General features: G+C 31.9%; 5 protein-coding genes, 2 long non-coding RNA genes, 1 other non-coding gene and 1 pseudogene across 17 annotated transcripts; 7 read left to right on the top strand and 2 right to left on the bottom strand.

Annotated features, from left to right (window-relative positions):
* Nucleotides 1–16,637: 16,637 nt before the first annotated feature.
* LOC121225890 (small nucleolar RNA R71) lies at nucleotides 16,638–16,743 on the top strand. Its single transcript, XR_005923794.1, has one exon. It is a non-coding gene; the product is annotated as a small nucleolar RNA R71 (small nucleolar RNA).
* Nucleotides 16,744–47,226: 30,483 nt separating this feature from the next.
* LOC121225732 (uncharacterized) lies at nucleotides 47,227–49,626 on the top strand. 6 transcript variants are annotated; one of them, XR_005923601.1, is made up of 4 exons: nucleotides 47,287–47,736; nucleotides 48,649–48,951; nucleotides 49,036–49,130; nucleotides 49,386–49,626. It is a non-coding gene; the product is annotated as an uncharacterized lncRNA (long non-coding RNA). The 6 variants fall into 6 exon arrangements; XR_005923600.1 differs by having other exon boundaries at nucleotides 47,266–47,736; nucleotides 48,587–49,130; XR_005923599.1 differs by having other exon boundaries at nucleotides 47,271–47,736; nucleotides 48,649–49,130.
* Nucleotides 49,627–50,388: 762 nt separating this feature from the next.
* Nucleotides 50,389–53,064, top strand: LOC107918329 (7-deoxyloganetin glucosyltransferase-like; annotated as a pseudogene).
* On the bottom strand, nucleotides 52,268–64,181 carry LOC107918331 (uncharacterized). 4 transcript variants are annotated; one of them, XR_001690054.2, is made up of 4 exons: nucleotides 63,390–64,178; nucleotides 62,612–63,014; nucleotides 62,383–62,500; nucleotides 52,268–52,457 (listed from the first exon to the last, which is right to left on the bottom strand). It is a non-coding gene; the product is annotated as an uncharacterized lncRNA (long non-coding RNA). The 4 variants fall into 4 exon arrangements; XR_001690053.2 differs by lacking the exon at nucleotides 52,268–52,457 and adding an exon at nucleotides 59,239–59,578; XR_005923595.1 differs by lacking the exon at nucleotides 52,268–52,457 and having other exon boundaries at nucleotides 54,322–62,500.
* Nucleotides 64,182–71,431: 7,250 nt separating this feature from the next.
* Nucleotides 71,432–73,630, bottom strand: LOC107918366 (pentatricopeptide repeat-containing protein At1g12300, mitochondrial). The gene is made up of 2 exons (XM_016847907.2): nucleotides 73,408–73,630; nucleotides 71,432–73,207 (listed from the first exon to the last, which is right to left on the bottom strand). Exon 2 carries the CDS (start codon nucleotides 73,205–73,207, stop codon nucleotides 71,537–71,539), a length of 1,671 nt encoding a protein of 556 aa, XP_016703396.2. The 5' UTR covers nucleotides 73,408–73,630; the 3' UTR covers nucleotides 71,432–71,536.
* A 25,905-nt stretch (nucleotides 73,631–99,535) lies between these two features.
* LOC107918442 (uncharacterized) lies at nucleotides 99,536–103,924 on the top strand. 2 transcript variants are annotated; one of them, XM_041110156.1, is made up of 5 exons: nucleotides 99,536–100,649; nucleotides 101,285–102,005; nucleotides 102,081–102,160; nucleotides 102,705–102,782; nucleotides 103,210–103,924. In XM_041110156.1, exons 3-5 carry the CDS (start codon nucleotides 102,086–102,088, stop codon nucleotides 103,399–103,401), a joined length of 345 nt encoding a protein of 114 aa, XP_040966090.1. In that variant the 5' UTR covers nucleotides 99,536–100,649; nucleotides 101,285–102,005; nucleotides 102,081–102,085; the 3' UTR covers nucleotides 103,402–103,924. The 2 variants fall into 2 exon arrangements, with proteins under 2 accessions (XP_040966090.1, XP_016703496.1); XM_016848007.2 differs by having other exon boundaries at nucleotides 99,540–100,649; nucleotides 101,285–101,526.
* Nucleotides 101,269–101,935, top strand: LOC107919401 (protein FLX-like 2). Its single transcript, XM_016848874.2, has 2 exons — nucleotides 101,269–101,565; nucleotides 101,885–101,935. The coding sequence occupies exons 1-2, from the start codon at nucleotides 101,269–101,271 to the stop codon at nucleotides 101,933–101,935; spliced, it is 348 nt and encodes a 115-aa protein (XP_016704363.2).
* A 9,903-nt stretch (nucleotides 103,925–113,827) lies between the features above and the next one.
* LOC107918707 (7-deoxyloganetin glucosyltransferase) lies at nucleotides 113,828–116,230 on the top strand. Its single transcript, XM_016848291.2, has 2 exons — nucleotides 113,828–114,435; nucleotides 115,082–116,230. Exons 1-2 carry the CDS (start codon nucleotides 113,925–113,927, stop codon nucleotides 116,017–116,019), a joined length of 1,449 nt encoding a protein of 482 aa, XP_016703780.2. The 5' UTR covers nucleotides 113,828–113,924; the 3' UTR covers nucleotides 116,020–116,230.
* Nucleotides 116,231–121,466: 5,236 nt separating this feature from the next.
* LOC107918832 (7-deoxyloganetin glucosyltransferase) lies at nucleotides 121,467–124,922 on the top strand. The gene is made up of 2 exons (XM_016848415.2): nucleotides 121,467–122,017; nucleotides 123,857–124,922. The coding sequence occupies exons 1-2, from the start codon at nucleotides 121,507–121,509 to the stop codon at nucleotides 124,792–124,794; spliced, it is 1,449 nt and encodes a 482-aa protein (XP_016703904.1). The 5' UTR covers nucleotides 121,467–121,506; the 3' UTR covers nucleotides 124,795–124,922.
* Nucleotides 124,923–144,179: the final 19,257 nt, after the last annotated feature.

Raw genomic sequence — 144,179 nt, 5'->3', positions numbered from 1 at the left:
TTTTATTGAGGTGTGATCGGATCACCTTGAAAATAATTTTAGGTCTGCAAATTTTGAGAAAACAGGTTCGAGAGTCAGTTACGCACGAGGAAGGGTTAGCACCCTCGTGACACCCAAAATTGGTACCGAATTGATTGTTTAATGTCTTAATGTCGAAATTTTGAAAAGATTTTAAAATACGATCCTTTAAAAAGAAAATTCGAATAAAATGAATTGGATGATGAGACTCACTTATTTCGAGGAGATAAATTGCCACACTCAGTAAGTTAGAGTACGACAGTTCAATCTTCGAAATTAGGTATATCTTTTAAATTTTTAAAACTCGCGTGTTTTAATTTGAGAAAGATATCTGGTTATTTGAGTCAAACGGTAAGTTAAAACCCAGTAAGTTAGGGTTTAATTTCTTGAGATTTCTAAACACAAAATATTGCCTTTATCTTAAAAATCCTTAACTCGAGGTAGTACAGTTGTCAGATCCAGTGAGTTAGGGTCCAACATTTTAAAATCACGAGAAAATTATTTAAAAAATTACGATTTTATTTTAAAGACATTGGCCACCTAAATTCAACGAAGAAAATCGAGGCCCAGTAAGTTAGGGCACAATTTTCTCGAGAATCATTGGATGTAGGGTATTTTGGAAACTTAAAACTATTTTGATATTTTAGTAAAATACAATCTCTTAAACAATGTAATATGGTTAAATGTTTTCATAAAAAGTGAAAAGGATAATTCAAAGATAAAATGTACATCAATGAACAATAAGCAACCAATGAACAAATACGAACAAGCATGACAATAATAATTTCAAACATGCATCACATAAATATCAACATTGGCTAACAAGAGGAGGCTAATTAAAAGTCAATAAAAATTCACATAGCTCAATTGAAATATATAAGCTTAAACCTAATTTAAATAAATTAAAAAGTTGAAACAAATTTGAATGAATTAACAATGTTTAAAATAGGTTGTTAAAATGTTTGAGAGAAATAAAATATCTATATGATAATGTGAAATTAACAATGGATTATGTACGTATGTATGTATATATATGATGAACATAATTCAACATAGAATAAGTATATATATGTAGTATTATCACATAATAGTATTACTTGAAAGTGTATATTTATATAAATCTAAGATATGTAATGAGTGAATTTATAAAAAGCACACTTAAAATAAAATAAATTTAAGAAATATTAATAATAGTATGTCATAAAAAAGGGTAAATATATATAAATTTTTTTGAAAGAAACCTTAAAAAGATGCATGCAAAATAAAATAATGCATATATACGAAAAGCGGATATATAAAAATGATAATAAATATAATAATGATAAATATACATAGGATAATACTAATAGTAATAATGATAACAGTAAATTTGTTAATAAAAAAACTGAGTAATGAAAAGAGTTAAATCGCAATCAAAATCGAATTATTAGGAAATGAATAAGATTAAGCTAAAATGGAGGGCCATACTGCAATGCGCGAATTACATGGGGGCCGATTGGGAAATATCCCGCTTCCCCAAAACACAGCGTTGCAAGCTGGGTTAAAATGAAACAAAAATGAAATAAGAGATTAAATTTAAAAAGAAATAAAAGAATTGGATTGAAGCGCGCTTGAAAAGTAGAGGGACCAGGGTTGTAAATAACCCATTAATCAAAACACGTGGATCCCCCATGGAGCGGGTCGGGTTGTGAACGGATCTGGATCGATGCGACGCCGTTTTGGAGCCACTGGTCAGACTCCAAACGGCGTCGTTTCATACAACAGGCAAAGGTCAAAAGCCAAACCCTAAATTGGCAGCCACCATTTCATTTTTCAAAACGAAAATAAAAAACAAAAAAATAATAAAAGGAATCCGAATGCTCTCCTCTTTGCGCCGCTTCAAAATCGAAGGTCCCTCCCCTCTCATTCAACCTCGACCTGAACGGAAGAGGGATTCAGCGACGTACCGACCCTCGGTAAGATCCTTAAGCCCCTTTTTTATCTCTTTTTTGTTGTTTTGCATATATAGAAAAAGACAGAAATGAAAGGAAACCAAGAAAGGCAAAAGAAAAACCCAGAACAAAAGCAACTACAAATCACCTTTTCAAATTTTTTTTTTGTTTTCGATTCCTCTGAATATTTTTTTGTATACAATATGCCTCCTCCTTTGTTTACAATATTCGAATGGCCTTTTTATGGCCAGAATTACAGAAAAAAATAAAAATAAAATAAAATAAAAAGAAAATCTCCCAAATCCCCTCTGTTGCCCCTTTTCTATCATTTCTTTTTGCTGCCGTGTGTTCGTTGCAGGTTGTTTGTCCTTCTTGTAGGTACGGAGCAGTGGACGTGGAGGCGTGTGAAGGCATCGCGCGTGTGTGAGGCTAGGGAGAACGGCGCTGGGAGCTGTTAGGGTTTCTGCTTCAAATTTTGCATTGGGCTGCTTCGTGATTGGGCTAGGGTCTAGGCAAATTGGGTTTAAGTTTCAATGGGCCTTAGTGGGTTAGCATTTAAGCATTTGGGCCACTGGTTTGTAATCTGGACTTGACTATGTAAATGGGCTTTTAATTTTATTTGGTTTTTTAATTTTTGTTTATTATTTAATTTGGGCCGGGCAAATTTGGGTTATTACAATTATTATTATTATTTTAAAATTTACCTATTATTTTTTTCTTTTTTATTATATAGGTTGTATGTTTTAATTCTTTAATTCTTCCTTTATTATTGTTATTTATATCATCGCACTCATTTTTATTCTATTATGCATATCGGCATTGTAATTCATTTTACTACGAAATCATGTAACATTTTATCCGATACATTAATTTTTTTTTGAGATAAGCAATACTCCGTGTTTTAACATTCGAAAGGTCGTGCCCTAACTTACGGGGTTTCGACTTTCTCGATAAATCCAAATGAACAAACCCCTTTTCTACGTGAATCTTGAATAATCTCAGGAATTACGAAAAGATTGTATTCTAACTTACAAAATATGGTTGTTTTCTAAAACCGAGATAATCAAATATCTTTCAAAAAATTAAACTTTTCAGTGTGTATTTCTCATATCAGGAATTCAAGACATTGTGTCCTAACTTACGGGATGTAATTCTTTTTTCGATTAACATGAAATATGCCTGTTCTCGAAAAAGGTTTCATTTTAACAAGGGATCGTATTTTAAAATCTTTTCCAAAATTTCAACTTTCGACACTAATTAATCAACTAGGTACCAATTTTGGATGTTACGAGGGTGCTAACCCTTTCTCGTACGTAACCGACTCCCGAACCCGTCTTTCTGAATTTCGTAGACCAAAAAGCGTTGTTTTAATAAGTTAAATTGTCTATTAAAATAAGCACTATTCGAGGTGACCCGATCACACCTCATTAAAAAGGATTGGTGGCAACTCCCATATTCGTTTTCATTTTTAAAATCCAAGTCGTTCCCGTTTTAAAAAAAATGGTTTCGACAGTGTTGATACGGTAGCAATTTCATATTTAATAAAATATAAAAACTTGTATCTATTATAACAACATGAAATATTAAATTTTTTGAATTTAGAAATTAAAATCAATAAAAATTTTCAACGTATATTGTAATAGACTCTTCAGTTATTAAGAGTGGTTTTTAAATTCAATACCTTTTAAAAATCTAAAAAAAATAAACGAATAAAATAAGCCTCAATTATTCAATTATCATTTTATTCTCAACAAATTTCTCTTTATTTAATAAACTAGATGACATACAGAAATTAAAAATTATGAATTGTTTATTATAAAACCTAAAATTTTAAATAACGTTAACATGAAAACATTAAAAAAATAACCTTAGGGGCATTGAGACTGAATTTTGAAGAGTAAAAAAAATAATTAAAGGTTTAATTATAAAATTTTAAAAAATTATAAATAAACTTAATGTAAAAGTATTAAAAAATAACCTTATTAGTGTTTATTAAAAAAGTGTATTAAAAAATGACATAAACACTGGTTAAAAAAAATATAATCCATAGTGCAAAAGTAAAAACAAAAAACAAAAACCGTAGGGTCATTAAAAATACAAAAGTATACAAATAAAAATCAGGGCATTAGGATTTTTCAACTCTTATCATATGAATACCATTATTATATATTATGATAAATTGTGGGTTTTAATAGGTAATATGTGTGAATATTTGTATGTGATTGATCGCCTCGAATGTACCAACATCCAGAGTAGAAATCTTGTACAAAATATATAAAAAGTCAGTTTTCGCAAGTATACGAGTCAAGTAGTATATAGTTACAACGGAGTAAGTGAGAACTCCGAGAATCATACCAAGGGAGTTGAGCACTAAGTTAATTCTAACCTAAGCACAAAAAGATCTAACCAGTACTTTAGATAGATTATATTACGATGAAATATAAAGAAAGGTTTTTGGCATATTTTAATAATAATAGTAAAAAGAAAAGAAATAAATAAATAATGAGAAATCAAACAATAGAATCTGTCAAATTTAAGCATGGGTGATTAGCTTGTTTCGGTAATTATACCCAACTGTCGCTTTAGGTTTTCTTGTTCAATCAACTAGTCGATACCCCAGTAGGATCTTCCGATCCTCCACTAGAATAACGAGTCGACAAGAACTACTCATCTCTCGACCTTACAGTCCAGACCGGTTCGGGGTTAAGGTGTGTCGGATAGGCCATACCAAATTTGGGTTAATTCCCACCTTAATGACTTCCTAGGGTCGTCAAGCCTAGGGTTTAAGTTCTTTCTTTCCTGAACAGTTGATTCGCCAAGAGAACCTTACAAAACAATTAATTAATCATACCTCCACTCGCTAATCCCTCATAGGAGGATTAGTTTCTTATCGATCTCATAAATAATATAGACTTGATATATAGAATAGACATGAATAACAATTCAAGAATATAAAGTTTAGAAGAAGCCTGACTTGTATTGAATAGAATGTTGGATCCTTACAAAGTTTGATCAAGTTCTCAAATTTGATCTCTTCCGTAAAAGCAAAGAACAAAACTGAAATAAACCTAAAGCCTAAGAAAAGAGAAAGACTAAACACTAAAACTAGGAAGAAAATTATACAATATGAAAAGCTGTCCATAACATGTGTTAAATGAGCCAATTTATAGACTTAGAGTGATCATCATTCTTAACCCTAGGTTAGCTGCCGTTCTCGTGCTTAATGTTTGATTGTGTAGAAACGCTCCTAGCTTGTAATTATTTCCCATACAGAGGTGATATCGTGACACACCAGGTCTTGTGTTGTGACATTGAAGGCAATATGCTTCATCTTCAAGGGTGTGTCGTGACATCCTCGGGCTGTGTCGCGACACCGAAGGCAGTCTTAATATTCTTCTACTCTGCTCCCTATGTTGTGACATCCAACTCTCCGTGTTGCAACAAAGCGACTAGTATCTAGTTAGCACACCTTCTAATAGTCTCCTACACACTCACAAAGCATATTAGCTCACCCTTAGCCTCATTCAGTCTTTAAGGTCAATAAAAGAATCAAATTACACATTTTATTAAATGTAAATATATTTATGAAAACTTAACTAAAACTTAACCAAAGTGCTTGTATTCAAGCTCCTAAAGTGCGAAAACTAGTTCAATCTACTACACCGAATTATGACAGATCAAACTCCCCCACACTTAAGTCATTGCTTATCCTCAAGTAAAGCAAACAAAAACAATAAATGAAAAGATGACCTTTAAGGAAGTATGGTACCAATGTCAGCTTTGGAGCACATGAATAAGAATTTCATACTCATACATAATCTCGATATGATATATAACTGACTTACCACTTTTGATATCAGACACCTAAGTTTAGTATATTACAAAGCATACAAGCATTAAGTGTCTCAAATGTAGGGATCCATCATTAAATTATACAAGTAATTCGATTAACCTAGCAGAATACAAACAATCGTAAATGCAGTTATTCAGTATGATGTCAAATTGTAAATAAGTCTACCTAGATCACATATGGCTTTTCAGCTTGTAACGTTCTGAGTCTTGGGACATGTATGGAATTCTAGAATAGTAGCATAAAATTGTTTCGAGCATAAAAATAGTTTGGCACAGCATATTGTCCCCTATTCTCCCCTTTAATGATCCTTTCCCGCTCACCGCTTTATTTCTCATTCTCTCATCTTTCTTATTTCTCATTATAGGAAATCTCAGCATCAGATAGTAACTATGACCAGCTCACGAGTTTTTGTGCACTAATGAATGAGTTTTTCTATTTTTGTGAATTAGTCACTTTTCCTTCTTTTTTCACTGTACCTCACTCACAAATGCTTTTAAATTTCACATCCTTTTTCTACTCATTCACTTTTCTTTTTTCCTTTTTTCGTTTACACTTTTAAGCAACCATATAATCACCATACTACACTGATCTTTCCTATCACTCTATTTTTACAAAACCACTATAATATATCTACTTAACCCTCAATATGTATGGCCAAACATCTATAATCATGCAATTTAGGACCAAATAAAAAGGTAAGCACAAATTATTATTTTTAGCTCAGGTTTTGTATAGAGGTTCATCAATAAGTGCTTTCTAGCTCAAAAAAGAAATTAAGGATGAACGAACAAGGCTTAGCTTTTTGGTTCTGAGTGTATACCAAACAATGCCTTAGGTCATCTCTAGGTATCTCAATATTCACAAATTTCATCAACCAAACAATCACAGATTCAACAATTTATCATTCATGCTAGGATGCTCGTTTTCTTGTATTCTCTATATCATTTGGTACATTCAATTGCTTATTGCCTATTTACAGTGTAATATATATAACTCAATAATCTAATAATAAAAAATTTAAAATCACCTATCATCATGCCAAATTACCGTAAACACGATCAACCTATGTATATGCTCCTAACCAATCACTCATATTTCTACAAGCTCAAGCACACAATTGACAAGAAAAATCAAAGATAAACGTAAAAATTAAACGAATTTTCTATGTTACCCCCCATAATTTAGATAACACATTGTCGTCAATGTGTAGCCCAAAAAACATAAGAAAAGAAGTTATCCGATTGGTCGTGATAGTTCTATAGGCAATTGGTGGGTGCTTCCTCCTTTGATCGTTAAAAGGTTCAAAACCATTATGCCTCTTCCATGTGGGGTTCCTACATAGCAAATTTAAACAAAACACAAAACACAAAACAACTAATAATCTATTTTTACTCTTACTCCTAACAATGTAATAAAAAAAACCCCAAATTTAATACAATCTTTAAAAATAAAAAGTAATGGTTCAATCATCCTTCTCAAAATCCATCTCCTCATTTTCCTCCCCTTCCTCATCTCCTTATTCCCTTTCGCTCTCATGCTCCTCTTTAAAAATAAATGTTTTTCCCTAAAGTTCTACAAAATAATTCTTCACATTTGTATTAGGGAAATTGGAGGGATTCGAAACCCTGATGGTTCCGATTCATTAGTTCTTCTAACATTCCTTGGAGGCATATTGAATACTATGGTATGCTAAAATATAATTAAGTATCAAGCAATAATTTCAATGAAAGAGTAAAATTAAGTTAGGAACCCTTAACCTTTAGAAAAGATTCGTTGGATTCTTTGAGAGAGCTTGTTGTATCGTCTCCAGCCTATTATGCCAGCCTTGCATCAAAGAAAATTACAAAGAGAAAAAGACCTGGACAAGGAATATGAAAAGAAAAAGAAAACTTGGGGTTTTAAGAGTTTTAAGTTTTATAAGATTTAAGGGTTTTGGAAAAAGATTAGAGGTTAAAGAAGTTTTAGGTGATGGTTAAGTATGTTTTAATGTGAAAAATAAAGGTTTTAAGGTTTAAAAACCAATTAAATAAGGGTTATGCATCCGGGTTGCACGATCGGGTTGGGTCAACCCTGTAGAAAATTGTAGCAATGTCGTGACATAAGGGTTTCATGTCACGACATCCTGATGGTTTGCCATTATCGTAACATCGGGGTTCGATGTTGCAACAAACTATGAAATTTTGGAATTTAGGGTATACTGTGTTCGATGTCATGACACATGGAATCCATGTCGCGATGTCTAGTTAATTTTCTCAATTTCTTTGATTCCAGCATTGGTGTTGCGACACAAGGCTGCCTGTTGCAACACTGACCCTACTTTTTCCCAAAATTCCAATTTCAATAGTATCTCAGTTCCTATAAAATGTAAATTTGATACAAAATCAGAATCTAGACTAACAATTAGTTAGATATACAATAATTTACATAATATTAAATATTGATCTAAATTATCAAGTTTTACTTTTAGATTCGTTCGACAGCTCCATTAATATATGCGGGGACGTGTTTTTATTTCTTTCAGTGTTAGTCCATCGCCTATCGTGTCACTCCACCTTTTTTCGCTTGTCTATTTCTTTAAACTTGTTCTTTCAACCTGCGCTAATTATAGAAAATATTTCCCTTGCTTCAAGGTAAATAGATATTTCATTGCACTACTCTTTTAGCTTTTCCCGATTTTCCCCACTCTATTGGTGACCATATTTAAATTTTTTGTTTCACCATTAATCGTCATTGTTAATTCATTTTTTCTAGATCAATGGTAGACTTTGATGTAGCTAGAAAAGGTCTACGTAACAGAATGGGTATCTATCAATTTTCTTCAAAGTCTAAGACTATAAAATCTATCGAAATGATAAAGCTACATACCTTGACCAACAGATCTTCCAGTACTCCTTTCGGATGCACTGAGGATCAATCAGCCAGCTGTAGTATAATTTGTGTACTCTTGACATCCCTTAACCCAAGCTTTTCACATATAGATAAATGCATTAAAGTAATGCTAGCTCTTAAGTCACATAGGGCTCTATTAAAATGGATGCTCTCTATCTCTATGGGGATTGGAAAACTTCCTGGGTCTTTTAGCTTTTGGGGAACCTGTCTAGATATAATAGCACTACAAGAAATGCTCATATTATCTTGTTCACATGATTTAATTTTCCTATGCCTAGACATGATTTCTTTTAAACATTTGGCGTACTTAGGGACTTTTTAAATTAATTTAATCAAAGGAAGATTAACATTTAGAGTTTTAAAAAATTTTAAAAAGCTTACAAACTCATCCTCATCCTGTTTTTGTCTCCTTTCCAACCTTGAAGGGAATGGTACCTGTGTGATAACAGGTTCCTTGGTCGACTCTTTCTCTGGCTCAACTACCAGTTCAGTTACCTCCTTTGGTTCGGGTTCTTTATCAGCCTCTCGGCGGTCCCCTTGAAGATCTTCGGCACTCTCTTTAGTCTCTTATTGTGTCAAAGTTTTTGGGCTACTCAAGACTTTGCTCGAACAGAGTGCGATTGCTTTCACATGCTCATTCCCTTCCTTTCAATGATTATTTTCAATATTACTAGGAATGTCGGTGCCAATTTTTCTTTTGATATCTCCCATCATACTCATCAATTGGCTCATCTGATCTTCTAGCTTAGGAAATATTTTTGTCGAGTTAGTGTACTAGACTGTACTTGCTTCACATATTTTCTCATTGACTGCGTTTCCCCCTCTATTCGGTCCAAGCGTTGATCACATATAGTATGGTCATTTGGACTGTCCCTTTCCTAAGGTTTCTGTAAATAAAGAAGTTGATAATTAGTGTTTTTTACTTGACTCAAAATATTACCCCCTCCTTGATTTCCTCCCTATATCAAGTTTGGGTGATCTCTCCATCTAGGATTGTACGTATTTGAATAAGGGTTTCCACCCTATTCTCGATATAATTCATATCCTCGGTAGGGTTATTAATATAATGGAAAAGTGGTTTGTCCCCTCCATATATAGATGGTGTAATATTCTCAGACTCTATGCGGTTAATTCTGTCCACTAGCTATTGATATCTGTCATTCTCTTGGACAACCTTCATCGTAGATGGTCTCTAGCCATATGTGTATCGTTCAGTTGGCCAATGACAAAAGTTCATTGCCATATTTCCTATTAATTTGTATGAATCCTTGTACGTTCAGTTCATTAAGGCTCATTTTGTGGCTCCATCCAATCCTGACCTTGCGTGTACATCTAACCCATTGTAGAAGATTTGTAGTGGTAACCACTCGGGTAATCAGTGATGTGGACATTTTTGAATCAACGTCTTAAGACACTCTCAAGATTTGTGAAAATTCTCTCCCTCTAACTGTTTGAATGTAGCAATCTCCCTTCATAGCTAGACCATCTTGCTAATGGGGAAGAAATTTTGTAGGAACTTTTCTGCAAGTTCGTCCCATGTTGTGATGGACCCTGGTGCTTGCGAATCTAGCCAAGAAAATGTGTTATCTATTAATGAGAAAGGGAACAATTGAAGACGAATAGCGTCATTCGTGACCCCGTTATGTTTAAAAGTGTCACAAATTTGGAGGAACCGTTTTAAATGTTGACTCAGATATTCTATCATCGTTCCTTGAAACTGTAAATTATTCTGGATCATAGCTGGATGATTTCAAAGTTATTAATCGTGATGGCTGGTCTCATTATACTCCCTTGAACTATATCAAGATTTAGCAGCACATGTCCCCTCAGAGTTTTTTCATTATGCGCCATATTTGCAGGTAGTTGTGGTGGTGGTGGAGGATCTTATAGGTTATTATTATTAAGGTTGTTGAACTGTGGTTTATCTCATGGTGGTAAATTGCTAGCAGTAGGTGGTTGGTTCTACTGTTGTTGTCGATGATTCCTACGAATTATTCTTTCTGGATGTGTGATTGGCTCTATAGGTGTTCTCTTACTACGAGTCATACATTAAACCCACAAAAAAGAAATTAGTAAAAAAAAAGTCGTAGTTATAATTTAAAATTTTCTTAATTATTCTATTAAAATATAAAAATTAAAATCAAATTAGTGACGTTGCCTCCTCGAAAATGGCGCCAACAACTTGACCGCTTCTGGATGTACCAATATCTAGAGTAAAAATCTTGTACAAAATATATTAAAAAAAGGTGATTTTCACAAGTATACTGGCGAGGTTGTAATATAGTTACAATGGAGTAGGTGAGTATTCCAAAGATCGTACCTGAGGGAATTAATTCTAACCTAAATACAAAAAAGATCTAATCAGTGCTTTAGATAGATTATATTACGATGAAATATAAAAAAAGGATTTTCATATTTTTAATAATAATAGTAAAATAAAATAAATAAATAAATAACAAGAAATCAAATAGTATAATTTGTCAAATTTGAGCATGAGTGATTAGCTCGTTTTGGTAATCATACCCAATTGCCGCTTCAGGTTTTCTTGTTCAATCAACTAGTCGATACTCCACTAGGATCTTCTGATCTTCCACTAGAGTAACGAGTCGAGAAGAACTACTTATCTTTTGACCTCACAGTCCAGACCGGTTTGGGGTTAAGGTGTGTTAGATAGGCTATTCCAAATTTGGGTTAATTCCCACCTTAATGACTTCTTAGGATCGTCAAGCCTTAAGTTCTTCCTTACTCAAATAGCTAATTCGCTAAGAGAACCCTACAAAATAGTTAATTAATCATACCGCCACTTGCTAATCCCCCATAATAGGCTTAGTTCCTCATGGATCTCATAAACCATATAGGTTTGATATATAGAATAGACATGAACAACAATTCAATAATATAAATTTTAGAAGAAACTTGATTTGCATTGAATAGAATGTCGAATCCTTACAGAGTTTGATCAAGTTCTCAAATCTGATCTTTTTCGAAAAAGCAAAGAACAAAATTGAAATAAACTTAAAGCCTAAGAAGATAGAAAGACTAAAGACTAAAACTAGGAAGAAAATTATTAAATATGAAAACTTGTCCATAACATGTGTTAAATGAGCCTATTTATAGACTTAGAGTGGTCGCTAAACCTAGGTCAGTTGTGTTCTCGTGCTTAATGTTTGGTTTTGTTGACCAAAATACCCCTAGCTCATAATTATTTCCCGTACATAGGTGATGTCGCGACACACCAGGTCCCGTGTTGCGACATCGAAGGCAGTATGATTTATTTTCAAGGTATCTTCAAGGGTATGTCCCAACACCCTCAAGCTGTGTCGCAACACCGAAGGTAGTCTTAATATTCTTCTATTCTACTCCCTATGATGCGACATCCAACTCTCTATGTTGCAACACAACGATCAGTATCGAGTTAACATACCTTCTAATGTTCTCTTGCGTACTCACAAAGCATATTTTCTCACCCTAAGGCCTCATTGAACCTCTAAGGTCAATAGAAGACTCAAATTATACATTTTATTGAGTGTAAATATATTTATGAAAACTTAACTAAAACTTAACCAAAGTGCTTGTATTCAAGCTCTTAAAGTGCGAAAACTAATTCAATTTGCCATACTGAATTATGACAGATTAGTAATAAACTTGTTTTAATGCACTCACATGCGGTCGGATATGTGATGGCTCAATGAGCATAGTTGTGGAACTTAAAGTGTAAATAAATGTGAATTCGATAAGCATGTATTGTGTACAAATTTGTGATATGAATTGATGATTATAAACATATATTATGTGCATTAAAACAATTATGTCTGTTTGCGAATATTTTGGCCTTGTGATCTCTTGAAAACATTGGATATAGTTGGCATGCCATAGGATTTTAACTACTCACCCTTGTGTTTTGTGATTTGGGCATTGAGGTCCCGAGATAGATTGGAGGGGTAAGGGAATGTCAAGTTAAGCTTCGTTCATCGGTATATGTTGGTGTGTTGCAGAGTGTTTAGCTTTATGCTACACTTATGGGATATGTTAGACTCTTTGAGTCATTTGTGTAATGAAGAGCCGTGTATCCAATGTGTGGTGACCAAATCCACTTTTATGTTTCATGTTTCCAAGTTGCCAAATTATCATAAATTGATTAATATATGAAAATGTTGTGTGAAAATGCATGTGAATATATAAGTTATACTTGTGAGTCATTAAAGCGTGATTATGTGGTTTTGTGTTGATGAATTATCATTAAATGAATTATATATATACGAGTTGAGTGTAATTGCATGTGAGGTTATATGCTATTTCTATGATTTAATGAAGCATGAATATGCTATTTTGACTTGATGAACATATGTTATGAGTTAGTCATAATATGCTTTTACTTAAAATGTGACATTGTGCATGCTTAGTGGTAGTTCCTAACATTCACTGAGCTTATTTAAGCTTACACTCCACATTAACATCTTGTAGATAAGTAGTTTTTCAGTGTGAGTGGAGCGGTGAAGGAAGTGGTCCAAGTAAGGCAATAATTTTTTAGTTGGTGGGTTTATAAACTTTGGACTCTTTAGATAAAGGCAATGTGGGTTAAAGTTTTAGTTTTGATTATTAACAGTACTTTAATAATTCTATCTTGGTATTGGATTGACAAAATATGGATGTTGTTTTGGACTTCGTTTGTGACTAAACTAACGTTTGAGATTAAGGTTGATAATGCATATTAGATATTCTTATTTAAATGTATAGATGTGGCATGATAAATGTTTAAAGGATGTTAATAAGTTCGGTTAAATTAGACTATAATTGTATGTTGAGTAGAACATTGTTTTGAACATGGATAACATTTTAACTTGTGAACTTTTGGTATTTTGGTTAAATGTATCGATACACGAGATACGAATACCAATACCTTGAAGTTGAGAAATTTTTAAAATTTGACAGAATCCAACTTTAGTATCGATACCCATATATGAGTATCGATATTCGTGATAAAAATATCGATACATGCTCGTTCAATATTGGTACCTACGTGGTTTTTTGAGATTTATTAAAAATAAACCTTAACTATTTCTATTGTCATTTAAAATTTTAAATTAGCCATGAACTTTTGTTTAAATGTTAATTTTAGTAGCCGCTACTCTTATTCGAAATCATATATGCATGTGATTAAGTTCCATTGGTTGATGTAACATCTTGTAACTTAGATCCGATGACCGGACTGGCTGAGGGTGTTACAGAAAGTCATAGAGATATAACATAATGTCATAATACTTCGCTGTCTTAGGAGACAAGATATTCATCTCCTTCCCTCAAGCTGAAAACTGTATCCATGGTACCTCAATCGGTCTATTCACATCTGCCTCCTTCAATACAGCATAAAATTTGTGCATAATTGGGAGGTAAATTGACTTGGTTAGGGTTGTGCAAAACTTCTTCCATTGATGGTACTAGTTTAACCCGTGCGTTTTGCTCTTCAATGTGTCTAAGGATTTGAAACCTTGTTCTTGTAACAGGATTTTACGTTAAGCTGCAAGAATATTATTTTAAAGTTCCCTTTCCCTAAGGTAGGCGTGGTTATTGGCTACGAATTTTTTATTGGAAAGGTTACTATGCACAATTTTGAGGTTTTGAAACAAAGGAAAAAATAGAGTATTCACAGAATCTTGAAGAAAAATGGTCACAAACGTTAATTTGGAAGGCTATGACGGCTTGAAGGGTGTAGTAGCTGGTAAGTGAAATACATAAAAGCCATCTAGGGCTTTACTTATCGTCCAAAATTGGTGAAAATCTTTGAAGACCATGTCGAATCAAGAATGGAAAGTTGCTAAAAATGGCTTGCATGTCATGCCACATGGGGTGCTTGACGCAACACAACCCTAGTTTTTCCCCTGTTTATATTAAATTCAAGGGTGTGTCACACCATCAGCATGGTGTGGCACGAAACAATGATAGAATTCAGCATTCTGAGGCTCACATAGGTTGTGTCACGACATAGGAATGTTATGTTACGACATGGCTTCAATTTGGACTCTTCGAGACTCGTAAAGGGTCCTCAATTGCCCATACATGCACTGTACTAATGTCTAGCTCCTCTATTGCTATCATAAACCGTCTCCTTCTAACTCTAACATAAAATAAAAATTATAATTCCTAAATCTAATCATTCGAAACAAATTAGTGTACAATATTTAAAAATTGATTCAGTTCGATGGTTAAAAATTATGTTGTGCTATTGAACTTGTCTGGTAAATCCTTGAACTTTACCATTGACTTTAGTTGTCGGTCTCGCCTATCTTGGCTCTTCCAATTGCTCCTTATTCCACCGGAGTCTCGCCATTTATCTAATTCTCTCGTCTTGTGCGTACCTATACTTGTACAACTTGAAAAATGCCTTCAGTCGAGGCTAGTAGGGGTTAAATTGAATAAAGCATAGAACTCCTCCCTAGTTAATCCCTCACTTTGGGAATTGCAACCACATTTGAGCACTTCTATTTTTTCATCGATTTTTATGATTAAATCGTTTTGTTCTGTATCGATTGTCAACTTAGAAGTGGCCAGAAATGACCTACCCAACATAATGGGATTTCTCGATCCTTCTCAAAGTTGAGGACTACAAAGTCGAAAGGAATTATGAATCCTAGTACCTTGACCAATTCATACTCGAGTACACTTTTTGGGTGTACCAAAGATCTATCGGCTAATTGTAGCATTATTGAGGTGTTTCTTAACTCCTCGAGTTTGAGTTTCCAATAGGCTGATAGGGCCATGAACTTTATGCTAGCCCCTAAGTCACAAAGGGCTTTTCTAAAGTATTGGTCCCTTATCTCTATTGAGATTGTTAAGGTACCTGGATCTTTTAATTTCGGGGGTATCTTCTTTGCGATTAGCATGCTACATGAGGCATTAATGTCAATTTGTTCGCCCTTTTTCATTTTCCTATGTCGTTTCATGATTTCCTTTAAATATTTGACATATTTCAGAATTTTTTCTATGAGCTCTAATAGTGGAAAATTAACATTGAGGGATTTAAATAAATTAAGGAAATTTATAAAATTTACATCGTCCCTCTCTTTCTTTTCTTCTAACCTATTCTAGAATGGTACCTTTGTTGTGCTTGAGTTTGACACTACCAAATCAGACACCGGTTTGACTACTTCATCAATCGGTTCATGGTGCTTGGCTTCTTTCGTCTCATCCGTGGGCTGGTCGACATCTTTCAGAATTTCCTCCTTTTCATGGATCGGTATGACTGGCAACTTTAATGCCTCCTTTCCATCTCTTTGTGGGTTGTTCTTCATGTCACTGGGGAGACTTTGACCATTTTGTTTTTGGATCATTGTCTTCAATTGGCTCATTTGGTCACAAAGGCTACCTATTCGGGACTCGAGTCATCCACACGCAGCTTGGACTTGTCGATTGTCTGTTTTTATAGTTTGCATCTCTCCCTCTAGTCAATCAAATCTTTGACCACATGCAGCATGGTCATTTCCCACGACTCTTTATTGCATTGGTGGAGGTTGATAATGAGGGCTTTGTTGGGTTTGTGCTTGATTTTCACCTCATTGATTACCTCTCCATTAGAAGTCTAGATGATCCTTCCAGTCGAGATTATAAGTATTTGAATAGGGAACGACCCCTATTAGTTACGTAGCTCACCTCATCCGGTTATTTTTTATAATGTGGCTTTACTCTTGTCAGCTTGACTGGCGTCTCCAAACAGTTAAGCTCATCTAAAATTTGTTCGAATTGATCATTGTTGTTTTCTTCACTCACTGCTTTCACCATTGAAGGCTTCGATTTGTACACAACTCTCTCATCGGGCCACATGTATGAATTCAGGACCATCTCGTTTGTATGTATAAAATATGAGAGATTTTTTGGATGCTCCATCTAGGTTAAATCTATTATGTTCGTTAACACCGTCGTAGAATATTTGGATCTAGAGCCACGATTGCAATCGATGATGTGGGCACTTCCTTAGAATTATTTTAAAATGCTCTCACGCCTTGTATAGGGTCTCACTTTCGTATTGTTTGAAATTTGTGATTTCTCACCTCAACTGAATGGTTCGGCTAATAGTGAAATTTTTATGGAGAAAATTTTCCACTAAATCGTTCCACATGGTGATGGAACCCGGTTCTAGTGAATCTAACCAGTCGGTCATGTTATCACATAAAAAGAATGGGAATAACTGAAGTTGCACGGATCATCGGATACCCCGTTGTACTTGAAGGTGTTGTATAGTTGAAGAAATTGCTTTAAGTATTGATTCGGGTTTTCAACAATGTTTGCTTTGAACTACAGTGTATTTTGGATAAGCTAGATCGTGGTCGTCTTTAACTCAAAATTATTGGCATTAATCGCCAGACGTTCTATGCTTTCTCGCACCGCTTCTAGTGTAGGTAGGGCATATTCGCGCAATGTCTACTGAGCCATTGGGACTTGTTCCCGATTATTTCCGTGTTGGTCTTGTGGCTCTTTGAATAATGGGTTTTCTTGAGGTAAATTAACTATAGAGGGTAGAACAGTATTCATCGCTGGGCGGTTGTGTCTAAGTAGTTGCTCCGGATCTGGATATGGTTCAATTGGACTGCTGGAGCTTCAGGTCATAAACGACCTGAAAAGAAAATAAAAATAGAAATAAAAATAACAATTGTATTGATAGGTCCTAACTTTCCTACTCATCTTATTAATTGTCAAACAATATTTTCACGATTTATTGTCGAAACCTCCTGCCAACGGCGCCAACAACTTGACCACCTATAAACGAGTTATCCTTTATAATAAAATATAACACCAAAAATAACATAAGAATTTAGAACTGTGGTGTCCACAAGTGAGGGGTCAAATCGTATCATAGTTTGTCCAACGAAATACTTGGAAGTATTCCGTAGATCGTACCCAAGGGAGGATGGAATAAATTATGAAAATATTTTTACAATAACAAGTCTAAGTAGTAGTAATTAATTCCTATATTACGATGAACCATAAATAGATTAATAAGATAAAAAATAAATAACGAAAATAAATACATCAACATATTAAAACACACTACCTAAGACTCGTGCTGGCCTATTGGGTCATAACACTTATAAAACTTGTTAAAAAACACCAACATCAACATATTAATATAAAAAACATTGATGATTTCAGCAAAATTACATAAAAATAGTTTTTATTTTAATTCGATATAAGTCACAATTTTATTAATTATAACAGATTTAATCTAAACTTCTAAGCTATAAAAACTGTTTCAATCTATCAAAATTGAAGATTGAGAGTTTAATATCTTAAGAGTATTGTTTATAACTTCGATACTTGGATTTCTTCAAAGTATTTTAAGGAACTATTATTATATTATCACTCCTTATAATTTTTTTAAACACAAATAAGTCCTTAAACTTTAATTCTACATTTGGTAGAAGTATTATTTTTTACACATGTTTTAGTATATAAGTTAGCAATAAACTAATTTAATTGATAATATTATTTAACAACTCCTATGGCTTATTATTATAAATTTTAAACAAAATTTTTTAGTCATTTTTTTTCTAATTTCAAGTTTAAAATTGTCCTAACTAGTGGCAGATTCAAAAATACGACTTTGGGGGGCAAACTTATATTAACATTGTCGACTACATATTTTTTTACTATTAATTTTCATGTATAATTATTAAATTATTAAATTATTCATATATATTTTGTGGAGTGTGTCTCGTATTTTTTGGTCAAATCAGAGTCAAAGCAGAGGCAACGTTGCGACGAGGAATCACGCGACGTTGCAACTATGAGACAATGTTTAGAACAGAGGCAAAGCAAAGGCGACATCGTGACGAGGACCTTGGGACGTCGCAACGATGCGACGAATTCTAACTTAAAGTAGCCATGTAATTAGACTCTCAATAGGGTTACTTTTCCCAGTTAAACTCTAATTATACTAGAGCTATTTTATTATGATTAGAACTGTAATCTTAGCCTATAAAAAGGGTTTTAGTAACCGTAAAATAAACATATTCATAACATCAGATTTTGAGAGAAGATCAAGAGAGAGTTTTGAGAGAGATTTAAGAGAATTTTGTGTTTTAGCCAGAGAGCTTTGTTTTCGGGGTTTGGAGTTTGTTTTGAATTTCTCCATCTTGTACTCTTCGTTTGTTTGCTCATTAGTGAAGTCTCATTTGGCCGTGGTTTTTTATCCTCTTGTTTGGAGGAGTTTTTTCACGTAAATTTGTGTGCCCAATTTTCTCTATTCCTTCTTTCTCATTGTTTATACTGGTTGATCCCTAACATATTTATAATTTGAAATATGAATAAAATTAAAGTTTAACCTTTTCACCTTGATAACTGCATTGTGCTTCCAATTTCTAATAAGTAATACCAACATATCGAAATCTAAAAAGTAATATGATCTTCTATCATATGTGTAAAAAGAAAAAAATTAAAATATAATTTTTGCATATAGAAATCATATGATCTAAAATACAAAAAATTAAAAGAGAAATTATATAATCTTTTTTGGGGTTTGGGGAAAAATTTAAAATTTTAAAGGGTTTAATGTAATAAAATTCATCTTAAAGGGGGTGCTACGTAAAGTTCTATAAAGCTAGGGGCAGTGGCCCCCACTTGCCCCATTGTAGCCGCCTATGTCTAACTATTATAATGCATATGTAATAAATAAGTTTTTTCCTCATATTATTACACTAATAACAAAACAAATTATAGTTGATACCCAAACAACCCTTCAATCTTTAAATTGTATCTTAATAAATCCTAACCTTTAATTTACACCTAAATAGTACTCATAATATAAATCAAAGAACTCTTAATATAAATCAATCTTTCATTTGAAATAAGGGCCTTGTATGAAGGATTTGTGCTTTATGCTTGTCCACTGGTGGGGCCAAGGTTGGAATCCCAAAAAAAAAAATTAAGATCAAACTCAATTCGATTTAAAACAATTATTATCTAAAGTTTGAATTGATCAGATCAGATGAATTACCTGACTCATGGATAAATATACTTGAACTTAACTAGATGCTTGGCGAAGCATTATATCTCTTTAGACTAGCTTGAAGAAGGTGAAATCATTAGCGTACCATGCCGATATATATCGAGTTATCCATTCGATTTAATAAAATTTCGAATTATGTTAAATATGAGAAATAATTCATAATTTAAATACGTGGAGCTCAAAGCAAACTTGTTCTTTTTTGAAAATTACATCAAAGGATATAAAAAAAATCTTATAGTAATATTTGTTATTTCATAAAAGAAAATGTATTTAATAATTTTTTAATTAAAATAGTATTTGATTGACGAAATTAATTAGGAAATTCAATGATTCAAAGTTATTTATATTTTAAAACTATACATAAATTTTAATCTAATATACAATTTAATACATAAACTTTAAACTTTAACTTGTAATAAAAAAAATTCATAATTAAACTCGTAAAATAATAAAATCTAAGAACAAATAAGCAAACTTGTAATAAATTCCTCCGCAAGAACAATGTAATAATCTATTCCATGTGTCTTGACTATATCACATTAATTAATTAACTAAATAGTTGTTTTAGAAATATTTTAGTTAGATTTGAAATCTTAATTTTTAGTGACTAAACGTTAATTTTACAATTAATGTCTCTCCATTATTGTTTACCAAAAAAAAAATCTCTCGACTTCAATTAATTAATAAGATTTATATTTAAAGCATGATGGATAATGGCATGTTTTGTAATTTTTGCAATTGAGTCTTAATTTTTATGTTATGCAATTGAAGTCCCTAAATGCTATGAAATGACTTGAAAATTTGCATGACTAAGTCTTATTTGGATAATTCTATCATTTTACTCTTGATTTTACTAAAATTAAGATTTAGTCTTTAAATTTTGCTTTAAATAATTATTAAAGTATTAAAATAATATAATCAGGTTTTATTTTATTAATTAATCTAAAAAGAAACTTGATTACGAGGTTGAATTTGAAAATAATGTGTTAGGACTAATTAAAAAAGGGGGAGAAATAGGGAGTGACCAAAAGGGCAAATTGCCCAACTTTTTGGGAAATTAATCTTCCACTAGGAATTTTTGTCACCTTCTTCTTCCCTCTCCTAACCTAAACCCCCATCCTAAGTTTCGAGAGTAGGCACTTCAAGAATTTAATTCTAATTAAGTTATGTTAATTAGAAATTATGTCAATTAAGTAGTTTATCTACTACATTGATAAATGCTATTTCTAGTATTATTATCAAAGGAAAGTAGTGTTGATGATACAAATTTTAGTTTAAGTTATGAAATTATGGTAATTTACAATAATAGTAGAAAAATGACTAAATTGTAAGGTTAATAAAGTATGTCATGACATTGTATAAAGTGAAAAGAGGGTTTAAGTGAAGAAGTGTTAAAGGTATGGTATTATATGTGATAATATGCAAGCTAATAAAGAATAAGTAAGTTGAGCCCAAAATAAATACATACAGTTAAGAAATAAAATTAAGTAAGAAATATGGTTCAAGTTTAATGGTTAAGAGTTAGCTTTCCTCTTTAGGGAGCCTAAGTTCAAACCCCACTCCTTCTATTTCTTTTCCTTTTAATTTTCAACAACTTAGGATAAAAACCACACGAAAATAAATATTGTTGAGGGTAAAACCTAAATAAGAAATAGGCTTAAGCTTGATGGCTAGCATGCTAGAACTCTTATTAGAAGTCCTAGGTTTAAGTCTCTCCCTCCCTTTTTATTTCATAATTTCACCAAAAACGCCCCATGAACATATCAATGTGATTAAGCATAAAAAAATAAACAAGAAATGGGTGATAGCCCAATGGTTAAAGCATTAGTTTTCCCATACAATCGTTTTTTCTATCGATTTCATAATTGTCGTCAAATAGTATCTTTAATCCATGCCAAGAAACTATAAGTACATATCGTTCCAAAGTTTAGATCCCAAATTTTTGTAGAATTTCTATTCAACTTTTATATTTTAATTTAATTACTCAATCTTTTACGGTTCTTGACAAATTTCTCGATAATCTCAATAGATCTTGAAATCAATCGTTAATACTCATGCAAAAGTCATTTGAAGGACCCATTTTAGGAGAACAAACCAGATTTGATTGCAAGGAACATCGTTTGGGATTTGAAAACTAAGTCGTTACAATAAATTGTTCCAGTTTTATAACTCATATTCGTTTATATCTATTATCGAAAACGTTATTTTTGGAAATCCCATTCATGTTTTTTGACAACCTTTGTTTTAGTAAAATCAAGTTTTTTAAGTATTCGTCGCAAATAAAATGTTAAAACGAAAATCCCAAAATTTAGCCAAACAGCTCGGAGAGTCCAATTATTACAAAAATCCCAAAAATAAACCATAAATTAAAACAAAAACCACAATCCTAAACAAGTTACGAACTCGTGGTCACCATGAGGCTCCGTCACACCGATCCGCCCAAGCCCGTGGATTACCTGAACGGAATAGACAGACATAAGTGAGTTTTTGTAAACTCAATGTGTAACCTAGCATAAATAGACATGCTATGCATACAGAAATCACATATACAGTCATATCCAGATTCAGATCTATGTCCTTTATAGATACAAATAATAGAATCAGATATGCAGAAAAGGTATACAGAATCCTACCCCCATCCTCTACACACCAACTCCGACCATCCCATCACATCATGTGGGGTTAAAAACACCCACTCATCCCTACACACCATATTGTGTCATTACGACACATATCAGATAATATGAAGCCAAATTGCTAGAATATAGGCGAAGATCGTCATACAGAGCACTTCCTCCACATATACAATTCCCTCCCAAACATAATTACAGATTACATATACAGAAATATCATGCTTAACATGCTCACATACATATATCAGATATATATAGCAAAATAATCAGACATGCATAACAGTGTCCTATTCAGAGCAAACTATCAGAATATCAAATCACATAATCTAGGGTTTGGTTAGCCCTTACTGACCTTACGATAGGCCCATAGTCGATCGGAACAATCCATGTGACTTTGGGAAAATTTCAAAATTATGGGCCCACATGCCCGTGTGGCTTGCCCATGTGGGCCCACACGGCTTGACCCAAAACCCACATGCCCAATCTGGCCTAGCCCGTGTGGCCCACACGGCCACACTCACACTGTCACATGGTCGTGTCTCGTACATGGCCAACCACACGGCCAGGCACACACCTGTGTGGTGTTAACAGACAGTATTTTCAACTTTGTCGAAACTTAGTTTTTCACGTTTAGGATGTACACCTGGTATGATTTTGATGCGAAAGCACTCCTGAGCCTTTCGAAACCTAAAATTAAAGTACCCAACATTGATTTAGTAGATTGATTAATGAATTCAATGATAATAAACAATACAAAACTGACTTACCACCGACGACAAACCACCTCAAAGCGCACTAAACCGTTGGAGTGCAATTCCCTGCTCCACAATCTACTCCTAAACACGAAGTTCCACCAATCAATCGCTACAGGTTGACATCACTCATCTATTCCAATGGTACGATCGAACGATAGGTTCATGAATGTAATAAAAAAAAAGATTGAAACAAAGATTTACCGAAAAGGGGGGAAAATGTCAGAGACGACATGAACTTGAAGAATAACGTCAGAGGGAAAGTTTGGGAACATAGAGGAAATTTTGAAAAAAATAATAAAATAGAAAATAATCAACATAAAAATCCCCTAACATATCCTAACTTCCTACTAACACACAACCTCAACAACCTCATAATTTCAAGACCACTTAAACTCTACCAGCCAATCGAGCAAAAATTAATACCCACAATCATGCAGGGATTCGAACACAAAACCTCTTTCTCACCAACTCCTTACCACTCGAACCAGCAAGCTCATTCTGATATGGATTAACAAACAATTTAACATAAGCCCTCTCAATAAGAGTAAGGCTTGGATCTAAAATAACCAAGTTTTTCCAAAAGAGGGAATTGAACCTAAGACTTCACACACACACCTTGAACACTTAACCATTGAAGCTGATATACATTTGTGTCAAATTTCAAGAAAACATGCTTAAATTATTCAGGGCGTTACACCTAGTGAAAGGTGTATGATCTTTTACAAGCGAATAAGGACAAACTGTTCCTAGGATTAGGGCTACACAACTAGCCACATAGGCGTGTGGACCACGCGTGTAACAGCCTGATTTTGACCCTAATCGGACACAGTGGTTTTGGGACCACAAATCTGAGTCTGAAAAATATTTTAATATTATTTTCTGTGTTAAATATGTGTGAAATTATATGTGTGAAAGTTTCATGAAATAATTTTATTGTTTGTGTGCTTAATTTGAGAAAATGACTTAATCGAGTAAAGTAAAAATTTGAGGGTTAAATATGATAGTGCTTAATTGTTTTTGTCTTCATAAAATGGAGGTTTTATGTGGCAATTAGGCCATTTTCATGATAGTGGGTGGCAATGGTCAAAATTAGCCTTAGATTATATGTTATAAATATTTATTATTAAAGGTTACTTTTGTAACTTAGTTAATAAATTAAGTTATAATAAAATAAAACATAAAAGATGGCCATTATCATCTTTGTTGGCTGAATGTAACAAAGAAAGAAACCATCCATGTTTTTTATAGGTTTCAGCATTCATCTAGCTTGATGCAAGGTATGTTTTACTTCAGTTTTTGATAATTTTTACGTTTTTGAGATCGTTGCTTCGTGCTCTTCAAAACCCATGCCTTAATTTTGTGAATTGATGATGATTTTGAAATGTTTCATTGATGAATGTTTGATTTTTATGATGTTATTTGATGAAATATGTAATATATATGTTAGATTAACATGTTTTGTCTTTGAATTTTAGGTGAATTTGAGTAATTAGGGCAAAATTGTGAAAATAAATTTCTGAGGCACTAAAATGAAAAATGAATTAAATGTGTGGACTTTTATGAAGACTATGAACATTCGGCCCTAGCATGATGTGTGCAAATTTTGTGTAATTTGTGTTTTATCCAATAGGGACTAAATTGTAAAAATTGTAAAATGTCAGGGGGAAAATGGTAATTTTCCTATTTATATGTTTTTGGATAAAATTGAATGATTTAATGAATAAAAGGGTTAAATTTAAATATGTTTAGATCGATAACCAAAGAAAAAAGATTAGATCGAGGGAAGTCGAAAGTAGTCGATTAGTTGATTTTGTCCGTCGATATCCGAGGTAAGTTTATAAGCATTTAAATACTGTTAAATTTAATTATATATATAGATTACATGAAAAATGAAATTTTATACAATTTAATTGGTGTTGGCTGAATATAAATTGAGCAAAAGAGAGAAATTTTGAGTTTGATTTGACCAAGTTTCAGTATCTGAAAGCCCTGTATGAACCCTAGGAATAGATAGGATACTTATGTCATGACATAGGATTTTTTATATGTGTTTTTGTGTAGGACCACATCTGGGACGTTGGCATCGACTTGTGTTTACGTGTAAGACCCTGTCTGGGACAGTGGCGTCGATTTGTGAGCACATGTAAGACCACGTCTGGGACGTTGACATTGTACGAGCTTTTCAATTATCCGCGTATCCTTTTTAATTTCGAACGGTTCAACGGGCAATGTTAGGTGTGAGACCGAATGTGAAAACGAAATAAAAGTTTCAGGTATGTATTTATACCATGCTATGAAATTTAGGTAAGTATGTTTGTATTATCAAGTGACTTAGCTTATAGAAGTAATTGTGATATAAGAAGATTTGGCTTATTATTATAGTTGTAACTTATGAAATGATGAATAAACATGTATATGAGTATTTAGGCATTTAACTTTATAAAGTTAAATTCTTAGTTATAGTTAATTTATTTGGCTTGGCAAATTGGTTTGAAATTAATGTTAATATGAATAATGTTTGCTTATGACTTACTAAGCTGTGAAAGCTTACTGTGTGTATATTTATTCTTTATTTTATATATTTTGGAAGTTGTTACGAGCTCGGTGATCATCAGCAAGACTTATCACACTATCAACAGTTTCTTTCGGTACTTTACTAAGTTGATTTTGAATATATGGCATGTATAGCATAGTTGGAATGTTGATTTTGGATCAAGTATTTGTAAATGTAATTAATAACCATGAGAAAATGGCTTATCATCTTTTGATTGAGTTTGGTGTCTATGCATATGGTCTTAACAGTCATTAAAATGGAGTTTATAATTATGCATATTTGATTATGGTATAAGCTTGTGATAGGTAAATAAGTGTGATGTATATAGTTTGGACATATTAAATTAGTTTAAGTGATTAGTATATGTATAATTGTTATGCATTGGGTGATGGATTGATTTGGTTATAAGATGAACTAAATACCGAATGTATATTTATATATATTGATTGATGCTAAATGAAATGTATGTGTGGTTAGTTATTAGCAAGTATATCGTACTATTATGGTGTGATTTGGTTTTGGTATTATATAGGTTCGGTTTGAAATGATAAATTAGTTTGTTTAGTCCTTAAGCCTTTGATAAATTAGTTTGAAATGATATTGTTAAATATGTATAATCGACTATGGTATGAGTTTTTATATATGTGCAAATTGAATTCGGTTTTAAGAATTTTGGCCTTAGCTTGTTTTATATGTAATATAATTACTTTGTTTATGTTTGTGTGTATAATCTTGGTTAAGGTAAGTTTATGTTTAACTTGTTTAATATGTTTTGATAGTGAGTGATGAATTAGGTCATGAGGATGGTAAGTATAAGTCTTACATGTAAACTCGAAAGTGTTAAGTCGTTAGCTAAATTATTTGATTGGTAATAGATGGTTTATAATATATATATGTACATAATAGCCAAGCTTCATTCGGCTAAGTTTAAGTATGATTATATATATGTATATTCGGCCTTATAGGTAGTTTACCAAATTCAGCTATTATGTGCTTGTCTATTTGGATAGGTGAACTATTAAATTTGTTAAATTTATGACTTGATATGTAGCATATCCGGTTATAGTATTTTACTAAAATAGGTTTGGTCATATTATTATAATGTGCTATGGATTAAATAATTTATGTGCAATGACCGAATATGCTTATGTTAACTATATAGAGACTGTGAAATATAGATGGTTGAATATGTCTAGGTTATTTGAGTTTGGTTGAAATGGTAAAATGTACACTTTTATTTTGCTTGAATGGTTAGTCTATGTACTTGAATTAATTATTAAGCATGCAAAGTTGGCATACTTGATTTGTTTCATTTTTTATGCTATATAAATATATATATAGTGCATTATTCGATTTTGTATTATTTAAAAGAAATTATATGTTAACTAAAATTTGAAATAAGCTTTATGTTCGGTAATGCCTCGTAACCCCAATCCGGCGACGGGCACGGGTTAGGGGTGTTACAACACGACCCCTCACACGACCATGTGACACTGGAACCCTAAGCTAGTTTGAATCTCGCACGGCCAACAACCCTCCACACGGCTGTGTCTCCCTTGTAGCTTTATTTTGTAAATTCCACACGACCATAGTTTGTTACACGATCGTGTAACCCTTCCACACGGTCTATAGCATCCCATACGGCCACATGCCCTATTTTTTAGATTTTATAATTTTGCCAAGAATTTTAAGATTTGTTCAATTTAGTCATTGAATGGTTCTCAAACTGTTTGTAGAGTTTTATTTTATTCAATTAATTTATTGATAGCATAAAAGAATCCATGATTTGATTGATTGAATTAACATAATGTTTATATATTTGTATGAATTGCGAATAATACATATGTCTATTGTATCTATTTTAGTGAGTATATGTATAACATGACTTATGTTACCGTTAAACTAAACACATAAAAATAATGATTTTTGCTATTGAAATGATTTATTACAAGGATATTATTGCCACTAAGTTGAACTGTTATAAAAATATTATTTAATATATATTAGGTTTATTATTTAATAATATATATTAGATTTATTATTTAATCTTTTAATTATTCAAACGGTACTATTTTATTTTGAACCGTGGCATGAGAATTAGAATTTTGTTTTTGTTTTACAATTTGCATGACACTTAATTTGATATTAGGACTTTGAATTATGAATATTAAGTAACTATGCATGAACTTTAATTTTTATTAAAAACCTAAACTAACTTTTCTTCTAAAGATAAATAAACGTTTTAAAATGACTGTTTTCAAAAAACTCTGATAGCTTACTAGGCTATTTCAGTGGCTAATATAATCTTTCAAATTCGGGTCTAAAGTTTAGGCTAGATTAGGGAGGTTACAATCAAGAGCTAAACTTTCCCTCCCTTGTGTTCATTGGTTCGAGCCACTGATGTCCCAAATACATTTTTATTTTTTTTAGCCAAAACTTTTAGGGTAAACTGCCAGTGCCGCCCTTAGGGTTTGCAAACCCTAGGTATTTAACAAATTTATTTTGTAATTCTTATTCACTTCCCCCTTTTTCAATTCCTATTAGAATTTGACCTTCTTCTCTCTATTTCTTTTCCTCTTTCTTTTCTTTTCTCTTCTTTGCATCATATTTTAATCTTTTTATTGTTAATTATTTTGCTTACCCGAATCAAAATCATTCCTCGTTCAATTTTTCTTCTACTGTTTTAGTAATTGTCATCAATAATATCCCTATTCTTACCAAGAAATGGTAAGTTCACCTTATTCCTATGATTTGGTTTAGTAACTCCACCATACAAATCTTCAAACCTTAATCTTTAATTCGATCAATCGATCTACTTAAAATCTTGATAAATATTTTGTAAATCTCACCAATCTTAACGTCAATAATTAATTGTGTATATGTGTCATTTAAAGGATCAAATTTAGGTGCGTCGAACGAGAATCAAGCAAGAGGAACATTGATCGGACTCCTAGTGAAAGGTGTGTGTCTTTTCCTAAGAAAATTAGTGGTGATAATATGTAGGATTAGGGCCACATGGTCTCCCAAACGGGCTTGGGATCACATAGCCATGTGCCTGTACAAACTCTAGGCTAGTTCATGAACCACATAGCTATAACTCTTCCACATGGCTTGTCACACAGTCGTGTCTCTCTTGTAGGTTAACTTTTGCATTTACCATATGACCACAGTCTGTTTTAAGGCCTAGCCACATGACCGTGCAACCCTTCCACACGAACTATAGCTTCTCACATGGGCATGTGACCTCTATTATACAATTTTGTCTAGAAATTTATATTAGGTGCAGTTTAGTCCTTGTATATTTCCTAAATTGTTTTTAAAGTTGCTATTCACTCAATTAAGTCCTTGATATTATGTTATTTCTTTAATATGTGATTTAATGCCAAAAGTGCTCTTGTTACAACATATGATATGTGAATATTACATGTCTTCTGTCAAAGTGAAACCAATAAACTATTAGTGATAATATTGTTACTGCTCTACTGAGTACATGTTAAACATGTCTATTAGTAATGATGAATCGAGTACATGTTAAACATGTCTATTTCTAGTATTGAATTATTCTATTACAAAGCATGACATATTGTATTGCATAGGGTGGGACAATATGTATGGAGGAAGAGTGGTAGTTTATCTACAAATATGCTGTGTCCCCACAACCCAGTGGTAGTTTTTATCTACAAACCAGTGGTGTTTAAGCTACAACTTGGTGTATAAGGATGTTTAAGTTCAAGGGAACTCCCAGTATGGTGTGTAGCGGAGTTGTGTAGGATCTATCTTTTGATATACTGAAATTTTATTACCATGCATAAACATGTGCATGCAAAACTGTGAATACGGATATGTTACTATGATGTGTTGATCAATAAAACTGTTATTGTGACTTGCTATACAACTGTGATTGTTTTAAAAAGAATTGTTATTTTACATACTTTGTCTATTGTTTGCTTTCATTTTCTTGTGATTAGACTCACACTAAGCTTCATAAGCTCACTCCCCAATTTATTTCCATCTTTATAGATAATCCACCAGGTTAGGTCGTGAACTCAGCATTTGGAGGACTTGACATGGATTATTTTTCTATATATAAATGTATTTTAGATTCATTATTTGCAACTTTTTATATTCAAAAACTGTATTATTTTATTTGAATTGTGGCATGGGACTTAGGTTCTGGGTTTGTTCGATGTGAATGACATTTTACTTTGCCTTAGGTTATTGAAATATGGTTTATTAACTAATCATGCATAAAAAATTGGTTTCCATTAAGTTCACGTTAAATATAATTTTTCCGTTGCATTGTTATGTAAATGATATTTGAAAAACTTATTAAAATTGGAAATTGAATTTTACTAAGTAAACTTGAAATTCTATCTTTTTGGGAAAATTATTCATTTTAGTAAAACGAAGATAACACGCTATAATTTTCCTCAATAATAAACAAATGTTTTAAAAAATCGTTTTATAATATCTGATCGTACTAGGCCATTACAGTGGCTAATGTAATCTTCCAAATTCAGTCTTCATGCATTGAGAAAGAGTATTTTGTGAAAAACCATTCCACAAGTTTTTTTAAAAAATTGATTTATTTTTTGCAAAAAAATAAATCTGAGACTCCGATACCGGTCCTACTTTAATTACTATTACTTTTGAAACTTTAGATAAACCGTGATCATTAGACTTGAAATACTCAAGAAATAGCTAATGCTTGAACTTTTTGTTTGGAAACTGTAAATATACTTTACAGCACGTTTGGTTCGCTGTAATGGAATAGAGGCGTAATAGGTAATTCTTTTGTTTGGTTAAATGTAATGGAATAGAGGCGTAATGGTATTCTTGTGTTTGGTTGAATGGAATAGAGGTGTAATAGCATAAGGAAAAAAGCTAAAATGACTAGAATACCCTTAGCAGAATTTTTTTAAGTTAGATGATTATTGTTATTGTTATTAAATTTTAATAAGATTATTAATATAAATAATAAATAATGTAATCATATTTTAACATAATTGTTATAAAATATAATTTAATAAAATATATAATTTAATAAAATTGTTAATAAATATTCTTATATGAATTTACTAATAAAATCATAATATATAATACTAAAATATAATTTAAAATAATTATTATTAAATATAATTTAATAAAATATATAATTTAATAAAATTGTAAATAAATATTCTTATATGAATTTACTAATAAAATCATAATATATAATACTAAAATATAATTTAAAATAATTATTATTAAATATAATTTAATAAAATATATAATTTAATAAAATTGTTAATAAATATTCTTATATGAATTTACTAATAAAATCATAATATATAATACTAAAACATAATTTAAAATAATTATTATTAAATATAATTTAATAATAATATATAATTTAATAAAATTGTTAATAAATATTCTTATATGAATTTACTAATAAAATCATAATATATAATACTAAAATATAATTTAAATAATTATTATTAAATATAATTTATAATCTACTTTATTATTATTAAACTGCAATACATATTTAATGTGCTAAAATATCATTTGTGGAACAAATAATTTAAATATTCTACAATAAAAAATTATTAGCAGTAATAAATAACTTTAGAATTATATTTTGCATAAACATAATAACAATGAATATTAACAAAAGGTTAAATGAGATTCATGAAATTCTATGTCACAATCTATATGTTATACAGTTTTGCCACATCAAAAAGTTAGAACATTGTATATGACATACCATCCCAAATATTACAAACAGAAAAAGTTACGAAAATGTCATCAACAAAACCATAAATTTTAATGGTCAGCAAGAAATCTTCTGACCCATTCCAACCATACATCAGAAGGTAAACTAAAGAAAACTACCATTTGAGTTGGATGATCCGAAATTTTACTCAATGCTTGAAACCGTTCATCCACAGTTAAACCTTCTATTTCACATAAGGTTTGATATAAATTTGCCGCTTTCTGTTGGATGCCCTGGTGAACTACCACATCGAAGGCAATACTCCTACTGATTTGTTCGCCAATTGCCCGCATGTTTTCAGCCAATAAAGTGGCAACATCATTAACTGAAGAAGAAAAATGACCAGTTGTATCAGAATTCTTTTTTTTCCTCTTTGAAGATGAGGAACCCCCTTGGATTTTGTCTGTTTGCGGCTCCGTGGCAGAAACATCCATGTCATCGAAAGAGACATTAGCATCGCAATCATAGTATTCGTTTCTGTCTTCATTAATATCTGCAGAAGGTACATCCTCAGCATTTATTTCTTCAAGAACGTCAGCGGCTGTTTGAGCGTCTTTCCCAGTCGCTCGATCTTTTGCGTATATGGCAGTAAGTTGGTCGTAGTAAGGGAAACTACGATGTTTGAACTGACCGGCTTCTTTATGACTCTATAAAAACGAGGAAATCATATTAGTTATAAGTTTGGTAAGAATAGGATAATAAAGAGTTGAACTCATTCTTACCTTTAAATAAGAGTCCCAAACCGTATCTTTAGCAACAATGACCTGCCTATGGTCGTCCCAACCAAAACCGCTATTGTTTTGGCCATTAAGCATGTCATACACTATTAACCAATCTCTTTTCAGTAACCTAATCCTTGACTCAATATTAGGTCTTGCCTTCAACATCGCATTAGGTAAAGCCTTCTCTAACATTTTTTCTAACTCGTTTAAGTAACCGGCTTTGAACCTCGTATCAGCGTTAAATGTCCCAATATTGTGCAAGTCCACCATGCAGGAAACCAGTGCTGCATCTTCTTCTAGAACCCATTTCCTTTTGGTTCCTCGAGATGATTGCGAAGGAACAATTAATTCTGGAACACCTGACATAATTATCTTAAGAAAAAAAAACAAATTAAAATTAACTTTAATATCATGAATCATAATGTGAACACTTTATAAAATTAAAATTGAGTTCAATATCATGAATAAAAAACTCATAAAGAATAAAATTATAACACATGATGAATGAAAAGAAATCAAATTATAATTCAACAAGTTTAGTACAATACAATAAACACAAAAACACCACCAAAGTTTCACAAACTATATACATAGAATAACATAAACAAATGAACTCAAACTAATTTTCTCCTTAAACCTAACTAATGTCTAGATGCTTGCCATTCATCGAACATTTGGTTGGCTAGTTCCATTCTCCAAGTAGCCCAAGCATCCGATGGACGAATATTGACGACATTCGGTTCATCGTCATCTAACACATTACTAGGTAATCCTTCTCCCACCTCCGCTTCAATAGGATCAATACTCATATGGGTTCGAATAAAATTATGGAGCAAACAACATGCAATAATGATCCTATTGTGCACCTTTACAGGATAGAATGATGGACTCCTAAGTATTCCCCATCTCATTTTTAATAACCCAAAGCATCTTTCAATAACATTACGTGCTGAGGCATGTTTCATATTAAAAAATTCTTGCGGAGAACTTGGCTGATAACCCTGACGCCAATCATTCAAATGATATCGTTGTCCTCTAAAGGGTGTAAGAAATCCCTCACAATTTGTGTAACCAGCATCAACTAGATAATAACAACCTATAAAAATTTTTTCTTAATTATTAATTCCCCAAAAAAGTTTGATCTTAATGAATAATTCAAAGTCCTCTAACTATCCACTTTACCGTGCGGAACTTTTAGTCCATGCCTCCTACTAATGGCATCTCGAAGAACTCGTCCATCAGCAACAGAACCTTCCCAACCAGGAAGAACATAAACAAATTGCATTTCAGGTGTACAAACACCTAGCATATTTGTTGCTATGTGACCTTTTCGCGTTCGATATCTAGGTTTATCAACTGCTGGAACCCTAATCTTGATGTGGGTTCCATCAAGAGCACCTAAGCAATTCTATATCACATGTTATAAAACCTTAAGTTAGGATACTAAATTTAAATCTAAATAAATTAAATTATGTACAAGCTATATATAAAATTTATTCAAATACCTTAAACCATTTCCACCTTGTGTCTAAAGAATCTGCTGTAATTGGCTCTGGCTTTTTAAATAACACATCTTGTAAGCGTATGACAGCATTTAAAACACTATGAAATGATCTGCTAACAGTTTCCCCGGACCTATTGAAGTGATGCTTGATAACTCGATTTTTAAGGTGATGGGAAATGATATGTAAAAACATTGCAACTTACTCATCAACAAGCATGTGCCTTGACGACTTCAATCCCCGTAACGTTTGTAACATCTCACATAGTTTGAAAAAGGCAAATCTATTCATCCTAACTTGTTCAATACAGGTCTCGTCACTAGCATGTACAAGCCTTTTCACATAATCCCGTTGTGCATAAAAATCTAAAATATAGGACCTAATCCTTGGTCTATAAGTATGAAGGCTATCGATGGCACCCAATGTAAGTATAAACCAACTGACAATGTTACAAATTTCCAACCATATTGTCACTGCAATTCCAATTCTTTTACGCCTCACACTTTGTGCAATTAAAGGCAGACGAGCCATTACTGCAAGAAATTAATGTGTTCATATTGTCAAATTTATTTAAAAGGGTCACATTTCTCCAATCATAATTTCAATAACAGTAAACTACAATTAAATAATTTAATTGCCAAAGAACTTACAGTGAATACATGAAAAGAAGATGGTACACTGTAGGTGGAGGAAGCAATCAAACAAGCCGCTTCAATAGGAAGCAATATCACACTATCAAATAAAAATGAACAATACAAATTTAGAATCTTAACGAGTACATTGCAACAAACAGTAACTTCAACAACACAGATGTGTATAAAAACAAGGCTATTCAATAGAATAAGGTACCATAAAAGAGACCAACAGGCAATGACTCTATAAAAACTTACAGATACTTGAACAACTAATGATGACTAACTAATGAGTGTGATCAGTTAATTACTAGTTGTGGCTCTCCTTGATATATACAAAGTGATTATATATATATATATACAAAGTGATTATGGTCAAGTTGAATAAAGTTGGAATACTGCTTTATGACAAAGGTGACAAATAGGTAACTGTGGTTTTTATTACTTTTATTTAATTTTCTGGGAAATTTTCATTCAAAAAAACCACAAAATTAAGTAATTTCTTAAAGAAACTCATTTTCTTTTGTTAAAAAAAAAAGGGGAATTGGTTGTTTTCAAGTATAAAAAATATGTATAGAAATATATTTGACGTTTTGATTTAAATTTATATAAAATTTCATCTTTTTATTTCCAGTTCAATTCACTATTAACTATTACAACAATCATTTTTATTTTCAGTGTCCATCTTTTTATTTATTTATTTAGTATTAATACTTATCTCTCAAAATAAATAAAGCAATTTAATATTTGTATTGTTTAAAAGTAAGAAACAAGTACAATTAAAATAATGTTAACAGTTAATATATAATACCCATTGGTCAAATTTAAGAAAAAAAGGGAAAAATTATGTAATATTAAAAAATTAAAATATTTCAACAATTTAGAATAAATTAAAAAATAAATTACTAATAAAATAATAAATAATTTCCTATGTTTAAAAAAATACAAAAAATTCCTATTTTTAAAATAAAAATAAACATGCTATAATAATAGAAAAACATTCCTAAAAAATAAAAAAAGTAAACAAATATTAAAAATGCTCAAAATTTCTACAAAATAAAAAATGAGATATAATTAGAAAAGAAACAGGTCTGGTTTCATTTTCATTTTACACGCAGACAAGTAGGCAAATTGTGTTTAACAGTCAAAAAAAGGGAGATTACTTTCGCTAGTTTCTATACTGCACATGGCCAAATTAGTGGCTATATGTGCATGGCAGCCATTTGTGAAGAGACTCTGGTTGAATGCCTCGTCAAAATCTCGTCATCTTCCATTAAGTTTAGGGTAGGATTTATCGTGGCATAATCTAAAGAGTCATTGTCTAGGTTGAAAGTTATATGTACATTGGATTTAAGGGAATCTAAACTCTATACGAGTACATTGCAACAAAGAGTAACTTCAACAACACAGATGTGTATAAAAACAAGGCTATTCAATAGAATAGGGTACCATAAAAGAGACTAACAGGCATTGATTAAATAAAAAACTTACACATACTTGAACAACTAATGATGTAGTTTAACCAAAATAAATTGGGAGTAAAAAAGTACATGGATACAGCCATGGGTAATGTCAAAACTCAAAACAGCACACCATATTCCTTTTTTTCCCTTCTTCCAAAACAGCACAAAATTACATCTTTTCAAATCATTCCAATTAATAAACAACAATACAATTTCAATCATTGAATGAGGAACAAAATGAGCACCATCATTAAGCAACAAAATGCAGAAGGTAAACAAAATGAGGAGCAAAATGAGCACCAAAGTTTGCAGCGTACGGAACAAAATGAGGAGCAACAAAACAGAGAAACATTGGATTCCCAATATGCAAATCCAGAAGGTAAATAAAGAGCATCATCATTTAAGGATGTATAATAAAAGTAAGAAATTTCAAGCATATACCATCTAGATCATATGATAAGCCCACACAGTAATACAAACACAAGTTTTTATGAAGTTCAATTTGGAACTTAACAATGGGTCTAATTTTGTTTCTTTATAAAGGTGTTGGCTTCAGCTATTGCAAACAGAAAAGCATCACAACCAGAGGTAGAGAATACCCAAATTTATGGTGAAAAGAGAAACCATGATAAGTTCAGGTATGCAATTAGTTTAACAGAAAAGGCAGTTCTAGAAATGTTGAATCTGTCGTCATAAAAAAACATAAAAGGGAAAACATGTTGAAAGAATGTTAGGACAGACAATTTTTACCTTGATTGAATTGGAAAGCTTTTCTTGAGGGTTTATTTGGAGATACTTGGGATTGATCTCTCTACTCACTGCATTTGAAGAACACAAGTCTGTTATGGTCGACAAAACTGTACATTATTAAAACGGCAACATTGTTTAAGATACAGACCCAAATGCTCTTCAATCCTCCGTCAACATTAACAAGTTCAAAGAAGAAAGATGATTAAAGCCTAAACTAGCACAACTAGAACATACGATACATTAAACAGGTGGAAAACATCACAACTTCATACAAGCCTTCATCAAATTTAAACCGATTTGATATTAACTTAAAAGTTCCTTGAAATCTTCAAGTTTCATTTAACTTCCACTATCCTGTTTATAAAGGGAGCTTTCCAATTGGTTGCTTAGAAATACAATAATAATTTAAATAATCTAATTTTTTTTAATGAGCAGTTCTAAAGAATTGCTAGAATTAGATACTTTTCTTTCCATATTCCTCTATTTTCTCAGAACACAAACAAGTATCAAGCCTAAGAACCACAAAATCTTGCAAATCTGAAACGATCCAAGCAAGAAAAAAATAGCAAACCAGAAAGAGGAAAAAAGAAAAAGAAGCAGATATACCAAAACTTTCTATACTTGCCTAAATAAAATATTTTTTTTAAAAAAAGGAACTACTTCAAAATCCAAGTGAGTAATTGAAAGCTTCGATCGATCTCAAAACTGTAGAACAGCTCGAGAGTCCAAATAATTAAGACTAGTGCAGAAGCAGCAAATGAAAATGCTGGAAAAAGCCAAATTTTCTCATCTTTAAGTTAAAACCTTCAAAGAAGCCAAGTGTGTATACTCATTCAAAAGAGTAAAATAATTGTGTAAGGATGTGTTTGGTTGCTGAGAAAGCGCAGAGAAAAAATAAATAAATAAAATACAAAATTCAGAGGCGTGAGGAGAAGGATGCAGCTTTTTTGCTTGCCTCTCCTTTTTTTTTTCCTGCTTAACACAAAAATGAAATTCCTTTTATTTGGGTTTCAAATAAAAGAAGAGGAGGATTATACAAAATTAGCTGCCATTGTTCGCATGCAATGGCGCGAAGATCCTTATGTAACAGCTTGTAATGAGCCTTTCTGATTTTTCAAGATTTAGAAATATTTGTCGTCAGGATTTGGATTTCACAAAAATACAAATATAATTAGCACATAGAAACAGAGAAATACCATTCAATTTCCATGAAAATCAATCAAGAAACCAATGCAGTTGGTAATTTCCATGAAAAGCAAACATTGTTTTTTACAAGTTTCAAACAAAAAAGGAATTCAAAACATACCCAGAAAGGATGGAGATCAACGCAACCTTGTCGGAATGTGGAGATCAATAACCTTGACAGAGCCCTAGTTCTTGCTCGAAAACGATGAGGCCGGAAGAAATCAGGAGGGAGAGGGTGGAGGTGGAGGTGGCTTTCGGGTTGGGAGGGTAAAATAGGGAAGAAGGATTCGGGACAACCTAAAACGCAACTAAACTGACCTTTCCATCCGGAATGGAAACCATCAAATATGACGAATAGGGGCGTAATGTAATCAGCCCGTAATAGGGCATTACGTCCAACCAAACGTCGAAATAGGTAGGGCCCACCGAATCGGGCTATAATGATATTCCCTTTACATCCAACCAAACGGGCTGTTAGATTTTAAAATTTCTGTGAGAGCATTATGAACACTTAAGGTAGAAGTGGTAGAGATAGGCCATGTAAGGTTGCATTCATGGAGTTGCCCACTATTTAGGGAGAAAACTCAATTCCTGAGGAGGAGTTCGTAGAGAATTCTACTGCCAATAATGGCAGAGGCTATAAGAATATAGATGATGCAATGTCGCAAATGATGCTGAGGGTTACACAAAGGGTTGTTAGAGTTCAAACTAGATCGGGGAGCTATGGATTTGTTGTGGAGAGACTTCAATTGAATGGAGTAGAAATATTTAATGGTGTTGGTGCAACGACCCTTACCATGGTTGAGTATTGGATGGATTCGACGGAGAGGATTCTGGAGGATCTAAATTGTACTTCTAAACAAAAGCTGAAGGGCACCGTGTCCTTGTTAAGATATGAGGTCCATCGTTAGTGGTAGTCTATTGTGAGGGGTACACAGGTTGAACGTTTAACTTGAGAATATATCCAAGTGGCCATTCAAAAGAAGTAAGTGGGCACTAGATATGTGAAAACCCGCAATCTCAAACTTATCAAGTCAAAACATAGAGATAAGACAGTGGCGGAGTATAAGGCTAAATATTTTAGGCTCAGCCGCTATGCTTAAGGTATGATTGCTACGAAACAAGAAAAATGTCGAAAATAAGTTGTAGTTCGACATCAAATTTTAGGTTACTCCACACCAAGAACAGGTGTTTGGGACCCTAGTGGAGAAAACCAAAATTTTAAAAGAGATAAAATAGGTGGAACGCAAAAAATGGGAGAATAGGATTTAAGAGAGATTATGGTTTTACTGGTTCAAATTCTTGTCCTATATAACGAGCCAGAGAGGGTAATTCGTAGCAAAGGGCTGCTCTAGCTAAGTCTGAGGATAGGATTTATAACTATATGTATTGTGGTGCCACCTGGGTGAGTGTTGGAAGAAATTGGGTGTTTGTCTCAAGTGTGAGTTGGTAGAGCATATGGTAAAAGATTTCCCATGACGAAATAGGCAAGCATAAGCTTTAGCCCAAAATCAGAGAGCGAGTTAATTTCCCCCGAGGGGCCAAGGTCAAACAGGGCCGCAAATACCGTAACAATTGGTGCAAGTCTAAATGAAGCTAGACAGCTTGACCTCGTTTACGTCGTTAGAGGTCATGAGGATAGACATGCGTTCGATGTTATCATATGTAATTTTACCATTCATTTTATCTTATACTTTGCCTTAATCGACATACGATCCACCCATTAATATGTTGCTTGTAATATGTCTAACAAGCAGGGTATTGGGGTAGAGAAAAAAAACTACTAAAATTACTATAGTAAGCCTTTTAGGACAATCAATTGTTATAGATAAAATATATAGGAGATGTCCATTGGTGGTTCAAGGGGAAGTGTTTCCAGCAGATCTTATGGAGTTACATTTTGGAGAGTTTGATTTAATTATGGGTATGGATTGGTTAGTGGAACATCAAGTTAGCTTAGACTGTGCCTCTAAGAAAGCAACCTTCAAAACAATTGAGGGTAGTGAGATCATTATGGTTGGGGAGCATTGAAACTATTTATCTAATGTGATTCTCGCTATGGTCGCTGAAAAATTAGTTTAGAAAGAGTGTTAGGCTTATTTAGCTTATGTAATGGATTAGAATGCAAATAGATCTACTCTAAAAAGTATTCGAACCATTAAGGAATTCCCAAATGTATTTCCTGAAGTGCTACCAAGGGTACATCCAGATTACGAGGTAGAATTTAGAACCGAAATGTTGCTTAGAATTGCTCCGGTGCCCATTGCTCCCTACTACATGGCACCTAAAAAGCTTCGAGAACTAAAAATCAAATTTCAAGAGCCTTTAGATTGAAGGTTTTGTTATACCTAGTGTTTCCCTATAGAAAGCTCTGATTTTATTTGTTAAAAAGAAAGATGGCTCCTTAAGGTTGTGCATTGACTATCGATAGTTGAATAAATTGACTCTTAAGAATAAATATCCCCTACCTAGGACTAATGATTTTTCGACCAATTCCGTATTGCAACTATGTTTTCCAACATAGATTTAAGGTCAGGGTACTAACAACTAAAGGTAAAGGAGGCGAATGTGCCTAAAATCACATTTAGGACCTAGTATGGTCATTGTGAAGTCCTAGTAATGCCTTTCGGATTAATCAAAGCTCCAACCTCCTTCATAGACTTAACGAACCGAGTGTTTCAAGCCTTCTTTGATCAGATTATCATTGTGTTCATCAAGATTCTAGTTTATTGAAAAACTAAAACTGAACATGATGAACATCTTAAGAAAGTTTTGCAAATCCTCTGCAAAAAGAAATTATATGGAAAACTGAGTAAATGCAAATTATGGATTAAAGAAGTTATGTTTCTAGGATATGTGGTATCAGCAGAGGGTATCCACGTAAATTCAAAAAAGATAGAGGCTATTCTGGAATGGAACAACTCAAAAGTGTTTCCAAAATCTAAATTTTCCTTGGTTTAGCTGGCTACTATTGTAGATTTGTTGAAGGGTTCTCTCCAATTGCCGCTCCACTAACCAAGTTGTTGAAGAATAATGTTTCGTTTAAATAGAAGAATGATCAACCTAACTTTGAAAAGCTAAAGGATGTGTTAACTCAAGCTCCCGTGTTAATCCAACCTGAGTCAGGAAAAGAGTATGTGGTGTACAATTATGCATCCTATAATGGTCTTAGACGTGTGCTAATGCAAGTGGAAAAGTAGTTGTTTATGTATTGAGGAAGTTAAAATAGCTTAAGTGCAACTATCTGACTCTTGACTTAGAGTTTGTAGCTATGGTGTTCCCATTAAAAATTTGGAGGCATTATCTGTATGGTTAAAAGTGCTACATTTATATTGATTATAAGAGTCTCAAGTATCTTCTCACCCAAAAAGAGTTAAACTTGAGGCAATAGAGGTGGATAGAACTATTAAAAGACTATGATTTTGTGATATAATACCACCCTGGAAAAACCAATGTAGTAGCAGATGCTCTAAGTAGAAAATAGATGACTGATCTAAGAGAAATGGTTGCTAGGTTAGGCTTAGTGGATAATTAAGACTTACTAGCGGAACTAAAACTGAAACTCACATTAGCTAAATAGATTAAGGTTAAACAACTATTGAATGTGCCCTTTTCTATAACACCCTTTTTCCAATTAACCTAGAAACTTGAAGTAATTGGAGGACTAAAATGAAGAGGACTGCAAGTTAGTGGCTTTTATTGAAAGAAATAAGAAAGATGGAAACTGAATTGGACATTATTAAGAGACATAATAATTAGCAATGGATGGTTCTCCTAAGGTTGGTAATAGCAGGAGAAGGGCTATAAATAGTTGTGAAGTAGCTTTTGAGGGATGAATTTTTCTCGGCTTTGTTTCATTTTCTCTTCTTCATCTTCTTCGATAGCTAGAAAAAGGAATTGCCATGGAAGGTTCTGCATAGAGTAGACTTCATGAGGATAGAGATGGAAAAGTAGGGAAACCAACAAGCTACTACTAGGAGAATGAAAGCTCTGGCGTTTGAGAAAGCTAAGTTGTGGAAATGAAAAAACTTTAGGTGAGTTTCTAAAACTCCAACCTTGAATGTTATGATCTATGTTGTCTGAGTATGCCATGTTTTCATAAACATGAAATATGATGATATATGCATGCATTGTATGGTAATTGTAGGGAAAAATCCTCTATGGGATAGAGGAAGTTAGGAAGGGGAAATTGAGAGTGACGCTATTAGATACTGCCACGGGTGAAGCTCTGAACCTTACGGAGGAAACACTATGGTGTTTAACAATTAAGGTTAAGTGATGTAAAAGAGGTAATTGGAGGATAATTAGGGAAATGAGAACCATGGAAAGATCTTTATCACGATAGTGTTATCGACTGGTCCTTCAGAGCGACACCATGACGACGATATATGGCGTAAGACTATAGATGAAAGATGCTTTGGCAGTCTAGTATGAAGTATGTAGCGTAAGACTATAGATAAAAGACGCTTTGGCAGTTTAGTATAGATTATGTAGCGTACAACCAAGGATGAAAGATGTCATGGCAACAATGTACAAGGTATAAGGTATATGGTGTAAGACCATAGATGAAAGATGTTGTGACAACCAGGTATAATGAGTAAGACCATGGATGAAAGACTCCATGGCATCATAAGATAGTACGGTGAGATGACGGATCGGTGTAAGACCACGTGTGTAAGACTCCATGGAATCCACAATGACAGTCTATTGGGACAGTAAACATAGAACATAAATAGTCTGTTGGGATAGTAAACACAAAACAGAGATAGTCCAGTGGAACAGTAAACAAAAAAGAGATTGTCTGATGAGACAGTAAACACAGAAAAGAGATAGTTCATTGGGACAGTAAACATAGCTAGAGTCTACCGAGACAATAAAATAGGGTAAGTCCGATATAACAATAAAAACAAGGTAAGAAGAGTGTAAGACCATATCTTGGTTATGACATCCCATAGAGCCCGCCAAGAAACAAATGCAGAAAGTTTGTTAGGACCTTAAGCATGAGGTATACTGTCAAGGTGCCAAGCAAGTTAAAAGTTAAAAGAAAACGTAAGTATGACATGTGGATCATAAGGAATTCTTAAAAAAAATGATGAAAGTGGTAAGGATAGATGTGAAAGCCAAGAAAGCATGACTGAAGACCCAACAAGAATTAGAGAAAGACAGGTCATGCAAGATTTGGCCTAATTATGGAAATGTAAATGGGAAAATTATCCAAGGATCTTAAAGCAATGATCCGCTATGAATAGCCATCAGGGAGAATTCAAAGAAGTTGTACGCAATAGGCAAATTTTATGGGAAAGATAAAAATTCCACTCCTATGATAATGATTCTGTTCAGGGAACACAGTATCTATCGAGACTATTCTTTTTTATAAAAGTTTATAGTGGTTAAACTACCACAATGATAGCCCGTAGGGAGAAATGAGCAAGTGAGTTAGAATATTTGTATAGTGGTACTGACGATAGCATGTTGGTTAAGTGAGTCAAACTGATCTTCACTTATGGGACAGGAGAGTCCCCAAGTAAAGGCTAGTGTGAGGGGTGAATTACTAGAAGTAATCCTACCACTACTACCAATAGGATGGAACAAGAATGGGTTCGCTAGAGTGGCGAGGTTCGTTGTAACTTAGCGCCATATGGAAATGTCAATGAGTCCTTTGGACTATAGTATGGAAAGAAACAGTCCACCAAGGAAGATGTGACCTAAAGATCATTGGCCAAGGAGTTAGGAAATGTACCATAAGAGTTATCGAACACCTTATAGGTGGGGTGTATAAAAGGAAGGAAAAACGAGATGTAAGGATAAGACCTTCTAATATAGAGAATTATTAGGGATGTAGTTAAGTGTAAAGTTCGACTAGAGGACAATTTAATAAGAAGTCGAATAGCTTAGAGGATTGGGTGAAGTCTGCCACATTAATTAAGGAATCGCGCCTAAAATGATCAAGTACTCATAACGATTTTAGTTCTTTATTTATCACCCTTGTAGAATTGAGATTATATGTAAGTATTATTGGAAGAAACTCACTAGGTTTTCACAAAATTACAAATTTGATTGATGTTTGCAAGACTTGCGAGAATGAACGAGGACTTCGAGAAGGGACCAAGCCAGATGAAGTGGAGATCGGGATCACTGTTGGATTAAAGTCATGCACATAAAAAAGGGGTACTATTAAAGGCTTCGTCTCAGGATTAATAACAATGAAGCTATATAGTATCCCCATAATCTGGATTTTTAGGAAAAATAGTCCTTAGCAAAAATTTAAGAGTTATTTTGTAAACAAGTAGTCTATATAGAAACATAAACATTGTGAAATCAAGCTTTTAGATAAGCTTAGGGCATTTTCTATAAGAAGCATTATTATTTCAACATAGTCTTTTTTATCCCTATGCCACTCTTGTAGACTAAACCTTGCTTAGTTTAATTAGTGATCGGATTAATTTTTGGAATCTGTTTTAGTCGTTTCACCTTACCCTTAAGCGTAGCACACCCTTCTGCTGTGAACCATTATGGCCTTCAGTACCCAGTTAAATGTTGTTGCGTGGTCATTTGAGTTTACAATTTTTTTCATGCTGCAACCCCGTATAACTCACCATTTGGCCAATATTTCTCATTGGTTTACCTTTTTAAGAGGGATAGTCTTGACAAACACTTCTACCATTCCATATATCCTTCCTTGTCAACAGGTTCTAACCAACCCCTCTTTTCGTGTAGACTAGACCCATTTTCCTTGTTTCACTTTATTACCTTACAGAGTTTCTCTAAGCATCCTATAACGATCCTTAATGGCAGATCCTTATCTACGATCACCTATTTGCTCTTGCATTTAGTTTCCTTATACATTAAGCACATCTGGCTTGGCAGTTTGCATAACTAATTTATATTAGGTTACCACCTTCATGCCTTTTCGACTTCTATGATTGCCATCTTGGCTTATTTCCTCGATCTCTTCACGTTTATCATTCGTTGGCTGATTCCTTCGACCCATTGCTCTACTGTTGCATGTTCAAACTTTTATTTTCCTTCCAACCCCTTTTTCACTAGTTTACGGGTTGCCCTACGATTCTCATTCAGATTTCCTATCATTTTATTATCCTCGATGAACACTCTAGGCTGCCATGGTCGAGCCTTGGTCTTACATGTACAACCCATGTTTAATATTCTAACAGACTTCATCATATGCCATAGTTGGGCTATGGTCTTACTCCTCAAAATCCCCGTGTTTACCATCACAGCGGACTATTCTGTGTTTACCGACTCGGCGGACTACTCCATGTTTAACATCCCATCAAACTATCCCGTGTTTAACATCCTATTAGATTATCTACTATGCCATAACGTCTTTTAACTATGATCTTACTCTTTCTACCGTCAATTCATCTTTTAATTCTATAACATCTTTCAGCTATGATCTTACTCAATATAGCCCCCTATTTATTGTCTCGACGGACTACTAAGATGCCATAGTGTCTTTCAACTATGGTCTTAATCTTGTTTACCATGATGCCATGGTGTTTTTCAGCCATGGTCTTACTCATTTCAGTCATGATGCCATAGCATCTTTTCAGCTACGGTCTTACTCATATGTTTATATACAAGGGCAGTATGGTGGCTGGCAGAGGCCGACCTCTCTAAAATTGGAAATTTAAAATTTGACCCCTTAAAATTTATGAAGTTTTAAATTAATACATAGTAAAATTACACTTTGCCCCCAAAAAATGATAAAAAAAATTAGTTCTTTAAAAAATTATAAAAATTAAAAATATAAGCTATTAAAATGAAAAAAATTTACATTTTAGCTCTTATAAAATTATACAACTTAATTTCTTCCCTAAAAAAAATTTCTTGGCTCCACTCCTGCTTATATATCTTTTACTGTCAAATTTAAACATAAATAACTTAAAATATTTTCTAATATTTATATTATAATCTAATATATTTAATTTTTATATGATATTAATTAATAATATATAAAAGAAAAGAAAAAAAAATAACACATTATAAACTTGAAAATAGCTTAGGCGTGACCGAACTCAAGTTTTAAATATTATAGGTCTAACCAAACTCAAGCTTTAAATATTGAATTTTGAATTTGTTCCATATTTTAACAAGTATAATTTTTATATGTTGAAATAGGTAACCTAATTCTTTTAACAAATCTATGATTATTATCTTTTAAAGAAGTATAGATTACTAAAAAAAACCTATTAGTGTTGAATAAATTTAATTGAGAAGAAAAGTTAGGATGTCAAAAACTTCAAGGGGAATATAAATAAGGACTAATTGCTTATTTAATTGTAGTAAATATTTTCGAATTTAATTTTCAAAATTTAAAATATTCAATTAAATATTCAAATTAAACTATTATTTCAATTACCTTTAGATGTAACATGTAAATATATATATATATACTAATCATTTACCAAAAATATATATATAATAATCCATCAAGTGTTTAAAAAAAATCAATCAATTAAATCCAAGTTAGTAGTTAAGCCGAAGCTGGGGGCTAGATTACTAAAAGAGCTTAATTAGAATGATATTTTAATGTGAAATTTTAATTAAAATATTTTGGAGATGAATATAAAATTTTAACTTATAGTTTAAAAAGGTCGGGCAGTCCATCTTGTCTGGTCGCTTGGCTCAAACTTTAGATTTTTCAATTTTAGATGAAGTTGGCCCAACTTGTTTTATTACTTAAAAATAATAATAATAATATATACATAATTTTATATTAATATTAATATGTTTCTCTAATCAAATTTAAATAAATATATTGAACTTTCATGCTTCCTATAAAGTTAGAGATAGAGATAAAAGGGAAGTGAGTTACGAAGTTCAGTGTGAGTTCTAGTAAACCAGTGTAGAACAATAAACCAAACATGCACTATAACAATTTTCAATACGTTAATAATCATATAGTATGGCAAGATTTTGACAGTTCATTCACGCATGCTTATGGGTGTTAATGCAATGCAATTTCAATTTTTAACAGAAAATGTCCTACCCCATCGCTACACTCCACAGTAATAGTTTTTCATAACCCTTTTAACTCGGAAACTCCATTTTGTGGTTGAACCACCAGTGCTGCAGGTTAATACGTTGTCACTAGGTTGTGAATACACAACATGTTTACAAATAAAAGCTGTTAGTAAATTTGTGGATAAACCACTATCGTTTTCAGGTTAATATGTTGATAGTAGGTTGTTAATGCACAATGAGTTTGCATATTAAAGCTTAACATATTCTCTAATATTTATATTATAATCTAATATATTTAATTTTTATATGATATAAATTAATAATATATAAAAGAAAAGAAAAATAACATATTATAAACGTGAAAATAGGTTAAGCCTAATCGAACTCAAGCTTTAAATATTGAACTCCGAATTTATTTCATATTTTAACAAGCCTAATTATTATGTTGAAACTCATTTTCGAACCTAATACTTTTATCTAAATCCTTAGAAATTTTAGATAAATCTTTAAATTTAAATGGGTAACCTAATCTTTTTGACAATTCTTTGATTATTATCTCTTAAAAAAATTCATTTATTCATAAATGGGTCTGTTTGATTGGCAGAATTGATTTTCCAGAAAATCATTTCTAACTTTTCCAGCGTTTGATTGGCGAAAAATATTTTCCATTTGGAAAATGAACTCCAAAACACGGAAAAATGTCCCTTTTTACGTAAAACGTCTTACAGATTTTATTTCTGTAAGACATTTTTCATTCATTTTCTTGGGTCAGCCTCTCATTTCCTTCTCATTTCATTTCCTCCATCGATTCTCATCCAAACCCACTTCCCAAAATCAACCGGGCATTGTTGCTGTCTATCCTCTCTTCGCTCATCACCGTCAACGCCACGGCGACCGCTGGATGGTTGCTCTTCCAAAACCCATACCACGCTTCTTGTTGAGACTTACCATCAACACCGGAGGCTCAGGGCTTTAATTGAAAAGCCAGAGAATGAGGGCTCTTGCCCTATGCAAATACTTGGAGATGATGGATATTGGACCAAAAATGATTTCTGGGCTGCAGTTAAATTTCTCAGGCATGCCTTCAGATCCAATGAAATCCTCCAGGTTCCTTTCTTTTTGCTCTTTCTCTGTGTTTTAATAATTTTGTGATCTTAAAGTTCAGATTTTTACTAAATTTGGAAGTTGGGTTTTAAGGATGTAATGATGTATTATGATGCTTAATGAAAATGGGACCTTGTTTGGTCTCTGAGAAAGGATGGAAAAAGGAAAAGTTTGGTTAGAAAATGGATGGGAAAATACAGTGAATTTAGTCTTTACAGTTCAGATTTTTACTACATACGAAAGTTGGGTTATAAGTATATAAGGATTTATTATTATGCTTTATCTGAACTAAATGAAAAGGAAAGTTTGTTTGGTCTCTGAGAAAGGAATGGAAAATGAGAAATTTGGGTTAAAAAATGGATGGGAAAATATAGGAAATATAGATAGTCCTTAAAGTTCAGATTTTTATTTAGTTTTGAAGTTGGGTTCTATGGTTGTAATGATTATTTTGATGCTTTATTTGAACCGAATGGAAATGGCACTCTGTTTGGTCACTGAGAAAGGGATAGAAAATCGATGGGAAAATACAGAATATTGCAAAACATGGGATGTTTTCTAGTTTTTCTATTCGATTATTCTTTGATTTTTTAATGGTTATGCATTTGTGAACAGGTTTTTCGTATGTGGAAGAACATAGATAAATCAAGAATCAATGAATTGAACTATGAAAAGATCATAGGATTGTTATGTGTTGTTGTTACGAGCATTTGTGTTGCTGCTACGAGCATTTTTTGTTTATACATTTTGAATTGGCTCAAGTTTTCTTATACTTCTTTCTTATGCTTATTGATTTGTAATTTCAATGATTGTTTTCTGACCTTGTTTGATTGATTCTGGTGTGAATCCCAACTAGCTTCAGTCTCAGGTTGCTTCTTGTACTATCGCATATTGATAGGGAATTATTGTCTATAACAGGTTACTTCTTCAACTTCAGCTTCAGTCTCAGGTTGCTTCTTCAATTTAATGGTTAAGAATAATGATGCATAGGCTTTAACAGGTTGGTTTGTGCTGCCATTGTGTGCCCAAAGAAAAAGGATAACCCATATACCTGCTTGAAGTTTTGCATTGTTTTGGAGAGTGATTATTGATTCAAGAAAGAGAACCATTACATGATAAGGTTTTTCTCGAAAGGGTTTGATGATAAAAAACTCCAGGCCATAATGGCCATTGATTTTTCAGGTTAAACCCATCTGTAATAGACACTGAAGCATTTTAGAGGTGAATATTTTTATATAGTATGCCAGGAAAATCGCCTGTCCCTTTCAGCTCATCCTTGACATGTAATTTTACTCTTTAGTATAGGTCGAAAAAATGTTTGAAGTGGTTCAAGCAGATAAGGACGAAAAGACTTGCACTGAATGTGTTGATCTAAAATGCAACTCACCAAAAGATTCAGGGTAATGATTGACACCTATTCTGTACTTTGAAGCTGAAATGTAATGGTAGCAAACTATATGCTTGTGCATGCCACCTCACTGGTGCATCGCGGTGTAGTAAAACTGGCTGCATCATTTTTAGGAGATTTCTGTTGTTTTATCATTTGCTTTTGGACTATTTTTGATATTCTTACTCATTTAACCATAAATAACTAGTGTTTTTGAGAACTTGAAACATCAAACTGGTATTATTGACTTGGAATCATCCTCTTGCAGGTGTTTTGAGGCTTCAACTATGACATTCTCCAACGAAGATCAAGTTTTGCTCGTGGTCAAGGAAACTCCAGTTGTCAATGCTGGTATTGTGTAGCTAGTCCAGGTTCCGTAACCAAGGATGCTAACTCTGGTTCAACTATAATTCAGGTCTCAACCAACACTCCGGATCAATTTCTGTTTCATCAAATGTCTTCAACTCTGTACTACTAATTATGCATTTGGATAATATTATTAATTTCTAGTATTTAATTGTAGTTTGGAAGCTAATTTATAATTATCCAATCCTTGTTTTTTTATTTTTTTATAACACAATTACAAATAATTTATTTGACTTTGGTTGTTTTTAATTTATGACGGTTAATATTGTAGCTTAATAATTGAGTATTATTATATATTTAATTGATTTATTTAATTATAAATAAATCATTGCAATATATGTAAAAATAATTTAAAATATAAAAATTTATTAATATATATTAATATATGTAAAAATAATTTTTTCGGAAAATATTTTCAGGAAATCTGCCAAACAGTAGAAAATATTTTACACAGATTCAATCAAACACCAGAAAATATTTCCGGTAAATCATTTTACAGAAAAGTAAAACATTTTTCAGAAATTATTTTACGGAAAACATTTTACTGGCAATCAAACGACCCTTAATTGAGAAGAAAAGTTAGGATCTCAAAAACTTAAGGTGGATATAAATAAGAATTAATTGCTTATTTAATTATAGTAAATATTTTTAAATTTAATTTTAAAATTTTAAAATATCCAATTAAACCTTCAAATTAAACTATAATTTCAAATACAACCTTTATATAACATGTTTAAAAATATTTATTAATCCATCAGTGTTTAAAAAACATCAATCAATTAAATCCAAGTTAGTAATTAAGCCGAAGCTGGCGGCTAGATTAATAAAAGAGCTTAATTAGAATGATATTTATATATTTCTATAATCAAATTTAAATAAATATATTAAACTTTTTGTGCTTCCTATAAAGCTAGAGTCCCCCATTGTTTGTAAGCGAGTGGGGAAAAAGAGAGAGAGATGGGATCCTATTCAGTACCCAACAAGCCCCATGCAGTATGCGTACCATACCCAGCACAAGGTCACGTAAATCCAATGCTTATGGTGGCCAAACTCCTCCATTTCAAAGGCTTCCACATCACTTTTGTCAACACCGAGTACAACCACGAAAGGTTGCTCAAATCCAGGGGCCCCCACGCTCTCAACAGCTTGCCCGACTTCCGGTTTGAGACTGTCCCCGACGGTCTTCCTCCGCCAGACATCAATGCCACACAAGACATCCCCACGCTTTGCGACTCCACTAGCAAGCATTGCTTGACTCCCTTTCGCCAACTTCTTGCTAGGCTCAACGTTTCTTCCGGCATCCCGCCGGTCACTTGCATCGTCTCCGATGGGTGCATGTCGTTCACTCTCGAGGCGGCTCAAGAGGTAGGGATTCCTGATGTATTGTTTTGGACACCCAGTGCGTGTGGTTTCTTAGCCTATTGTCATTATCGACGGCTTATTGAGAAGGGTTTTACACCGTTGAAAGGTATAAACTATAGACTTTTACTTCTCATCTAATTAGATTTTGTCATTTGGGCCGGGTAGAGTTGATTTGGAATGGCAAATTATTATAAATTGGGATCAATTTGGAGTTCGGATTTAGTGTGTTCAAATTGTTGATAAACTTATTTAAGGTTGGATTTTCAACAAAGTTTCATTTGATATTTGGGAGAATATAGCTAAAACATGGGTGGTGTTCAGGCTTTATCATTGAAAGGCTGAGCTCAATACAATTGTTTTCTAATTTTCTAACATATTAGTTTAGTTTATATATTAAATAATTTATATCACATATAAATTAAATATATAATAGAAAATATTAAAAAATAATATAGTATTTATGTCTAAAATTTTAAACTAAATATATATATATAATCATTTCATACTGAATAGAAGAAAAAGTTGATATATTTAATACAACAGTTGAAGTTTGTTTTTTTTTTTAAATTATCACTTTCCGAATTATTATTTGACAAATTAACCACCTGTGACTATTTTTTTTTATTTCTAGACATTAATAAACTGTTAATACCAATTAAAGACGCATGGATTTACAAAATAAAATTTTGTTTAAATTCATTGATATTTGTAAATGATTAACTCAAGTCCATTTAAATTTATTTATTTTTTATTTTAACAATATAATTATTTTATTTAAATGTATATATTTTAGACAACTATTATATATTTTTTTATTTTATTAAAATTTTAAATATAAGCAATTTAATCTATTCTTAATGTAAATTATATAATATATAAAAAAATAAAAATAACCTATTATTAAAAAATGTCAAACCTAAACAAGCTCAAGTTCATATTTTAAGTAGGCTTAATTTTTTTATTCAAACTCTTTTTTCGAATTTAATATTTGTATCCAAACCCACCTCAATTTCAACTAGGCTTTCAAAATTGGATAGGTAGTCTAATCTTTGAACAAGACTGCCATGATATTTTTTTTTCTTTTAAAAATTTACAAGTAGAAATACAATACAATTATAAATATATATACCAGCAACAACAAAATCAAATCAAATCAATACAAAATAATCAAATAATACTTATACATGACAATTGTATCGTGACAAATTAAATACTCACATATGACATTTGTGTAGGTGGAACTCCAACTTTTTATTTGTTTATTTATTTTTGAGAATTTCTAATTTATTGGGCAGATGAGACCTATATGACAAATGGGTATTTGGATACAATCATTGATTGGATTCCAGGCATGAAAAACATCCGCATAAGGGACCTGCCGAGCTTTGTTCGAACAACGGATCCAAATGATATAATGTTGAACTTCGTTGCGACAGAGAGTGAGAGATCTGCAAAAGCTTCCGCCATTATCATAAATACCTTCGATGAATTGGAACATGATGTCATCAAAGCTCTCTCCTCCATCTTCCCTAAACTTTACACCATTGGACCCCTTCACTTGCTCCTCAACAACATTCCACAGTCGTCGCCTTTAAGCTCCATCGACTCCAATCTGTGGAAAGAAGAGCCTCAATGTCTTCAATAGCTGGATTCCAAGGAACCCAAATCGGTCGTTTACGTTAATTTCGGGAGCATCACAGTGATGACGGCAAATCAACTGGTTGAGTTCGCTTGGGGCTTGGCTAATAGCAAGCAACCCTTTTTTGGATCATTAGGCCCTATTTGGTGATGGGAGATTCAGCTATTTTGCTCCCAGAGTTCATTGAAGAAACCAAAGGGCGTAGCTTAATGGCGAGCTGGTGCCCACAAGTGAGCGTTTTGAACCACACAGCGATTGGGGGTTTCTTAACGCACAATGGATGGAATTCCACCATCGAAAGCATTTCCAATGGGGTGCCGATGATTTCTTGGCCGTTTTTCGCCGAGCAACAAACGAATTGTCGATTCGCTTGCACCCAATGGGGCATCAGCATAGAGATCGACAATGATGTGAAGAGGGATGAAGTGGAGAAACTGGTGAGGGAGTTGATGGAAGGAGTTAAAAGCATGGAGATGAGGGAAAGGCCATGGAGTTTAAGAAAAAGGCTGAGGAAGCTGCCATGTTGAATGGCCCATCGTTCGTGAATTTGGAAAACTTGATTAAAGAAGTGTTGCTCTAAGGTAACTTTCGTTTATTTAGTTTTGGACCGGCTATAGCAGTCATATCAATTTTACTAAGTTTGTCAGTAATTCCTTTTAGCTCTCGTTTTATTTTAGCCGATCTCAATATCAGTATTATTTTATGGATTGCCATTTCAAGTATTGCTCTCGTTGGACTTCTTATGTCAAGATACGAATCAAATAATAAATATTCCTTTTTAGGTGGTCTAAACTCTAAACCCTAAACGATATTCCATGCAGAATTATTTTTCCTTGAAGCATGATTCTCATTGTAAAATGTGAAAAGTTCAAAAAATAATAACAATGATAGTATATTTTCTATTATTTGATTTTCTCTACTATTTTAATAGATTTTTAAAAGTAATTTTTTTCCTTAATTTTATTTTTTATTTGTATATTTAATCATTTATATATTATATCATTTACATATTGTTTTTCTTTTTTTTCTTTTCGTTATATTAATTGAAAATTCAATTTTATTATAGTATTTATGATTCTTCATAAGCAAAAGGGAAAAAAAGTTTACGTTGAGCTCTAAAACTGATTTGACGATAATCTTTTTATATGACTTACCTTTGAATTATGGTCTGTTGTATATAATTGAGAACTCTACTAGAATGATTGTCGAGAATGAAATGATTGGCAACTCATTTAGAAGTAGAATAGATTTCACAAGTGATCAATCAAATTTTAAAGCAGTTATGTATTATATTCAAGTATATTATGTTTTTCTTCAATATCCAAAGTAAATTATGTTACATTGAGGCTTTAAAAAATGTAAAAATTATCAATTAAATTTGAATATGAAATATTTAATCCAAATATTTGTTAAGAATAAAGTTTACTATAAATATTAAATACATGAATATTTTATTTTATTTAATAAGGGTAACTTCATAAATTATTATTGCATTATTAGGAAAGTACTTAGTGAATCAAACGTGATAATATAACTTTTTCAGGATTTTAATCCATACCTTATAATATATATCTAATGTTGTAAAGTAACTATCTTAGCAATTACATTCTCATCGATCATATTCCAAAAAATCACATTCCATTAAAATCTTATCATCGGAATACTCCAATTGCTACCTAAGTGAAATCAATCCAACAATACAACCAAACTCTCGTCGTATGTTTATGGATCGCAATTCGTGTGGTTCAACTTGGCTCTATTGAGTACATTTAAAAATAATTAGATTCTACGAACAAAGTACCTACGATTAGGGTTTCTCTGTTATTCTGTTTGTCGACTCGCAAGTTTGGATTTTCCCAATTAGTATCAAGTTTTTAAGGTTTCAATCAAGACTAGAAATCACAAGAGAAGGTTGTTCGCTAAAGGCATGGAGACAAATCTCGCAAACCTAAACCTAGACGATCTAGAGGACGACCCCGTTGCTGGATAATAGGAGAACGACGAAGGAGAAGATGACTTTAAGCTATGCCTTGTAGGTAGGGTGTTAACAGAAAGTTCAGTCCACTTCCCCTCGTTAAGGAACGTTCTTTCTAAGTTATGGCATCCTATTGAAGGGGTTACCATATCAGAGATCGAGGAGAAGCGAATTCTATTTCGATTCTACAATATTTAAAAAGGATGATTGATGGTATTCCTTGGTTCTTTAATTGACACATAATCATATTTCATAAATTAATGAGAGAGGAGGATTTGTTGCTATTTCCCCTGCATTATACAATTTTTTTGATGCAAATACATGAACTACCTTTTGGATCGATGTTGGAAGGCATGGCACGACAAATGGGAAACTTTATTGGGGAATTTTTGGATTATGATACAAAAATTCTAACAAAGGGTTTTCGAAAAATTATGCGTATCAAAGTACGTTTGGATGTCCAAAGCCTTTTTAAAAGAAAGAAGTGAGTAATGTATGGCAAAGATAAGTCAACTTATGTTATATTTCAATATGAAAGACTTTCTCTGCTTTGTTTTCTGTGTGGACGATTAGGGCATGGTGAAAGCTTCTGCCTTTTTTGTCTTTGGTTGAGATTTCAGGAAGTTAAATTTGGTTGGATCTTCCTTTAAGAGCGCACCAATGAGGGAGTCAATGGTTGTAAGTAGATGGCATCAAGAGGAACCAAAATATTTGATCAAAAGTGACATGGATTTGGAAGAAGCTCGTAAAAGGAATCAGATGAGGCCCCAAGGGAATGAGAAGATTAATAATGTAAGAGGAAAAGGCGTGTAAGGGAATTAAATAGAAGATTTCATAGGATTAATCAGGTTAATGAGTTTTTCAACCAAAGGTTTGAAAACAAGGCAATACATAATATGATAATAGAGTCTAATGAGGTACTTGAAAAAAGACCAATAGAACCTGTTGATAAAAAGAAAAGACAACAGATTCAACAAATAGAGGGGAGTCACCATACTATTTGTTCAAATTCTACAATTAATAATGAAATATCGATGGCCGCTAGTAAACAGGTCGTCCGGTCGCAATGAAAATGTTAAGTTGGAAAATTAGCGGCTTGGAGCAACCGCGAATAGTTAGACGTCTCAAAAATAGCTTGAGATAGATATAGCCGAAGCTTTTGTTTCTAATTGAGACAAAATTTAATTCAAGAAGAATGTAAGTAGTAAGGAAAATGTGTGGCTTTTCAAACAGGATTGATGTTAGTGTGAATGGATTGAAATTGGGACTTTCTCTTGGTTGGAAGGAAGAAGTAACAATCAAGTTGAGAAGTTATTCTAATTCTCATATTGACATTGAAGTTATGGAGAATAATGGAGAAGAGTACTGGCATTTCACAGCTTTTAATGGTTCACCAATTGAACATAAAAGGAAGGAATCGTGAAACCTTCTTAGACATATAAAAGGAAGCAGCCAGTTGTCATGGCTTGTTATGGGGGACTTCAATGAAGTGCTAGTCTCGTTTGAAAAAAAAAAGGGCAGATTAAAAGAGGAAAGACAAATGTTGGCATTTAGGAAAGCTTTGGAGGATTGTGAGTTGAATGATTTAGGTTTTTCAGGCCAATGATTAACTTGGGAAAGAGGTAAACTCCCAAGCAACAATATTCGTGAGAGACTTGATAGATGGGTGGCAAACCTATTATGGTGGGATAGGTTCCCAAATTTCTCAATTCATCATAAGAGTCATAGTATTTTTTATCATTGTCTTGTGGTCCTAAATACAATGACACATGGAAGGAGAAGATTTGTGTGTGATGAAATCCCGTTATGATTCAATGTTGTTTGGATTTTGGAAAAGGATTTTGAAGAACAGATATGTCAAGGGTAGGATTTGAGAGAAAAGGATCTTCTAAAGAAGTTAGAAGAATTGAAATTGAAGTTGAAAACTTGGGAGAAATCTAGTTGTAAATCCCTATTGAAAACTAAAGAGGAATTAAAGTTGCGTCTTAACAATTTGAATAAAGATCCAGATGAAGACAATTTGGCTTAAATAACGGAAGTTAAGCTTGTACTAAACATGGAAGCTGATAATGAAAAATTATTTTAGGAACAATGGATAATAGGAAATTGGTTACGAATGGGGGATTGGAACACAACTTTCTTCCATAATTTTGCAACACAGCGCAAAATGAAAAATACAATAAAAATTCTAGAGGATGGAAGGGGTGGATGGGTGGAAGGTGATAATGCTATTATTGAACTTGCAATTAATATATTTAAAAATCTATTCTCTTCCAACTCGTTGCAAAGTTGTGAGAGGATTAGAAGCGAAGTCCATCCGTACATCATAGAGCCTTTAAATGAGGAACTTAGCAAAGAATTTAATAAAGAAGTGGTGGAAGCTTTAAAGAGCATGGTGCCTCTCAAAGCATCTGGAAAATATGGACACCCCGTGTTCTTCTATAAAAAATTTTAGCATATTATTGGAAAGGTCGTTGTTAACTATTGCCTCCAAGTGTTGAATAATGGAAAGAATTTTGAGGAAATTAACAAAAACAATATTGTGCTTATTCCCAAAGTACAAGCCCCTACGAATTTGGGACAATTCAGACCCATAATTCTTTGTAATGTCATCTACAAAATAATCTCAAAATTAGTGGTTAATAGATTTCGAAGGGTTCTACACTTATGTATTGAAGAAACGCAAGATGCATTTGTCCCAAGAAGACAAATAACTGATAATATTCTGATATCTTATGAAATTTTACATTCTTTCAAAAAAGAATAAGAGAGGAGGCACAGGCTCTTTTGCCCTAAAGTTGGACATGAGTAAAGCTTATGACAGAGTGGAATGGAATTGTCTTGAAGATATGATGAAAATGTTAGGCTTTTGCAGTAATTGGATTAATCTTGTAATGAGGTGTGTAAGAACAATATCCCATTCAGTGAAAATTCAAGCTAACAAGAGGAACAAGGCAAGAAGACCTTCTAAGCCCATATTTATTTATCATATGTGCAAAAGGCTTTTTTAAGCTACTAAATAAGGCTAAAAGGGAAGGAAAATTTGAAAAGGCTAGAGTGGGCAAAGAACAGCTATCTATCACCTATCTTTTCTTTACCGACGATAGCATATTGTTTGGGGAAGCAATAATGGAAGGTGCAATAACAATGAAAACAATAGTTAATGAGTACAAAAGTATTTCTAGTCAACTAGTAAATTTCGAGAATTCCCTGATTTACTTTAGTAAAAATGTACAGGATGATCTTAAAGAGCAAATAGGGGGAGTTTTAAGGGTTCGAATCTCAAATAATCTAGAAAAGTATTTGGGGTTACCAACAATGGTAGGGAAAAAGAAGGGCATGTTCGTGGAATTAAAAGAAAAAGTTATTCAAAAAAATGTAACACCCCAAACTTTTAATTTTGCTTATTATGAATACATGAAATAAAATATCTGTCTACTTTAGTGGTTATGTGTTCTAGGTGTGTTTGAGAGGTCCCAAGTTCAAGCCAGGACTTGGGTAAATTTTGGTATTTTTATGAATAAACCCTATCTTTGGTCAGTAGGCTTTTAAGTAAAAGTTGACAAATAAGTAATAGAATAGGTCTGCTGGTCTGGTGGATAAGTGGAGTGTTGGTGTGAAAGAGGTCTTGTGTTCGAATATTGGCATGGGCATTATTTTTGCTCGTGCGTCCAGGAGAGTTTGAGATAGACTAAAAGTCTGAACAGTGGATTTAGTGGGGAGTTTGACGGAGAGAAATAAGGGATTGGGGTGGTTATCAAATATTCTACTCATCTTTTCTTTTCTTTTTTTACTTTCCCCAAAATCCCTCCACCCTCTTCCGTTTTTCTCTTCATTGCTGTCAAATTTTTTCTCTTTCACCCTTCATCTTTTTTATTTTTCTTTTCCCACTCTGCCTCGTGTCGCTCTACGTTTGTCTGCGATCGTTCGGTAAGCTTTAGATAAGTGATTTGTCTCCATTTGTTAACTTTCTTCTTAAGTGTTTTTTATGCCAATTAGGGGAGTATTCAAAGGCTCGTAATCACCAATCGGAGTCTTAGTTTGTGTGGGAATTACTGTTCATCAGTTGAAGGTAAGGTTTAGTCGCTTATGGGTTAAAACATTGATACGAGTTTGATTTGAGATCACGTTATGTGAGATTAAATTAGTGTTATTTGTTCAATTATAGGCTTTGGAGTGCTCGGGGACTGTTTTAGCATAAAGAAACCAAGTGTGTACCCGAAACGCAGAAAATGAGATTCGACAAAAAGCCAAAATTGCTTGCTATTTGGACAGCAGCAGTAGGCTAGTTTTAAAAAATCACCATAAATCATGAAAATCAAATTAGAGGATTAAAAGAATATGGAATTAAATCTTATTGAGTCTAGTTTCTCATAGAAGAAATGATGTAAGTAATAGAATTGTAAATCATGAGATATAATAAGTTTTGTGAGACAAGGTCGGAATGAATTCGGGTTCTCCTATTTTGACTTTCGAAAATCATCAAAAAATGGAGAAAAATAATTAAGGGTTAAAATTTAAATGTTTAAATTATTAATGAGTCTATTTTCAATAAAAACAAATGGTAATACCATCCAAAATTTTTACTAATAGATAATTAATTTTTAGCAAAAAAAGTCAAAGCTATCAGACAACAGAATAGGGGTAAGACGGAAGATTTTACTGTACTTATTGGCTGAACCAAAAATTCTAAAAATTATATGGTAGAAAGGTATTTTAGACTAGTTTCAAAGACATCAAGCGGGCCTTAATTTGAAATTTTGTAGCTCAAGATATAAATAATTTAGTAACAATAACTCAAGTATATAGCTTTGAAGGAGCATATAAGTAAATAGTGAAAACTGTTGGAACGCTGGCACCCCTATGGCGCAGCGGAAAATTAAAACATTTGGTGATCCTAATCATGGATCCATGTGTAAGGAATGAATCGGGGTGAAATAAAGGTTTCAAAATTACCGAATCTTTATTCTGAATAGACAACGCCTCAGCAACAAGTAATCTGATTTACTATCGAACAAAGCTGCAATCTATCGTGACTCCAGCCTCTACGTAATCCACCCAGTTGACAATGAACGGAAGGAATCCCCAAAACTGTTTTGAAAAGACTTTGCTTTGACGACTGCTAGACCCCAAGCAATGAAAAAACGGGATTTTTATATCTATTTTAGGGTTTCTAGAAATTAAATAAATATAACAATGTTTTTAAATCGAAAATTATAATTACATTAATTATAATAATGATTTCAGTAAACTATATATTTATTTTAATTTTTATACTAACCAAATTCATGTTCTCATTATGCGTACAACAACCTTGTACATAATGTGTTTGATATTTGATTATCCAATTAAATTAATTCTATAATTAATTTAATTCAAGCGACAACCAAACACAATACTAACTATGTTTTATTCCGTTCATTTCAACTATAGGGTGTGACCCTGTAGGTTCTTGTAACGTTTGCAGTAATACTAAAACGATTCCAATGTTACAAACAATGAGTGGCACCTAACAATGCATCATTGCTACCTAAGTCACAAGAAATCATGATTCGACATAACCTTTTATGATTAAACTTTCATGCAATAATCATTAAGTCCTTTATCTCTGAATTGGACACAAGTAATGGAATAGTCACACTTGCATAGTCTATTCCATGTTCCTTGATATCTTAAGTAGACTATGATATACAAATAAATATGACATCTCATATCAGCTTATTTAAGCATGGCTATGCATTTCTAATCTCACTCAATCAAGTGGCCTAATATATTACTCCCATTATGTAGGAGGGACTTATCTTATATCGATCAACCATATCCCTCTACATAGATCGTGGCATATCCAACATCAGCCTTTATAAAATAACCAGTTACAGTGTACGTTTGACTGTATCAAAATATACAACTCACGAAGTTGAGATTATGATGATCTCAAGTCTAAGGATCATATACATATTAATCACTATGAGTAATGTTGTGACAATTACATAATAATTCAAGAAACATACTCATAACGAGTCAATTCAATATGTTATTCTCTAACACACATATTCATGCATCGATTTTGACATTCAATATCAATAACTCTTTATCATCAATCAACTACATGTTAGTCTTAATGCATTATTGTTGTCCTATCCAACAATAATACTTGACTAAGGACCTTTTAAGAATAATCATATTACTCTTAGGACATTATTATAAAATAGTTTATTTATACACACAGAAAAGAAACTAAAATCATAATGGTAACTCATTATATTAATAAACATGATAAATCAAGTATGTTATTACAACCATATTATGATTGATCTTTGGGCATACTCTAACAAAAACTTATATGAATATTTAGCTAGCACGGGTTACATTAAAAATGGACCACGCGGTCAAGGCCAATTTGGTCCATGTGGGCCCACATGGGTGTGTGAGCCCATTTCCACTGAATTGATTGCTAAGGTTGCACGGGTTCGATTGTGAACCTACTGTAAGGTCGGTAAGCATCACTTAGACCCCTAATTGTACAAACTGACTGTTTGATGTATATATGTGTTGAGCATGATGATAGTATGCTTGTATACTGAACTGGTTATATGTACTGATGTCTTGAGATAGCATGTCATGACTTGTATGTTGCATTGCATGAGGTTGGGTTAATTATATTTGGAGGATGTATACTGAAAGGCTCTTAAGCCTTACGTACTGACAGCTCAGCTGTAAATTACTGTTTTGTGCCGCATTCGGTACTACCTGGAGTGTAGGGATGGGTGGGTTGATTTGATCCCTACATGGAGTGTAGGGTTGGACGAAGATGGTGTGTAGAGACTGGTTGGGTAGGACTTTGTTACTGAATACTGCATGACTGCTACTGATATTGTGATGGGCTAAGACCCTATTGCATATTTGATACTGTACTGAGATCGGCTAAGGCCCAAACTATTACTGATACTGAAAAAGGGCTTAGGCCCAAGACTGCTTTAACTGTGCACTGTGATTTGCTATTATTTGTTTTTTATGGGACTACACACTGAGTTTTCGTAAACTCACCTCTTTCATTTAAATGTGCACAAGTAATCCCCAGATCTAGACGGATCGATGCGGCGGAGGACTCGGCGGTGACCACGATTTTGGACTTTCATAGTTTTTAACCCATATTTACGATAATTGGTTTTATTTCTATTCTAGTTTTACTAGCTAAGTTTTTGGGTTGTAATTGAACTTTCGGACTTTGGTATTGGGTTTTAATTATCTTTGCCTTATGGATTACAAATACTAGTAGTAGGAAACCTCGGTTTTCAAAAGAAACAAATGTTTTTCCTAAACGCACGATTGTTTAATTTGTTTTAAAAGCTTCCCAAACGAATAACGTTTTGAAACTATCGATTAAATGAGCAACACAATTTTGGAACTAATAAGATATTAAGATAAGGAGTTCAATGGAAATGGTTTTAACGTGATGACACGGTTTTCAAACACCCTATCATGTGACATCGCTAGATCCGGCCATAACATCAGGGTTGGATTTGGGGTGTTACAAAAATGAAAAGTTAGAGTATTCGTAATTTATCTTTTGCTGGTAAAGAAGTTTTTATAAAATTAGTTTTACAAGCACTTCCCACTTACGCCATACAGTGTTTTAAATTACCACTATTGCTTTGCAAAGAATTAGAAAATCTAATAAGTAAATTTTGGTGGTGCAAATTAAAAACTAATAAGGGCATTCATTGGAGTAATCGGTTCACTATGTGTAGTCCAAAAGCGTTTTGGGTTATGGGGTTTAGGGATTTAGCAATGTTCAATACTGCCATGTTGGCTAAATAACGATAGAGACTATTCACCCAACCTAATTGTTTGTTTGCGTGCGTAATAAAATTAAAATATTATCCGTGTGATAATTTTTTAAATGCAAGGTTAGGAGCTTACCCGTCTTTTACCTGGCGCAGCATTTGGAATGCACATAGATTATTGGAAGATGAAACAGGCTGGAGGATAGAAAACGAAGAATTAACAAACATATGGAATAATGCTTGGCTACCTACCCCTGGAGATGGAAAAGTAAAGAGTCAACATATAAATATCAACTATTCCAAAGTAGCAGATTTAATTATTAAAGAATCTTTTACACGGAACTATGATGCAATCTAGAACTTACTAAAAAGGGAACAAGCCAAGGCAACCCTGTCGATTCCATTGGTAATCGGGACTCAATAGGATGTTATGATATGGCGTGGGTACAAATCGGGCAAATACATAGTTCAGAGTGGTTTTAAATGGCTAATGACTAATACCCTTCATCTACAGGATTATTATACAGACCAAACTAATATAAAAGCTTATTTTACAAAATTATGGAACCTCCCGATTCCCAGTAAAATAAAAATACTTTTATGGAGATTTTCTAACAATTATCTCCCAACGCTTAGTAACCTAAAGACTCGAAGACTCAGGAACGATGATGCTTGTCCAATCTGCTCAATGGAAGAAAAAATTGTGGAACACCTTTTTCGAGATTGCGAATTCACAAAAGAGGTCTTATAGGAGGTCAGGGTTGACGTCTAGCACATAAACACAAAACAAACATGGAAACAATCGTCAACCTCTTTCTTTTGCATCAATAACATTAATGTGTCTGCAGTTATGGCAATTTCAATTTGGGTAGTATGGTACAATAGAAATAGATATTACCATGAAGGGAAAAAAAGAAGGGTATAGGAGGTTGTGGGTTTTATTAAAGCTTATATTCTAGAATTAGATCAAATTAAATCCATAACAGAGGTCAACATTAAACCAAAAGAGGGCTTCTGGAGACCCCCAAGGCAGAACAAGTTAAAGCTAATTTTGGTGCAGCATTTTTACAACAGGACATGACAGCGACAGCGGGAATCATTATAAGAAATCATGAAGGTCTTGTGATGGGAGCATGTACTTACCCACTAGGAAGAAATGGAGATCCAACCACTTCAAAAGTGAAGACGTGTCTTCAAGCAGTAATATTTGGGGAAGAAATGGGTTTTCGAGATCTAATAGCAGAAGGTGATGCCCTTACAGTCATTAAAAAAAATCAAATCAGACTTAGAGGACAGATCAGCGATTGGCAACATTATTAATGATCCAAAAAAAAAGACCCAGATTTCTTAACTTATCTTTTCAATTTACTCCTCGAAAGGAAAATGAAGCAACGCGCTCCCTTGCAGCTCGAGGGTAAAATCTTACTAGCCCGTCCTGTTGGATTGAAGAGGTACCGACGGAAGTTGAACCCACAGTCGTCAATGATCAAAAAAGATATTTGATATCGTAAAGATGGGTCATTTCTTTCTGAGTCCAGGGATGGGTCATTTCTTTCTGAGTCCAGGGATGTTTAGCCAAAAACAATAGTTCTTACTTTTCTCTAATGAACTCAGATTTAGGATAAATCTGGTATGGCGCTTCAAAAGAAAATTTACAATGATAGAAAGTAAAGCCAGAAAGCTCCATTAATGGTCAAAAGATGCAAAGAAGAGGAAATGTGCTTTGGGATATGATAGGGCTTTGTGATTTTTAATTTTAGGTTTTGCTTCTTCTTTTTTTAGGATTTAAGTCAGTGTCCATTTCTTTTCTTTTTTTAGGAGAACTCGAGGCACCGCCTTGGTTACCATTGTTTTGGTGACAGCTGTTAAGGCAGCTGTTGATTGCAGGATTTTGGTGAGTGTATTACATTTCCTCTTTAATGCATTTCAATTTTGTCTTAAAAAATTTGCTCCATTGAATTATAAGCATCATTATCCGTTGGTAAAGTGATGGGCTCTTAGTTCCGGTTATTTAGAGTTGAATATTAATATCTAAGGAGATTATTCTGAGATTTATTATTTCAGTAAATTTCAAATATGAATGTGCAATTTTGTTTAAAAATTCAAATTTATTATATGTTAGGTAAATTACACTTAAGACCACTAAACTATTAGTAAGTTTATATTTTGATCACTTAACTTCAAAAAGTTACAAAATGGTCACTGAACTATTTGAAAGTTTTTATTTAAGTCATTGGGTTGTTAAAATCGATATTATATGGCATTCCCTTTCACCAATCGAATTCTCTTCTACAATTTAGTTTTTTTTATGAAACAACTTTGGGCGTTACAAATCTGCGAATCGAAATCCAAACAACTTTATTCTCTGATCTCCGACACTGAACATCATATCAACTTGGATCTAAGATATGTTTTTCTACTCGTCAATGGGTACTAGTCCACTGTACCAATCGTTGAATCGTCACTTGGAGCTTGTCAGCCGGACTCTAAAAAAATTTTTAATAACCTAGTGACTTAAATAAAAACTTTCGACTAATTCCGTGACTTAAATGGAAACTTTCAAATTATTTAGTGATCATTTTGTAACTTTTTGAAGTTGAGTGAGCAAAAAGTAAACTTACTAATACCTTAGTGACCTTGAATATAGTTTACCCTTATATGTATTAAATCCAAGCATTATTATCCAAATTAATTGAATTATTTGTTGAATACGAATCCCTTAAATATCCACATTAAAATATCCGAATCTATTGTCTTAAAAATAAAAAAAAAAGTACAGTAAATCCGGATAATGAGATGCATCACAAGTCAAAGAAGCAACACAAAAGCTATTTCATGAATAACCTTAAAAACCACACGATTTATCTAAAACAATTATAAGATAAAGAAAGTTTTTCTTGTCAAGCTCTTATTTCTGGAATGAATTAAATTTACAAAATTCATGAACTGATGTCTCAAAAAATCTAAAAAAAAATATTAAATAAATTTGCATATTTTTTTAGGGGATAAATAACAAATTTTATCCAAGTAATTTATGTAAAAAAAAACCAATAATCTTAATCTGTTAGATAACAACTAATAAAATAATTATATAGATACCATTTAGGCAAGTAATAAATTTTGAGATAAATAATAAATTATTAAAATATTTCCATCAATTCTCCCCTCTTAGAAAAAATCTTATTCCGAGTTAGTTTTATTATCTAAATATCCACAATTTCCTCACATTAATCTCTTTCTCCTTTAGACTCACTTGATAATGTGATATGTTGAACAAGCTTGCCCTAAGTATGAGCAGCAATCTTGTAAGCAACTTCTCAAATACAATATTTAGGAAGTGGTTTTTCCGCTAGTATCTATATCTTTCCAACATTGCCATTATCAACTAGTACCATTGGTTGTGCATCTCATTTGGAAAAGTTGCTGGCACTGGATTCTAACTTTATCCTTTAATGCCTATCTCTTAAATCTTCTCCATCATTGTCACCATTGGATTTTCATATTATCGCGATTCCAGCCAACATGCTTTTCACTGTTGATACATTTTCTTCTTTGACAATCATTAGAGCGATGCTATATCCGTAACGTTCTAATGTCTTCCCTAATATTATATCTTAATTCTTCGAAACCTATGAATATCGAGTTCCTCTAATATAAATATCTCACCTCATTCTCTTTTATTTTCACCAAAAATTTTCTCCAAAGAAAAAACCAATCAAACTCTTTCACTCTCTAAAAAAATTCTCAATTTTCTACCTCTTTTCCGTTAAAAAAAAATTACTTAAGGTTTCATGTAGCTTATCATATCCTTGATATGGTAAAATTACTTATTTTTAATTTTGCTATTATGAAAATATTTTTTAAATATTTTTTGCAATAAAAAATTATTTTTTTTGTGATTTTTTGAACATCAAAGAAAATAAGTTATTCATGCTCGACATAATTTGCAATTCCCAAAATTAGATGGATGTATTTAAGATTGTTGATTTATTTGTGGCATCTATGATAAAAATGTTTGATATAATATCGGAGTTGCTTGTCGCATTATTAGAAAGATAAATGCTAAAAACGCTTACATTTCATATTCCATACGAGAAAGCGACTATAATGTTAAAAGCTATCGCTTTAATAATCGACCTTCTAATCAACAAGCAAGAGGGAATCAAAGACTATAACATCAATGTGAAATCAAAGTGTTATAAGTTGCTGGGCGTTGTGCCATCTAAGGAGAAGAAAGAATTGTATAAAAATAGGGTGAAATTCTCATAGTTCAAGAGACTTATTGATCCGACCCTTTCGCTACATGCACAAGGCCAAGTTCAACCAATTTTTGGATTTCGGTCTCGAATTTAATTTTCGATCTCGGGTCTAATTTTCAAGTTCAATTACCCATTGGACTGATTGTCTGACTTGAAAATTGATTTCCAAAAATATCATATTTATTTTAATTAATTTGATTAATTTAATTTTACTTTATCAAAATTAATATTCCTAAAAGTCACTAGGATTTTCCAAGTTAATTTTTTAAGAAAATTCATTAATCAAATTCTCTAGTCGAACAAATCTCGCGACCACCTAATTTTATTCCACATCAAATAAATCAACTCAACTAAATTATTTATAAAGTCATAGAAATCTCGCGACAACCTAATTTTATTCCACATCAAATAAATCAACTCAACTAAATTATTTCTAAAGTCATAGAATTTTTTTTTGATTCAAATGCAGCCCGATCAAGCTTTTGTTGAGCTAGTAGAGAGACCAATTGAACATATACAATTAGGCTCGAGTTAATTGCAATTATGTCTAAAAGTATCGGTAAGATAATTCACAATTTACTTAATCATGGAGTGAGTCCATAAGAAGTACCATGATTGAAAACTCCATCTAGTATACTCTTTACGAAAGCAACTCATCCAACTGCTTTGCCAATGATCTCATCATATGTGTGTTACCATCATATGATATCCTTAATTCCTTTGAGTTAAATCCATTCATTCAATACAATCATGTTGTATCTCATTGTTATCATTGTGTCTTCTTAATGATTAATATGATCACTGTCAACTAATGATTATAATCAATTGCTCGTTCGAGAATAAGCAACCCGTGACCACGTTCCATATTTATCAATCTACACAATACCAATGAGAGGATATCATTAACTCTTTAATCGAACTATGAATTCCATTTTTGCTAGTAAAGTCATGTCATAAACAAGTCATGTACCTAACATACCGGATATCGGCTTGATCATCTTTAGAGTATAAGCTTCCACTTATATCAAAACACATTAGTTACATATGCATGGTCAGTAACTAACTCGAGATTTCAGTAAGTCACACCATGAATATCACAAGTGAGTTAATCACAAATGGAATCAGAATTAATTCAACTTGGGTAAAGTCCAATGTATCATTCTTCTAATGAGTACATTTATGTCTCTACCCGTGGAGTCAACTGCTCCGATAGCCAAAACTAGCAATCTCCCTAATTGGAATTGTAAACGATATAATAATACTTTTACGAGATTGCAAATTTGTTTAGATTATCTATTGGAGTAAATTATCTTTCTCGCAATGTAAACATTCTTAAAATGTCACTTATCATTAGTTTGAACTTAGACAATCGATGAACTAATATTTGTTTGTCACAATTTCGTTATATATGCAAAACATGGAAGACAAAAACACAAAAGATATAATAGTGAAATGTGAAATTAATTTTATTCATTTATTCATGGTTCAAATATATATAAAACAATTATATGTTTTCTATAATGTGGGCACATTTCCCAACACATGGGTGTAGTTTACCCAAAAATATTTCTTGTGTTTTAGTTCAACAATTCTATCAGAAGGCATGAAAAGTAATTTTCATTTTTACAAAATCAATTTACTCATATAATAAATTTGTTTTTTAATATTTTCAAAAAATTTGACAACATATATTTAATAAGGTATCGATTTCGGTAGGAACTAAATAACTTATTTTTTTCGGCAGGAACCAATTTACTCAATTTTAAAATTATTGGAACTTAAGAGGTAGTTATACCCATCAACTTCTATCACCAAATCCTTTAATAACATATATAGATCACAATTTATATTATATTATATTATATTATATTATATTATATTATATTATATGTATAATTTTAAATTTCATCCCTCTATTTTAAAAATTCTAAATTAATCTCTACTTTAATTTATTAAAATTTGATCTCAAAAGTTGAGAAATCTATATTGATAAACACATAAATTTGAACTACATTTTTTGCTATTTGATTGTATATAAATTATTGAATTATTATTGGCGAAAAAAAATTGTTGAATAGTTGATTTTTTGCTAATTCCTTGCATATAATTGTTGAAATATAGATTTTTAGGTGAACAATTTAATGACAAGGTTTAATAATGTAAGCTAATTGTGAAAGACAAGGATCAAATTATGATCAATTGAATCAACTTCTCATTTTTTTTGTAAAATATAAAGATCAAATTGTGATAAATTAAAGTGAGAAACTATTTTATTTTTCAATATCGGTTTTATTCATATTGATTATAGGATTATGAACCCTTGAAAGCTTTTAAAAAATCGTAAAAGAGAAAACGAAAATCAAAATATTTCACATGATGCTACAGACCATCAGCAATGGCGGAGCCAAGCAGAAGCCCAGTGGCCCCCTAAGTTTTTTTTTTTCAATTTAGTCATTTGTAAATATATTATAGCCCTCCCAAAATATAATTAGGCCCCCCTAAGGTTTAAGATTTTTGCAATTTCCCTCTTTGTATATATATTATAGTCCTCCTAAAAATATAAGTAGGCCCCTCCAATATTTTTATAGTATTAAAAATAATATTAAAAAAATTATTCTTGATAAAAACAAAGGGAAAATTTCTTAAAGATGATCAATTACTCATGATCACTTTTTAATGATATTTTTTGTTAAATAATAATTTAATATGTATTTAATATTTTACTTAAAATAATAATATTTTATAAGTAATATAATAATATATATAAAGAAAAGAAAAGATGACCAGACTTTTATCATCTTTCTTTTTCGTATTGGTGCCTAGCAAGAAAAGAAGAAAAGAAATTTCTCTTCATCGTTTTTCCTCCAAAATTTAAGTAGAAGGTATGTTTTTCTTCAAATTTTTCATAGATTTTGAATCTTTAAAGCTTATTTTACATATATGTACCAATAGTTTTTATTTTATCAAGTGTATTAAAATTTGTCATTAAAGGATATTGATAGAAGCTTATAAAATTAAGTAAAATGTGTATTTTTTATGGAAAATGATTAGAAGACGGTTTCTAACTTGTTAGAAGTGTAAAAACGAAATAAAAATAGCTAGATATAGTATGTTTTGGCTAAAGTGAATAGGAGGAAGAAAATCTTGGTCACTTGATTTAGGATTATGTCAAATGATAGCTTGTGAAGCAATGAGTATTTAAAAAAAAAAGTAACCGAAAAAGACTGTTAAGGATACAATAAAGGTGTAGATATAGATTTACAACCTCAATGGCCAACGACATCATTGGGATAAACCTTCGCCATCAAAACTATCTTCTTCTTAAAAATAAAAAAAATAAAATTGAAAATCGACCCAAATCGAGGTATTTAGATGGTTTATAAAATTCAAGTTAAAAAAATGTTATTGGAAACATTTTTTATAATAAAAATATAAATATTTTATATTTAAAATAGTGAAAATAACTTTAAAAAAATTATAAAAAAATGTTTTCTTTCAAAAAGAATACATATAAAAGTTGTTGATTTTTTTTATTTATTTAAAAAAAATTTGTTTTTTAAAAATATTTAATAAAAATACTTTAAAATTTTAACAAATAATATTCAAATGTCATAAAAAAATCAAAAAAAAAAAGAAGAAAAAACCAAAGTAAATAATCAAACAGAATTATCACAGGGACAGCTCAAAAAATCTATTTTAAATAAGATAGGAAGGTAAGGGAATAAAAAGTAGAGGAAGGGATGATTTTTAAAGGGTTAACGGTAATCTTAAATGAAGCAGTGGAGTCACACCCATATTTATAATCATTATCCTCATTTAAATCTTCAGGTATGTTCAATTTTAATTTTTAAATTAGCTTCTTTTATTTTATTTTTTTATATTTTACAATGGTGCATTTTTACTTGATACATTTTTTGCATCACATGCTTTATTGTTCTCCAGATAATTAATACTGTAATTTATTAGATTTAATTTTCTAATGCATACTAATAACTTCATGTTTGTACTTTGTGATAAATATGCATTATTATAAATTTCAAAGATTTGAAATATTTTCTTTAATTAGTAGGTCATATAGATTATAAATATGATTAATATTAACCATTTTCCTGACAAAAATTAATTTTATTAATATTATGTAATTTGATTGCAAATTTCACACTATATCTAGGTGTGTATTCAATTAAATTTTTGATTAAATTATTTTTTAAAATACAATTATATTTGCCGATTGAGTATTAACTCGGTTAGCATTTATATTGTTGTTGAGGACTAACATAACTGATAACCATTATGGGAGCTCACTAAAAACAAATTTAATCAGAAGACACACTTCATCTGTTTACAGTATGATTTGTCCAAAACAATAATAATATTACATACACCTAATGGATTGGATGTGATGAACCATTCAATCAACTCATAAATGTTCAAGTCCTAAAATCTAAGTCCAACTACCTTAAAAAATAAAGCATGAAAATTGTACTTGTATGAGCACTTTGCTTATAAAGGTTTCACTGATATATACAGATGCATAGAACTTCGTCTTCAAGCAGCTTCCATAGTGAAATCAAGCAATAACAACAGTCATAGGAAAGCTCTGGTTCAATACAACTAAAACTTTTGCTTCATATTTAGTGGTTTCATGGCATATACAATTAATTTAGTTCTCCTTTCCTACCCTGCATTTTTCTTTCTTTAATATTCCAAAACCAAACAGTAAGAGCAACAAATCAACATATAAGCAGACACAGATCGATATAACCTGAAAATCCAGAGCATTTACATTTAGACATTATGCTCATAAAGCAGTTTAAAAGGCATCCTTTGAGGTTATGATTCTAGACATATAAACCAGGTGCAATGAACTCACAAATGGTTCAACTTCTAATATCTAAAGCCCATCAGCCATAAAAGTCAAGCACAAAAGGGAAGAATGAAAACTTTTAACTTATCACGGCAGTACAATATGAACAAATTGATTCACATTTACAAGTGTCAATCTTTACACTATCTGTGAAACATTTCAGATCAAGATTGATTTATTATTAGATTATTAGATCGTAAGATAAGATCCAGAAATAAGGTTGCAGTTGATATATCTGCAGAAAAGCCCTTACTCACCATTTCTTTAAGAAGTTGTGTTGCCTTCGAGGTATAGCTGTTTCGAAGAAATCCCCGGATCATTATATTATAACAGAAGCTATCAGGCAAACAATCATTCTCTTCCATGCTCCTAAACAACTGGCATGCTTCATCTGGCAATCCCTCTGTACAGAACCGGTTAATCATTATAGAATATGTGTAAACATCGGGTTTTAAACCATTGACAAAGAGCTCATGAAATAATTCCTTTCCAGTTTCAATATTCCCAGCTTTGCACAAGCCATCAATTAAGATATTGTAAAAGACGATATCAACCTCCAATCTACTCTTCTGTATTGCTTGAAAAAGTTTCAATGCCTCTTCAAGTTTACCACTTTTGCATAAACCATCCAACAAAATCGAACATGTCACTAGATTTGGAACTGGCCCAGAAGCAAGCATCGTCCTCAAAAGTTTACATGCAGTAGAAACTCTCCCTAACCGACACATACCTTGCATAAGAGTGTTGTATGTCACTGTATCAGGGATTTGTCCGTTTTGAGCTAGTTCATCAAAGAGTTCCATTGCTTCGTCCAACCTCTTAGCTTTGCAATATCCGTTGATCATAATGTTGCAACTATGTATATCAGGTGCACAACCCTTCTCAATCATCAGCTGAAATACACTTTTAGCTTTATCCATTTGGTTTTGCAAGCAATGACCGTCTACTAACACACTATAGGTAACAACATCAGGCTCAATGCCTTGCTTTATCATTGTGTCAACAATATCTTTAGCTTCAGCAAGCATCCCTTCCTTGCAACATGCATCAATACATATATTGTACGTGATAACATTAGGCTCAATGCCATGCTTTCTCATTGTGTCAAGGATTTCTATCGCTTCCGAAATCATCCCCTCCTTGCAATGTGCATCGATCAATACGTTATACGTGACAATATCACATGAAATATTGTTATCCACCATTTCATTCAAAAGCCACGTTGTCTCCTTTTGTTGGCCCAAATTACACATAGCATGAATTAAGCAATTATAACTAACGGTATTTGGTCTAATGCCCTTAACCTTCACTTCGGAGAAGAGATCGAGAGCCTCATTTAGTAACCCGTTTTTACAAAGACAGTCAATGACTGTGCTATATGCTACAATATTGGGTTCAAAGCCTCTTTCTTCCATCATCCTTAGAAACCTAACAGCTCGATAGGTATTCCCAGTCTTACACAAACCATTAAGTATGGTGCTGTAAACAATTAAATTAGGTCGATACCCCTGTCCAATCATTTCATCAAAGAAACTCACAGCGTGAGAAATCTGACTTTGATTACAAAGTCCATTAATCAAAGTGGAAAAAGTTACAACAGTAGGTTCAACACCTAACTTGAGCATTTTCCCCAAAACAGAAAACCCACAATCAATTTGACCTAAGTGACAAAAGCAATTAGTTAAGATGTTCAAAGTACAAACATCAGGGGAAACTCGGAAGAATTCCATCTGCTTACACATAGAAACAGCAATGGCATATCGTTTCATTCGAACAATGGCTCCTAATAATTGGTTGAATTCCACAACAGAAGGCATTGGGTACTTGTGAATCATCTTATTAAACAAAAACAAAGCATCATCAACATTATCCAAACTATCATACTTTTTTGGCTGTCCCCTTGCAGGCACGGAATTCTTACTTAAAGCATTGATATGGGTAGCAACAGTGTTAAAAGAACAAGAAGAGTGGAAGTTTGAAGGATTCCTTCCACCATTAAAAATTGAACGGAAAATTAAAAAAGAATAAAGCTTACCCATATCTTGAATCGAAGCAAAATGGGAAAGAGAGTGCTGTGAGCTTCAGACGAAACCACAAATGGCAAGCTTATGTCCTCAGTGTTGGAGAAGTGATGTAGCTTTTGAAATGAGAAGCTATAAGAAAGGTTCTCTTAATATGAGAAAATGTTAGTTTCCTCTGAGTTGGGCTGACGAATTCAAACTGAGTTCACCATGTTCAGCGCTTCGGCCCAAAACTTATTCTTGCAGGCAGAGCAAAGCTCTAGTTATAAAATCGACAAAAGATTAGCACTTCATTTATATATTACAACTGATTTTCTTAATATATAATGATTTAATATATTTTTATTTTATAGTGTTATTAAAAAAATTAACACTCATAATCATATTAAAACAAATTATATCTAAAATTTTAAAATAAGGATAAATCCCAAAACCATACACATGAATTATGGTTTAATGTGCAAGTGTATACATAAACTTTGATTTTGTGTAATTTTATACATGAAATTTTGATTTGATTTAATTCTTATAAATTATTTACACAGTTATTGATATAACATTATTTTATGTTTATATATTGCATATATAAATATTTATATTTATCCAATATAAAAATAAATTAATATATTTATTTTTGTAAATATATATGATTAAATCAAAATTAAAGTTTTAAGTATATATTTAAACCACAATTAAAATTTCAAGTGTATAATTATATCAATTTAATAAAATTCATGTACATAATTACATATTAAATCAAAATTTATATATAATTTTGAGATGAATAAAGCAATCGTAATTTTTTTTTTCAACCATTTTTTTGTATTATTAAGAAAGTCCTCGGAAGGTTGTGCAAATGACATCTGTCTAGCTTTTGAGTAAATAAAATGAAAAGACAAAAGCTGAACTCCAAATGAAACCACAAATGGCGACAAACACTACCAGAAGAACTTATGGTCCTATCTATACTCCATTTTAAAAAGCTATCCTCTTAAAGTCGGACAGAGCATAACTTGATATTTACGATGCCACGTTCAATGTAACATCCTACCCTATCGTCAGTCCGACTTACAGTGTCACATTTAGTATCAAGGTAACTATAATCAATTCACAATTAAATTTAGACCATTAGCATGATAGTTATCAAACAATTATATATTCTTTATTCATATTAAAGTAAATCTGGTTGTAAATACATTAGTGAAATAAACAAATGTAAAATATTGATTTAAATCACAAGATCAAACCAGAACAATATATATAATCTGAAAAAATATAAATTGGAAATAAAATTAGATCGAAATTTTGTACTCATAGGTAAACAAAAATCCGACTGGTAGTTGAGGCCTGTTTTCACAGTTTTCTTAAGACAGATTCGGTCTCCTTTGGTGCTGGAGAAATATTGGTCAACTGTCTCCCAAAATACAACAACGAGATGAGCACTGCAGTAGCACGGCTGTAATGATCAACGAACTGTAGCCTAGCTTTTTTTCTATCACCGAAAATAGGTTCGAAATATGCAAGGAAAAGATCTCAAATTTTTTGCCGGAGAAAAATTTAGTGTGTATTTTCTCCTGCAAATTATTTCGGTTTAAATAAAATATTCAAAATGAAAGAACTTTTGGGAATTTTGACTACTGGAGCCATTAACGTCCGTGAATTAAAGAGCCATTAAAAACTCAAATTAACGTCTGAATTAAATGAGTCATTAAACTCAATTTAACATTTGTCCTTTCAATTCCAAACAGAATTAGAAGAAATAAGCTCTGTTGAGGAAAAATAAAATTACGTATTGGGCTAAAATATTCACAAGCCTAGAAAGGCCCAACCGGTCCGAACATTTCGCGTCGCCCATGTCGTGCAGGTGTGCCCCCAAACCCGGCGGGTTTGGATTTGCACCCCCTACGCGAGGGAGAGCATTAGCTTATTCATTCAATAACCACCAAGTTTGTTCATATATATAAACATATTCCACACTTTATATTTAACCAATATGGAACTAAACTTTCCATTTTCCTCAATATAATTTACAAGTGGCTTACTTTGAACATCAATTCTCATTCATCACTCAACCATTTTGAGCATATGATATATAGTTGTAAAGGTCTCATGGGGTAGAATATAAAACTATAATTTTATGATTCAAATCTCTACCTTTACTAATCGAGAATATACCTCAAAGCTTCCAAAAATCTATTTTTTTCAACAATCCCCCACATGAATGAAATTGATAATTTTAACGAAAAATATTGACTTGATGTGGTGATAGAATCTACGATCGATGGTTGCATAGGATAGGTAAGTATCAACCCTTGAACCTTCCCTTCTAAAAGTATATTTACTTTACTAGCTGACCAGTAGACACGATGTCCTTGAACTATTCTACCGTTTGTGTAAACGATGATATACCTCACACAACTACCTCTCTGGCTAGGTTTTAGTTCTCATGGGTATGTTCATATGGCCGTGAACATCTCTTGGTTCTACAAGAGTTTGAGAGAACTGTGCCCAGTAGTCTCCTCGAAGCGACCCACTTCACTCTCACATACTTATTTCGATGATAGAATTGATAGTAGGAAAGAGGAGTTTCGACTCTTCGATGCACCCCAACCGTGCGAATACGAGGTAAGTCGAGCTTAGACTTTAAATAAGCGCTTCCCAAGAGGCAACCTGAGTGCTAACACTGCTAATTATTTTGTTTTTATTTTATGTTAAATAAGGATTTTTTTCCACACGGCCTAGACACATGGGTGTGTCCCAGACCGTGTACACTAAAAGGAGGTCGACAGTAAGTTACACGGCCTAGCGACATGGCCGTGTAACCCACACGGACGCGTCTTTGGCCATGTGGATCCTAAGACTTAGTTTTAAAATTTTAAGAAAATCAACTGTGAGTTACACGTCCTGGCGACATGGCCGTGTAACCCACACAGCCTGGACACACGGGCGTATCCTTGGTCGTATGGATCCTGGGACCTAAGTTTTCCAAAACTCGACAAAGACACGGTCTACGATAGTCCACACAACCATGTGACACAATTGTGTGGAACACACGGCCTGGCCATAAGAGCATGTCCAAGGCTGTGTGAAAGCTGGAGCTAATTTTTCAATTTAAAATCAAGTTAGAGAGCTACACGGGTGAGGCACACAACCGTGTGTGAGACACGACCGAACCACATGGGCATGTGGGAGGTCGCACGGGCGTGGGAGAAGCGAAGGAGCTAGCACACGACTGTACGACACGGCCGTATGGGAGACACGACCTGGACACACGGGCATGTTCAAGGCCGTGTGAACACTCGGTATCAGTTTTTAAAGCGCACACGGGCTAAAATGGACCCACACGGGCGTGTGGCCCAACACGGGCCTTACACGATCGTGCCCCCTTTAAATCCTTAAATCCCTTTTCATTTTTTTGTCTTCTTCTTTAACCCCCTCAACCTTAACCGCCGTCGTATTGAGTCTATTTTGTTTTTATTTTTATTTTTATTTTTATTTTTATTTTTTTTTATTTTCTTAAACTTATTTTGTTTTTATATTTTGAACTATATTTTTTTATTTTTATGGTTGTTTCTAATCGAGTTTTAATCCCTTAATCTTCTTCACTATTTGTGTTTATTTTCTCATTAGTTTGCTCGGAATCATGCTCTACATTTAGATTTGCCTACAATTCCGCTTTTCACTCTTCTGGGGATTTCATCCAATATTAAAGGTAGTTTCAGTTTTCTCCCTCTCTTATAATATTTTGTTTATACTGTGATTATCTATGTTTGTACATTGAGGAAAATGTACATCTTAAATGTGGGGAGGTTATTTATATAATTATTAGAAAATTCCTGAATTATGTCTTGTGTTTAAGTAATTTTCTCATACTACTATTAGAATGAATTTTTATCGATTTGTGATTTTTATTGATATGTTTTAGATTAAATTCATAGATATTTGTGCATTGGTTGTTTTAAACTTTAAGATATGAGAGAATCAAGCATGATAAGTCTATTTTCAGAATTAAAATTTTTTAGATTGTTTCCCTGATTTGAGGTATTACCTTGAAGTTTCAAATTTGCAAGATTGACATCAAAAACCATAATTTTTGTATGAGATTTTGAGCCTTTAGAGCATACAATTTTCTTGATCATTTTAATTTTTGGTTATGTGTGTGTTATTATTGATTTATTATTCTAGAACTTGCTTTGATTATACATGTCGAGACCGCACCTTTGATTTGATATACTGAGATGATAAAGGCTCTTAGGTTTTAACCCACTTACCTCATAAAAAGCCTACCTACATAATTAACCTTTAGTGAACCATTTTTGAGCCTAACACACCGTTTCTTGATTTACTCATTAATGTTAACCCATAACTCATTTTTTGTTCATAGATAATTTTTCTCATTTCATTGACTCTATTTTTATCAAGATTTGATTTGGTTAATTGCCTGATTAAGCCTTTTGTTTAAGTTGCTGAATTATTTCTTATTATTTTAATAAAAAAATAAAATATAGATATACATAATTATTGATTATTATTTAATTCTTTGTTAATTGAGCTTGAACAGTTAAATTTATATTTTGAGAAGAAGCTCATGTTATTCTTGAATAGTTTTCTATTGATGTAATTGTTTTTAATTCAGCATTTGTTTATTTTTCTAGTTTGGTAATTTATAAATTCAATCTCGATTTTAACCATCTTTTTTCAGTCTTTCTCCACACTTTTAACCTAAACCCCATTACAACTGCTTACAGACCTTTTGATTGTGTATCATCTCATTTTATAGTGGTGGAGATTTGATTTTCATGCAAGCCTATGGTAATGACTTTTCATATTTGACTATTAAGTGCTTATTTTTGAACCTTAAACACTTTGAGTGATTTGAGTGAATCTTTAGTGAGGATGTCGATTCTTGTCGATTTTGAATTAAAGGTAATTACTTGGATAAGGGGGAAATACCTATGTTGTCATGCTTTAAAAATGTTCGACTTGGATTGTTTGAACCTTTAGTGCTCTTTTAGTTGAATTATCAATGTGTGATTATTTGTGAATTATGACAAAACATTATTGATGAGAATTATAAGTTAAGAAAAATTAATTTTTAATTATGAGTTAAGGATTTTGCTTGAGGACAAGCAAACACTTAAGTGTGGGGATATTAAAAATTTGATGGTCACTAAACTAACTATAAATACGAACAATAGTATAGTTATGGTGAGTAGGGAATATCGTATCCACGAGGACTAAAAGTACTAGTAATTACCGTTTTTCTATTATTTAGCCTATAAATTGAAGTGATTGTTTTTATTCTAAAATTACTAAACTAATTTAATTAAGAACGCAACAGATAATAAAATAGGAAAATAATCGAAGGTACCAATGAGAGAGACAATACCTAGGAAAGAATCCACCTAGACTCTACTTATTATTATGAATCTGAATCAAACGATTTATTCACTTGCGCCTTGATCCGTAGAAATCCCTAAATTATGTTAATATCCCTTTCGAGAGTAAGAACAACTAAGTCTAGGTTGATTAATTGAAATCTCTTTCTAATTAAAACCCTTATTGTCGCATTAACTCGATCTATGGATTCCCCTATTAGATTTAACTCTAATCCGGTAGATTTATGTCGTCCTATTTCTAGGATTGCATACAACTCCACTGAATTATGATAGATCTACTCTTAAACAGAAAGTTTTGCTCCACTAATTAAGCGCATTAAATATTAATTAATATCCTGAAAATACTAAAACATGAAATAAGCATACATGATTGAGAACAAGAATCAAGTACTTATCATGTAACTTAGAAATCAAATAATAACATTCATCATAGGTTTCATCTTCCCTAGGTATCTAGGGAATTTAGTTCATAATCTGGAATGAAATCAGCATCTCAAAGTTAGGATAACAACAAGACATAAAGAAACCCAATAAAACTTCTAAGGAAATTGAATGGAGATTTTTTATCTTGAAGGAGATCCGCTTCTGAGTTGAATTCGGTGGCGTTCTTCGAGTATTTTCTTTGTTCTTCTCTGCATGCTCCCTTAGGTCCTCTTCTAATATGTATTTATAAACTTTAGAATACTCAGAAACCCTAAAAATTGACTGTTTTGTGTAAAAGAGAAGGAGGGTGCGAAATCGACACGGGCTGGCACATGGGTGTGTGCCTAGCCCATGTGGAAATGCCCAGGCCATGTGGATCCTGAAAACAACTCTTTTTGTCTGATTTTGGCTCGTTTTTCGCTCCTTTCACTTCCCTATGCTCACCTAAGTATAGAAACATGGATTTAAAGGATTAGGAGCATCAAATTCACTAATTTACATGATAAATCATCCAAAAATGCATCAAGAATGGGATTTAAAACATGTTACTTTTATGACTTATCAGTGACTTATGTTGCTCAGCTCACCGAAACACACAACGGTTATTAAAAGAATTATTTAATCTATCCCACTTTTAATCACTATTTATATCATAGGAACATACTTGGGATAAGAACCTCACAGTGACCTCACAAGGTCTATGCAAGTAGGTTGTTCATTTGAACCTAGATCTTAGGATCTCCAGTCAACTAGGTTGGGTTTTCCTTCACATAGTGCCTTTAATTTTTCATGGGCTTTAGTCACATTCCTTTTGATGTTTTATCAACTTGATCTCGATTTAAGCCTTTAGTTAGCAGATCTGTAATATTATCTTTAGATTTTACAAAATCACTAGAGATAACTACATTTGAGATCAGTTGTCTAACGGTATTGTGTCGACGATGCATATGTCTCGACTTACCATTATACATTACATTTTGTGCTCTACTAATTGTTGCTTGGTTATCACAATATATGCATATTATGGGCACAGGCTTCGGCCAATCAGGATTATTCTCCAAGAAGTTTCGAATCCATTCAGCCTCTTCTTCAGATTTGTCTAAAGCTACAAACTCATATTCCATTGTGGATCTAGTTATAATCGTTTGTCTTGAGGATTTCTATGACACAGCTCCTACTCCCAATGTAAAAATATATTCACTTGTGTCTTTGGTATATTAAATATTAGATATATAACTAGCATCATAGAATCTTTCTAAAACAATAAGATCTCTGGAATAATGCAGTCCGTAGTCCTGAGTATATCTAAGATATCTTAATTCTTTCACAATTACTTTCCAGTAGTTTTCCCCTTGACTGCTTGTGGATCTGCTTAAACTGCTCATAGTGAAAGCAATATCTGGTTTAGTATAGCTCATAAGGTACATTAGACTGCCTATGATCTTTACATATTCCACTTGGTTAACACTTTCGCATTTGTTTTTGGACAGATGTTGGCTTGTATCTATTGGAGTTCTAACTATACCAGAATCATCCTTGGTAAATTTCCCAAGAATCTTGTCCACATAGTGAGACTAAGTCAATATGAGATCTTCAGATGACCTCTTGATTTGGATGCCTAAAATCACATTAGCTAGTCTCATATCTTTCAAATCAAATCTTGAATTTAACATGTCTTTGATATATTTTACCATTTCATTGTTACTTCCAACAATGAGTATGTCATCAACATATAAGCATAGGATTATATATCCAATGTCAGTAGTTTTGACATACACACATTTTTCACACTCATTAATCTTAAAGCCATTTGTCATCATGACATTATCAAACTTTTCATGCCATTACTTTGGTGTTTGCTTAAGTCCATGCAAAGACTTCACTAATTTCCTTCATTATCTTGGAACTACATGACCCTCAGGTTATTCCATGTAAATCTCTTCATCAAGATCTCCATTTAGGAAAGCTGCTTTAACATCTATTTGATGTACTTCTTGATTTCGCAAGGCAGAAATTGCAAGTATCATCCTTATAAAAGTTATCCTGGATACTAGAGAAAAAGTATCAAAGTATTCAAGGCCCTTATTTTGTCCATAACCTTTTATAATCAATCTGGCTTTGTACTTATCAATTTTTCCATCTGTTTTCATTTTCCACTTGAAAATCCACTTAGAATTTAATAGTTTAATTCCCAGAGGAAGATCCACTAATTCCCACATATGATTTTACAAAATGGAGTTAATTTCATTTTAATAGCATCTTTCCATAAAGTGCTTTCAGATGACCGTATAACATCATTATACGTTTGAGGTTCAGCCTCTAGTATAAAGGTTAGAAAATCTGGTCCAAAATATTTTTCCACCCTTGCTCGTTTACTCCTTCTTTGCTCTATCTCAGTTTCAACCTCTTGTTGAACGTCTTGACTATTTTCATCTACAATCTTTAAAGTTTGTTTCGTTGAACTTGAGTCAACTTCCCTAGTTTTACAAGGGAAGATATTTTCAAAGAATAAGACATTCTTTGATTCCAATATAGTATTCTTGTGAATGTCAAGATTCTTTGATTCATACACAAGAAACCGATATGCATTGTTATGATTTACATAGCTAATGAAAATACAATCCACCATTTTAAGACCTATTTTCATTTGCTTTAGTAACGGAGCCATTACCTTCGCAAAACACCCCCACACTTTCAAATAGTTGTAGGAAGGTTTTCTACCTTTCCATAATTCATATGGCGTCTTGTCCTTATTCTTGCGGGGAACATTATTTAAAAGGTAATTAGCTGATAGAATAGCTCCCCCCACATGTTTTGTGATAACCTAGAGCTTTCTAGCGATTCGTTCATCATTTCCTTTAGAGCCTGATTTTTTCACTTGGCTACTCCATTGATTGAAGAGAGTATGATGGAAACACTATATGAATAATATCATGTTGTACACAGTATTCACCAAATGGTTCAACATATTCACCACCACGATCACTTCTCACCATCTTTATTTTTTATTAAGTTGGGTTTCAACTTCCTGTTTATAGAGAATAAATTACTCTATAGGTTTGTTTTTACTATTAAGAAAATATACGAAGCAATATTTTGTGCTATCATCAATGAAGGTAATAAAATATTCATTCCCTCCTCTAGTTTGAAAAAACTTTTAAGTCACAAACATCGCTATGTATTAGATCAAGTGGTTTTATACTTTTTTCAACAATTTGAAATGAATACCTTCTTAATTTTTCCTTAACACAAGTTTCACATTTGCAATTATAATTAATGTGAAATAAAGGAATGTGCTCTAAATTAATTAATCGACGTAAAGTATCATAATTAACATGTCTGAGCCTACCATGCCATAAATTAAATGACTCAAGCATATAAACAGAAGAATAAACAACATTCTTATTCATTGTCTTTACTTTTACAAAGATTCCATTAAGTTTCCACATGTCATTTAATACATATCCTCTTTCCACAAGCATTCCCTCTTTAGAAAAAATTAGCTTCTCGGATTCAAACACCATCCTAAAGCCATGTATACTTAGGAGTGTCCCAGAAAAAAGGTTCTTAAGTATGTCAGGCACGTACAACACATTTTGAAGCTTGAGTTATTTGCCAGAAGTCATCTTCAAGACCACCGTACCACTCCCCTTGATCTTGGAAGTCGCGACATTGCCTATATAGCGCTTCTCCCCTTTGTCACAAGGCACCAACTCATAAAATGAGTCTTTGTCGCAGCAGATATGACATGTGACACCAGTATCAAGCCAACATTCTCTTGGATTTGAATCAACCATGTTGACTTCAGAAATCAGAGCACAACAGTCTATATCAGACACTTCCTTGGAAATTTCTTCCATAGCATTGGCCTCGTTAGCTCTAACTTTCTTTGGAAGCTTACAGTCAGATCACTTGTGCCGTATCTTGTCGCAATTGAAGCATTTCCCTTGAAATTTTTGCTTCTTGGAAACGTCACCTTTTAGTCCCAATTTAGACCCATTCTGAGGTTATTTTCCCTTTTTGAAGTCCTTATTGACTCCTACCATATTCTCCTTAGCACCATTGACATTTGTTGCTTTGTCGAGCTTTTTGTTAGTACCTCTATTCTCTTCTTCAATCCAAAGCCTGACAATCAGGTCTTCCACTAACATTTCCTTTCTTTTGTGCTTTAGGTTATTCTTAAAGTCATTCCAAGTAGGGGGTAGCTTCTCAATAATGGCTCCCACTTGGAAGGATTCACTTATAACCATCCCTTCAACAAGAATTTCGTAAATGATTAGTTGAAGTTCCTACACTTGATTCATAACTAGTTTAGAATCAACTATAAAAAAATTCAAGGGTTTGGAAACTAAAAACTTTATTATTCATTTACCCCTTTTAACACGACTCGGACTCAAACGGATACACGGATCCAACCAAAACACACCAGTTTGGCACCCAGTGCCTCATCGGATAATTCGAAGTAATAATTTGACAGCCAGTGTCTCATCGACTCAAAGTCGAAGACATCTCTAAACTCTTCCAATCCTATGGCATGCCATCTATATCCGACTCAGCCCGATACAGTTAATAGGGTTCCAATTCACTTTTCAAATACAACTAATATTCATTTCAATTCAAATAATCAATATATTCAATATATATACAAATTCAATCAATATAAATTCAATAAATTCATCACATACTAAATCAATCCATTTCAATTGCAAAACACAATAATTCTCACCTCAACACTTACCATATACATTAAATTGAATTATAACAATTAACAACTAAATTCAGATTATAGAAATACAAACCAGAAATTCCGAGCTATTCCTCGTCGACTTTATCTTTTCCCTTTTTAGTCGAGGGTTCCGGTACAACGTTAGTTACGGAATTAAAATAATTAAAAAAATCATCAATACAACACAATTCAATCTCATAATTAATATTTCAATTTTTATTCCATATTTGTCTAAATTTCAATTTAGTCCCTAAATCGAGACTAAAATTTTTTCTTCACGTTTAATTCTATATTTTCATTAAAAATATAATTTAAACTAAATTTAACACCCTAATTTCACTTAAATCCCTAAATTTATAATTTTTCACAATTTAGTCCCTTTTACTCAAAATTTACAATTTATTCTACAATTCAATCCTTTTTCATTTCCAACTTAAAAATCTATCAATTTAATCTTTAATGCTAAAATTATTCAACATAGACAATACTTAAAAACTCAAAAATTTCTAAAATTTTGACATGGGTCGGGTAGTACTTAACACCAGGATTCTAAAAACATAAAAATTACAAGAAAAAGGGACTAAATTGACTAACCAATTGAGCTTGAAACTTTGAAACCCTTAGCTTTGGTCTTTCTCCTTTTTTTTCCTTTCTTTTTCCCTTCTGTTTCGTTTGTTCTTTGTTCTTTATCTTTTCTTTATTTATTTGTTTTTATTATAATATAATATAATATATACTTAAAACATTAAGTAAATATATTATAATATTATAATATATGTATTTTATCTTTAAATTTTATAAATATATATCTTATGCCGCCTCATTTATGAGGAATGACATAATTGCTTCTTTAGTCCTTTTAGTTTTTCTTTAATCTATAATTAAACTTTCACCCTTTATAAAATTTATTCCTTTTACCTAATTTCTCTTAATTCATGCAAATGCACCTAACCAAAACCGAATTAACCCCACAACTAACTTCGTAAATATTCATTTATGAGTCTAATTTATGAAAATAGAGTCTCGAAAATGCATTTTCTGAAACCTGTGACTATCGGTTGTTACAACCCGCAGGCCTAGAAGGGCTTGACCGGTCTAGACATTTCGCGTCACCCACGTCGTGCAGGTGCGCCCCCAAGCCTCGCGAGTTTAGATTTGTAAGCCCTGGGCGCGAAGGAGAGCATTAGCTTAGTCATTCAATAACCACCAAGTTGGTTCATATTTATAAACATATTCCACACTTGATATCTAACAAATGTGGAACTAAGCATTCCATTTTCCTCAACCTAATTCACAAGTGGCTTACTTTGAGTATCAATTTCTCATTCACCACTCAACCATTTTGAGCATATGATATACCATTGTAAAGGTCTCATAGGGTACAATATAAAACCATAATTTTATGATTCAAATCTTTACCTTAACCAATCAAGAATATGCCTCAAAGCTTCTAAAAATCTATTTTTTTTCAACAAATCTACATTTCATTTATATATGCACCTAATAGTATAAAAAAAATCTGCCGTATATATATTACTACTAAAGTATAAGATATAACATTTGATTTTAACATCATTCAGCTACCACAAAATCTAGCCTATTAGGTACATGCCAAATATAAGTAATGTTAAAAAGTAACAAATATGACTGAGGCCAGAATTGTGGATCGAATGCTATGGTTGACGCACGAAAATCTTGAATTAGATCTGACCTGTGCACGAAGAAAATAATATGTATGCTTAGTAAAACATTCAATGGTATTTCTATAATTTAAGTAGATAATATTAACATTAACAATTCTACTTAAATAAATGTGTATATCATATGTACATATCTACCATATACTTATAACCATATACATTCTACCTAACAACTTTAACATTCAATCCCAAAATTCCTTGTTAAAAATACATGTAATACTTTAACCAATAACTAATGGTCCCATACCAATTCACTTATCATATTTACTAATTCACCTATATAATTATTCCAAACATGGTCAAAACATATCTATAATAACAAGACACTAATCATTTATGCCAAAATTCCATTCCAAACCTATATAATGCTAACATATCATCGAACAACATTAAAACGCAGAATCAAATTCTACCAACTTTCATATACTTATTCATATTTGTCATACAATTCATATTTTACGATTTAATCCATTATAAGTCAATATAATCAAACTATAATTAATCTAAACTAATAGACAGTAAATATAATCAAACATATAATAAAATATACTTAGTAAGTTCCATATGAACTTCCCTGTCAAAAACGAAAATAGTCAAGATGTCAGGGGCTACTACGTAATTTTTTCCTTTTTACGAGGTTGATGTAATTCTCGATCTATAGAATAATTCAACTCAATTTATTAATCTCAAATATCTTATGACATCTAATTTTATGCATAGGACATTTTACTTTTCATTTGCAAAAGTTCATAAAATTTCACATTTTAATCCCTAAAATTAAAATTGTCATAACTTTCACATTTGAGATTCGATTTCGAAATTGATCCCAACTATATCCTTTTACATCTCTCTAATATCTATATTCACATAAATTCATACAAATTTTGAAATATTTACAATTTAGTTCCTATGTTCAAAACTAACAAGTTTTACTTTATAAACTAGTCCTTTTTCATATATAAGCATCAAATCTAACTAAATAACACCAATTTCATCAAGCATTAATCAATGGAAACATTTAAAAAATTTATAAGTTTGAAAAATGACATACGAGTTAGCTAAATCGAACTACAATGATCACAAAATAAAATAAAATTTATGAAAAACAAACTTAAAATTACCTACGATGCAAGGCCAAAAGCTTCAAACTTTTGAAAGCTTTTCTCGAATGGTGAATTTCGGTGGAAAGATAAAGCTTCAAACTTACGTCATTTTCTTACATTAATTTAATTTCAAATTTAACATTATTTTTTAATCAATCATCATGTCAAACCGTCTAATATGGGTTAAAATGTTATAATTGTCATTTTTCACTTTGGTTTAACCACTATCTTAGTCATGTAACACCTTAAAATTTAGGGTTAAAAGTTTTGAGGTTTTTAGTTAGGGTTTGTGAGTATAGCGAGCAGTTGAGTTTATTATCACGTTTTAGTGTCGGGATGAGTCTGCTAGTTCGGTGGTAGTGAGTGTGTTAGTTTATCTTTAGGTCCTAGGTTCGCGAGTCCTCGTGTGTGTTTAGAGGAGTTAATTATGTTTTATATTTGTTTTTAAGTTTAAATACATATTTATTTTTGGTTATTTTGTTTATTTTTAATTTTTAATTTGAAATAATGAGTTGTCCTAAAAATTTTCTTTTCATGTTCCTCTTTTCTCTCCTCTTTCTCATGTTAGTTTTTTTTTCCTAGATTTCTAAAATTTAACATTTCTTTGCCATTGAGTTCTTTTTATCACCACTTCTGCTCTATTTTCCTTTTAATTTTTTTAACATCATTGGGTCTCATTTGATTTCATTGATTGGTGTTCGGGTAATTCAAGAAATTGAAGCGGAAGTATAAATTGTGTTGTTGAGGCAAATCAGTCAGTTTCTGGTGCTTAAGATCCCGATTTAAGGTGTGTTTCTGAACCATTAGTGATTAGGGTCTACTTTGTTGTTGTAAATTCTCAGTTTTAGCCTGTTTTGGTGTGGTTTCGTAACTACACGGGTGGCCACATGGGCGGTTCACACGGTCGTGTGACATTGAGAATTAGGGTTTTTGGGTGGTTCACATGATCATATGGCTATTTTTTAGAGATCTTGTTGATTTTCACACAACTGTGTCTCTTCACTACATGGGCATATGAGTTCTCCATACAGTCATGTCTCTTTTACTTATTAATTTGGCACTTTTAGACCGTGAGTTACACGGGCTACTCACACGGCCTTGTAACTCGAACACACAGGCGTGTGTCTCCTCTATATGGGCGTGTGCTTCTTGCACACGAGCGTGTGCCCCTTCCATATGGCCATGTTGATCTTTAAACGGCCTAGACCTACAACACGGTCGGGGCACACGGCCGTGCAGCCCTATTTCGTAGATTTTTGTTCTTTGTTGTAATTTGGCTCATTTTATATTTCTATATGTTTCGACTCTCGGTTAGGCCTCTGTAAGTATGTTGGGACTCTGTTCTTAGCTTACATTCGTGTGTGAATTTACAATTATAGGATTAAGTAATTGTTTTTTCATGCATTAAGGTGATGTGATAAATGGATATGAGATATTTATGTTATCGCTACTTATTAATTGTATACAAGTGATATTGACTCTATAATTAGTCCACTGAAAATGTATTTCTGTTCTACGAGTCTGTTAGCATATTGAGTGCACTCTGGCATTTACATCGAAATTTGGGATTTTGGTTTTGAAGAGAAGGAAGACTAATTTTACAGTTTTAACTGTAATACTTCTGTACATCGGTTTATCGCACTATACTATACGTATACCAGCTCAGCTGTAAACATTTACTCAAGTGGCTTTGTTCCACAATTTTGGTGTGTAGGGTGGATGGGCCTATTATGGTCCTATGTGGTGTGCAAGGTGGATGGGCATACTATAGCCCATATGTGGTGTGTAGGGTGGTCGGAGTGGTGTTTGGCTGGATGGGTGGGATTTTTACTCTGTTTCATACATTTCACATTTAGGTATAAGTCTGTCTGTATGGTTGTGGGGTTAATGGTGTAATAATTTGAATAGTCCGACATGTCTTTGTATCTGGTGTGTTTGGAATAATAACTTTATGTTATGTTTGTTAATGGATTACTCGTAAGACTAGTTATTGATATAAGTTGTTCCTTCACTATCTGTGTGTGTATATTGAAAATATTCATTTCAATACTTTATCATTTGCGTTTTCTTTTTTATTTCTAACTCACACTGAGCTCGCGTAGCTTACCCTTTCTTAGTTCCTTTCTTTTAGGTAATTCTCGTGTTTGGTGTGGGACTCAGTGCATCGGTAATCTCAAAACTTTTACTTGGGTTTTTCTCAATTCGGATTGGAGTTATTTAAGTTTCAATAATTTTGTTAAATCATTTTCTATTCAACTGTTAGTAATTTTGTTTTATGAATTATGGTATAAATTACTTTGGTCTGTCTGTTTCGTAAGCGGTTTTGATTATTCTGAAATCTTTGGTTTAAACTTTAATACGTAGTAAGTTTTAAACATTAAACACTAGTTAAGTTTTAAACATAAAACACTAGTTTGTGCTTTGCATCTAAACGGTAAGTATTACGTTTTCCGCTGTGAATTATTTTCTTGTAACGCCAGTTTTTTAAATTTCCAAATCTGTTTGATTTCAAAATCGGCATAAAAATTGTTAAACGATTTAGTTCAATTTGAGCAAACTGTATTCAGATTAAGTTTTAAGAAATTCTTTTGTAAAATGTTTTAGGACCACTTCAGTGGTCAATGTAACCTCCGAAATTCGGTCTAAACTCTTAGGTCGGGTTTTGGGGTGTTACAAGTCATTTAACAATTAAAAATTTGTAGGGATTAATGTTTATCATTTTTATGATTTAGTTTTTGTACCTTAATTAGCTATCAAAATGATAAAATTAATGGACTAAACTTTAATTAATCTTTCTACTAACTTCATAAATATTAATAATAATATTTACGAACTCGGTTTATGGAAACGGGGTCCTAGAATCGTAATTTCCAACTTCATTGACTTTACTATCATTACACTTGTACCTTAATTTACTATCAATTAAGCAAAATTGTTATACCAAACTTTAATATATTTCTATACTAGTCTTATAAATATTAAGTATTAATATCTATGAACATTGTTTACGGAAATACATTTTGAAACCGTAATTTTCAAAACCACAGGAAATAGTGGCGGATCTAGGGGGTTGACAGGGTCCCCGGCACCTCCTAAACTGGAAAATTGTCCATTTAGGCCCTTTAGAAATTTTAAAATTTTAAATTAGTAAAGGTAAAATTACACTTTGACCCCCTAAAATGATAAAAATTTGATTTAATCCTTTAAAAATTATAAAGATATAGGTTATTAAAAATTAAAATTTAATTTCAGCGCCCTCTAAAAGAATTTTCTGACTTCACCCCTAATTGGAAACCGAGTTGTTACACTCAACTTCTGTGGGGATAATAATGGAGTACTGGATTTCTTTATTTATTTTATTTAGGTTTATATTAATAAAAACAAATTGATATTTATTATACTTAGTATCCTTTTATATTGGGTAAACTACTTAGTTGGTCACCCAATTTTTAGAATGCTTTCATTTTGGTCATCCAAATAAAAATACTTGCAACTTAATCACCGTTGTTAGAGAAATTTTTTATTTTACTCATCGAACAATAAATCCCTAACGACAAATTATTGTGCGTGCCACATAATCATTTTTTTACCATTTTTTATCCTTATTACCACTGTTCATCATCTCATTCCCCTCCACACCACTCGTTTTAAGTTCTTATTTTGAGCCAGATCAAACTTGAAAAATAAAATAAAATGTATTAATATCATACTTAAATTCAACTTAGACCCAAATCAACCTTTAAACACAAACAAACTAAGTCTCGCATGTCTTTGTTGGAGTTCTTAGAAGTTCCAAAACTCATTCGTTTGAATCACATCTATCCCTCCTTATTTTGCTTAATGACCACATTTGCAATTAATGGTTCAGATTCAATTATGGAAATAATTTTTTTTAATTTTGCTTTTTATATCTTCATAATGTTACAAGATATGTTTGAATAGTTTTCATTATTAACATTTGTTATCCTTTTTCTTTTGTAGATAAATATTTATTTAATTTGGAATGTAATATGAGCACCTTTTATACCTTTCATTCCTAAAAGTATGTTGTTATGTACATCTCTTTTTTTTTTCCAAATTTTCATCATAATTAAATTTGTTCAAGGCTTATCATAAGTATTCATGGCAATCAAATAACTCATCCAACAAATTAAATTTTCTTTTTTGGAACCCTAACTTTGTTTTAATGTATATATGATATACTTTGTAAATAGATATTTTAATAATATCTCAATTAAGTTGGTGTATGATTGGCCTCTGAACATAATAACTCAATTCTTAATAAACACATTTGGAATTAAGGTACTAATTACACAAATTTGACAGCATGATGCACCTGAAAAGATTAAGCTAACAAACCAGTGATTTTTAAATAATCACATTCCTACAATGCAAAATCTTTACAATAGGCAGATTGATTCTACTGTTGTTTGTCCAGTATGCCAGCTTGATATTGAATCTGGAGCTCATGCCTTTCGGGATTGTGGGGTGACCAGGATTGTTTGTTCTTGTCTCGACATACAGTAGCCTATAGATCAAAAGCAATGTGAGTTGGGTGTCTGGTTATCCTCTTTGTTGGAGATTAATGGTTCCAAGGTGTGTATACTCGTCCTCTTAACAACATGGGCTTTATGGCATGCTCAGAATAAATTTTAGCATGAAAGAGTAAGACAAATGAGTAATGTAATTGTTATATTTATTCTTAGCTATATGCAGGAGCCTAAGGCTTTGGGTGTATGTTGCTCTATCGATCTCGCTGGTTCAGACATTAGTTAGGATCCTCCCTGTGCTCTTATTGTAACGAATAATTTTGATTCTTAATTTCGGGTACAATAACAGATGGTCGGTTTAGACCATGAACGTTATCTTCTGGCAGGTTGACATGCTTGTTGCAGAGGTTATGGCATCAAATCCTCATATGATATCCTTGATTCCTTTGAGTTAAATCCGTTCACTTAATACAATCCTAATTTATATCATTGTCACCATTGTGTCTTCTTAATGATTAATATGATCACTGTCAACAAATAACTGTGATAAATTGTTTGTTCGAGAACAAGCAATCCATGGCCACATTTCATATTTATCGATCCACACAATGTTAAGAGAGGATATCATTAACTCTTTAATTGAGCTATGAATTCCACTATTGTTAGTAAAGTCACGCCATACACAAGTCATGTGCCCAACATACCGGCTATGGGCTCTATGATCTTTAGAGCATAAGCCTCCACTTATATCAAAGCACATGAGTTGTAACACCCTAATTTTTTAGCTTAGAAATTTTGATATTTGTATGTAGAGTGGCTAAATCAAACATTTGAGTTTGTTTCTGCGTTTTAGTGTTAGAATTGGCTTGCTAGTCTAGTGATTGGTTGTGTGTTAGTTTAGCCTGGGGTCCTAGGTTCAAGTCCTCAGGTGTGCTTTGAAGGAATTATTTTGATTTAGCACTGTTTTGTTTTAAAAGGGTTAGATATTTACTTTTAATTGTATTAATTTATTTATTTTTATTTTTGGTTTAAAAAAAAGGGGGGAAAGAAAATAGGCAGGAAGTTTTTGACGTTCATTCTCTTCATATCTTTTCTCTTCATTCTCTCTCAATTATTTTTTTTATTTTTTCCCACAATTAATTTATTTGTTTAACCTCTTGGATTTTCTTCCGACATTGGTTTTTTTATATTTTTCGTCAACTTGAGCTTCGAGTTCGTAGTGAGGTTGTCAACGTGTGTCAGTTGAGTTCTAGGTGTTTTGAACGCAAATGAGGTGTGGGTTCTAAACTCTTCTTTTTCATTATTGAAATACTAAATTGATTTTAGTTAATTCAATATAATGAGTGAGTTCTCAACTATATAACTCGGTACTGAACTACTTTGAAATTCGACAATCCTTTTTGTGTGATTTGGTAGTTGAGCAATTGAGGTTTGTATTGGCTTTAAATAGCATGAATTCGATTTATTGTGGTGTGTTTCTAAAATACTTTGATTAGCGGTCGTTTTAGTGATCAGAAAACGACGCTGTCAGTCGGTTTCAGTGTGGTTTCGTGACCACTCGGATGGCCACACGGGGCTGAACCGCCCGTGTACAGTCAGAATTTAGGGTTTTGGGCTAATCTAGGTGCCACAGGGCTTGGCCACACGCCCGTGTGACTGATTTGGGGAAATTGGTCAATTTTCACTCGACTATGTCCCCTGGGCATACAGACGTGTATGTTTGGAAATTAGGGTTATGTGATTTAATACCACACGGTCTGGCCACAAGACTATGTGGCCAATTTAGGAATTTGGGGATCCCATACGGGCTTGTGTTTTGGACACACGGACGTGTTTGGTCGACACATAGGCGTGTGAAACCCTCACACAGTTGTGTCTGCCCTGTACTCTATTTTAGCACAAATAGATAAATAGTTACATGGCCTGTTCACACAGCTATGTCCCTGGCTCACACAGGCATATGCCTAAGCCACACGATCTTGTAAATGTAGTTAAGACTCTGATCAGGGCTTCGACTTATGTATTATTTGTGACTATTGTGCGAGATATCTGATTCTGAACCCGGTTAGCTGGGGTGTGCATGTTTGTTTCTGTCTAACTGTTTGTCGATGTGTTCATTGTTTTCGTGAGGTTGTAAGCATACATGCACTTACATAAAGTAATTTTTGTGTTGGTTGTGAAGAGCAGGAATACTGATTATGATCTAATCTAGAAGTTTAATTGTAACTTATCGGTACAGAGGTTTACCACACTGTACCGCATGTACGTCATCTTTGCTACGTACTATTATTTGATTAGGTAGTTTAACTATAACATGTCTGTATAGCGGGTAACCGTATTGCACTATACTGCATATATGTCAGCCTTGCTACGTATTGTTATCTGAGTGGCTTAGTCCACATACATGGTGTGTAGGGTTGGATGGGCCTTTCGAGGTCCTATGTGGTGTGTTTCATTGGATAAGCTTAAACAACTCTTTTGGGGTGTGATCGGGGGACGGAGAGGTGTTTTGGCTGGATGGGTGGGTTTTTATTACTTGACTGCATTTATACGCATCTATTTGAGTGTTCTAAGTGTAAATATGACATGGTGTGCTTGAATTGTTACGTTCTATTGGGACGTTAGTTCCAAGTTTACTTTTTTATTCTGTGTATATCTGTAAGTATGTTTCGTCATTGATTTGAGTTCTGTAATTCTGTTATTAGTCACGTGTCGAACTCACACAAGCTCGTGTAGCTCACCCCCTCAATGTTTCCTATTTCAAGTACATTTCTGAATTCTGATGCTGAACTCAGTATACGGTGGTCTTGGACAACCACGTTTTAGAATAGACGTTAAAAGTATTTTCATAAATTCTGCAGTTATAAATAAATGGTTTGAATTGTAAGTTTTATTTTGAATATTGTGGTACAAAACGTTGTGTTATACGTACGTAAGTGTCTTTTGGGACTAAAATTTTTGTGACATTGGGATTTTACAACATAGAGCTTTACATAATTTAAATACCGTTTGTTTTCTAACTGGTTAAACTAATTTTTTTTCCTACGATCATTTCGGTGATCAATGTAACCTTCGAGATTCGGTCTAAACTTCTAGGCCGGGTTTTGGGGCGTTACATGAGTTGCATACACATGGTTAGTGACTAAAACAGGATTTAGGTAAACCACACCATGAACGTCACAAGTGAATTAATTTACAAATGAATTCAGAATTAACTCATCTTAGGTTCAATCCAATGTATCATTCTACCAATGAATACATCTATATCTCTACCCATATAGTCAACTGCTCCGATAATCAAGATTAGTCATCTACCCAATTGGAATTGTAAACGACATAATTGTAACGCCCCAAAAATATGAATTTGTGTTTGTTAATTGTACCATAATTAAGTATTTGTTTTGGTGGTTAAGTGCATTGATTGTGTCTTGGAGGTATTGGGTTTAAATCTTATTTTTGGTAAAATTCAATTATTTTTTGTCCTGTGCTTATCTCTATTGCTCAGCTTAGGTAATATTTTTGTTCAATCTATGACAAGAATGAGCTTGCTGATTCAGTGGTAAAATGCTTGTGAGTGTATTTATGGTCTTGAGTTTGAATCCCAGTGTGAGTAAGTTAGATTATTTTTGCTTGTCTGCTTGTGTCGTCTATTTTTGTGAAGTTTTAGTCAAATTTGAACTTTGGTAGTTTTTGGATGTGGGAAAAGTAGTAGGGTGGTGGTTTGACAGAATTAAGTTTGTTGGGATTGTTAATATATAATTTTATTTTATTTTATTTGAAATAATCAAGATATTTTTCTTCTTTTTCCAAAAAATATTTTTCCCAATTTTCACGATTTATTTTCTCCGTAAATTCCCACGTTTCCTTTTCTTCCTTTTTCTACATCAGTTTCATCCTCTTCTTTGTTTTGCTTTTCTTCTATTTTTCTTCATCGTGTGGGTTTTGTGGTTCGGTAGTGAAAGTTAATTGAATAGTGGAACTCGAAGTGCATAAGTAATGTCTTCCCTCTTTTTCGTTTCGGAGAGTTTCGTTTTTTAGAAGTTTAGTTTTATTAATAAGTGATTGTGTGTTTAATCGTGTTAGTTGATTGTTTTATTTAGGAGAAACTCATGAAGCAAATAATTCACCGACAATTTAAGATTTGGGGAAGTTCTATTCGTTCGAAGGTAAACGTTTCTATCAATTTAGCATTGTTTTGGCTGTTTAGGGGTTAATCAGTTGTGGTTAGGTTAGTATTTTAGGAAAATTGAAGCTGTTAATCACTTAATTGTTGCGCAGTTGAGGGTTGATTTGCTAAAAATTTGATGTTCTAGGTGCTCGAATACTAAATTTTTGGATTCGCATCGAAATTGAGTCAAGTGTGTATCAAGAAACACGAAAAATAGCGAATGACAAAAGCTGAAAAATTACACAGTCAACGCCACACAATCGTGTGGTAGGCCGTGTGTGAAACATGGCCATGTGCTGGACTATGTGAGGCACACGGTCTGGACTATTGGCCACACTGGCTGGCCATTTAGGCCGTGTGGGCCATATGGGCATATGGGCCCAAAATTTTAAATTTTTCTCTATGACCGTAAACATCTTTTGGATCGATCGTAGGCCTTCCGTAGGCTCGGTTTGTTATTAATTAAGCTATAAAACATGACTTCTGAGCATCTATTAGCATAAATTTGATATAAATACATATGTTTGAAATTATATAAGACAGGTAAAACTTGTACTATGTTATGTATGGTCTGAAAACTGTTATATATGTTTTGAATATGTCATTATAACCTTGTACATCGTTAGCATATCTGATATCTGTTAGTTCTACATTTGCATCTGGGATGGGATTTGTTATATGGAGGAAGTGTGGGTAGTTTAATAACCTACCATATTTGGTGGCTCAACCACATATACTTCTGTGAACAGCAATAAATCACCTAATAAACTGGTAGCTCAACTGCAAATATTCTGAGAAGTGTCATACCGACATTATGTGGTGTGTATGGTTGGATGAGTATATAATACCCCATATGGTGTGTTCGTATGGTCGGGGATGGTGTGTAGCAGATGGAGGTAGGATTATATTTCTATATCTGTTATGTTTTGGAAAACAATGTTTTTGACATATATATATATAAATTTATAACTAATTGACTTCTGTATGATTTGTTACACACTGAGTTACAAAACTCACTTTCTGTTGCCTGTCACTTTTAGGTAATCCTCAGACTTAGGTGGGTCATTACAACGGGAGCTCGGTTATAATAATCTTTCCGTAAATTTAATTTAGGTTTGAGAGTTTAGTAAATTTTGGACTGTTTTGGTTTTGAACTTTATTTCTATTTTTCTCATGATGTTGTTTAAACGTTTTATCAACAATGTTCATCTTTCTACAAAATAAGGAATTTCAAAACTACAAACTGTGCTTTCCAAATTTCAACTTCCTAAGAATTTCTGTTGCAAAGTTATACGCATTTAGAAAAATGTAAACAAACAACATTTTTGCTAAATCATTTAAGTGAAATATGTTTTCAACTAATCCTAATTTTTGTGTAATAAGAGCTTAAAACATATTTTCAAAAACAAACGAATCCTAATTATCAAACGATTTTCGGTAACATCTCCAGATCCAGCCTTAACGTCTAGGTCAGATTTGGGGTGTTACAATAATAATCCTTCTTAGTATTTGAATCAAATGCTCACTTCAATTATTTTACGAGATTACAGACTTATTTAGATTATATACTGAAGTAAGTTGTCTTTCTCACAATGTAAATGTTCATACAATGTCACTTATCTTCTGTTTGAACTTAGACAATTAATTAGATAATATTTATTTGTCACAATTTCGCTATGCATGCAAAATATAAAAGACAGAAATAAAAAAACATAATAGTAAAATGTGAAATTAACTTTATTTATTCATTGTTTAAATAAATAGAAAACATTTACATGTTCATTATAGTATGGGCACATTTCCTAACATAGAGGACACAAGTGAATTGGTTAAATATGGGAGATAGAAACACAATTTTCTTTTGTAATTTTACTTATCAACCTAAACGTATGAATCGTATTGGCATCTTGCAATATAAAGATGGGAATATAACTATGGATGAACTTGATATGAAAGAGATTGTACGAAATTATTTTAAAAACCTTTTCTCTACAAAAAGGATTGGTGATACAAAACATATTCTAGCCAATGTGGACAAGTTCATTTCATATAGCATGAATCATATGTTGACAAATAGATATACGGATGAGGAGGTTTATTTGGCTCTAAAAGGGATGGGTCCAACAAAAGCGTCAAAGGCATATGGTTATTCGACCATTTTCTTTCAAAAATTTTGGCACATCATTGAGGGAGAAGTCAGTTCCTTCTATTTAGGAGTTTTGAATGAAGGTAAGGTTTTGGGACCTCTCAGTATAACCAATAGTGTATTCATACCGAAAGAAGCCCATCCGATGAATTTAACGAATTTTATGCCGATAAGTCTCTATACAGTTCTTTATAAAATGATTTCAAAGATAGTTGCCAGTCATTTTTAGAAAGCATTAGAATGATGTATTGATGAAGCTCAAAATGCATTTGTGTTGAGCCGTTTGATAACGGATAATGTTCTCCTAGCTTATGAAATTCTTCACACTTGTAGGCAAAAATGAACAGGGAATAAAGGTTTTATGACGCTGAAATTGGACATGAGTAAAACATATGATCGAATAGAGTGATTGTTTTTAAGGAGTATGATGCTACAAATGAGATTTGCTAATTCATGAGTAGAGCTTATTATGCAATGCATAACTACTGTCTCGTATTAAATTGTAGTTAATTGAAAAGTTGGAGAGGTTTTTAGACCTACGACAGGGAGATCCGTTAAGCCCTTTTCTATTTCTGATATGTAATGAAGGGCTCTCGTCTCTTATGATATTGGTTGTGAAGGAAGGTTTGTTAAAATAGGCTAAAGTATGTAGAAAGGGACCTCAAATCTCTCATTTCATGTTTGTTGATGATTGCATTTTATTTGGAGAGGCTACTGATATAAGGGCTCATATTCCAAAAGATATACTTAGGGAGTATGAAGTATGTTCTAGGTAGAGTATTAACTATGAAAAGTCAATTGTGTTCTATAGTTCAAATACTTCTAATAAGGCAAAGGGGATAGTTTCGCAAATCCAGAATGTTAGAAGCTTAATGAATTCGAAGAAGTATTTGGGTTTGCTAAAAATGGTAGGACGGATGAAGAGACTGTCTTTTCAATTACTAAAGGATCATATCAAGAAAAAATCGATAATTGGAGTACTAGATAGTTTTCACAAGGCAGAAAAAAGATTTTTTATAAAAGTTTTTCTATAAGGAATTCTGACGTATTCAATGGCTTGCTTTTTGCTACCAAAGTCACTTTGTAGGGAATTGGAGCGTATAATGGAGAAATTTTGGTGGCAAAAAGGACATGGAAAATAGGGCATCCATTGGTGTGAGCGGAAATCGCTATGAGAATGAAAAGAGAATAGAGGTTTGGGTTTTAGATGTTTAACCAAATTTAATTTAGCTTTACTTGTAAAACAGGGTTGGAGACTAATTAATTATTTGAATTTGTTGTTAGCCTATACTCTAAAAGCTAAATATTACCCAGACAATGATTTTTTAAGTGTCAGATTGGGAAATATTCCTTCTTATACCTAGAAGATTGTATGGGCGGCTAAAGGCAAGATACTAGAATGAAAATTCCAGTGATGGATGCTGCATGGGTACCGAGGGTAGTAGACTACAATATACAAAATAATGTTAGTAATCCAGGCATTAGTGTGGTTGCAGATTTGATAGATGATAATTCCAAAGATTGGAAAACAGAAGTAGTGAATAATACCTTCTTTGAAAGCGATGCTAACAAAATTTTACGTATTCCACTAGAAAAGGTGTCGCACGATGATTTTATGGTGTCAAGAGGGGAAGCATCAGGGGAGTATACTGTACGGAGTAGATATAAGCTACTTCTACAAGGTACTATAGACCCTATTGCTAATTACAATTAAAGCAACTATATGTTGTTTTATAAAAAAAACTTTGGAGTCTGAAACTACCTTCAAAACTAAAAATTACAATTTGGAGAATTTCCATGAACTTTATACCTACTCTCAGTAATCTACATTATAAGAGATTAGTTGAACGACAATGTGTCCCAAATGCGTAGGTGAAGTAGAGAACAGGGAGCATGTATTTCGTGATTGTCTTACAATAAAGGAAATTTTTACATAGATTGAATTTTGTTTCGCCACAATTGGTGACAAGTTCAGAGTGCATGGAATGGTTTACCTGGATATTTAAAGAAAATTCTACCAAGCGGTGTCAACTTTTTTACTATGCATTATGGGTAATTTGGACAGAAAGGAACAAGTTTTTGCATGAAGGAAAACAAAAACCATGACAAGCAATAGTAGATTTCATTACGAATTACATACGAAAACTAGATGGGATGGGGAAAAATTTACCTGGTAGGGGATCGGAGATTGAGCGGTAGAGAATACCAGAGTGGCCTAATCTCAAAATAAATTTTGATGTCGCTTTTAACAAACAAGAAAGCGGATCCTGTTCAGGCATTATGATAAGGGATTCAAATTGAGGGGCTCTAGGGTCTAAAACAGTGCTAAACAATAACATGCCTTCGGCGTTTGCAGCGAAAGCTCTCGCATGTGTTTAGGCGGTTCAAATGGGATTGGAAATAGGTTTATCGGTGGTGGAAGTTGAAGGCGATGCATTGTCAGTAATCAATAAGAGTCAAAGTAATGGGTTGGACAGATCAGAAATAGGTGCATACATAAAGGATATTCAACAATTGAAAAGGGGCTTTCAGAGATGTTGGTTTAAACATACTCCAAGAATGGAAAATAGGGTAGCACATGCATTAGCCACAGAAGGTTTGAAGAGAGGGGAACATATTTACCTAAGAAGTGAAGTGCCCGAATATGGTGTGTTCTTGCTAGAAAATGATCGAAGATAGGTAAGAACACCGAACTGAGCTGCCTTTAGAGAAATGGTTGAAGTTGTATGAAGAGGCCAAAGAAAAAGGAGTGCTCGGAAAAGGAAGAAAAGTCAAAACTCCCTCAGGAACTGTAGGCTCCGTTCTTCTTTGCATTTTAAATGGACTTTTGCGTTAAAAAGTCTTTTTCTCTTAAAAGGAACGAAGAACAGCATCCATTTTCTCAAAAAATTCACCATCTAAAACGTGATTTTCTCCAGATGGAGAAGCTGAAAATTTCACCATCTAAAAAGCTTGAAGTGCTTTTGGCTGATAAATGACCAAATTAACCTGTCTTCTCCCCCTTGGAAAAACGTTCTTTCCTCTGCTGTGAAAGTTCTATACCCATTTTTTTCACATTTCGCTGTGAAAGTTCCTTCCTGTTCTTTGTTCCTTTTCCGCAGGTGAGTTCATTTTCTTCTTCTTCTCTTTAATTATTAATTATGCTTTGTTTTTATTTACTTTTTAATTCTGGCTTTTGTGCCTCTTTTCTTTACTGCTTTGTGCCTCTACTGCTGCTTTGCTCTGCCTCTTTTGTTTTGTGCCTCTTTTGCTCGCTTTGTAACTCTTCCAAACTATTTTAGTTGATAAGAAGAGAAGAAATATAGACTAAATCAAAATTTGTATCCAAATTCCATATCGTTGCTGAACTTTCTATATCTTTTGTATTTAAAAGTTCTGATGATGTTCTTTTTAATTGTTTCTAGGGTTTAGCTTTACAATAAGAAACATTACTAATTACTCGAATTCAAGCTCTCCAATCTATTGTTGATATTTCGATACCAAAAATTAATTATATAAATGATCATAAAATTACATTCGATGGTTGGATTTTGCAATGAATCTCCGAATATTTAACAATTATTGTTATTTTTGAATGAATGAAACATACTTTCTTTCTTATGCACGAAAAATTATTGTATTTTTTGGATTTTTTTTAATTTTAGTAGGAAAAAAAGTATGATTAATTCAGTTAAGTGATATTGCCATTAGACAGATAGCTCTTTGTAGTTGCTTATCTAAATGTTGCCACCTCCAGAAATCATGGAACAAAAGCTTGCTGCACAGCATGTGGAAATGCAGAGACTTGGTACAGAAAACCAGAGAACTGCTGCTACCAATGGGACATTGAGACAGGAACTTGCTGCTGCACAGCATGAGTTGCAGATCTTGCATGCTCAGATAGGAGCTGTAACATCTGAAAGAGAACAACAAATGACGAGCCTTGCGGATAAAAGAGCTAAGATGGAAGCAGAACTGCCAGCAGCTGAGCCTGTTAAGGTAGAGTTGCAGCAGGCACACTCTGATGCTCAGAATTCGGTGTTCTCTTTATGTTATAAGCTGGACATTGTTATAATAGATTGTTCTTTCAATTTTAAAACTGTATGAGCAAAATGAAATGGACTAGGATACTGCAAATGAGTAATCACTTTGATAATAAGTATTATTTAATGAAATCTTCTACATATTCCTTAAAGTTTTTGTCATTGAGTTTAAGTGGATTATAGGTTCAATTGTATTTATTGTTCTAGAGGCTACACAAGGTATCAACTTTAGCACGATGACTTGTTTAATTATTGGTTATATTCTTATTTCTTTTAATGCTTGCATGCTCTTGATTACCAATGCTTGCCCCTAGAGTGTTGTATTCTTTGCTTTATCTGGTGATGGGGTTGCTAATCAAGGGTAGTTGTTTGAGGCTTTGAACATCTCTGCACTTTGGGATTTGCCTGCAATTTTGGTCTGCAAGAATGATCATTGTGAGCAATTTGAATTGGAATGAAATTTTATTGGTCTATTAAATTTTTGTGGACTTTATTTATTTCATGTAACAGATGGTATGGGGACGACTGAGTGGAGAGCCGCAAAGAGTCCTCCTTACTACAAACGTGGGGATTATGCTCCTGGTTTGAAGGTGAGACTTGGTTGGCTGAGAGATAAATAGTGGTTGTAATTTGTTGGTTCTTTAGTATTGTTATTATGATTATTAAGTAAATGAGGATTATGTATGTGATGTTGAAGTGACTATGACTAGTAGATGTCGTAAGAGTGATAGTGGATGGTAAAAAACTGTAATAGTTGTGATTTTGGGCCATGTGAGATGCTTCTGCTGGTTTTATATTGTTGTTTTGTTCTTTTATCCTTTTATTTAAAAAACTAAACGTTTGAATGAAGTTTTAGAAAAGCAGAATCTCAAGGGATTTTTCCTGCTTATACTATCGGTTCTTAATATTTAAGTTTTTTTTCTTCTAAGGTGTAAGGCATTGATGCAAAAAGAATGCCTTCTAGCAGAACTTTAAAGCAACAACCTCTCTGGTCAGCTTAAGAAGCGTAATTTTTTTTTTTTGACAAAACATGTCTTAGGAGAATGCATGCTTAAAATTCCTTTTCTCCAGACGGTAGGCATTGATGTATTTTTTAACTTCAATTCTATTTGTTATGTTTTTCATATCTTCTAGGTGGATGGAATGGATGCTCTTGCTGTGAAGCAAGCTTGCACGTTTGCCAAAGAACATGCTTTGAAGAATGGACCAATTGTAAGTTTATTCATCCTGCTATTACCTGTTTTTCATTTTTTTCTTTTTAATAATCTTTTATTGTGCTCATTTTCTGGCCATTTTCCACATGCTAATACTTTCTTATTTAAAGGTGTGAATCTACCACATCAACTTGAGAAAACTTTGGCTTTCTTCATCACTCATTTTAGTGTTTGTGTAAATTGTGTTATCTTCCTTATGCCTAAAGCTGTTAGAGAATCAAATCCCCTGCTACATGATTGATCATGCTTGAACAAACTCCATAATTACATGCTTAACCTTATAAGCTAATTCTACTAGTCACCTCTACAATTAGTAGACTCATAGAATATGTTATTGTTTCTCTTCTACATTATGACTGAGAGATACATGCTTCATTTTGAACTTTTTCTAATTAATCAATATTTGATTTACAACATTTGAGCAGCAAGCGACAGAACACAACACTTTGTTGGAATATTGTGCTTGTTTCAAACTATTTTATGCTTGTGGTACTGAAGACATAGATCTGAAAGAAAATCCGACGTTCTCCCTCCAAAGTGTTGATGAAATCATGAAAATAGTTGAAGAGGCCAAAGTTGCCCCTAGAGTATCACGGCCTATCGAAGGCTTTGGCTAGGGTGGAGAAGAAGATGGGGATGCAAAGGAAGAAGATGCAGAAGAAGACGAAGAAGATGATGAGTACAAGAAAACGGTAAAAGAGGTACATGCCAGTGGAGAAATTCACGTCTCTTAAGGAAAAAAGAGAGCAATATATGGTTTCCAAATGTTGGAGCTTTGGTGTCTTTTAGTGCTTACATATGTTCTTATAAATATGATGTCAGTTTTTTGCTATTGGACCTGGGTGTTGAATAAACAACCTGTAAATTAGTGTGTTTTGGACAAGTAGTTTGTGCAGTCTCTAATATGATTTTGTAGGGTGTATTGGTACTGATTAGGTAGGTGGAAACTACAGGGATTTGAACCCTGCCTAGTTGGTAAGTTGGGTAAATGTAGTGGTCTACACTTTTTAGAGTAAAATGGAAGATCTGTCATTTGTGAGTCCTATAAGTTTGATTTCTTCCATCATAAAGTGGTATGTTATGTCTAGAGTTGCGACTCCATAAAATTTAAGAAATTACCAATATAATTTTTAAGTAACATTTTCATCCTAACAATCTTCTTTCCATGATTTTTTTTTTTTTTTTTGCGTTCTTCATTAGACAGTCTCGACTTTCATTTTCATATGCTTATCAAATATAAGTATTGTATTAACCAAATCATTTTCATATGCTTATCAAATATAAGTATTGTATTAACCAAATCATTTATTGAATATAACCAAATCATTTTCATATGCTTATCAAATATAGCATCTAGTTTAATGAATTCACTTTAAATTGTAAATGCTATTGACAAATTTTTAGTATTTACATTTGGTATATAAATATTATCCCTTTTTAAAATTTTAATCCAAATATATGTAATATTTTAATTCGTTAGGTTTATGTTTTCTATGTTATGATATGAGTTATATATTCAAATACATTTTAAAATAAAATAATACAAATGTGTTAAAAGCATTAATTAAAAATAAAAAATAATTTTTATAATAATACAATCGTGTCAATATCTAATTACAAATATTTAATTTTTATATTTAAATATTTAAATATAGTTTATATATTCTAATTAAAATTTATAAATAATTAATATTAATTACTTAGAAATATTTAAAATTAATATTATATATTAAAATATTAACAATAAGTTATAATAAATTATTTTTTTATATTTTTGCTAAAATATCATAATATTAACTAATTTGAACATTATTTAAATACATATTTGTTACTTTATAATCTCATGTCTAAAATGGACATTTTATTCTTCAAAAGCACTTTTTGACAGCAATGCCAAACACTCAAATTTCTCAAAAGTACTTCTCAAAAGCACTTCTGAAAAGTACTTCTGAAAAGTACTTCTCAAGCACTTCTCAAAAGCAATGAAGAACTGGCCCGTAATCGATTGAGGTCTGGTTGGGTGGCTTAGAAGCTTCTTGAGCACGACAGTTCATATTTTGACCGGATTTTTTCTTACCCAGACTAAGCTTCTTGATCGGACTGAGCTGTAACCGTTGTTTTGCCCAATGAACTGGTCTTGGGCTTTGTTTTATTTATTAATAAAATCTAATTTGTTTAATTTCAAAAAAAAAAGGGCTATAGATAATTTTAAGTATTGTGTATATGTTGTATATTTGATAAATTTTGTAATTGATCTTTCCTTTAGTAGGTAATTTCATTTCTAATTCACAACTTTCTTTTAAATTGATCATATTATTATATATTATTTTAATAGTTGACTCAGTTTATATGTTTTAATTGTATGTATTCTTATAGATTTTAAATACTAAGCATATTCGTTCAAATTACCGGTTAATATAAATTAAAATTTATATCAATATTCACAATTTTTGTACTAATATAATTTAAGGTAAACTATCTAGTTGGTCACTCAACTTTTAAGGAGTTTTCATTTTGGTCACCCAAAATGAAATTTTTGCAATTTCGTCACTCAACTTCTAGGGCGCTTTCATTTTAATCACCCTACTATTAAATCTCTAATGGTAGTTAACTTGTACACACCACTTCATGTTCACAATTTCATTTTGGTCACCCAAAAATATCATTTTTATAATATTGATCGAGGTAAAAAAAACATTAAGGATTAAAGTAAAAAATGGTAGGAACTAAAATAATGTTTTAAAATGGTCAAATTGTACTTTTTTACCCCATTGCTGAAAGTTCTAAATATATTTTTTTCAATATTAAAATTTTAAATTTCAAAACATTAAAATCAATTAAATGAGTTATTGAAATTTTTTATCCCTTGCAATTAATCAAATTAATTAATTTTATATTTCATGCCAAATAAAACTCAAAATTTTCTTATCACTTCTTTACTCAAACGAAAAACAAGCAATTAATTCAATTAATTGCAATAATTTTTCTTTGTTTTTAGCTTAATATGGAATATTCGAGATTATATAATAAATTTAAGTTTCGCAAAAAATTATTAAATATGAGTTATCGAGTTTATTTAATTAAGAATAATATGGAAACAGAAAATAAAATTTTAAAATTTAGAAGGAGATATTTCAATATTACAGTAACCAATCGATTAATATTATCAACTGACAAAAAATTTCAACAATTTATTTAATTTATTTTTATATTTTGAAATTTAAATTTCAATATTGAAAAAAAAAATTAGAATTTTTGGCAATGTGATAAACAAGTACAATTTAAACTTTTTTAATACATTATTTTAGTTTCTACCTTTTTTTCACTTTAATCCTTATTTTTTTACCCCAATCAATACTTTAAAAAAGGATTTTTTTTATGGTGATCAAAATGAAAACGACCTAAAAGTTAGGTGACCAAAATAAAAGCGAAAACATGATATAATGTAACACCCATAACCCGATTCGGTCATTAGACTCGAGTTTTTAGAATGCTACAGACATAACCGGAATAGAACACATTCAAATCACATTGATTATCCAAAAATAAACATAGAATACTTCATAAATGCATAATTATTGCTCAAATTTAACAAAAATCATACAAACATAATCAATTCAATTTATGATTAACAAATACATCATTTCTCAGATCATATACGGGCTTATGTATGCTCAAATACCATCCAGAATTTAACTAGGATTAATTTGCAGCATTTCCAAAATTTTAGTTCAATTATAAATCAAAACAATTCAGAGCTCAATTTTAATTATCATAAATCAATAGACAATCATTATTCATAGCATATATGTGAAAATGGAACTTAAATCGGGTCCACAGACCTTAAAAGTAGTTTGGAAACAAACATGAATTAATCTAAAACAAAATAGAAAAATGTGGAAAAATTTGAAAACAAGGATCACATGGTCATGTAACAGAGCCCAGGTCGTGTGGCTAAACCGTGTACAGTTCGAAGTTAGGGGCACACGACTGTGTCTCCAGAGCCGTGAATAGCCTGATACCGTGTGGAAAGACCTGTACCTAAAAATCAATAAGGCACACGGCCATGTGAGGAGGCCGTGTGAGGTACACTGCCATGTGGCAAACTGTGTCCCAGGCCATGTGCAACCAAAATGACTTCAAAAACAAGTAATTTCAAACACCATTTCTTAGGTATCAAACCCAACCATTTCCAACCATTTCCACGAATTCAAAACACATTCAAACATGTCAAAAACATACTAAAAACATTGAACCTAAGTGCTTAATCAATGTACCCTCATTACTACCACAATTCAAACATTTAAAATCCAAATCACATACATCATTTCCCAAAACACAAAACATGTATCTATCAAGCATTTCATAACTTTAAACCACAATCAAAACCAAACTTGGAAAGGTATGAATCTTACCACATATATACATATAGTTAAAACATACAAAAAGAGCCAAATAAACACAACCACAACATCACATAACAAAAAGCATGGAACAACATGTCTAATAACATGTGAATTTGAATTCCTAGTACATGCCACTTATAACCTAAATCAATCACAATTTATAGCAAGTCGATAAAGGGATAGTGTGAGCTCTGACTTGAACTTCCAACCGACAGAAACTTTCGACGATCTACGGGAAAAACAACACAACGGATGTAAGCAAATATTTGCTTAGTAAGAACGTATTAAACTTAAACTTTAACTTGCCGTAAAGGCTGTAACTTAAACATTGTTGCAATTAAAATTTATAAATAAGGTCATCAGTTCATTATTAACCTATACATATCACAAGTCTCACAAGGTTAGTGAGTTCACATATACGAAACTTATAACTTTATCATGTCATAAAAAATATACAAGTAAACACATATGATACACCATTCATTCAACATTTATTCATTTAACAATTCACATTTCCATTTTAAGTGTTCATTTCAAATGTCCCTTCTTACATATCTATCCATATAAACATTTCATATAACACTTCATATAATTATTTCTATATAACCGCTTCATATAGGTATTTCGTTTATTTGTTCTCGTATAACTTATTCATATAACCAATTCTTTTAATCATTTCACATAACCATTTCGTATAACCAATTCATATAATCATTTCGTATAGCCATTTCAAAGTGTTAACCTTAACACAACAATTCCAAGTCAGTAAACAACAATATACGGATATTTAGAATTCGTATTTTTTATCCATTTTAATGAAACAATTTATCATTGCACAATATTTGTTTTTCCGATGAAACTTTGTAAAAGAACTTAATACATAAGTCCAGGAAATAGATGATGCTCATATGAGCCAATTAGATACAGAAATATATGTGTCAAGTTACCCATCTGGGCTACACCAGTAACAACACAGAAAATAGTCTGGCCAGGGCTATGTATACATGTAAGGTTACCAGTCCAGGCTAAACCTTTAAAATGACAACGGATTACCAGTCCTGGCTAAATTTGTGTCACATGTATATCCAAGTCCGTAACAAATGTTGGAGTTCGATCCAGAACGGGAATCATTTAGAAATATCATGTATGAGACTTTTACTCGATCTATCAGAATTATCGCAAAATTCAATTTAATACTAACTACTCTGATTTCCATTTTAACAATATATATAATTAACCATAGTTAACAACAATTTGTAACTATAGAAAGAAGAACGAACTTACCTAGACAAAAACGATTGCGAAAAGAAGGCCGACGAATAATCCATTAATTTAACTTTTCCACGATTCGAGTCCGTTTGTCTATTTCTTGATCTAAAAAATAGTTTTCATTCAATTAATCCATTCAAACATTTCAAACATTTACACTTAAATGTATAAGCCCTTTTAATATAAATTTAAAAAGTACCCCTAAACTTTATACTTTTATTCAATTTAGTCCCTAAACCCGAAACTTTTAAATTGATCACCATTTAACCAATTCAATGCTAGCTGAATTTTATATAATCCCTATTTATCCCACATTTATCACAATCTCACAGTAATTTCAAGAATTTTTACTATTTTAACAACTTAGTCCCTAAATAAAAAATTAACAAAATTTACTTAATCAAATAGTCCTTAAATATTTCATAGCTTCCAAATCTAACCATTTCTATCAAAACATATAAGATTCAATGACAAGTTTAGAAATATTTAACAGTTTTGAAAGCGGTGGTACGAATTAGTTAAATTAAGCTGCAATGATCTTAAAAACATAAAAATCATGAAAAACAGAATTCAAATGGACTTAGATGCACAAGTTGAAGCTTAGCCGAATCTTCAAACCCAATAATGGAGTTTCGGTCATCCACAATGAAAAATGAAGATGATATTTATTTTATTATTTTATCTTACTTTATCTTTTTATTTAATTACCAAAATGCCATTAATTTACATATTTTTAAACTAAAGCATATATACATACCGTCCAACATTTTAAGTATGGTTAAATTATCATATAAATCCATTCAATTATGTTTTTGTAATCAATTAACCCTTTTAAACTAATAACGATTGGTTTTTGTGATTTTTACAATTTAGTCTTTTTTACTTAATTATCTATCTAAACGTTAAAATTTTCTAACTAAATTTTAATATACCTATATAATCACTCCGTAAATATTTAATAAAAATATTTACGAGCTCAATTTACAGAAATGAAGTCCCGAAACATCATTTTTCAAAACCACTTGACTTTAGGGACAACCAACTTGTACTTAAATATTCATTCAATTACCAAAAATTATCAAACCAAAATTCAATATAATATCATAATTGACTCTAATATTTACGAACTTACTCGTCGGATTTGTGGTTTCGAAACTACTATTTTCAACACCACTGAAAAACGGATTGTTACATGTAACGTGTACAGTTAACCGCCATTAGAGATTTAACGGTTTGATGATTAAAATAAAAGCATATTAAAAGTTGAGTGACAAAACTACAATGATTTCATTTTGGGTGATCAAAATAAAAACACCCTAAAAATCGGGTGACTAACTAGATAATTTACGTATTTAATGAATCTAATTTTAAATTTACCTAAATTTTAATTAAATCCTGGTGAACATTTGATCATAATTTGGATTCGATCTCTTTAAGCAAAATAAATATATAAAGGTATCAAAATTAAATAAGGTATTGTGTATTAAGAAGCATTGTGGACAATATTTTTTTATTTTTTTAATAATGATTGTAAAAACTTGTGAACGTTGATTTTTGGATTAGAAATCAACTTTAATTTTTTATCATATATCTCTTATTCTTTAAAACAACATGTTTTTTTAGTGTTTTTGGATTTCATACTCAAATTATCATATTATTAAAACCTTTAAACAATCAATACATTTTTTTAGAAATGAAAAAGTACATAAATTCTTTAATATGCACAGTACAAGAAGACAAACTTACATATATCACAATTTATGCGATTTTAAGGTATAATTTTGATTTTAATACTTTAGTTGTAAACACGTAAATTTATTTTTTCTTTTTTCTTTTTTTATATAAATTGTTATTAGAAAAAAGATTTTGAATTGTTGAATTTTGCTAATTCCTTATATTGACGAAAGGCGTGTTGCAATGAATAGAGTGGCACTCAACAATGTTCACTGCAATCTAATGAAGCAAATTTTTTGGACTAGTTATTGTGCTTATATTTTGAAGATATTGTAGTTTATCTATGGAAACCAATATGTGGCTATTAAAGACTGGATTAGGTTCAAGTGAATTAAGACAACCCTAGTTTTGTGGAGAATTGGTCAAGATTGTAATGTTGAGGAAGGTCATATCTTCATCAAATTATGCTTTTATTATTTTCAAGGAGTTGTTTTGTATACATTCAATTACTATGTTAGCAAGCCGGGATTGATATATGTTAAGAGGCTTGTCTAGGTCATGTATGTGAGCATATTGATAGAACTAAATTTGTTCATTGAGAAACTGTTTTGTGTCAATGTACAAATTGAATTGTAAACCTTTAGTATTTATTGCTTAAATTCAATTCTCAGTGGGAGGATTTTAAGGTGAGTGGTTTTTAGGTACAAGAGTGATATCTCTACATTTGGGAAGTTATAATGTGATCCACTTGTTTTATTATAGATTAAAGATAGAGCAATTACTCACTGAGTTATGCTCCACATACATAAGGACTGCATAAAGAAATATTGGTGTTCTTTTTGTTTTTGTTTACACAGTTTTTCGCAATGCCAAGTCATAGATGTTGACACCATTTTTTTTGATAAAACGGAGTCGACTTGGATTTTGAAAATGAAAATTAAAATAGAAGTCGCCACCGATCCTTTTTGATGAGGTGTGATCGGGTCACCTCGTAAAGTGATTGTTTCTAATAAACAATTTAATTTTATTAAAACAACGATTTTAGTCCACGAAATTCAGAAAAATGAGTTCGGGAGTCGGTTATGTAGAGGAAAGATTAGCACCCTCGTAATGCCCAAAATTGGTACCTAGCTAGTTGATTAATTAATGTCTTAGTGTCGAAGATTGAAAACTTTAAAGAAATTTAAAATACGGTCCTTTATTGAAATGTTGAAAATTTGCGAGAAAAGAGCATATTTTACGTTAATCGAGAAAGAGAATTATATCCAATAAGTTAGGACACAATGTCTTGAATTCCCGATGCGCGAATGAATATAGAAATTTTACTTATTTAAAAGATATTTAGCTATCTTGGATTAAAAAAGGGATCAGGCCCAGTAAGTTAGGACTAGATCTTTTCTTAATTTTCGAGATTGTTTAAAGTTTAGGTTTGGAAAAAGACTCGTGTATTTAGATTCATCATGAAAATCGAAACCCAGTAAGTTAGGGTACGACCTTCTCGAATCTAAACATACGAAATGCCATTTATTTAGAAAAAAATTTGACATATTAAGTAAAATGAGACACGATGTTGTGATAAAAAGAATGCGAAAACGGATGACATTGTTGATATACATAGCAAAACAATAATGAATACGATGGTGTATAGATAATACGAACAGCAATAGCAAAAATAAGATAAATAAAAAGGACAAATCCATAATATACAAAACAAATATACAAACAAATAATATTAAAACATTCTAAAAAGAAAATAAATAATAATAATAATAAACGTAAATAGACAAATGAATTGAGAAAATGAATAAAATTATAAAAATATAAAAAGATATATAAGTATGTATATATATATGTAAATCAAAGATATATATATAATTAAATCTAAAATTAAAAAAGGTACAAATCAGTAACTAATAATGATGATGATGATGATAATAATAATAATAATAATAATAATAGTAAGAATAAAAATAATAATATGAGTAATAGTAAAAACAATGGTAATAGGAGTAATAATAATGATTAAAATTAATTAATTTAATAAAAATAATAAAAAAGGACTAATTTGAACTTAAAATAGAAATTAGGGACAAATTCGTAAATAAATTAAAAGAAAAGGACCGAATAGAGTGCGCGAATAACAAAGAGGGACTAAATGGGAAAATATCCCCTCCCTCCAAAACGCAGAGCTTTACACGGGACTCAAATGAAATCAAAATAAAATTCTAAGGCAAAATTAAAAAACAAAAGGAATCTAACAAAAGGGACCAAATTATAAAATGGGAGAAATACGGAAGGCTAAAAGGGTAAATAGACCCTTAGCTCAAAAACGCCCGGATCCCCTAGCTGGGTCGGGTCGCGCGCACGGGTCAAGGAGCCAAACGATGCCGTTTTGGCGCTGGTAACCATGGTCCAAACGACGCCGTTTCAAATATTTATAAAAACTAAAAAAACCCTAAATTTCATTCAAATCAGCTTTAAAATAATAAAAAAAACAGAGAACCCCCTCAAGCCCCAATGCCCTCTGACAATTCGGCTTCTCACCGCCGTTCATCCGTCCGCCGCACCGCCACTAAACCGACGGCCAACGAAGCACGACGAAGGGCTTTTAAAGCCCAGCTTTCGGGCGATTTGAAAAATTGGGTCTTTGAACCCCCATAAGCGCCGAGACAGAGGCTCATAATCCTCCTTTTCGGATCCGGGCCAACGACAGAGAACCACCTACCGACGGCGCGATTGCGAGGTATCTCCGGTAAGCCCCTTTCCTCCTTTTATTTTATTATTTAGTATGTAAAAAAAATAAAAAAAATGGAAAAATAAAAAGGATTCGAACAAGAAAGTAAAAAACCTCTCAAATCTGCTCTATTTTTGTTTTTTATTTAATGTTCGTAAAAAAGGGGAACCTACTTACAAGCGTTCGATTATGGCTTTTATAGCCGAAATACAAAATATTTTTTTTTGTTTTCTACTTATATTTTCCTTGTCTCTTCCTTGTTGTTTTCTTGTGCTTGGTTACGTGTTTGCTCTTTCTTTGCAGGCGGTATTAGGCGGAGCAGGTGGCGCAAGTGTCAGAAGCAGGTGGTGGCAGCAGATGGATGCGGCGTACATAGGAGGGACTAGGGTTCTGAAACCCTAGTTTTTTATTGGGTTTGGGCCATATTTTTTTAATGTTTGGGCCCATTGTTGTAAATGGACTGTGTGTTTATTTATTTATTTATTTATTTTTGTTGGGCCCGAGCAAAATGGGCTTGTACAATAGAGCCACTTCCATCAAGCATTTCCATTAACTAATGATTCATTCAAAAACAACAATCGTAAGTATCAACAACCTACGTGTATTAAACATCTCCAAACCATAAATCATTTTTTACATTGGTTCCTAAAATTTAAACAATCCAATTGAATCTTCAAACCAAACAATCATTTCAATCAAACGTTTTTGGCAATCTACCTATTAGATCTGAATATCAGCTTGAATCTAATATGTATAAACATATTTATTAATTCATACATTATTAAGAGATGAACCAAGCCAACTCCAAGTTGACAATTAAGGCTAAGATGATTGTTGAACATAATTAGAATGATACTTTAGTCTGAAATTCAATTGGAATGATCTAAATTTTGGGGTCAATTTAAAATTTGACTCATAGTTTGAGGACAAAATAGTTGAATTAACCCTATAAATAATTTCATGTACTAAAATATATGGCTCAAACACTTGGTGCTTCCTTTAAAGATAGGATTTCCACCATTGTTGTAAGGCACACCAAGGAAGAAAGAGATAAAATATGGCACCCATTTCATTACCCAACAATCCCCATGCAGTATGCATCCCCTACCCGGCACAAGGTCACGTAAACCCGATGCTCAAAGTGGCCAAACTCCTCCATTTCAAAGGCTTCCACATCACTTTCGTCAACACCGAGTACAACCACAAACGCTTGCTCAAATCCAGGGGCCCCCACGCCCTCGACGGCTTGCCTGACTTCCGGTTCGAGACAATCCCCGACGGCCTTCCTCCGCCGGACATCGACGCCACGCAAGACATCCCCGCGCTTTCTGACTCAACTAGCAAGCATTGTTTGGCTCCCTTTCGCCGACTCCTTGTTGAGCTAAATGCTAATTCCGGTGTCCCGCCGGTCACTTGTATCGTCGCCGATGGGAGCATGTCGTTCACTCTTGAGGCGGCTAAAGAGTTAGGGATTCCCAGTGTGTTGCTTTGGACACCCAGTGCTTGTGGTTTCTTGGCTTATTGCCATTACCGACGGCTTATTGATGAGGGTTTTACACCATTGAAAGGTACAAAACTCTGGTTTTTCTTTCAAACTCTTTTGGTTAAAATTGACTTTTGTCCCTCTACTATGCTATAAATTTAAGATTTAATCCTTATAGTTTAATTTCCAGATATTTGATTTATTCTTATTAGTTAGTCCATATTATTAAAAAAATTATATTTTTACTTGATTAAAGTTTTCTTGAGTAAAATGTTTTAAAAGATGTAAGCATGTTTTAGGCTGAAATTTGAATTTTTTCTTTACATTATTTCTAATATTTTTAATAAAAAAACCTTTAATCCTTTTATCTTTATGCATATTTATTATCAGTTTATTGATTCACTCAATTTTCATATGGCATTAATTTTGTGGCAGAATAATAGTGACAAAAATTCACTTAATCACTTTTAGCAACTAAAATCGTGACAAATAAAAATAAAAAAAAATTAATTATTTTTCTTCTAAAAATGCATCCTTAAGCATTCATTTTTAAAAGTATTCCACATCAGTATTTTAAGTGAAATGATGGTGTTAATAATTTCAACTAATTAATAATACTATAAAAATAAAATAAAAACAAAATTATACCCAGGTGTAAATCTCGAATATTGGCATAGTAAAAGGACCGAACTCTAAATTTGACCCCTAACAATTTCTTCATCATTGGGCAGATGAATCCTATATGACAAACGGGTATTTGGATACCGTCATCGACTGGATCCCGGGCATGAAAAACATCCGCATAAGGGACCTTCCAAGCTTTGTTCGAACAACGGATCCAGACGATATAATGTTGAATTTCTTTGCGACGGAGTGCGACAGAGCTGCCAAAGCTTCCGCCATTATCGTAAACACCTTCGATGAATTGGAACATGATGTCGTCAAAGCTCTCTCCTCCATCTTCCCTAAATTTTACACCATTGGACCCCTTCACTTGCTCCTCAACCACATCCCACCGTCGTCACCTTTAAGCTCCATGGGGTCCAACCTGTGGAAAGAAGAGCCTCGATGTTTTCAATGGCTAGATTTAAAAGAACCCAAATCGGTCGTTTACGTTAATTTCGGGAGCATCACGGTGATGACGGCGAATCAAATGGTTGAATTCGCTTGGGGTTTGGCTAATAGTAAAAAACCTTTTTTGTGGATCATTAGACCCGATTTGGTACGGGGGGATTCGGCCATTTTGCCGCCAGAGTTTATCGAGGAAACTAAAGACCGGTGTTTCATGGCGAGCTGGTGCCCGCAAGAGGAAGTACTGAACCATAGCGCCGTGGCCGGGTTCTTGACGCACAGCGGGTGGAATTCGACTGTGGAAAGCATTTCGAGTGGGGTGGCGATGGTTTCTTGGCCGTTCTTCGCGGAGCAACAAACGAATTGTTGGTTCGCTTGTAATGAATGGGGTATCGGCATGGAAATCGACAACAATGTGAAGAGGGAGAAAGTGGAGAAGCTGGTGAGGGAGTTGATGGAAGGAAGGAAAGGGGAGGAGATGAGGGAAAACGCCATGGAATGGAAGAGAAAAGCTGAAAAAGCTGCGTGTTTGGATGGACCGTCCTTGTTGAATCTGGATAGGTTGATTAATGAAGTCTTGCTCGAAGGACATGAATGATCAACTTTATTTAAATAATAATAATAATTGTGGAGTTATTAATTATTATTTTTTTAGATTCACACACTCAAATTTTAACGAAAAATGTGAGTTAGTCGTAGGTCAACTAAGTAACCTATTTGGCGTGCCATACAAGTACCTGGTGATGCCATCTATAAACTAAATTGTTTAACATTTTTTTTCATTTTGTTTCAATTTTCTTTCTTCTCCTCTTTCTCTCTTCCCCTCTAACTACTGTCGCCGTTGTGTCCAACCCCCATCGCCGTCGCCCTCCTCTTACTCCTCATTGTTCCAACCCCCACCACCTCTCCCTTTCCTCTTACTCCTCACAGTTGTAAAAAGAGTACTCACCGTTGTGACCCATTATTGTATCCCATTTTAGAGTTTTATTTTTTTAATTAATAAAAAACAAGGAAAATCAAAAGTTGATTTGTTTGGTTTAGGTTTGCTTACTTTTGGTATATTTGATACCCTTCTTTGCTTTTCAATTCATCTACCCATTTATTGATTCACTTCTCTAATTTTCTCACTAACCAAATAGGAGAAATTTCAGCTCTTGTTCTGAAAATTCAATCACTTTCAATGATGATGACAATGATAATGAGAGAGGAAAAGTTGAAAATTTTACTTACCATTCTAGGGTTATTAGTTGTTGTTTTTCTTAAATGGGTTGGCCCTTTTTTCATGGATAAGGTCAGTACTTTTTTTTATCCCCAGTTTCATGCCTTTGTTACATTGCTCTATTTATGATCTATGTGGATTGTTAATGGTTAGGTTTATTCTGGGTTTTTTCTTTCTTTTCTTCAAATTTTGTCAATAGAATGAAAGATAGTTGCATGCGCAAAAAGATTGTTTCGATGGCAGTTAATAAGGCAAGGGAAGTGAAAGGGTTTCCTGATAGGTGGAAGATGATAATTTTGAAACTGGAGCAAATCCCTTCGTACTTATCGGAATTGTCGACCATACTTGCTTTTCAAAAAAATGCTCTTTTTAATGAACAATTGCAGGTTGTTTCGAAGACATTGAAGGAAGTGATTGAATTAGCATATTTATTCTTGAAAGAGAAGTGTTAAACAAAATGAAAAAAAAAGTGTTAAACAATTTTGTTTATTGATGACGTCACCTCGTGCTTAGATGGCACGCCACATAGGCTACTTAGTTGACATGCGATTTGATTGGCGATCAACTTATATTTCCTGTCAAAATTAGGCTAATTTTTGAAAAATCGTAACGTTAAAAGTGTCAATCCAAAACAAAATATTTAAGGGCTCAAATCTAAGAACCCATAAACGTTAAGGATATTTTCGACAACTATGCCAAAAAAAACAGCAGCAATACAACCAAAGACCACAGTGGGTATGATATTTCAAGTATTATTATAAGTGAAATATTTCAATTTGAAATAATTAATTAAAATATTTCAATCACCACTTTAAAAAATATTACACATAATAAAACACAAAACGAAAATTAATGCTTCAAAAGCAATATTATGCGAAACAACCTGAGAATTGCAAAAACTAAGGACCTAATTGGTGATAAATTGGAAAGCAATTAGCATCTCATCAAGTTAGTATAGAACTTCAAAATAGGCTAGCCCCTGCACTTACACTTTAAGCTTCATTCCAAGCTCTTGAAGAAAAGAACAATATGACTTTGCAACTACTCCTCTCTTCTAAGGTCGATTCCATCCTTCCTAGATGGAGAATGGTTCTCAATTACTTCTCGGCTGAAGTCGCACTTGCGCGTAGATGAATACGGCTGCTCTGGTTCTCAAAATTTAAGAACAGGTTTCAAAAACCCAAAAAAGGATTAAGGAAGTTTTTGTTTAAAATAGACAACCCCTTTAAATCCAAGATAACCATAAAAAATCAAGCTTTTGAGGTATAAAAAAACACCCCTTAAGTAGATTTTATTTACAAAAATAGAAAAAAAAAAAAAAAACCTTAGATCTCAATTCTGAAAACACCTGGCTTTTGAAGAAAATCCTTTAACCTAATATTGCTTTCAAACCACCGTCAATTACTGAAAACAAAAGACAAACCCAAAAAAAAAAACAGAACAAAAAAAAATGATTAATAGAAAGGGATTCAGATAAGTGGGGATTAACAGAGAAAAGCATCAAAGACTCATATTTTTTAGTTTTCAAGTTCTTAAACAGTTTAAGAAAAAAAAACCTCAAAAACTCAAATCAAACTTAAGTATCAAAGATCCATATTGTTCAGTTTCCAAGATGCTTGAATCTTCTCCCATGAAAATTGATGCTTATCTAGAGACGACTTCAAGCGTTTTGAGCTTTCATTTCCCTTAACTCGATAAAAAGATGAAAAGTGAAAGTTTGGAAGCAAATGGTGAAAGAATAACGTCCCCAGGTTTTTGTCAAATATAAGCTTGTAAATTTGTGATTTTTTTTTTATGGGTACACTAGGAAGAAAAAAAAATTTAAGCTATTCCCTGTATTTGTTGAATAGCCATTCCATGGGTTAAGTGTTGAATGACCATTCAGCATTTTTAAGGAATTCTGTCGAAATGAAGATTAGTATTCTGTGAACCAAAATAGTCCCTAAATGGAATCACAATTCCATCCAAGCAAACATAGGGTTAGTGTATTCTCAGTGAGATTTAGAGGTGAGTATTCTAGTTTTTAGATACAAAAGTGATATCTCTATATTTGGGGAGTAGTAGAGTATAATTCAGTTATTGTGTTCTTTGTGTTTTTGTTTGCACGGTGTTTCACAGTACCAAACCATAGTGACCAATTCCATCAAGCATTTCCATTAACTGTTATATTATTCAGTAAACAATTATAGGTAGAAGCACCTTACATATATTTGTCGAAATATAGATTTTTAGGTCAACAATTTCATAACAAGGTTAACAATAGTATTTAATTGGATCAATTTCTCGATCTTCATAAAATACAAAGACGGATAAATTAAAGTAGAGAGATTACTTTTTCTTTGTTTTTAGCTTAGTATGGAAGATTCAAAATTATATAATTAAAAGAATTTTAAGTTTTGTAGACAATTATTAAATATGAGTTATTGAGTTGATTTCATTAAGAATAATATGTAAACATAAAATAAAATTTTAAATTTTAAAAGGAGATTAATTTAATTAATGTTAATATTATAGTAACAAATCGATTAATATTATCATGGGATACAAATTTTTCAACAATTAAATTTAATTGATTTTTATGTTTTGAAATTTAAATTTCAATATTGAAAAAGAAGAAATTTAGAATTTTCGGCAATGTGATAAACAAGTACAATTTGACAATTTTTTAATACATTATTTTAGTTTCTACTATTTTTCACTTTAATCCTTAATTTTTTTTACCCCAATCAATACTTTAAAAAATGATTTTTTTTCTATGACCAAAATGAAAGTGACCTAAAAGTTAGGTGACCAAAATAAAATTGAAAACATGATATAGCGTATACAGTTAACCGCCATTAAAGATTTAACGGTTGGGTGACTAAAATGAAAGCGTCTTAAAAGTTGAGTGACGAAATTAAAAAGATTTCATTTTCAGTGACCAAAATAAAAACTCTCTAAAAATTGAATGACCAACTAAATAGTTTACCCTATAATTTAATGCAAAGTGATTTCTAGTTTTAAGTGTACCTAAATTTTAATTAAATCATGTTTTGAGCTTAGTAAATATTTGAAGATAATAACTTGGAATTCGAATTCCTAAAATATAAAACACTTTAAACTAAATAAAATCAAATAAGGTATCGTGTATTAAGAAGCATTACTATAATGTTTTAGCCGGCCTTGCAATTGGATGTAAGTTTTTCCATTTTTGAAAATTAAAATTTTGTTATTTGAACTATAATTTTTTTATCTAAATTATTGAATTGTTATTAGAAAAAAAATGTTGAATTGTTGATTTTGGTACATTTGTTATATTGGGGTAAAGTGTGTTGCAATGAGCTGAATAGCACTCAGCAATATCCGTTGCAATCTACCACTAAGATGGAGAAGTTACTTATCATATTTGAGTTAGCAATTTATGAAGTAAAATCTTTAGAAAAGTTATTTTGTTGATAATTTCAAGATGCTATAGTCCATCTATGGAAACCAAATCGTGGTAGCTAAATATTGGATTGGATTTGAGTGAATCAAGACAACCCTTGTCTCATGGAGAATTGATTGAGATTGTGATGTTGGTTTTGGAAGCTCATATATTCATCAGATTATGCTTTTATTGAATGTGTTGTAATAGTTATTTTCAATGACTTGATTTGCACTCATTCAATTAGTATGTCAGCAAGCTGAGATTGATATATGTTGAGAGACTTGTCTAGGTCATGTATGTGAGCATATTGAGAACACTAAATTTGTTCATTGAGGAATTGTTTTGTGTGAGAGCGCAAACTGAATTGTAAACCTTTAGTGTTTATTGCTTAAATTAAATTCTCAGTGGGAGGATTTAAAGGTGAGATCTCTATACTTTGAGAGTAATAAAGTGTGAGTGACTTGTATTGTGGATTAAATATAATAGAATTATTCGCTAAGCTAAGCTCCACAGACGTAGGGACTGCGTAAAGAAACCTTGGTGTTCCTTGTGTTTTTGCTTGCACAGTTTTTTGCAGTGTTAAGCCGTAGTGACCAATTCCAGCAAGCACTTCCAGTAACTGTTGTGTTATTCAATAAACAATTGCAGATAAACACCTTACATATATTTGTTGAAATGTAGATTTTCAGGTCAACAGACCAATTTCTCAATCTTCATAAAATATAAAGACGGATAAATTATAAAGTAGAGAGACTAATTTTTTTTAGTAGTTTATGATAATAAATTATAAATAATATTGGTGGTCTTCATGTGTCCATTTAGTGTTAGAGAGCTTAATTTCCCTTAATCTAGATCTGGAAAATATAAAATTGGATAAAATATGGAACTAATCTTCCTTTAAACTAATAAGAAAAGGGTGAGACAATCTGGATAACAATATGTAATCATCTATTTCTCGTGCTTTAATGATACTTGATCACAGTAACTACATAGCAAGCTGTATTTGAAATATTTTAATTAGATCTCAAATCTTTGACTTTTCCTATTTTTTTTTATAAGAATAGTGATCTGTTGTGTTTTTAAAATTAAAAAATAAAGCACATGATAGAATCTCATTTAATCCAATTAAATCCTCCAACCAAAGTATCATTCCAATTAAATTATATTTTATATTTAATGTAGATCTAATATGTGATTAATTCATACATGATTAAAAGATGTACCAAACCAAATCCAAGTTGGCAAGTAAGTGAATGATACTCTAGTCTGCAATTCAATTGGAATGATCTAAATTTTGGGGTCAACTTAAAATTTGACTCATAGTTTGAGGACAAAATAGTTGAATTAACCCTATAAATAATTTCAATCACTAAAATATATGGCTTAAACACTTGGTGCTTCCTTTAAAGCTAGGTTTCCACCATTGTTGTAAGGCATACCAAGGAAGAAAGAGAGAAAATATGGCACCCATTTCGTTACCCAACAAGCCCCATGCAGTATGCATCCCCTACCCGGCACAAGGTCACGTAAATCCGATGCTCAAAGTGGCCAAACTCCTCCATTTCAAAGGCTTCCACATCACTTTCGTCAACACCGAGTACAACCACAAACGCTTGCTCAAATCCAGGGGCCCCCACGCCCTCGACGGCTTGCCTGACTTCCGGTTTGGGACAATCCCCGACGGCCTTCCTCCGCCGGACATCGACGCCACGCAAGACATCCCCGCGCTTTCTGACTCCACTAGCAAGCATTGTTTGGCTCCCTTTCGCCGACTCCTTGTTAAGCTAAATGCTACTTCCGGTGTCCCGCCGGTCACTTGTATCGTCGCCGATGGGTGCATGTCGTTCACTCTCAAGGCGGCTAAAGAGTTAGGGATTCCCGGTGTGTTGTTTTGGACACCCAGTGCTTGTGGTTTCTTGGCTTATTGTCATTACCGACGGCTTATTGATGAGGGTTTTACACCATTGAAAGGTACAAAACTGTCTGGTTTTTCTTTTAACTCTTTTGGTTAAATTTGACTTTTGTCCTCCGTAATGCTATAAATTTGAGATTTAACCCTTATATTTTAATTTCACATATTTAGTTCTCTTATTTTAATATTGTTATTAATTAGTACTTTAATCTTGTTATTAGTTAGCCCATATCGGCAATACAATTAAATATTTACCGGATTAAGTTTTCTTAAGTAAATTGTTTTAAAAGATGCAAATATGTTTTAGTTTCTTGAAATTTGAAATATTTCTTATTATTTTAATTTAATGAAATTTTTATAAATCTCATATATTTTTATAATAAATAGCCTTAAACGTTTTATTTTTATGCATATTTATTATTAGTTGAGTGATTCACTCAATTTTCATGTGGCACTAATTTAGTGGTAGAATAATAGTGACAAAAGTTCACTTCATCTACGCTATTTTACCCATCTCACTTAACAAATTTTAATATTTATAAAAATGACCCTAATTCAAAATTAGTAAAATTAGGTTATGGGAATTAGATGGTCGGTACTATTATTTTTTAATTAAAAAATAGTTTTTGGGGTTTTGGACACTAGATGGCCAGCACTCATGCATTTTTTTTTCAAAAAGAAAATTTAAGGTGCTGGCACACTACACTGATGGCCGGCACCCCTTTATCTGATTAAAAATTTTATTTTTTTTGGTGTGTGGTGCTTGCCAACAAATGGCCAAAGTCACTCAACAAAAGAGATGGGCATATTGCATTATTAACCCCTCCTTGTTTTCCCATCATTTTTATTTCTCAAGTTTAATTGCATATTTTATATTTTAAAATAATATTGAACTACTTATCATGTTTTTTTTAATTATTATTGCATCACTCACATTATTAATAAATTAAAAAATTAATTTAAATTTAATATGCACAATTAAATTAGATTTTTTTATAAAATTTGAACCTACTTTTATAATTTTCATCTTCTAAAATAATTCAAATAAACATTGCTAAATTATTGTTTCTTTTATTTTAAAAAATAACTAGTAATATATTTATAAAATAATATTTAGAAATATCGTCTATAGATTAAATTTATAAATATATTGCTCGTTATTTTTTAAAATAAAAGAAACAATAATTTAGCAATGTTTGTTTGAATTATTATAAAAGATGAAAATTATTAAAGTAGGTTCTAATTTTATCAAAAAAATCTAATTTAGTTGTGCATATTAAATTTAAATTAATTTTTAATTTATTAATAATGTGAGCGATGCAATAATAATTAAAAAGCATGATAAGTAGTTCAATATTATTTTAAAATATAAAACATGTAATTAAACTTGGGAAATAAAAAAAGATGGAAAACAAGGTAGGGCTAATGTTACAATATGTAAATTCCTTTTGTTGAGTGACTTTGGCCATTTGTTGGCAAGCACCACACACCCCCAAAAAATAATTTTTTTAATTAGTTAAAGGGGCACTGGTCATTAATGTGCTAGCACCCCCAAAAAATTTTGAAAAAAAAATACATGGTACCGGCCATCTAGTGTTCAAAATTCTAAAAATTATTTTTTTAAATAGAAAAAATAGTGGTGCCAGCCATCTACTCCATAAACCAATTTTACTTTTTAGGTTATTTAGGTGAATATTTTTAAATTAGGGTCATTTTTATAAAATTTTTTTAGGTAAGATGGTAAAATAGCCTCACTTTTAACAATTAAAATTGTAGAAAGTAAAACTTTTCTAAAAATGCATCCTTAAGCATTCATCTTTAATAAATCTCGAATATTAGCATAGTAAAAGGACTGAAATCCTAATTTGACCCCTAACAATTTTTTCCTCATTGGGCAGATGAATCCTATATGACAAACGGGTATTTGGATACCGTCATCGACTGGATTCCGGGCATGAAAAACATCCGCATAAGAGACCTTCCAAGCTTTGTTCGAACAACGAATCCAGACGATATAATGTTGAATTTCCTTGCGACGGAGGGCGACAGAGCTGCCAAAGCTTCCGCCATAATCGTAAACACCTTCGATGAATTGGAACATGATGTCGTCAAAGCTCTCTCCTCCATCTTCCCTAAATTTTACACCATTGGACCCCTTCACTTGCTCCTCAACCATATCCCACCGTCGTCACCTTTAAGCTCCATGGGGTCCAACCTGTGGAAAGAAGAGCCTCAATGTCTTCAATGGCTGGATTTAAAAGAACCCAAATCGGTCGTTTACGTTAATTTCGGGAGCATCACGGTGATGACGGCGAATCAAATGGTTGAATTCGCTTGGGGTTTGGCTAATAGTAAAAAACCCTTTTTGTGGATCATTAGGCCCGATTTGGTACGGGGGGATTCGGCCATTTTGCCGCTGGAGTTCATCGAGGAAACTAAAGACCGGTGTTTCATGGTGAGCTGGTGCCCGCAAGAGGAAGTACTGAACCATAGCGCCGTGGCCGGGTTCTTGACGCACAGCGGGTGGAATTCGACTGTGGAAAGCATTTCGAGTGGGGTGGCGATGGTTTCTTGGCCGTTCTTCGCGGAGCAACAAACGAATTGTTGGTTCGCTTGTAATGAATGGGGTATCGGCATGGAAATCGACAACAATGTGAAGAGGGAGAAAGTGGAGAAGCTGGTGAGGGAGTTGATGGAAGGAAGGAAAGGGGAGGAGATGAGGGAAAACGTCATGGAATGGAAGAGAAAAGCTGAAAGAGCCGCGTGTTTGGATGGACCGTCCTTGTTGAATTTGGATAGGTTGATTAATGAAGTCTTGCTCAAAGGACATGAATGATCAACTTTATGTAAAAAAAGAAAAACAGCAGCAATACGACCAAAGACCATAGTGCAGTTCCCATGTTCCTGGGATCTTACTTTGTCTGCGTCCAATAAAAGATTCGAAGGGCCTTTGGCTTGTTGAAACGTTATTACCCCAACTTAATTATCATTAATCAAATTTGATAATTAATTATACCAATTTCTTTTCAAAAATTTTTAATCAAAATAACCAAAAATTGTACATATTTTTTACTTTTTAATTCCAATAAATTTAAAACGGGCTAAAAATACAATGACAATATTTCTCTTTTTTAAAATCGAAATAAATAAATAAATAAATAAATAAAAATAACAACACTAACAAATGAGGGTTGGTTTTAGACTTTAATGTTTTTGTTAATTGTTTTTTTAATAAAATAATTAAATAAAAATACCACTTAAAGTACGTCTTCTCCGAGCCATATATAAGTTATTGACATTCAATGCAACATAAATGAAAGAAACTTATTTAACAGCTTCATTAACACGTACATTAAACATCTTTAATAATGAATGAGGGTTTAAACTCATTACTTTCATAAATGTTTAAAGGTTATAGAACTCCATTAATGTATTTACAACATTTTTTTGTTTTATTTTAATTTCATAATATTTTTTTCTTTCACCAATTATATATTGGGCGCATATATATAATCGGTGGCAGGCTAACTATTGAATTTTTGTGTCCTATGTAATATAGCAAGGGATAATGTTACTTTTAGTCCTTAATTTTGGTAGCTTTTTCCAATTTAGTCTTCTTCTTTTTTGTCCATATTAATTAGGGAGTCAGGCGAATCTGAATGACGAGGCCCCAATAAAACTAAAAAATTATAATTCAATCCATTCATAAATGATAAAATTATAAGTTAATGTGGTAAATTATATTTTGCACCCTCAAATGGAAAAATATTTAGTCCTTTTAAAAATTATGATTAAAAAATCAATACATGGTAATATTATATTTTGAGAACTCAAAAATTTATAATTCAATTTTAACCCCTCCAAAGAAAATTTCAAGCAAATTGGACTCAGGTTTAGCATTTTTAATCTAGGTCACACTTGGATTGGTCCCAAGCTTAAAAAACAAATCTCAAGTTTTGCATTGGTCCAATCCATTATCAGGTCTACTCGTACACTAGTAGCATACTTTTTTTATTTTATAAGCAACCTTAAAAAATTTTCATGTGCCTTTTTAAAAAAATTTTTTTTAATATTTCACCATATTCCTATAAGACATTTGTCAACCTCTTAATCCTACTTATGAAGTCCAAAAACTCCACTGGTAGTGTACCAAATGTTTTAACATTTTAAGGTTGCTTGTGGAATAAAAAAATGCATTGTTAGTGTACCAAATACTAACCTTATAATAATAATAATAATAATAATAATATATTAAATCTTTTTTAGCTAATAAATATTCAAAAATGGAAGAAAAAAACTCTTAGTTGAAACATTATTTAACCTAATTATTTATTTTTTCCTGGTAAAAATTAAAAATATTTATATTAAATTCAGAATAAAGAAAAAAAAAACATACCATTTATCATCAAATTTGTGGAGAAATATGAATGAACCATAGCCTGGGGCAGGGGAGAGCCCATAGCTGTCTTAAAATTTGGGTTTCGTAGCCCAAACTCCCAATAATTTATAACATCTTTCAACCCCAAATCAACATTCCAATGTTTAATTAGTGGCTAAAATCTAGTCTATATTTTTTATTAAAAAATCAATAATTTTTATATATATATTAATAAATTTAACCTCATATTTCGTGTTTTAAAATAATAAATGAGATGATGAAAATAAAAAATATCTTTTTACTATTATTTGCAATAAGAAAAGTAAAAGGTTCCACAAGTAAAATTAGAATAAGCATCCCTTATAAACATATTTTAAAATTTTGAAGGGTATATTATAATAATTAATCCAATTTTTTATATATAGAACTCTACCATCAAAATATAAAAAAACCCCACAACAAAATTGGCATGCTTCTTACTTGTAACATCAACTCAATCAAATACATTAGTAATATATATATACACAATTAATGGAAGTAATAAAGTTTGCATAAAAAATTAAAATGTATAAAAATATCAAAATAAAACTTTAGTTGAGTGGTAAATTAAAAGTATTCCTAATGCGATTGTTTTGGGCTTAAATTTCACCATATGTATATTTTTATTTGTTTTTTAAATAAAAAGATTAAAGTATTATTGAATAATATAAATTATTTTAATTACGGAAAAATATTTTCGTAATTTTCTTAATCAAATCAATGATTAAATTAAAGGTCACACTAATTCAATTAAAAGCTTAAATAATAGTACAAATTTTAGGGATAGAATTTTATTTCTCCAAAGGTTACGTGTTACTGTTAACAATAGGGTGGATCGAGTGGTGTAGGAATAGGCCAGGGTTCTCAAAAATTATAATTTCTGTTTCTCTACTTTAAAATTTACAAAATTTTAAGTTCATGATAAAATCCCTTAAAAGTTTTAATTTTAATTTTACATTTTAAAATGATAAATTTATAGCTAACCTTTCAAAAAAATTTATATTTTACTTTTAACTAGACCTATTTATGAGTTGGACTATTCGTTCAAGCCTAAAAGCTCATCCAAAATTTCAAAAGGTTTGAACAAAAATATTAGATCCGAAAAATAAGTTCAGACAAAAAAATTTAATCAATTTAAAATATGGATTGAGCTCAACTAAGGCTTGAGCTCGGCCCAACGTCTTTTTTTAAAGTCTTTTATATAATGTAATTTATAATGCATACAAAAATTCTAGAGTAGTATTATGGTATTATATACTACAATAATATAAACATTAAAAAATGTTATGATTATATATAAAATTTTAATAAATAAATATATATATAATTATTAAATATTAAATTAAAATAATATAAATATATTATTATTTTTTAAAAAAAATAAGAGTAAACTTAAAATGAATTTGAGTTAATCATTTACAAATATTAACAAACTTTAACAAAACTTTGGACTCATATTTCAGATTTAGCTTAAGCAATAATAAAATACATTAATATTAAGTCTAGACCTAACTTCGACCCATATACACTTCTATCTATTCCCTTAAAAAATTGCCAACAGGGAGAACCTCAACTACTGCTCCAAGTGGGTGCTGACACTAGCGAATCATGGTTTGTGCGGATGAGACCACATTTTAGATTTACCCTACACACTAAACCCATTCAAATATCAGGCAATTTGCTCGATCGTCAAGTTCGACTCTACCTATGTTTGGACAAATAATCTTTTAGCCCAGGTCAACTCAGCTTTGGGCTTCGGCAAAAACCTTTTACCTTGGGTAGACTTAATCAACTCGAGTAAAAAATATTTTTATTTAATTTCAATAATTAAAATATAAAAATGCTTTTAGTATTTTATCAAACAATAAAATTGGGTCATTTAATCGGACATAATTGAAATTCAACATGAACTTAGCTCCCCTTGTTTCACGTAAAAGTTTTTACGGAAAATATTTTCAGTCTTTTTTTATATTTGTTTCATATGAAATAGGATGATCAATGTAAAAGGTTTTCCAGTGAACGTAAAATAACACTTTATTCCCATAAAATATCTTACTAATTTTTTTCAGTAAGACATTTCCCAAACTGATAATCTTTTTTTGGCCTAGGCCTGGTCCAACCCGAATTTGCAAAAAAAAATTGTTATTTTGCCACTGTTTTGCTATCATTTCACTATTATATCGCTACTATTTTATTATTGTTAGGATATTGTATAACTCTTATTTTATTGTTAATTTTGCTACTATTTTAGAGGCATTTGCTTACTAAGTTCCATCTATCTTAGTGTTTTTTAAGTATAAATATTTTTGTAACCTCCCCAACCCGACCTGAAATCGGGAGATTATATCGATCATCAAAATGGCCTAATAGCGATCGGGGTTTATAAAATAGTCATTTTTAAAATATTTGTTTATTTTGGTAGAAATATTTAATCTATTTTCAGAAAAAGTTTACGAGTTTAACAAAAACTGATTTAACTTAACTTTCCTACATAATGGTGACTACTTTTAAAAACTTAATTAATTTCTGGCTTATTTAATACTTAAAAATTTTATGATTTAGCAGCGGATAAATTGATGCATAATCTTAGCTTTAATAGAAGTTGTATTTCATGCACAAATAATTAAATTCCCCAATTTTAATAATTTAATCAAAGTTAAAGGTCATGCACGTTGAATAATCACTAAAAACTTAAGTTTCATGCCACAGTTTAATTAAAACATTACAGTTTCTGAATAATGAAAATTTTTAAATAATAAATCAAAAATATTATTTTCGAAACCATTTTTTAAAACAAAAATTAGTTGTCGACTTAAAAATGAAAATTGGAGTCGCCACCAATCTTTTGTTGAAGTATGATTGGATCACCTAAAAACGATTTTGGTCTACGAGTTTCAGAAAAATGGGTTCGGGAGGCAGTTACGTACGAGGAAGGATTAGCACCCTCGTAACGCCTAAAATTGGTATCAAATTAACTATTTAATGTCATAATATCGAAAAATTGAAAAAGTTTAGAAATGACGTATTTCACGCCAATCGGGAAAAAGAATTATATCTTGTGAGTTAGGACACGATATCTTAAATCCCGAAGCGAGAATAAACACCAAAGGTTTTATTTATTTTTAAGATATTTGATTATCTCGGTTTTAGAAAAGAAATCATATTCCGTAAGTTAGAACACGATATTTCCTATTCCCGAGATTTTTTTAAAAAAAGAAAAAGAAAATTATTTTAAAAAAGGTTCGTATATTCAGACTTATCAAGAAAAATCGAAACCCGATAAGTTAGGGCACGAAATTTCGAATTCTAAAACACGATATATTACTTTTATTTTTGAAAACCTTCCATTTTTATGAAATTAGATGAAAATTAATGATGTTTAAAAATGATGCAATAATTACAAAGATGAATGCAATATTAGTAAATAAGCCTTGATAAAATAAATAAAGCAATAAAACAAAAAAAAAACAAACAAATAAATAAAAAATGGAGAAATAGATAAATTTTAGAAGGAAGCAACAAATATTTATAAAAAAAAACTTTACAAACTTTGATGTATATAGAAAACACGTAAAATAATATAGGTGAATTAATAGATAAATTGATTATAAGCGATTTAAAGGATAGAAGAATAATAGGCCAAGCTTAGGTAATTCTAAGTTTAGATATGTAAAACATAAATAATGTTGACTTAAAACAAATAAAAATGACAATAACATAATCAAGTAAATAAATGACAGTGAAATAAAGAAAATAAAAAAACTAATCCTTAAAAGGCTGAAATTAAATAAGTAAAGGATTTTACTCAAATCTAAATAAAATTTGAGGAAAAAAAATGAATTGAAAAAAAAACACAATAAACGGACCCATTTAAAACGCGCAGATGAAATGGGGGACCAAAAGGGAAAATATTCCCACCCACCAAAACGCTGCATGTCACGCGGGGTTAAAACACAATAAAAACAAAATCCTGGGGCAAAGTAAAAAACAAAAAAAAAGGATCAAATTGAAACAAGCAGAAGAAGCAGAAGGACCGAAAGGGTAAATAACCTAATTATTGAAAACACGCGGATCCTCCTTGCGGTTCGGGCCGGCGCGCGGGTCCTAGGGGCTAAACGACGTCGTTTTAGCCCTTAAATGCCCAAAGCAAAACAACGTCGTTTTGCTTCTTTATATAAATCAAAAAGTTTTTTTTTTACTTCATTTTCTCACCTCTCTTCAAAGAAAACACAAAAGCTCTCAACATTTCTCCCCTCCTGCCAATTTTTGGTCAGGGATTTGGCCATTGGCTTCAATCACCGGACCACCGCAGCGGCCGCCGCCGCTCGCGGTGGCCGAAAAATTGAAAAGTCACCATTTTTTGGTGTTTTCAACCCCCGGACCCATGGAATGCCGATTTTCATCAGAAACGACACCTTCTCCGCCATAAAGGTACGATTTTTATCTTTTTCGTTTTTGTTTTCTTTCAAAATAAAAAAAATAACTAAATAAATAGACCGAAAAAAACAACTACCTTTGAAAAAGATCTATACTTCAATTGATTTTTTTCCACCTTTCTTTGATTCATTCGTGTCTTGAAATACATAAATTCGGGGCCTTTTTATAGCCTGAAATTTCCTATTTTTCTACTTTTACACTATTTGTGTTGTTCTTGGACTCTCCTAGTCCATTCTACAGGTATACACGTGGCGGCACATGCGAAAAAGGCGGCGCGAAGAAGGCGTGCGGCGGCTGCCGTTTGGCTACTATTGGGGGCGGCGGCTGCTTTTTTTCTGCTTAGGGTTTCTTGTTTTTTCTTTTGTTTTGGGCTAGGGTTAGTAATTTGGGTTTAGTTGGGCCTGTTTTGGGTTTGGGTTATTTATTGGTTTTAGGTTTTAATTATTTGGGCTGATTTGTAATTGTTATTTGGACTTTTTTTGGGGGGGTTTTATTTGGTTTATTTCGGATAGGCCCAGGCCAAAATTAGCCTATTACAATTATAATAGACAAAATCGAGCCGAGTCCCTCCAAATATCGTGTCCGCGTCCTAACATAGTGGGATATTTGGAAAGATGGAGAATAAAAAGGAGTGAGCTATAAAGCTCAATGTGAGTTCAGTCACAAGAAGATCAGTGCAAACAATCCATAGATCATATTAAATAATAACGTATAGTATAATCGCAACCAAATAGCAAATCAGAGAATCAGTTTTTCAAATTAACCATCAATAGTATCACAGAATTCACAATAGTAATTTTAGAATATCGATTTTTCAGTTCATCTCACTATCACAATATCTTAATGTTCACCATTATGTATATGCTTATGAATGCAATACAATTTCGATTATAAAAAAAGAGGTCCTACCCCACCACTACACACCATAATAGGAATACCCCAGAACTCCTCTACTTTTACACCACGTTGTGGATAAACCACAAAAGTTACAGGTTAATATACTGCTAGATGGTTGTGAATGCACAAAATATTTGCAGATAAGAGCTGCCAAATAATGGGTGGATGAACCACCAGTGTTGTAGGTTAATACATTGTCAGATGGTTGTGAGTACACAACATGTTTACAAATTAAAGCTACTAGTATAGTGTGCCTAAACCACTCAAATGGTGCAGATAAAAACTGTTCAACTTCCTTCGTTCATATTGTTTAATCCCATACAATGCGATATGGCATGCTTAAAATAGATCAATATAGTAACATGTAATATGCCTTTAACAGAACATTACGGTAGCAATCATTATGCTTATAACAGTTTGATTCAATGGCAATTATTATGCCTATAACAAATTAATTCAGTAGCAAAATGCATGCTTATCATGTGTTCGATTTAGCGGTAACATAAGGTAAGTTCTACGTACAATCACAAATATAGATTCAATAGACATATATATCATTCTCAATTTATGCAATTATATATATAACATTAATTCAACTAATCAAGTCATACATTCTAACATTATTCATATTATTAGGGACTTAATTGACTATAAAACACTAAAAATAATTTAGAAACCATTCAGAGACTAAACTAATTAAATCATAGAATTCTGGGTAAAACTATAAAATTGGGGCACATGGCCATATGGCCAGGTCGTGTGGAGGGGTTACACAGCAGTGTAGAAATTACAAAATCAAGGTACAAGGGAGACACGGCTGTACGGTAGGCTGTCTGAAGGTTTTGGGCCGTGTAAGATTCAAAATTCCTAGGGTTTCAGTTGAAGTATGGTCGTGTGAGAGGTCGTGTTGTAACAGCTCATTTTCAGTGGTGACGGAACAATGATTTCAGGACCACAAATTTCTGTCATCTCAACCCGTAAATATTATTTATAGAATATTTATGCAATCATTAGAGTTTTATTAAAATTTGGTTTAGAAATTTTAACGTTTAGATAGCTAATTAAAGAAAAATGACTAAATTGAAAAATGTGTAAAACTTAGTAATTATTGCATTTAGATGATCAAATAGCTTAATTATTAAATGAGGGAGAACCTATGTAGCAATTAAACCCTAGTTATTATTGTTGGACAGCTTAAGAATAAAATTTGGTTAAAATGTATGTTTATATTAAACGTAACTTTGTAATTTAATAATTAAACTTAAGTAAAACAATGATAAAAAATGATCTTCTTTAGTGGGATTTATCACTGAAAAATCAAGTTAGGAATCCATTGAAGGCTTTGAAGCTTCAGCAAAGTTAATGCTTGCATGTAAGTGAGTTTTTCACCCGTTTTTCGTAAATTTTATGTTTTTGGGATCATTGCAACTAGGTCCAGCTAACCCGTACCTTCGTTTTCTAATCTGTTAAAAATTTTATAAGTTCAATTGATGAATATTGAAATTTTTTTATTATAATTATGTGTTTGAAGCTTAGATTGTGATTTTTGGTTGTTTTGTAAAATGATTTTAGTTGGTATTTTATTAAAGGATTAAATTGTTAAAATGTTAAAATCACATGGTTAATTGGTGAATAAAAGGTGTTTTATGGACTTTTTAGAAGCCTTGAACATTCTTCTAGTATGTTGAGTCTTTAGAAATGATTAATTTGATGATTTTCGGGTTAATGGACTAAATTGCATAAATTGTAAAAGTTTGGGGCAATTATGTAAATTTCAAAAATGAAAGGGTATAAAATGTAGAATAAATTGGAATATGAAATCTAAGCTAATAATTGGGAGATTTACGTTTTAGATCAAGACCCTGTTGATTTATGTGGAAAAAGAAAAATTACAGAATAATTTTTAAACTTTTGCAAACATTACAATCCAATCCAGGTAAGTTCGTTCGGGAAAATGTTATTGAATTTCGATACTTAGGCCGGATGAACGCGAGATAGAGTACAACTGAATGACTGCGTGGTATGTGGGGATTGGATTGGAGATTGATGTGGTGTGTTTTATATATTTTTCTCGAATATATTGAGGTTCAACATTTGTTGCGAACCCTCGAGTTATACTATCCTGTTCTGGCGTGTTATGGAGGCGAATGTATGGCCTATGAGCTAGGCACTTAGTGTCGAGGCGTATTATTAGTTGGATTAGCTCTCATGACCGCTTGGAGTGTTATTGGTTGGATTAGCTCTTATGAGTGTTTGGCGTGTTTTGGTTGGACTACTTGTGTACTCATATCTGTAAGTCGTTCATCAGGTCGTAAATTATTGTATATAACTTATATAATGACTTTGAACGGCATGACATGTACTTGACATCTTGAATTGACTTCGTTGGTGATATGTATGTTTTCTCAAATATTATTATTTGAGCTTTGAATTGAGATATGCAATTCATCGTTATGCAATTGTGGATGACAGGAAACATGTGTTGTTGAATCATATTTGATTTGATTGTTATATTTACTTCGGTAAGATTTACTGTTTTTTTCGGTCGAACTTACTAAGCTTCAATAAGCTTACTTGTGTTAATTTCTGTTTCTTTAGATAATTTTGAAGGTTGGACGATCGGGTCAGCACTCGAGTCATACTACCCATCCGTTTTCAATAGTTTTTGAACGTTTATTTTGGATTATATGGCATGTAATAGGCTTGTTATGCTATTACTTTTACTTTAGTATATAAATATATAGAGTGTGCCTAAGTGCAAGTTGATAAAATGAGTATCACTACAATGATATTGATGTTTATTGGGTAAATGTTTAGTTGATGACTTATTGTAATATATGAATGTTGGAAGATGTCTTTGATACAAACTTTTAGCATATGTATGATTAATAGGTTATATTGAATTACTGTGAATTGAGGTGCCTATTATAAACATATTGGTTAGAAGTTTAAGTTGTGTGAATTGACATGTTTTGGTTGATGGTTTATTTTGTTGTATAAGGATGTATACTTATGGTACCATTGAGGGTACATTGGTTAGGCACTTAAGATGGTTGAATTAGCATGATTTGAGCTTGTTTAATGGCATTTTGAATAGGTTAATGGCTGGTAAATGAATTACTTAGTGTCCAAGAAATCTTGAAATGGTAAACTTAATATTTAAGGTTCATTTAGGTGCACATGCCCTGAGACACGAATTACTACACGACCGTGTGCCACACACGGTCTGAGACATGGTCATGTGTATTAAGTCAGTGTGTTACATGGCTTAGCACACAGCCTGCGACACGGACGTGCGCCACAAGTCAAAAAGTTACATGGTCTGGCACGCGGCCTACGACACAATCGTATGACTCAACTTAATGAGTTACATGGGCAGAGACACGGGTTGGGACACGGTTGTGCATCCCAACTTCGAAAGTCACACGACCTGGGGCATTCCACACGGTCGTGTATCCCCTGTTTTCAAATTTTGCAACTTTTTCCCAAATATTCTGATTTGTTTTAATTTAGTTCCAGATTGTTCCCAAGCTGATTTTAGGGCCTCGACGGCCAATTTAAGGCCCAAATATACATGTATACTAGGGTGTTGATGAGTTTTAAGTGATTGTTGTTAAATGACATTATTGAAATGTTTTGTTATTAAAGTGTCTAGATTTGCTTGGTAATACTCTATAACCCTAATTCGGCGACGAAGACGGGTTAGGGGTGTTACACATGTGATCCACACATCTATGTGGCCTTATTCCGTGGCACGGTTTGCATCTATCACCGAGGTCTCGAACGATGTTCCTCATTCTCAAATTTGGTCCGATGCATCTAAAATAGGACCTTCAAATGACGATTTCACACGGCTAACGTTTGTTTTTTAAGATTTATCAAGATTCAACGATATTAACAAAAGTTTTGTCAAGAACAGTGAAAGATTGACTAATTGATTTGAAATATCAATATCGGATAGAAATTCTACGAAATTTGGGGTCCTAATCTTTAGATCGAGATGCACTTACCGAACTTAATGAAATTACGAAGAATATCAACGATGAATTCTACAATCGATAAAGAATCGATTTATCGAGGATCAATTTGATATCGAGAACAAAAATGATTCTAACTATGGAGAGAAAATATTTTGCAAAGAAAATGGTGGAAAAGAATAGGGGAAATAGGGAGAAAAAGACCAAATTTTAATAAGATTTGAAAAAGGGGCAATTAAAAACCAATTAGGAGATAAATTGCTTAAATACTTAGGGTATTTTACCTAAAATTTCGATTGAAAGGAATAAAAGATTTAGAATTAGATAAGGATAGTTTGACCTTGGGTATAAGGAAGGGGAAAACAAACATAGTTATCCATTTAGGCAATTACCTATTCTTATTCAGTTTTTACTCCAATTAATATTTATTTTAGAGTGATTTTCATCTTTATTTGCTGAAAATTAAAAGAAACGAATGAAAAATGTGTGATGTGAACCTAGACCTCTAAAAAATGTACAAGCTACTTAACCATCCAACCTATAACTTATTTTTTATTATTCATTACAACTAACCCCCTATATTTTAGGGTGTGATACTTTTTTTAATTTATTTCCAATTTGTTGAAAAATATTTATTTTAATATTTTTTGTATATTTGATGTATTATATTTTTAAATTTATTTTTATATAAAAATAATTTAATACGTCCGGGTCAGGCCATGCTCGGGTTTTAGTATTTTTATTTGGGTCGGACTTGGACAAAATTTTAGGCCTATTTTTCGGGTCAAGCCAAGTCTGGACCTAGAAAAAGGGCTTAAAATTTTTTCATGACCCGACCCACAAATAGCTCTATTCATTGTTGAAGAAACAAAAGGGGAAGCTCTTTTCATTGTCGAAGAAACAATCCATCTCCGACATTGACACCTCTCCCTCTTCGATGGCAATAACTCAGGTAAGGATACCATTTTTCATAAACTCGAGCCCCTTTATACTGTTTTGCATTTTTAAGCTTGTCTCTGCTTTTTTGCCTGCGTTTCTATCATTCTTTGGAGCTTTTGTGTTTTACCATTTTTTGTTCTTCATGTTTTACAATTTTATCATAGACGTAAGCCCCTTTATTAATTTAACGTTATGTAGTATTTATTGTGGTTTGGAAGCTAATTTATTATTACTCAATTTTTATTTTTTTGTTTTTTTATAACACTATCAGGAAATATCTATTCGCTTTGATTGTTTTTAATTTATAACTGTTAATATTCTAGCTTAATAATTGAGTAATATTATATATTTAATTTGATGTATTTATTTATAAATATCATCGCAATATATGCAAAAACAATGTAAAAGATAGATTTATAGATATAAAATAAGCTCAATTAAAAAATAAAAAGATAAAAAAATCTCAAATATATGTTTGTTTTATTAAAAACAAATTTTATGAAATATTTTTACGAAATTTGCTAAACAACAGAAAATATTAACTTTTTCATAAAAAGTAAATCATTTTTCAAATATCATTTTTCGAAAGCCTTAAAACTATTTTTAAATTAAATTCAAGTTAGGAATGAACAAATCTAATAATATTCCAAATTAGACCAGACTATCAAAACTTAACAAGATGGATCTAGTCATACGAACCAATTTGTAATTTTCAGCTAACTATGACATTGACATATATGCATTGGAAATAAAGTTTCGACTGATACATTGCCAAACCATAAATATTTTTATAAAAGAAGTTCTAGGGTGGGTGTTGATGAATGGTCCGTTTATTTACGATTAGTGTAAAAATAGCGGTAACAATAAGATTAAATACTACAATGATATTATAATGTGAGATAAAATGTAAGTTAAACGCATTGCACCGCATCATACCTCCCATCTAAACTCACACCATGACTAAATTGCTAATAAAGTTAGAGCTCAAATGACGTTACTTACATCGAGCTGTCAATACCAAGCCTTTGTATATGTGACAATAAATCAACGAGTACAACCAATTAATTCATTTTACCTCTTTTGTATCTTTGACTCTAATATATATATATCATATTACAGCTGTTGCCTGTAAGATTGTAGGTTTTTTTTTTTTAGCTTTTTCCACTTGTAGTCAAGCTATTGATTTTGTGTCAATATTGTTGAAAGTAGATGAATTTGAATTACTTGGATAGTTAATTAATTAATGACTTAATTTAAATAAGGGTATCAAATCGAGTTTTAGATCTATTTATATTTTTTATACGAGTTAATATTTTAACAATTTAACTGTCATATTTCATGTTCCATTCATATATATCATGTATGTAAAGTTTAACATAAATTAAAATTTTCTAATTATTCATTTTATGTAAAGAAATTCAACCATTAAATTTATTACTATATATAATATTTTCAATGGATATGATAAAGGTATCGGATTAATTCAAAAATTTGTATGTATAACAAGTACAAATATTTTCATATGTAAAATAATTAGATTGCTAAAATATTAATCGTATAAAAAACTACAAGTAAAACTATTTTAGCTTTATACCTATGTAAGTGAATTCTTTCTCTATAAAAGTGTTATTTGGTTTTTCTTTGTCAATTGTTCTAGATTTTTTTTCGATTTCTTTACATTTATTTAATTTTTCTGTTTCATTTTTTATAATTTTTAGACGGATGAATAAGTGATTCAATTGATTGAAATAATTGAATTGAAAATCATTGATTTGACCAATCGGAAAAATTGAATTTTATGTGTCTTTTTCTCTATAATAACAACATTTATTTATGAAGGTTGTTATCTATTGACGACTCAACTTTTAGGTTTGGAGTTGAACTTCGCTCGACTCAATCCATCAAAATAATTTATTTTATTATTTAAAAAATAAAATATTAAAATATATAATTTTATACAGATATTTATATATTTTATAATTAAATTCGAATAAAAACATTTAATTTAAATTTAGGTCGGAAAAATCCATGCCTAATCCCAGGTCTTTATATGAAAGCTACAATAAATTAATAGAATTTTAATTTTTAACTATAGGTATTAAATTTTAAATTTTATTAAAATACGAGGACTAACCATATATTTTAACCTAATATATATTTATATATTTATCTAAACAGCTGTTGCCTGTTAGATAAAAGTGATGTGATTGTTTATATAAGGCGTAGGTGGGCGGCTTTGCACTTTGGCAAACAGCTTGAATCCATTGTCAGCCCATGGCAATATAATGCCAATTTGCTGGGATAAAATATTCATTCCCATGGCATAAACACCTTATATATGGGTTCATTCCACCAAAACCCCCCCCAAACTTTAAAATATTTTAATTAAATCCTTACTGTATTAATTATGTCTTTTTGTTAATTTTGTGTCAGCTCGAATATTTAAAACACATAAATCAAATTGTAAACGTATTTCCTTACTACATGAATAGCTGTCAAATATTTTTCAACACATCATATCTAAACCATCTATGTTTACGATTAATAATTAAATTGATGGAAGGACTTAACTGATACAATTCAATTAAAAGTTAATTTAAAATCTAAACATCAATTTGAAGAGATTTGGTGGAATTGACCAATAAAATTAACCCTATATACTGGAGTTGTTTTCAATATTAGGGTTTAGTGAGTGGCAAAGCTATCATATTAGGGTTGGGCATGCAAAATAGAAAGCAGAGGTTGACCATGATTTTAAGTGTAAAAAATACGAGTGAATGTTATTTCCTAATAGCTGACGTGACTGTTCCCATCTTTATAAAACTACTAATTTTGAGTAGGATAGGGTTAGATGGAGTTCAAATTTGATTTTAAAAAGCTCAGGGATTATTTTTATAATTTTAAACAATGAATTGGATAGATTAGTCTTTATAGGTGAAGAGTGTAGTTAGGGGCAAGCCTTATTCCCTTGACTAAATGGTATAATATCATTTTTAGTCCCTCTTAGAATTAGTTTTCATTTTTGACCCTCTAAAAATTAACAAGTCAGTTTAGGTAATTTTAACACCAATTTTTTAGCTATTGTCTTCCTCCTTTTCTTTTTCTTTTCTTTTATCTCAACCCCTCACCGTAAAGTTTCATATTCCATCCCTGCAGCTTAATATTTCCAAAATAAGGTTTGGGATTTCAATACCGTGAAAGAAGAAAATAACACTAAAAAACACTTCTTCACTGAATCAATCAGACTCAGGATTGGACCCTAAAATTAATGAATGAAAAGGAAAGGAGGTTTAATTGAATGGTTGGTAGGCAAGGGCGGCGTTGATAGGCTAATAGCCTACATATTTTGTGATTGTGTATTGGCCTCAAAAGCAAGGGTTTTGAAGTTTGAACTCACGAGCTGCATGAATCCAAAAAGCTCATGTTAAAAAAAGTCTTATGGCTTTTATTACGAGACCCAATATCATGTCGATATCATAAAAAATGTCACCTTTTGTCACCTTCTAATTTTTGGAGAATTGCGTTGGGAAGACCAATTACAAGGCTTCTTAGTTCACAAGGCAACCATTTTGACAATTCAAAAGTAGTGGACCCATTTAATATTTACTCAATTTTGGATTAAGTTAATTTCAAACATAGTTTGAAGCTTAAAGTTTTCTAGTTAGGTTATTATAGGTTTAAATACTTTTGAGTTTGTAGCCACTTTAGGTTTATGTTGTTAGGGTTTGGATCATTTGAGGTTTAAGGTTTTTTTCAATTTGGATTAGACTCAATTCGAGTTTAAGTTGGATAGATTTGAATTGTTGATTTTTCTATGATCAAATCGAGATGAGTTGAGTATGAATTCATATCGATTAAATTGGATCATTGTTCGGATCGAATTGACAAGTTTGCTACCCAATGTATTATTTTATATACTATCAATAAATCAGATAACGACACATCAGCAAAATTAAAAACTGTTTTAACTTACTAAAAAAATTAGGTTCAAAAAATTTAAAGAGTCAGCACATAATGATTTAAGGTATGATAACAAAAATTAAGGGTGAGTTTAGATAGACGATGCGTTTACTTGTGATCAGTGCAAAAACAACGGTGACAGTGAAATTAAATATTGTAACGTGAAACAAAAAGTAAACTAAACACACCATATCGCATCTCACTACCGATCCAAACCCATCTAAAACGAAACACGTGATCATACGTCTATTCTTTATTTTACATTTGATTAAATTTGTAAAATGTAATTATATCCAAATATAAACACAGAGATGAATCCCTCCTAGCCCAATATTATATAGCCCATGAAAGGAGTCAAATAAAGATGTTTGAGTAGAGGGGGTCCGCATGATTGGCTGGTTAGACATATCTGATACCATTACAAGTTTTCGCAACGGCGGACAAACGTGACCATCATTATCATCTTATATATGCACTTCCTTTTCATAATTTTACTTTTCCAATCATTGACATACAATATTGGATACTTTGAAAGGACTTAATTTTAAATTTTTAAAATTTTTAGAGAGTTTAATAAGAATTTTTTTAAAAAAATAAAAATTTAATTAAAAATTTCATGAATAAAAATAAAGTGCTTAATATGAATTATTAATGATTTTTGGATTTAATTTTATATATTTAAAATTTTTAGAAAGTTTAATAAGAATTTTAAAAAATAAAATAAAAGTTCATGAATAAAAACAAAATGCTTAATATGAATTATTAAAGATTTTTGGGGATTTTATCACAATTTTCAAAAAAATTAAAAGTTTAATGGAAATTTTTAGTTTGGATTAGAACCTAAATTTTAAACCCAAAAATTTATTCTATTGTTTAAAAATTAAAAAAAAATAGTGTTTGCTTAAACTTAATGATAAAAATATTTTTTTATATTTTTATTATTATTTATAAACAATAAAATGGATCAAGCCAAGCTAGACTAAGTTTGACAAATATAAACTCAAATTTGGTCTGAACTATCTAGCTCATGAACACCTTTAATGACTATCATAGGTTAAACATCATTATTATAATGTATTTTTATTTATTTGAATAAAAATGATTTAATCATAATTTTGGAACTTTTATTTAAAATTATCCTCAACTCCTTCGTAAATTCAAACTATCATATAAAAATTATGGTTAAAATGTGCTCCAAGTCTTTATACTCTTTGTATATTTGGATTTAGTCTTCCTACTTTTATTACAAGAAATATAGCTCATTTACTTTTCAGATTTCAAAATGCAAGTTCAATTATTAACATTGTTAAAAATTTTCTATTAAATTCAGGTTCATTACAACGCTTTTCTCTACCTACATAGTTATCGATTTAATATTTTTTTATTTCAAAATGTTACACTTACGAATTTAACTAAAAATTCTAACAATATTAATAATTAGACTTAAATTTTGAAATTAAAAAAGGGTAAAAAAAATTAAAATTTTGAAAATAAAAATATAGGGACTTGAAGCAAATCTAACAAAAAAAATCACTTTTCAAATACATATGTAGTAAGAAATTTATTTAGTATGCTGTTAGTAGAAAGATGACTAGAGACATAACTCAAAAAGGATAGGCACATACTCCTTTAACTGTAAAAATTTTAAAAATTAAACATCAAAAAATTTATGCGGTAGTTTTTGAACTTCTTTTTGTGGAAATAAGATTTTATTAATAAATGTCTTCAAAAAAAAATTATTGATAAACAAACATAATATCATAAGCTATTCATATCTGATTTACTCTTTATATTTAAAGTTCGTGACTGTTTTTCTCATTATTATTATTTCCTTCTTATATTCGAAATTCATAACTATTTTTTTTACTTGTATCTCTAAGATTTTAAAAATTTACTAATAAACTTTTTTTTCAAATAAATTTTATTAATGAACTTTAAAGGTTTGTTCATTATAATATAATGAATATCTATTAAATGATCCATGTTAAAAGTAATCCACACATTATAAAGTAAATCAAGGTAAAAGTATTAAGAAAGTTGATATATTTAGGATGGATTGTATCTCGGTCTCTTTATTAAAAAAATAGGTAAATGAACTCTTATACATTTTAAAACGTGTAAATTAGCCCCTCTGTTAAATGATAATGTGAAACATTAAATACAATCTGAAAATTATTTTTATGGGTAAACTGTAAAAACGGTTACTCAACTATGTCTTTCATTCTATTTTGATCACCCAACTATTAATTTTTTCAATTTAGTCACTAAATATTTTAAAATTATATATAATACAATCCAGTTATACTGATACTTCTAGTAGGAAATAATACAAACAAGCTCTTTTAGTAGGAAATCAATACAAGCAAGGCGGTGAGCCACAAGATACTTTTCACGTTTAACATTGGAAAAACTATATAAACGGATATATAACATCTAGAAATGTTAGGTTGATAATTAAAAAAAAAGTTAGGTTGATTTTAGAAATAAATTATTATTTTATTAAAAAATAGATATTTAAATTATTATATCTAATTTTTATTTAAAACTGTGAAATAAAAAATTATTGATTAATAAGATTAAAATTAAGAAATAATATTTTTTAAAATCAAATTTTAATTTTACGAAGCAACATAATTATATTCCGTATGTAATTTTTATTCATATACCAAACAACTTACCAAAATAAATTTGGTAATAGTGGAGTCAATACTAAAAGTATAACATACTTTTTTAGCACTCAACTTTTCACTTTATCAAATATTACTTAAAAGAATTTATGTATGGATAATTATAATTTTTGGCATAACCATATGTGGGTATGAGACTAATCATGTCCAAGTCGGGAGTGGATGCAAGTAAAGTCCTTTCAGCAATGACCACTCCAAAATTTGAAATTGGTTCAAATGCTTAAGGAAGAAGTCTACTTCTACTCTTAAATTTCTCATTGATTATATGGATAGTTATTTGGTACGTTAGCAGTGAAGTCTTTTTAGCTCCTCAAGCGGAATTAAGAAGCCACCACATATCCTTAATTCATATATAAAAAATAATAAATAAATGGAACTCATGGCCAATTTTTAACCATAAGACTCCACTATTAATGTATAATATAATAATACATGTACATAATATTTCAAATAAATGATCATTATTTAAAGTTGATGAATTTTTTGGTGTTATGATCTATGTTCATTTTATCGTTCATATTTAGGTTTGTGGCTACTTTTCTAAATAATATCATCTCTAAGATTTGAACATACGTTCTTGCTTGCAGGGGTGAAGCTAGAAATCTTTTTTAGGGCTTATAATTTTTAAAGGATTAAATCAAATTTTTATCATTTTTGGGGGGCAATATAACAACCCTATACCTAGTCTAATCGTACTGACCCAGTATAAGGCTATTACATTTGGTGCCAAACGATTATAGCTAGATATTGTTTAATTAAAACATTTATACATAGCATTTTAACTTACCAACCATATTTGCAAACATACATATAGTTTTACTAATTCATTTTATATATATATATATACCAAAATACGTAAAGTACTTAAAAATAGATAGAAGTCCAAGAGTTTACATTTTAGTTCCTA

The sequence above is a fragment of the Gossypium hirsutum genome, chromosome D13, assembly GCF_007990345.1.
Source record: "Gossypium hirsutum isolate 1008001.06 chromosome D13, Gossypium_hirsutum_v2.1, whole genome shotgun sequence".
Taxonomy (NCBI): Eukaryota; Viridiplantae; Streptophyta; class Magnoliopsida; order Malvales; family Malvaceae; genus Gossypium; species Gossypium hirsutum.
The sequence above is the reverse complement of the archived record's forward strand: the minus strand, read 5'-3'. Positions and strand labels throughout refer to the sequence as shown.

Excerpts from the sequence above, each read along its gene's own strand:
- LOC107918366 (XM_016847907.2), bottom strand. The coding sequence starts at position 73,207 with ATGATTCACAAGTACCCAATGCCTTCTGTTGTGGAATTCAACCAATTA.
- LOC107918832 (XM_016848415.2), top strand. The coding sequence starts at position 121,507 with ATGGCACCCATTTCGTTACCCAACAAGCCCCATGCAGTATGCATCCCC. Across the intron at positions 122,018-123,856 it reads GGGTTTTACACCATTGAAAG|ATGAATCCTATATGACAAAC; the intron begins GTACAAAACTGT and ends CTCATTGGGCAG.
- LOC107919401 (XM_016848874.2), top strand. The coding sequence starts at position 101,269 with ATGTTGCCACCTCCAGAAATCATGGAACAAAAGCTTGCTGCACAGCAT. Across the intron at positions 101,566-101,884 it reads ACTCTGATGCTCAGAATTCG|AGTGTTGTATTCTTTGCTTT; the intron begins GTGTTCTCTTTA and ends GCTTGCCCCTAG.
- LOC107918707 (XM_016848291.2), top strand. The coding sequence starts at position 113,925 with ATGGCACCCATTTCATTACCCAACAATCCCCATGCAGTATGCATCCCC. Across the intron at positions 114,436-115,081 it reads GGGTTTTACACCATTGAAAG|ATGAATCCTATATGACAAAC; the intron begins GTACAAAACTCT and ends ATCATTGGGCAG.
- LOC107918442 (XM_041110156.1), top strand. The coding sequence starts at position 102,086 with ATGGGGACGACTGAGTGGAGAGCCGCAAAGAGTCCTCCTTACTACAAA. Across the intron at positions 102,161-102,704 it reads ATTATGCTCCTGGTTTGAAG|GTGGATGGAATGGATGCTCT; the intron begins GTGAGACTTGGT and ends CATATCTTCTAG. Across the intron at positions 102,783-103,209 it reads CTTTGAAGAATGGACCAATT|CAAGCGACAGAACACAACAC; the intron begins GTAAGTTTATTC and ends ACATTTGAGCAG.